The sequence below is a fragment of the Ictalurus furcatus genome, chromosome 10 (assembly GCF_023375685.1).
Source record: "Ictalurus furcatus strain D&B chromosome 10, Billie_1.0, whole genome shotgun sequence".
Classification (NCBI taxonomy): Eukaryota; Metazoa; Chordata; class Actinopteri; order Siluriformes; family Ictaluridae; genus Ictalurus; species Ictalurus furcatus.
This window is the reverse complement of record NC_071264.1, coordinates 11,011,658-11,155,836: the sequence shown is the minus strand read 5'-3', so window position 1 is coordinate 11,155,836 and position 144,179 is coordinate 11,011,658. Positions and strand designations below refer to the sequence as shown.

The 144,179-nt window shown below is 36.7% G+C and overlaps 1 protein-coding gene across 1 annotated transcript; it reads right to left on the bottom strand.

The window, feature by feature from the left end:
* Positions 1 to 31,872: 31,872 nt before the first annotated feature.
* On the bottom strand, positions 31,873 to 106,154 carry tbl1xr1a (TBL1X/Y related 1a). Its single transcript, XM_053633966.1, has 17 exons — positions 105,866 to 106,154; positions 69,705 to 69,770; positions 51,849 to 51,914; positions 41,333 to 41,435; positions 40,953 to 41,098; positions 39,971 to 40,190; positions 39,729 to 39,861; positions 39,395 to 39,536; positions 39,225 to 39,288; positions 39,025 to 39,122; positions 38,884 to 38,944; positions 37,618 to 37,739; positions 37,447 to 37,521; positions 35,532 to 35,659; positions 35,237 to 35,402; positions 34,609 to 34,710; positions 31,873 to 32,231 (listed from the first exon to the last, which is right to left on the bottom strand). The coding sequence occupies exons 4-17, from the start codon at positions 41,388 to 41,390 to the stop codon at positions 32,205 to 32,207; spliced, it is 1,542 nt and encodes a 513-aa protein (XP_053489941.1). The 5' UTR covers positions 41,391 to 41,435; positions 51,849 to 51,914; positions 69,705 to 69,770; positions 105,866 to 106,154; the 3' UTR covers positions 31,873 to 32,204.
* Between the last annotated feature and the right edge of the window lie 38,025 nt (positions 106,155 to 144,179).

Genomic DNA, 144,179 nt, shown 5'->3' with positions numbered 1-144,179 from the left:
ATTATTTAAGTATGCATACTTAAAATTCTAGTATGCATACTTAAAAAATAAGCACGCATACTAGAATTAGGTATGCATACTAGAATTTTAAGTATGCATACTTAAAAAATAAGTATGCATACTAAAATTTTAAGTATGCATACTTAAAAAATAAGTATGCATACTAGAATTGTAAGTATGCATACTAGAATTTTAAGTATGTATACTTAAATAATAAGTATGTATACTAGAATTTTAAGTATGCATAGTAGAATTTTAAGTATGCGTACTTAAAAAATAAGCACGCATACTAGAATTAAGTACGCATACTTAAAATTCTACTATGCATACTTAAAATTCTAGTATACATACTTATTATTTAAGTATACATACTTAAAATTCTAGTATGCATACTTACAATTCTAGTATGCATACTTATTTTTTAAGTATGCATACTTAAAATTTTAGTATGCATACTTATTTTTTAAGTATGCATACTTAAAATTTTAGTATGCATACTTATTGTTTAGTATCTATATATTATAAATAATATACTATAATAAATTATAAATTTTTACTGATTTGTACTTTCACATTTCTTTGCTTAAAAACTTTTATGTATCAGTACATTATGTAAACGTTGCTTATTTAACTAAACCATATGGTAAGCTAGTTAAACTTTATTGTGCACTTGCTGCAGTGGTGAGTTGGCATAATGTACCCATTATATATATTATATATATATGATTATTATTATTATTATTATTATTATTATTATTATTATTATGTAGTATTATGAGTTCATGTTGCAAGGGTTGCTGGTTCAATGCTGAACTGTGGTCACTTTTGTAGAGTTTGACGGATCCTCCTGGGTCTGTTTGGGTTTCCTCCAGCTTCTCCAGTTTTCTCTCACCTCTTGAAAACATGCCACTTTAATGGTTTAGCTAAAAGTCTGACTTGTGAGACTACCATGACTCTGATCAGTACAAATATGTAGATGATTGAATGAATTGTTTCAGCATGATTCTGATGCTCAAACTGATTTATAAGGAATAGTAAACATGTAAGGTTTGACCAATGAACCTAACCAGTAACTTGCTTTTGGATGAAACCATTGGAACAGAAAGATGTGCAATTGAATAGTTTATCACATTTCCATGATATCAGTGTGAAGATACTGCAGACTGCAGTTAATAAAACATGCAGTTAACAGTACTGTTCCCCATGTATTTGGGAGCCATGAAAGAAGTAGAGCTTCCTCATGTCCTAAATATTACTTTTAACCCTCAGACTTACAGACGTATTTTTGAAGTATGCATACTTAAAATTCTAGTATGCATACTTAAAATTCTAGTATGCATACTTATTATTTAAGTATGCATACTTAAAATTCTAGTATACATACTTAAAATTCTAGTATGCATACTTATTTTTGAAGTAAGCATACTTAAAATTCTAGTATGCATACTTATTTTTGAAGTAAGCATACTTAAAATTCTAGTATGCGTACTTAAAATTCTAGTATGTATGCTTATTTTTTAAGTACGCATACTTAAAATTCTACTATGCATACTTAAAATTCTAGTATGCTTACTTATTTTTTAAGTACGGATACTTAAAATTCTAGTATGCATACTTAAAATTCTAGTATACATACCTATTATTTAAGTATGCATACTTAAAATTCTAGTATGCATACTTAAAATTCTAGTATGCATACTTATTTTTTAAGTATGCATAGTTAAAATTCTAGTATGCATACTTATAATTCTAGTATGCATACTTATTTTTTAAGTATGCATACTTAAAATTCTAGTATGCATCCTTATTGTTTAGTATCTGTACATATTTTTACTGATTTGTACTTTCACATTTCTTTGCTTAAAAACTTTTATGTATCAGTAAATTATGTAAACGTTGCTTATTTAACTAAACCATATGGTAAGCTAGTTAAACTTTATCGTGCACTTGCTGCAGTGGTGAGTTGGCATAATGTACCCAATATATATATATATATATATATATATATATATATATATATATATATATATATATGATTATTATTATTATTATTATTATTATTATTATTATTATGAGTTCATGTTGCAAGGGCTGCTGGTTCAATGCTGAACTGTGGTCACTTTTGTAGCGTTTGACGGATCCTCCTGGGTCTGTTTGGGTTTCCTCCAGCTTCTTCAGTTTTCTCTCACCTCTTGAAAACATGCCACTTTAATGGTATAGCTAAAAGTCTGACTTGTGAGACTACCATGACTCTGACCAGAACAAATATGTAGATGATTGAATGAATTTTTTCAGCATGATTCTGATGCTCAAACTGATTTATAAGGAATAGTAAACATGTAAGGTTTGACCAAAGAACTTAACCAATAACTTGCTTTTGGATGTAACCATTGGAACAGAAACATGTGCAATTGAATAGTTTATCACATTTCCATGTGTATGCATACTTTCCATGTGTATGCAACAAGTATGCATACTTAAAATTCTAGTATGCATACTTATTTTTTAAGTATGCATACTTAAAATTCTAGTATGCATACTTAAAATTCTAGTATGCATACTTATTTTTTAAGTATGCATACTTAAAATTCTAGTATGCATACTTAAAATTCTAGTATGCATACTTATTTTTTAAGTATGCATACTTATTTTTTAAGTATGCATACTTAAAATTCTAGTATGCATACTTAAAATTCTAGTATGCATACTTATTTTTTAAGTATGCATACTTAAAATTCTAGTATGCATACTTAAAATTCTAGTATGCATACTTAAAAAATAAGTATGCATACTAGAATTTTAAGTATGCATACCAGAATTTTAAGTATGCATACTTAAAAAATAAGTATGCATACTTAAAAAATAAGTATGCATACTAGAATTTTAAGTAAGCATACTTAAAAAATAAGTATGCATACTAGAATTTTAAGTATGCATACTTAAAAAATAAGTATGCATACTAGAATTTTAAGTATGCATACTAGAATATTAAGTATGCATACTTAAAAAATAAGTATGCATACTAGAATTTTAAGTATGCATACTTAAAAAATAAGTACTAGAATTTTAAGTATGCATACTAGAATTTTAAGTATGCATACTTAAAAAATAAGCATGCATACTTAAAAAATAAGTATGCATACTAGAATTTTAAGTATGCATACTAGAATATTAAGTATGCATACTTAAAAAATAAGTATGCATACTAGAATTTTAAGTATGCATACTTAAAAAATAAGTATGCATACTTAAAAAATAAGTATGCATACTAGAATTTTAAGTATGCATACTTAAAAAATAAGTATGCATACTTAAAATTCTAGTATGCATACTTAAAATTCTAGTATGCATACGTAAAAAATAAGTATGCATACTAGAATTTTAAGTATGCATACTTAAAAAATAAGTATGCATACTAGAATTTTAAGTATGCATACTTATTTTTAAGTATGCATACTAGAATTTTAAGTATGCATAAAAGAATTAAGTATGCATACTTATTTTTTAAGTATGCATACTAGAATTTTATGTATGCATAAAATAAGATAATACTTAAAAATTAATTTAAAAAATTAATAATAATTAAAAATAAGTATGCATACTAGAATTTTAAGTCTGTTTGGGTTTCCTCCAGCTTCTCCAGTTTTCTCTCACCACTTGAAAACATGCCACTTTAATGGTTTAGCTAAAAGTCTGACTTGTGAGACTACCATGACTCTGACCAGAACAAATATGTAGATGATTGAATGAATTTTTTCAGCATGATTCTGATGCTCAAACTGATTTATAAGGAATAGTAAACATGTAAGGTTTGACCAAAGAACTTAACCAATAACTTGCTTTTGGATGTAACCATTGGAACAGAAACATGTGCAATTGAATAGTTTATCACATTTCCATGTGTATGCATACTTTCCATGTGTATGCAACAAGTATGCATACTTAAAATTCTAGTATGCATACTTATTTTTTAAGTGTGCATACTTATTTTTTAAGTATGCATACTTAAAATTCTAGTATGCATACTTATTTTTTAAGTATGCATACTTAATATTCTAGTATGCATACTTAAAATTCTAGTATGCATACTTATTTTTTAAGTATGCATACTTATTTTTTAAGTATGCATACTTAAAATTCTAGTATGCATACTTAAAATTCTAGTATGCATACTTATTTTTTAAGTATGCATACTTAAAATTCTAGTATGCATACTTATTTTTTAAGTATGCATACTTAATATTCTAGTATGCATACTTAAAATTCTAGTATGCATACTTATTTTTTAAGTATGCATACTTATTTTTTAAGTATGCATACTTAATATTCTAGTATGCATACTTAAAATTCTAGTATGCATACTTATTTTTTTAAGTATGCATACTTATTTTTTAAGTATGCATACTTAAAATTCTACTATGCATACTTATTTTTTAAGTATGCATACTTAAAATTCTAGTATGCATACTTATTTTTTAGGTATGCATACTTAAAATTCTAGTATGCATACTTAAAATTCTAGTATGCATACTTATTTTTTAAGTATGCATACTTAAAATTCTAGTATGCATACTTAAAATTCTAGTATGCATACTTATTTTTTAAGTATGCATACTTAAAATTCTAGTATGCATACTTAAAATTCTAGTATGCATACTTATTTTTTAAGTATGCATACTTATTTTTTAAGTATGCATACTTAAAATTCTAGTATGCATACTTAAAATTCTAGTATGCATACTTATTTTTTAAGTATGCATACTTATTTTTTAAGTATGCATACTTAAAATTCTAGTATGCATACTTAAAATTCTAGTATGCATACTTATTTTTTAAGTATGCATACTTATTTTTTAAGTATGCATACTTAAAATTCTAGTATGCATACTTATTTTTTAAGTATGCATACTTAAAATTCTAGTATGCATACTTATTTTTTAAGTATGCATACTTAAAATTCTAGTATGCATACTTAAAATTCTAGTATGCATACTTATTTTTTAAGTATGCATACTTAAAATTCTAGTATGCATACTTAAAATTCTAGTATGCATACTTATTTTTTAAGTATGCATACTTATTTTTTAAGTATGCATACTTAAAATTCTAGTATGCATACTTAAAATTCTAGTATGCATACTTATTTTTTAAGTATGCATACTTATTTTTTAAGTATGCATACTTAAAATTCTAGTATGCATACTTATTTTTTAAGTATGCATACTTATTTTTTAAGTATGCATACTTAAAATTCTAGTATGCATACTTATTTTTTAAGTATGCATACTTAAAATTCTAGTATGCATACTTATTTTTTAAGTATGCATACTTAAAATTCTAGTATGCATACTTAAAATTCTAGTATGCATACTTATTTTTTAAGTATGCATACTTAAAATTCTAGTATGCATACTTAAAATTCTAGTATGCATACTTATTTTTTACGTATGCATACTTATTTTTTAAGTATGCATACTTAAAATTCTAGTATGCATACTTATTTTTTAAGTATGCATACTTATTTTTTACGTATGCATACTTAATATTCTAGTATGCATAATTATTTTTTATGTATGCATACTTAAAATTCTAGTATGCATACTCATTTTTTAAGTATGCATACTTAAAATTCTAGTATGCATACTTAAAATTCTAGTATGCATACTTATTGTTTAGTATCTGTACATATTTTTACTGATTTGTACTTTCACATTTCTTTGCTTAAAAACTTCTATGTAATTATGTAAACGTTGCTTATTTAACTAAACCATTGTAAGCTAGTTAAACTTTATCGTGCACTTGCTGCAGTGGTGAGTTGGCATAATGTACCCATTATATATATTATTATTATTATTATTATTATTATTATTATTATTATTATTATTATTATTATTATCATTATTATCATTATTATTATTAATATGTAGTATTATGAGTTCATGTTGCAAGGGTTGCTGGTTCAATGCTGAACTGTGGTCACTTTTGTAGAGTTTGACGGATCCTCCTGGGTCTGTGTGGGTTTCCTCCAGCTTCTCCAGTTTTCTCTCACCTCTTGAAAACATGCCACTTTAATGGTTTAGCTAGTAGTCTGACTTGTGAGACTACCATGACTCTGATCAGCACAAATATGTAGCTGATTGAATGAATTGTTTCAGCATGATTCTGATGCTCAAACTGATTTATAAGGAATAGTAAACATGTAAGGTGTGACCAATGAACCTAACCAATATCTTGCTTTTGGATGAAACCATTGGAACAGAAACATGTGCAAGTGAATAGTTTATCACATTTCCATGATATCAGTGTGAAGATATGCATTTAATAAAACATGCAGTTAACAGTACTGTTCCCCATGTATTTGGGAGCCATGAAAGAAGTAGAGCTTCCTCATGTCGTGAATATTACTTTTACCCCTCAGACTTACAGACGTATTTTTGAAGTATGCATACTTAAAATTCTAGTATGCCTACTTATTTTTTTTTAAGTATGCATACTTAAAATTCTAGTATGCATACTTTAAAAATAAGTATGCATACTAGAATTTTAAGTATGCGTACTTAAAAATAAGTATGCATACTAGAATTTTAAGTATGCATACTTAAAATTCTAATTTGCATACTTAAAATTCTAGTATGCTTACTTATTGTTTAGTATCTGTACATATTTTTACTGATTTGTACTTTCACATTTCTTTGCTTAAAAACTTCTGTGTGTCAGTAAATGATGCTTATTTAACTAAACCATATGGTAAGCTAGTTAACCTTTATTGTGCACTTGCTGCAGTGGTGAGTTGGCATAATGGTATGCAGTGGTGAGTTGGCATATTATGAGTTCATGTTGCAAGGGTTGCTGGTTCAATGCTGAACTGTGGTCATTTTTGTAGAGTTTGAAGAATCCTCCTGGGCCTGTGTGGGTTTCCTCCAGCTTCTCCAGTTTTCTCTCACCGCTTGAAAACATGCCACTTTAATGGTTTAGCTAAAATTCTGACTTGTTAGACGACCATGACTCTGACCAGCACAAATATGTAGATGATTGAATGAATTGTTTCAGCATGATTCTGATGCTCAAACTGATTTATATGTAAGTATGTATATGTATATGTATATACATGTATGTATATGTATGTATATGATGGAATAGTAAACATGTAAGGTTTGACCAATGAACCTAACCATTAACTTGTTTTTGGATGAAACCATTGGAACAGAAACATGTGCAATGAAATAGCTTATCACATTTCCATGATATCAGTGTGAAGAAATGCATTTAATAAAACATGCAGTTAACAGTACTGTTCCCCATGTATTTGGGAGCCATGAAAGAAGTAGAGCTTCCCCATGTCCTAAATATTACTTTTACCCCTCAGACTTACAGACGTAGATCAAACGTTTTGAAATGAAAACATACTGGAATTTGCGAGTATATTTATTTTGTCAACTTATGTTTAAGTTTGTATATTTAAATTTTGACCTGCATACTTATTTTTTAGGTATGCATTCTTAATATTCTAGTATGCATACTTAAAATTCTAGTATGCATACTTATTTTTTAAGTATGCATACTTATTTTTTAAGTATGCATACTTAAAATTCTAGTATGCATACTTAAAATTCTAGTATGCATACTTATTTTTTAAGTATGCATACTTAAAATTCTAGTATGCATACTTATTTTTTAAGTATGCATACTTAATATTCTAGTATGCATACTTAAAATTCTAGTATGCATACTTATTTTTTAAGTATGCATACTTATTTTTTAAGTATGCATACTTAAAATTCTAGTATGCATACTTATTTTTTTAAGTATGCATACTTATTTTTTAAGTATGCATACTTAAAATTCTACTATGCATACTTATTTTTTAAGTATGCATACTTAAAATTCTAGTATGCATACTTATTTTTTAGGTATGCATACTTAAAATTCTAGTATGCATACTTATTTTTTAAGTATGCATACTTAAAATTCTAGTATGCATACTTAAAATTCTAGTATGCATACTTATTTTTTAAGTATGCATACTTAATATTCTAGTATGCATACTTAAAATTCTAGTATGCATACTTATTTTTTTAAGTATGCATACTTATTTTTTAAGTATGCATACTTAAAATTCTACTATGCATACTTATTTTTTAAGTATGCATACTTAAAATTCTAGTATGCATACTTATTTTTTAGGTATGCATACTTAAAATTCTAGTATGCATACTTATTTTTTAAGTATGCATACTTAAAATTCTAGTATGCATACTTATTTTTTAAGTATGCATACTTATTTTTTAAGTATGCATACTTAAAATTCTAGTATGCATACTTATTTTTTAAGTATGCATACTTATTTTTTAAGTATGCATACTTAAAATTCTAGTATGCATACTTAAAATTCTAGTATGCATACTTATTTTTTAAGTATGCATACTTAAAATTCTAGTATGCATACTTAAAATTCTAGTATGCATACTTATTTTTTAAGTATGCATACTTAAAATTCTAGTATGCATACTTATTTTTTAAGTATGCATACTTAAAATTCTAGTATGCATACTTATTTTTTAAGTATGCATACTTAATATTCTAGTATGCATACTTAAAATTCTAGTATGCATACTTATTTTTTTAAGTATGCATACTTAAAATTCTAGTATGCATACTTATTTTTTAAGTATGCATACTTATTTTTTAAGTATGCATACTTAAAATTCTAGTATGCATACTTAAAATTCTAGTATGCATACTTATTTTTTAAGTATGCATACTTATTTTTTAAGTATGCATACTTAAAATTCTAGTATGCATACTTATTTTTTAAGTATGCATACTTAAAATTCTAGTATGCATACTTATTTTTTAAGTATGCATACTTAAAATTCTAGTAAATTCTAGTATGCATACTTATTTTTTAAGTATGCATACTTAAAATTCTAGTATGCATACTTAAAATTCTAGTATGCATACTTAAAAAATAAGTATGCATACTTAAAATTCTAGTATGCATACTTATTTTTTAAGTATGCATACTTATTTTTTAAGTATGCATACTTAAAATTCTAGTATGCATACTTATTTTTTAAGTATGCATACTTATTTTTTAAGTATGCATACTTAAAATTCTAGTATGCATACTTATTTTTTAAGTATGCATACTTATTTTTTAAGTATGCATACTTAAAATTCTAGTATGCATACTTATTTTTTAAGTATGCATACTTAAAATTCTAGTATGCATACTTAAAATTCTAGTATGCATACTTATTTTTTAAGTATGCATACTTAAAATTCTAGTATGCATACTTAAAATTCTAGTATGCATACTTAAAAAATAAGTATGCATACTTAAAATTCTAGTATGCATACTTAAAATTCTAGTATGCATACTTATTTTTTAAGTATGCATACTTATTTTTTAAGTATGCATACTTAAAATTCTAGTATGCATACTTAAAATTCTAGTATGCATACTTATTTTTTAAGTATGCATACTTAAAATTCTAGTATGCATACTTAAAATTCTAGCATGCATACTTATTTTTTAAGTATGCATACTTAAAATTCTAGTATGCATACTTAAAATTCTAGTATGCATACTTATTTTTTAAGTATGCATACTTAAAATTCTAGTATGCATACTTAAAATTCTAGTATGCATACTTAAAATTCTAGTATGCATACTTAAAATTCTAGTATGCATACTTATTTTTTAAGTATGCATACTTAAAATTCTAGTATGCATACTTAAAATTCTAGTATGCATACTTATTTTTTAAGTATGCATACTTAAAATTCTAGTATGCATACTTAAAATTTTAGTATGCATACTTAAAAAATAAGTATGCATACTTAAAATTCTAGTATGCATACTTTTTTTTAAGTATGCATACTTAAAATTCTAGTATGCATACTTATTTTTTAAGTATGCATACTTATTTTTTAAGTATGCATACTTAAAATTCTAGTATGCATACTTATTTTTTAAGTATGCATACTTAAAATTCTAGTATGCATACTTAAAATTCTAGTATGCATACTTATTTTTTAAGTATGCATACTTAAAATTCTAGTATGCATACTTAAAATTCTAGTATGCATACTTAAAAAATAAGTATGCATACTTAAAATTCTAGTATGCATACTTATTTTTTACATATGCATACTTATTTTTTAAGTATGCATACTTAAAATTCTAGTATGCATACTTATTTTTTAAGTATGCATACTTATTTTTTAAGTATGCATACTTAAAATTCTAGTATGCATACTTATTTTTTAAGTATGCATACTTAAAATTCTAGTATGCATACTCATTTTTTAAGTATGCATACTTAAAATTCTAGTATGCATACTTAAAATTCTAGTATGCATACTTATTGTTTAGTATCTGTACATATTTTTACTGATTTGTACTTTCACATTTCTTTGCTTAAAAACTTCTATGTATCAGTAAATTATGTAAACGTTGCTTATTTAACTAAACCATTGTAAGCTAGTTAAACTTTATCGTGCACTTGCTGCAGTGGTGAGTTGGCATAATGTACCCATTATATATATTATTATTATTATTATTATTATTATTATTATTATTATTATCATTATTATCATTATTATTATTAATATGTAGTATTATGAGTTCATGTTGCAAGGGTTGCTGGTTCAATGCTGAACTGTGGTCACTTTTGTAGAGTTTGACGGATCCTCCTGGGTCTGTGTGGGTTTCCTCCAGCTTCTCCAGTTTTCTCTCACCTCTTGAAAACATGCCACTTTAATGGTTTAGCTAGTAGTCTGACTTGTGAGACTACCATGACTCTGATCAGCACAAATATGTAGCTGATTGAATGAATTGTTTCAGCATGATTCTGATGCTCAAACTGATTTATAAGGAATAGTAAACATGTAAGGTTTGACCAATGAACCTAACCAATATCTTGCTTTTGGATGAAACCATTGGAACAGAAACATGTGCAAGTGAATAGTTTATCACATTTCCATGATATCAGTGTGAAGATATGCATTTAATAAAACATGCAGTTAACAGTACTGTTCCCCATGTATTTGGGAGCCATGAAAGAAGTAGAGCTTCCTCATGTCGTGAATATTACTTTTACCCCTCAGACTTACAGACGTATTTTTGAAGTATGCATACTTAAAATTCTAGTATGCCTACTTATTTTTTTTTAAGTATGCATACTTAAAATTCTAGTATGCATACTTTAAAAATAAGTATGCATACTAGAATTTTAAGTATGCGTACTTAAAAATAAGTATGCATACTAGAATTTTAAGTATGCATACTTAAAATTCTAATTTGCATACTTAAAATTCTAGTATGCTTACTTATTGTTTAGTATCTGTACATATTTTTACTGATTTGTACTTTCACATTTCTTTGCTTAAAAACTTCTGTGTGTCAGTAAATGATGCTTATTTAACTAAACCATATGGTAAGCTAGTTAACCTTTATTGTGCACTTGCTGCAGTGGTGAGTTGGCATAATGGTATGCAGTGGTGAGTTGGCATATTATGAGTTCATGTTGCAAGGGTTGCTGGTTCAATGCTGAACTGTGGTCATTTTTGTAGAGTTTGAAGAATCCTCCTGGGCCTGTGTGGGTTTCCTCCAGCTTCTCCAGTTTTCTCTCACCGCTTGAAAACATGCCACTTTAATGGTTTAGCTAAAATTCTGACTTGTTAGACGACCATGACTCTGACCAGCACAAATATGTAGATGATTGAATGAATTGTTTCAGCATGATTCTGATGCTCAAACTGATTTATATGTAAGTATGTATATGTATATGTATATACATGTATGTATATGTATGTATATGATGGAATAGTAAACATGTAAGGTTTGACCAATGAACCTAACCATTAACTTGTTTTTGGATGAAACCATTGGAACAGAAACATGTGCAATGAAATAGCTTATCACATTTCCATGATATCAGTGTGAAGAAATGCATTTAATAAAACATGCAGTTAACAGTACTGTTCCCCATGTATTTGGGAGCCATGAAAGAAGTAGAGCTTCCCCATGTCCTAAATATTACTTTTACCCCTCAGACTTACAGACGTAGATCAAACGTTTTGAAATGAAAACATACTGGAATTTGCGAGTATATTTATTTTGTCAACTTATGTTTAAGTTTGTATATTTAAATTTTGACCTGCATACTTATTTTTTAGGTATGCATTCTTGAAATTCTAGTATGCATAATTATTTTTTAAGTATGCATATTAACTTTGTGTCCACATTTGTGTATAACTTTAAAAAAAAAAAATCATATATGTTTTGCATACTTATTGTTTAGTATCTGTACATATTTTTACTGATTTGTACTTTCACATTTCTTTGCTTCAAGACTTCAATGTATCAGTAAATTAGGTAAACGTTGCTTAGTTAACTAATCCATATGGTAAGTTACTTAATCTTTAGCTGGCTCCTGAATGTCTAACACGCATTCTTAAAGGCCACATCTATAGATTGGCGTAGTTTATTGTTTTTTTTCTGTTGTGACATTGTCTTTATGTCGAGTGTTGTTCATGTGTTTGTATATTTTTTTTGTTTTGTTTTGTTTCCTTTTTTTATTATTTGGTTGTTTGAAATAGAGTTGCCAGCCACTGCACCTCTGTTATTGAGGATATTTTCAAAGTTTCTGTCTTGTGATTTTTTATAATTTGTGTCTGGTTCTCTGAAACTGTATAAATTTTAGTCTTTATGTAAATTTGTTTTTGTATTGTATTTTTCTTCCTCTTTTTTTATTGTTGTGTTATTGGAAATAGAGATCTTTTTTTAAATAAAATTTTGTGTCAATAAATTATATAATATACCCATGATTCCGCCTACCTTTTGTATATGAGAGTTGAATCTATTAACAAGCCTTTAACAAATTATTAACAAACATTTCCCTGGGTGAAATTCCCAAGTGTGGCGTAGTCAGATTTTCCATAAGTAAAAGCAATTGGCTTGCCTTTAAAATCCGGCCCACTCAGCCACAAGTATAATGTGGCCATGCTTCAGACATGTCCCCCTTAGGTCACACCAAGAGGTTTACAAGGTTTTGGTTTTTTAAACAACAAATTATAAATATGTGTGTCATGAAGAACTTGTTTTGACTTAGCTTTACATAGGTGAGAAACGAGGAAACGAGGGCAGGATCAAAAACATAAAGCGAGGAAGAAAGATAAAAGGCACATGGAAAACATTTATCACACCTTCAAATCCATAAAATTAGAATCAGGTGTTCAAGATTGGGTGCCCGTGATTAGAACCTGCTTAGGGAGTGGAGGTGGAACCTGTCTTATTTATACAGGTTTATCTCAGGTTGTGCATGCCCATGAGTTTGGCAAGAGATTTTAAAAAAAATCTCCAAATTATTTGAACTGCATCATTCCACCATAAGAAAAATCATCCACAAATGGGGCGGATTTCAAATGACTGCCAATTAGTCCAGGACTGTCCATCCCAGCAAATTCAGCTCAAGAGCAGACCACCTGATGCAAAAAGAAGTCTCCAAGAACCCCAAAATTTCATCATAGGATCTGTTAGTAATTCTTGCAACTGTTGGTATCAAAAGTGCATGCTTCTACACTCAGAAAGAGATTGCACAAATTTGAACCTCATTGTGTATATATATATATATATATATATATATATATATATATATATATATATATATATATATATATATATATATATATATATATATCCTATCCCAGGGAACTTGGGGCAAAAGGTAGGGTACAGTCTGAACCATATTGAAAATCTGGGATTTTATTTACATTTTTCATTTAAAATTGGATGTAAAGAGAAGGTCTTAAAGTTTTTAAATATTCAAAACAAGTAAAAGTTCAATATCTTGAATATTTAATATTCAAGTGCACATTTGAGCACTCACTGTCATTCAAGAAAAAAGACATATCAAATTTTAAGAAACTTTGAACATGTAAATATTTACTTTTCACTCAAGTTTTTATCATTAATATAATTTGTAATGAAAATTGTTGTATTCAATTAGAAAATGCAAAATAGAAGCATTTTCACTAATGCTCTCAGACTTTTGGACCCAGGTTTAAAATAGAGAGTCTGAATGGACCACGCAAACTGTGGAACTCTCAGGCACATATTCAGGCAATCAAAAAAGCAATGTGTTGAGACATCATATTTTATCAAATCAAATGTTAATTTTGTGTGTTGTTACATCCCTACTCATCCTTTTTCGACTCCCTTACTGTGTTTCCTTATTTATGACAGGTTTACCTTTCCACCTTTATATCCTGTCTGTCTCCATAGCAAACAACAACTCTCATCTGTTCTCACTGAAAATGAATGACTTCCGGTCACTGTCGCTCGTTTGGGGCAAGTACAAAAGATGCAAAGTTTCAGTCTTCTGGAGCTGCAGTGTTGCATGTTCCAAAAATAGATCATCAGTGACTTCACTCCAGATAGACAACCATGTCCTCGAAGAGCAAACTTTATCTCGCCTCATTTTGACACTAGTAGACAGTGATGCACTACATGGATGCAGTGATGCACTACATGGATGCACTTCATACACAAGCATCTAAAAATTGTATGCAATGAGTCATAAGCAGCTCTGATACACTAAGTCAAAACAGCATGCATTTTCAGGGCTTAAGGTTTTCCACCGGCCACCACCTTTTTTTGAGTGGAGTAAGTTTTCCCCTATATGCACTGTAATGAAGGGCATAGGCAAAGTTGCTGTTTATCATAAAATGCCTGCAACTGGTGCTGATCTATTACATGAGGAATTGGAGGAATTGTTACTGCATTTACAGTGCAAACAGAGGGTGTGTTCAACCAACTCAAAAATTGAAGCGAGAGAAGGGAAAGTATAACTTTCCTGTAAAGCAAGTGCGCCATATAGATGTCACTTTGTCATGGATGAGTCATAGATGTGTGCATTTTCCCATTTCTGCCACCAGCCTCTTTTCAAAATTCTCAATATTTGTTGTGCTTACCGCCTCTGCAATGGTGCATTGTTTAAAAAAAATTAAAAATCATGTACAGTACATGACCTGGCAATCAACAGCCCTCATGCAGAAGTGTGCCTGTTGAAGGGACATCATTTTTACCACATTTACCCTCGTGACACAGCAGAGCAAAACATGAGACATTTGGCACAATGCCACTAAAAGCAAGCACCAAAGTAAAGCACATTATATAGTTATAGGTTAGATCTGTGCCCCAAAGTGAAAGGTGCTACCCATCCTCATCTGGGTAACAACGGATTGTGTGAGAGTAAAGGGAAGTTCATTATGGTTTTAATATGAAGTCTGTTTTGTTGAACTAATCCACTGTTCACTAAAGGAGACTTGAGTGCAAAATAGTATGTGGTAATTGCAGTCCTAAGGCCATAGCAGCAACAGTAGTCCCAGCAACCACAGCGCAACTGTTCATGTCAAATTGATGTCCAAAACCATTTCCATGATACTTCAAGCGGCACCATCTTCAGCAATCTCCAGGCTGCTCTGCTTGGGGTCTTCCTCAGTAGTAGAATGTAGCCTCCAGTTGATGAGAGCTCCAACCAGAAGTAGGGCATCAGTTACTTCCCACTTGTTTTTTGGATCTTTCTTGCCTGGTATACTCGGCTATAAAAGTGATTTTCTATTAGTTGTTACCATACTGCTGTCTCTTCTATTCACTGTTACTCTTAACTATGACTCACAGAGACCCCGTGCCCCATAAAACAATCTGATTGGTCACCTCCCAGCAATACTTGCTTCTCATTTGCATAAATTTTAGAAATCCTTACTCTCCACTTTCATTGTGTCCTTCATGCTGCCCTTGCTCCCATAATCATCAGTACAGGATTTTCAAAGAAAATGCAAGAAGGGGGAACAAACCAAGGAGACTTTGCTTCACTCTGACATTATACATTGTTGAAGAATAGAGATCATTGTTTGGCAGCACGGCAATTGGGAAGACACTTTGAGAGATCTAAAGACACTAAAAGAGCACATTGTATGACAGTTGTGGTTCAATGTTGTTATGAATGCCACACAATGTGTTTGCCCTCATTAGCAAATTGATTTAAGTTTACACTAGCTTGCTATATTTATTGTAACATGGTAAGTTAGGTAGCTTGCAGATACCAATCTGTATTTCACTTCATTCGATTTTTAACTTCAGAATAATATAAGTTAATAAAACATTAGGTATAAGGTAATAAAACATTGAATATTGCCATATTCCCACAGAATCAATTTCCCACAAAACCAGGTGGTTACAACACATCTCCAGAGTGCTCCATGAGTTTTGCAAATGCTGATGCTGAGATTACTTATAGTGGCATTCAGCCAAACTCCATTTTCAAAAGGACCTTAATGCAATTTTTAATTATCAATATAAAATATTGTAGAGCAGTCAGATGAGGACAATGGAAGTCTAATGTGGATTAAGTTTTTTCTCTATTCCTTCACATTGCCTCTCTCTCCACCAGAATGACCCAGAAGTGATGATGGTAAAGAATAAGGTTTATTGTGAAGGATGATACACTAACTGTACTCCATTACCATGTTTACGAATTTTGGGAGTACTTATATGTAGCTTTTACATATTGGTAAAATGTCCATATTACTACAATAAATTAGGTTTGTGTATGTATGTATTTCTATTTCTAACTTATACATTTTACTGAAGTGGAGGTTCTGTCCCTAATTTCCATTAATTATTTTTTTCATTGCATGGGCAAGTCCAGGTTTATTTATGCTAAAAATTGTTTATTTACATGATGTTTGACTTTTAATTAATCTATTATAAAACAATGTGGTGTTGTTCGTGTTTTATGTTATAATTATATTAGCCACAAGCAAACTTACTGAGACTTATTGATGCTTTCAGGCAAATTGGCATAGATGCTTTAAAACAAAACTAATTTTCTAACAGTTTTAGTAATTGATTAAGTTCACATTTCACATGACATTTCAACAGTGCAATCAGTTATAAACATTTACTTTTTACTGTTAAAACCTTGGTACATTAAAAATAGGAACCTTTTGAATTTATAACTTTAGTGCATTTGTTGCTTGGATATGTCCATTCATTATAGCATTATAGCCATTTTAATAGCCTAATTAAAAGCACGTAATATAAGCTAATTACCTAATAAACTGACAACTCATTTATATATGTGTAAATACAGTATAAATATACTCCAACTTACAAAAGCTCTGACACATCTGTGATCCAGTTCTCTTTGGTGTGTTAGCACTTCATTTCTCTTTACTGGAAAGTATTTTTAGCATTTTTTTGTACATCTTCAGGGGGCACATTATCCAGGTTAAAAGTAGTACACGACATACCTAAGATCCCTTTATTTAAGTCCATACATTCTCATGATAAGTGATATGTGTGTGTGTGTGTGTGTGTGTGTGTGTGTGTGTGTGTGGACCACGGGCCCACCCACATGGCTGTAACAAACCAGAATATTTATTTTTGCATACATAAAAGTATCTTTGGCTTCCTTAAATCATTTCTTTCAATTATGTCCACACGAATTAGCTTTTGAAATACATTATTCTAAAACAATCTTGCAGCTCTCGGTCTCACATGACTAATTTTGATATCTCAAGTACTGATCAGCCTTACAGCTCTTTTATCTTACAGTAAATGGACCTGAATTCCTGGGTGTGAGAGGGTTTAGTATAGGATGAAAAAGATCAGGATATGAAATAATAATCAGTGCCGTACTTTGCCTCAAGGGCCGGCTGTGAGACAGCACTCTGAGCAAGAGAATTTGTGATCTAATTTACGGGCAGCCAGCCATTTAGTCCTTTCTTGGATGACATTTGATGATACGATCCCCTCCATTCCTTTATGCTTTAGACCAAGCAGTTGATCGAAGCTTGTCCAGCTGTACAATGCCAGGAGAAATATACTAACCATCTTTATGGTGGCTTTCAGACGCAGTGATGTCTGTTGGCCACTCTAGATGTTGTAACATTGAGGCTGTTGCCAGAATAATTCACAGCTGAGAGGTATTGTCAAAACCTTTACACAAAAATCTACAGTTTGATGTAGTTCCCAGTGGCATTGTCGTCGTATTATAACTGTGTTGTTTAGATCTTTTTTGAAGTATAATTTTCATCACTTTCATCCTTAAACTCTGACACATAATTATCTTTATGCATTGGCTGATTGTGTGACCTTCTCTGTGTAATTGTTATGATCAGCCAGTTACAATACTATTAATGGTACCTGTAAGCATTTTATAATTTGTTCTGTCATTTTCATTTTCTAAAAAGATTTTCCATTTTAAAGGGGGTACTACGTGAAGAGCCACATTCTTGTAAAGAAAATGTCAGATATATAGGTGTTGTCTATCACCTAAAATAATAAATACACACATTATAATTCTAAGCAAAAAGCAATCATGCATAGCCTGAATGGTTGGTGTTATGGCATTTTTGGCATACATTTATGAATGAAAAAAAAAAACCTATTATGATTTGTATTAATATTGTTGGATGATACTGTATTGAAAAATCACAAAAACATTTTCCTGTGTCTGGGTTTGGGTATCTAGGGCTACATCCTTGGTCTGGGAGAGTTCTCATTCTCATAAACTCGCATGAAGGGATAAAAAAATAAAAAAAATAAAATAAAAAAAGATTTGAAAAGAGCCACAGGTTGATTTTCCAGGTTGAGACAGCCATGAAAGATTGAAATGTCAGATATGACTCAGAACAGTCAGCCCTGAGGAGATCACAGACCCTGCACATACAGACAAAAATGAGACAAACATGCTCCAGAAGAATCTCATTTTTACCACCACGTATCACAACTGGTGTACTGCACTCTCCAGTCTTCAGAATCTAAATTCCTGGCCGAGAGCTTGGGGCGCTTTTTAAAAGATCACCACTTCTCCTGCATTGTAAAAAGAAAACACAATTTTTGTTTTAAACCTCAAATGTCATAAAGATTTGTCCCTGGAGAAAGCAGTAGCATTTTAAGGCGTCACCTTTCCAGCACATGTAACCCTGAGGAGGAGCATGTCTCATCCTGAGCACTAATCTCTCCTGAAGCCAGGGCAAGGAGAAGAAAGACTATGAAGCACGAGTTCTTTAATATCAGATTCTTCAATTCAGATACCCTGGCTATGGCTTCAGGTGTTTCATTGCTTTGTATGCTCTGCTTGTCGTACTGCTACCTTCCACAATATGTTTAAACTTTGCATACTAAGGCGTCCAGGCCATTGGCTGATAGCATTCCTGCTTTTTATTGTATTCATGCAAGAACATTTCTTAAAATCCATGTACAAGTCAGTTATATACAGTCCCCTCCAAAACTACTGGATCAGCAAGGTCAATTCTGAGTCAATTTGTTTTTGCTGAAGAGAGTTTAGAATTGTTTTGGGGGGTTTCTTCACAGCTCTCTCAGTGTTTCTCTCATCAGTTGTTGTTGTTTTCCTTGGCTGTTACATTGTTTGTTGCTCAGTACAACAGTGTTTTGGTTTGTTTGTTTTTTCAGGACATTCCAAATTGTTTTATTGACTATGCCCAATGTTTGTGCAATGCCTCTGATTTTCTCTCTTTTCTTGGCTTCAAAATGTCTTGCTTTTCTCCTATAGACAGCTCTCTGGTCTTCATGTTGGCTTATCCTGTTTAACAACAAATGCAGTCTTCACAGATGAAAATGAAGGCTAAAACCAAAAGATGTTCAGAGCTATTTATTGTTTAAACAATGAACCTAAAAGTGAAACCTGGGTAACAAGAAACACCTGTCAGTCACATATTTTTCTCAACTCAAAATAGGGTGTTCTGATACAAAAGATTCTACGTTTTATGTTGTTTAGCATATCTAGATGTAAATAATAGGAAATAAAATCTGAAATCCCAAATGTATTTGGTGTGTAGCACAAACAAATGAATTGGTTTTGCTGTTCCAATAATTTCACAGGGGACTGTATGCTAAATATGTATTTGAATTAACCCATTTGTACATATTTTTATGCATAAATGAGATGAAGATAAGACATTGTTTAAAATATGCATTTCACAAATATATATATCACTATATAAACAAGAAATGGTTTCAGATTACTCCAATAAGCTGCAATAGGAATAGTATGTGTAATTAAAAATATATTAAAGCCACACCATACCACAGTGCTAATGAACACTGGGTTCTGATTGATCAGAATGTGTATGGCTCGGACAGTAGTTCCAGCTGAAGGGTTTATGTTAATGCTATCACACTAATGTGTTTCTATAATATCAATTTACACATGGACTTGTATGGTGGATGCTCCACCTGAACAGATTTAAAAGAACATGTGTAATCATTGACATGGTGAGAGTTAAAGCTGTAACATAGTAAGTTTTCCAGTATGGGAAAGTCTCTAGGAAGGGGGAACTTTGCAGTTTGTTGTTTCTCTTTAACATGACAAGCTTTGTTTTTGTTTTACTAACACCAAGGGAAAGAAAGAAAAAGAAAGGCTGGTGAGAAAACAGCTGTGTAAAGCCATCAAAAAGTAAGTGATGATATGAACTAAAATATTCCACAGACATTCCAAAACATTAAATATGCATATAATTTAATAAATAACAGATTTAAAAAAAAAAAAGTATTATGTGTTGTTATTTAATAAATAAAAGATCAGCAATTTGAGCTGGTATAAGAGGAATAAAACACTTCAGGACAAACTGTTGTTAATATTTATACGCAATCTCGGGTGGTAACAGTAACTCTGCTTCACTTCAGGTTGTGTCACACTATAACATCATAACCCCAAAGTGTTTGTTTCTTACATATAGCACTGTATTGCATTCTTGTACTGCATTCTTACATATAGCACAGCATTCCTGCATTATAGTCACTCCATCTAGAAAATGTACCATGAATTGTTTCACACTTTATATCTTACTTGAATAATCCTAGTTACTGATATTCCACATATGAATTTACACTATATCGCCAAATGTTTGTGGACACCTGACCATCACACCTATAAATACGTTCCTTCCCCCAAACTGTTTCCACAAAGATGGAAGCACACAGTTTTATAGGGTGTCTTTGTATTCTGTAGTATTCAGATTTCCTTTCAGTGAAACTAAGGGGCTCAAAAATATTCTAGCACAACAATGCCTCAATGTAAGACACATGAACACACAGTTTGCCAAGACTGGAATGGAAGCACTCGAGTGACCTGCACAGAGCGATAACCCTTACCACACTGAACAAGAACTGAACCAGAATGCTGACTGAGCCCCAGGCCTCCTTGGCCAACATCAGTGCCTGTCCTCACTAATGCTCTTGTGGCTGAATGAGCACAAATCCCCACAGCCATGCTCCAAAATCTAGTGAAAAGCCTTTCCAAAATATAAGAGGCTATTGTAAGAGCAAAGGGGGATTCAATCTGGAATGGGATGTCCAAAGAAGCACATATGGGTGTGATGGTCATATGTCCATGTCCATATACTTTTGGTCACCTAGTGCATATTACGAGTCAGAAATTAAGGTTTACCTACTAAGATTTCTGACACAGGTCCATGATGCTCAGCCCCAGAATGCATTTTTCCTTTTATCCTCCAAATTTCTGTAAGCAGAGTAAATGACAAAGTGCACATGCAAGTGAGTGTGTTTTCTTTCCGTTGGTCTCCAGAGTACATTTTCGTTTCAGTTTTCTTAGAGAAGGAAGTGAGTGTCCTCTGGTGGCACCTGGTGTGCATTACATCTCACTTTAATGATATGTTCCCTGAAATGGCTGCAGAGAGAGTTTCAAGATCTTTTCTCTATACGCCTTTAAAGGATCTCTCTCAAATCTGCTCTGAGGCAGCAGAACCCACAGAAGGGCTATTTATTTTTTTATTCATAAAATAATTACAGTAAACATATAAAGCACTACCACAAACACAGTGGTATCCTGAAGGAAAAAATAATTACTCACATGAGTGCACTGAAAGCATTCTGGTTGTTTTTATGAGCACTTGTATTTGTAGAGTACTAGCAGATCATATGCACCATCTCTCTCACACTGTCATGGATTTTACAGGCATTAAAATGCAATGAATAAATTGACAGACTGTTTTCATATTTCCACAGATCATAAATCACCCACTTCTCGTGGGTGGCAGAGCTGATCCAGATCTTCATCACCATCAGTATAACCGTGTCATTCCTTGTGATGGGCTCAGCAATGAAGCATACAAGTATGTTATACATTTTCAAAGCTTCTCAATGGAACATGAACAATAATGTTGAATTAATTTAGTGTTATTTAAAACAGAGCATAACAGGGAGAAATATGAGTGATCGTTGTGAATATGAAATAAAAGTGATTCCCTCCAGTCCCCAAGCTTTCCAAGCATGATGGTGCTTTGTGGCTAGTTCAATAAATTTTTCATTTATTTCATATTTCATTCTTGATATAGTATATTTCATTCTTGAAATGGGCATGCGCACCTCAGCAACCATAGTGATGGTTGTGATGGCACAAAGTAATGCAATTTTTTTCATATTTGTTTTCTCACTTTATCGTCATAACTGGTACATCGTCTCATCTGTAAAATATATACACATTTTTTATGCTTCTCTTTACAAAGCAACAAACTCAAATTCAGAAAACACTTCCTACTGGCAAGAAAAAGAGATAGCATACTATTGCTATTCAGCTTGGCCCACTGCTGACTCAAAGTGCCTTTGGCTTTCTAGAGTCCTGATGCATTTGTCTGAGAAGCTGCAGCGTGTGTCTGAGCTCAATCCAACTGAGCTCTTGCTAGAGAATGTCATCTTGAATTATGTCCACTGCATGGCTCATCAGGATATGGATTGGAATGGCCTTTGTTACAAATTACAACAGAAAGCATATGGCAGCATGGATCAATTAATCAACATCTGAGTGAACACGGCCCCATGTCTTGTTCACCACGCTACTGGCGTAGTGGCCTATTCAGTTGTAGGAATAGGCTCGGTTTTAGTGTATTTGTAAAGGCAGTATATTGCAAGGACATTAAAAATGGCTGAACTTTTTTTTTTTAAATGAAGTTTAGAAATAGAAGTTTTTGTTACAAAGTAACTTACAAACTTACAACCTTCATTACATCCAAGTACATCCAAGCTCTTCTGAAAGAGATGGCATGAAAGTCATCAGAAAAGAAAAATATCCCAAGCAGTATCAGTAATTAACACTTTTTCATCCGCCACAGCCAAATGAAAATGCTGCTTGGTAAACAGACAGTGTGAGATGAATGAAGGCACCATGCTGAGAATCCAGCCATGGACTTTACCTTAAATCTTTCACACCATCAGTATGAGAAGGTAAACCATTTGTGGCAATTAAGATTAGTAGATCATTTCACAACAAACTAATAGCAATTTGCAGAAAATACAGTGTCCTCCACTAATAATGGCACCTTTGCTAAATATGTAAATGTGAAAAATTGTCTATATTGTTTAACCTTTTGATCTTTTGTTTAAAAAATTGACAAAAATACTCTCATGGATATCAAACAATTGCAAACATAACACAGGTTAAAAAAATATTTGTTAAATATAGGTGTGCAACAATTATTGGCACCCTTTTAGTCAATACTTTGTGCTACACCCCTTTGCCAAAATGATAGCTCTGAGTCTTCTCCTATAATGCCTGATGAGGTTGGAGAATACATGGCAAGGGATCTGAGACCATTCCTCCATACAGAATCTCTCCAGATCCTTAAAATGCTGGTGGACTCCCCTCTCCAGTTCACCCTACAGGTTTTCATGTCAGGGGACCTTGATTTTGTGGTCAGTAAACCATTTTTGTGTTGATTTTGATGTATGTTTTGGATCATTGTCCTGCTCATCATCCCATCATCCAACCACGGCCCATTTTAAGCTTTCTACCAAAGGCAGTCAGATTTTCATTTAATATCTGTTGATATTTGATTGAGTCCATGATGCCATGTATCCTAACAAAATGTCCAGGTCCTCTGGCAGAAAAACAGCCCCAAAACATGAAAGAGCCACCACCATATTTATCCATGGGCATGAGGTACTTTTCCATATGACTACCTCTCTGTGTGTGTTATAACTACCTCTGGTGTTTATTGCCAAAAAGCTCTATTTTGGTTTCATCTGACCATAGAAGCTGATCCCATTTGAAGTTCCAGTAGTGTCTGGCAAACTGAAGACGCTTGAGTTTGTTTTGGATGAGAGTAGAAGCTTTTTTTCTTGAAACCCTTCCAAACAACTTGTGGTGATATAGGTGACTTCAGATTGTAGTTTTGGAGACTTTCTGACCCCAAGACGCAACTAACTTCTGCAATTCTCCAGTTGTGATCCTTGGAGATTTTTTTTACCACTCGAACCGTCCTCTTCACAATGCGTTAGGCAATATAGACACACGTCCTCTTCCAGGTTGATTTATAAAATTTCCAGTTGACTGGAACATCTTAATTATTGCCCGATGGTGGAAATGGGCATTTTCAATGCTTGTGCTATTTTCTTATAACCACTTCCCATTTTGTGAAGCTCAACAACCTTTTGCCGCAAATCACCGCTATATTCCTTGGTCGTACCCATTGTTATGAATGACTAAGGGAATTTGACCTATGTGTTACCTCATATTTACACCCCTGTGAAACAGGAAGTCACGGTTGAACAATTTCCTGTTCCTAGTCACCCAGGTGTACTAAAAAAACAAAATATAAATAGATACTGCAAATATATTTTTCTTGTATGAATCCATGGGGGTTCCAATAATTTTTGCACACATATTTAACAAAGATATTTTTTTATAAACCTGTGTTGTGTTTGCAATTGTTTGATATACATGAGAGAAGAGTATTTTTTTTTTTTTTTTAACAAAAGATCAAAAAGTTAAACAATAAAACAATTTTTCACAGCCTTCTTTGCTCATATTTATCAAGGGTGCCAATATTAGTGGAGTGCACTGTACATTGAAGCTGCTTAAATGGGCAACATTTTTAGAATGTCATGATTGTGAATCAGCTTATTAATAACTTTGCATAATGAAATTAAACACAATTTAAAAATAATTCAGAACAATTGTGAATTTACAATGTGCACATTAGGCTACTTAGAAAATTAACATTATAGCCCTGTTCACTGATATATGCATCTTTAATTTTGTGCTTGAACCCTTGGATGTTGTATTATAATCAAAGTATTGGACAAAGTATTTTAATGTTTGGTTTGCAAAGAATACATATAAAGGTGTAAGATTTATTATTTGATTCCTTAAGGTACATGAACGTCGACAAATAAGGCCACGGGTAATTGGTTTTCTCATTAATGGAATCAGTCACCATCACATGCTCCATCATGGATAATAAGGATGAGTGTGTCGTACTTGAATAATCTATACTTCCGATATGCCAATAATAATACAGGCAATGATCAATTTATTATTATTATTATTATTATTAGTAGTAGTAGTAGTAGTAGTAGTAGTAATAATAATAATAATAATAATAATTTACCACTGATTAATTAATTAATCATGGAAATAATAATAAACAAGTTAAGAACCTTTTCTCTTGCTGCTCCTTTAAATGAGATGTTGAGAAATACAATCAGACAGTTGTATTCATAACATAAAATAAATCCCTTGGCATGCACTGATAAACTTATTGAATTATTTAATTTTATTTGTAAGTAAATGTTGTCTATTAACAACAAAGAGCGAGTAATATTCTCCTGCATTAATTTATTATGGTATTATCATTTACCCGCCCCATACATCACGTAATAAATTGTGGTTGGTCACTTTACATGTTCATTACATCGAGCCTCTTAATTCCTGTGAAGTAAGTGGGCACCAGAAATATGCTAATTTAGTAGGGGAGCTACCATCATGCTATTGAAAAATGTACTTAAGTTAGTAGCATAGCTACTTTTAGTTAGTTACTCCCAAACACTGCTGTTGAGATGTGAAGCCGCCACATATTTTTGAAATGCTGCTCAACAGGGCAGCTGAACACAGAAGAAAGTGAAGAAAATTCTTCTACATACATGAGCTCACAGAAGCCCACAATGGCTTACACTCACTCTGATTGATAGGGGATAGAAATTATGCCATCTCTCCCATTACTCTTTCTGATCATTACACACCACGTCCAGTCATAGAAGACAAAGAACACAAATAGTTGATGCTACTTGATGTAGTGAAATAGCAAATGCTGGATATTAACTTTAATTAATTACTTACATTCACAAGCATAGCTAACTTTAAAGGACTTGAATTGACCAACATTCTGTGCTGCCAAGTTGACAAGTTGCTTGAAGTCCAGTGTGAAGTTTCCACAGTCAGTGATGATTTGGGGGGCCATGTCATCTGCTGGTGTTGGTCCACTGTGTTTTCTCAAGTCGAGAGTCAATGCAGCATCTACCAGGAGATTTTAGAGCACTTCATGCTTCCATCTGCTGACAAGCTTTATGGAGATGCTGATTTCCTTTTCCAGCAGGACTCGGCCCCTGCCCACAGTGCCAAAATTACTAGTAACTGGTTTACTGACTGTGGTGTTACTGTGCTTGATTGGCCAGCCAACTCACCTGACCTGAGCCCCATAGAGAATCTATGAGAGACAACAGACCGAACAATACAGACGAGCTGAAGGCCGCTATCAAAGCAACCTGGACTTCCATAACACCTCAGCAGTGCCACAGGCTGATTGCCTCCATGCCACGCTGCATAGATGCAGTAATACGTGCAAAAGTTTAAAGCCCCAACCAAGTAGAGTGCATAAATTATCATACTTTTCAGAAGGTCGACATTTCTGTATTATAAATTCTGTATTCTAATATTTTGAGATACTGGATTTTTGATTTCAGTGAGCTGTAAGCCGTAATCATAAAGATTAAAACAAATAAAGTGAAATATTTCATTTTATGTGTAATGAATCTAGAATATATGAAAGTTCCACGTTTTGAATTAAAATATGGAAAAAAAATTACTTTTCCATGATATTACATTTTTTGAGATGCACCTGTATATGTGTGTGAATATTTTATATATCTGTCCTATCTATCTACACTTGCAATCAAAATTATTCAACCCCCCATTGCAAATCGTTTATTGTCAAAATTTACAGACTTTCAGCTGTTTGCAATGAACATATCAAACAATTGAAATAGTTCAACACAACGAATGCTTCAAGTGATTTCCCCAAATGCAACTGAAAATGCAACTTATATAATGATTTCTCCAGTCTCAAAATTATTCAACCCCCTGAATAGAATCCCTCACAACAGCACAAATATGCAAAACAGGTGTTGTCTCAAGCACACCTGATGCAACTAATCAAGGGCTTCATTAGTTGCACCAGGTGTGCTTAAGCTGGAACACATAAAATACCTGAACTGGCTAGGGGTAGAAAACATATGAAATACCTGGACGGGGCAGAAAAAGGAAGCTATCAATGGCTGCAACCAGATTTCTGAGAAGGCAGGTTGTGAAAAACCCTTGAGTGACTACAGAAGAACTGCAGCAAGACTTGGTAGCAACAGGCACTGAGGTTTCAGTGAGCACAGTATGGCGCATACTAAACGCAGGAAGGTTCCATGCAAGAACTCCAAGACGTACACCACTACTGACCCAAAAGCACAAGAAAAGTCAGCTCTAAATCATAAATGAGCCACAGAAGTTTTGGGATTCTGTTCTGTGGAGTGATGAAACAAAACTGGAACTTTTTGGCAAGATGAAGAAAGAACACTCTGTCCACAGTCAAGCATGGTGGAGGCTTGGTGATGCTCTGGGGGTGCTTTGAATTATCTGGCACTGGAAACCTGCAGCGTGTGGAAGGCAATATGAATTCATTGAAGTACAGGAAATACTAGGAGAAAACATCATGCTGTCTGTGAGGAAGCTGAAGCTTGGGTGTCATTGGACCATTCAACAGGGCAATAATCCCAAGAATACCTCAAATTCCACCAAGGCTTGGTTGCAGAAGTAGTCCTGAAAGATTCTACAGGGCCATCAGAATCACCTGACTTGAACCCCATAGAAAATCTCTGGTGGGATTTGAAGGTGGCGGTTGCAGCACGCAAACACAAGTATATTACTGAACTGGAGGCCATTGCTCATGAAGAATGGGCTAAGATTCCTCAGGAACGCTTCCAGAAGCTATGCATCTCGTTTGAGGCAGGTCATAACAGCAAAAGTGTGCTCTACTAAGTACTAAAGATGCTAGCCATGAAGGGGTTGAATAATTTTGAGACTGGAGAAGTCATCATAAGTTGCATTTTCAGTTGAATTTGGGGAAACCACTTGAAGCATTCGTTGTGTTGAACTATTTCAATTGCTTTTGTTTGATTTGTTCATTGCAAACAGCTGAAAGTCTGTACATTTTGACAATAAACCCCCAACCCTTTGAGAACCCCTGGGCTAGAGCACTTGTTTAATATATGGCTAATGCATGCTTTATTTTAATATATGCTTTGGAATATATAAACCTGTAAAATCTAGGAAAATCTAGGAAATCAAAATAGAATGTTAATAAATTAACCAAATGTACATATTTATCTGATATATAAAATTATAAAAGGTACTAAATAAATACAGTATAAAACAGTGCCTAATGTGTGGTAGCTTAGGAAAACCCTTCGATTTATGAAACCATAGGCTTTCCACAACTGAAATAAACTGATATGTTTCTCTTTTGCATTTTATTGGATCGCAACCACAAGTTCTAGCATTTTAAAGCCTGTATACCAGCGAAAATGAAAAGAAAACTGGATTTTAAAGATTTCTTTCTGTTAACCAACAACTTTATAAAAAAAAAAGCATGAATGTCATCATGTGAGGAAATCAAATTAATTAAGTTTTTAAACATAACACAAATATATTTATAGTGTCTAAAGTCAAGGTGTCAAAGTATATTATTGACTGAAGAAAACAATATTAGTAAAAACCTGATTCTGTCATTTTTGGTTGTTTGTCAGAGATCAGCCACAGTGATATATGACAGGTTTTCCCAAACTGCCACAAATATATTCGTAAAGTAGATCCAGATGCATTAGTATATAGTAGTTTAATTAATATGAATCTCTGCCTATTATAGCTCATGGATTCTTGCTTGGCTGCAGTTCCAGGTACTGCCTATAGATATTATATGTAACATCTAGAACATTAAAGTATAATATGTTTTAAGAAACAGGCTTAACTGGTTTAATCAGACCTGCCAATCATAAATAATGTTTACTACTCATTTTTAACACAGTAAACAGTAAAATAAATGAACAAATAAATAACACTTTTTGATAGTCCTTTTACAAATCCAATAGAAACTGAAAGTTTATCATTTTTTCCCGAATGATCATTACTTAATGTGTTAGATTTGAAACTTGTTTTTGTAAGATTGGGGAAGGGATAGGGCTTCCAACAGGTGTCGGGCAATATTGAAGAGTTCAAAACACCTACGCAACTGTCAATCATTCCATTCATATACTAATTTTCCATTCATTCCATTCCATTCATATATATTATACATAATAAGTATTGTACATAATACATATTCAATGCATTTTTGACATAACTCATAGCCATCTACTTCAATGTTAACATGCAGAGCTTCTGCACAAAATGTGTAAAGGTTGGTCGGTCCGTTTTCTTAAAACCCAAAAATCTGTAGGGATCTACTCCTGCCTGCTACAGAAGAGACAATACATAATTTATTCAACACCTGTGAACCATTTTGCAAATTTGTAACATGACAATTGAAAGGAGGCTCACACACTCTTGGTAATATCAAAATATATTTTTTTTTATTTTGAACTTCTGATCCGATGACAACAAATTAATGCATTGCAAGGTGCAAGGCTGAGCAGGGAGGGTCAGCAACCAAAAGAACCGTTCGACTGGGAAAATGCAGGGTGTGCGTAGTGGGTACTGCTGATAAACATTTCCAACCCAGAAAGCGCAACCTGGGTAAGTTCTGTACACGCTCAAGTGTCCAAATTCAACCGTCATTTTTAACTCAGTTTTTTTCTTTAGAGCTACAAAGAAATATGAATTACAAAAGTACTAAAAGAGTACAAAAAGTTCAGGACAAGGGGGAGTATGATGAAAATTTTGGTAGTGACAAAATGAGAGAGGTGGGCAAGAGGTTGGGAGAGCAGATTAATGAGTAACAGAACTGAAATAACCTTCTGTTGCCACTGACTGCGTAATAAATAGTGTTCAGATAGTACAGCCTACTTAAAGTTGACGATTTCATACTACACTGTGTAAAATTAACATAAGCCTTATAAATGGAGACCTGATATCTGGATCTGTAAAAATAATGACGCAGGCTCTGCTATCGGACACGAAAGTCTCTGTAGACCCAATGTCATCTCTGCTCTCTCAGCAATATTGAAGATCTTTAGTGACTTTTCAATGCCAATGAGAGAATTAAAGGGACAAATAATTTGCCTCAGCTGAATGAAAGGTGAGTTCAGGATTTGCAGCAGAAGCACACACTGATTATGGACAATTATGAGGATTGCAGTTTTTGCCACCATATTTTCCTTGCATGTTAAATTATTTCACACCAGGAGCAATTATGCTACTGAATACGATTTACTTGTAGGTGATATTTCCAACCCAGTGTTCAGACTTGCCTTAAGCTTCATAATTTCCTTTGAAAGTAAACATTTATTTAGCCATTAATTATGTTTCTCTTGTCTAATCCACTATATGTACTGTATTTGTAAAATAATACCTCTGTGATGGACCTACAAACCTGTACCTGACTTCGGAGAGTTATCATCACATTTGAGACAGGCTTCCTTTCAGATGGACTTTAAATAAAATTAATTATGGATGCATTGCTGAGAAATGAGCCTCCAGATACGAGTTATTGAACGCCCCAGACAGGAAGGCGTAATAGGCGATTAATATTGATTGCTATGCTCAATTGTTACAAATAAGTGACTGAATAGCCGAGTGAGCTGGTGGACCGTTCAGTCATTTTAAATTAACAATGTAGGTATTGTGTGTGAATTGAATATTATATGCAAAAAGGACAAAGGCAGGGTTGTTTAGCAGGCAAACTGACAGATGGGCAAAGACTAAAAAAAGTGTAAAGCAGGTGCTGGCTAAAGTCACTTACTTATTTAAGGAGAAATAAAAAAAGTACATAACTTTATATTTTCCACATGTTTGCAGTGATTTGTTTGAACGACTATATCAGAGCATAAACCCAGTCAATTAGGTTAAATAAAAACTATTTTGATTAACCAGTAAACAGTTCATTTGTGAAACTTAAAGCAAGTCTTTTCTTTTTGTCTAGATATATTCGATTATAAACCTAGGGTTGTCCAGTGTTAGCCGTTGTACTGCTTAGAGCTTGTCTTTACAAGCAACACCTTTTTTTTTTTTTACCTTATTAAAATGCCTGTTCTTAATGCAATACAGAAAATAAATTCTAAGGAGTAGCTACAGCAGTTAACTCTGTCTACAGTTAACATTTTGTTGCTCGATTAATACTGGACAAACCAAGCATAACGTACTGTGCATCCCTTTGAATGTGCACCACTATTATTCCTGCCTCTATTCTCAGCAGAATTAACGTCTCCTTTGAATAAACAACCATTACTTGAACAATGGTTTCAGAGATGAACAATTAAACCAAAGCATGAAAACTACTGAAACGTAAGAATAAATGAAAGTTAAATGGTTTCAAGTCCCTACACTGTTCTTTTTTTTTCTGAACCACAAAATGTAAAGTACCAAAAAGACTTTAAATAACTGTACTCTGCATAAAAGAGAGAGAAAGATGAGTCCTTATTTCATGCAGCTGTGACCTTAAAAATGCAAGTGTTGAAAAAGAGACAGAGCAAGAAAGAAAGCGAAAAAAACCCCCCATGGGTTAAGGAAAGCAAACAAAACTAAAAAAAAACACACACTGAAATGGAACTAACAACAAAGATTAAAATCTTTTCGCTTGTTTATTTTGATGAGATTGGTTTGAAGAACAAATAGTAAAATATCTTCCAAATTTTGGTAAATATACCAGTCCTTTTTTTTCTTCTTTTGTGTTGTTTCCCCACCGATGTTACTTACAAAAGTCCCTTTCATGTCTCTGGTTGGAATCACTTCCACTCTACTTTGTCTGCTGCGTCAGGATGCTTGTTTTTCCCCCCGTCCTGTCTGTAGTGGCTGGCCATGGTACAATAGGGATTGTAGCAGTACATGGGGCAGGGACAGTCATTTTGGCTATGTACACATTCATAGTCGGTCCATGGCTTCCAACAAGCAGCGTTATTTCCTCAGATCTAATACACAAACCTAAAGAGAGAGAGCAAACATACACTTGTCAAATGCACTTGTAACACATTTAATCATATGTCTACATGCTATGCTTGAAAAGTACTACTGCATTCTACTGGGGTTCTGTTAACCTCTAGGGAAATTGCTGTCATTATCAATAACAGGTTTCCAACGATTTATGGGTGAAGTTTGCTAACAAGAAAAAAAAGAAGCACAAAACTCCTAGCATAAATTGGTGAATAAGACAAATTTTTAAAAAAATTGATCGACAGTAATAAGAAGCAAAAGAGAGCTCAAATGAGTGCTTACAGTTGCATTTTATATATATTAGATATACGTGTAATATATATATATATATATATATATATATATATATATATATATATATATATATATATATATATATGCACACACACATATATACACACACATATATATACACACACACACACACACACACACACACACATACATATACCACATTGGGATTATTATTATTATTAATTTTTTATCTCTGTGGCAACCGAGTTCCTATTTTATAGCAGTACATTTCCGCAAACTAAGGCAACGCACAAGCACCCACAGTGTGTCTATAATGTAGACTACCATTTCTATTATAAGATGTATTGCAAAGATTGGTAGAGGGAAAGGGGGTTATGGAGTGGATAATCTCAGTATATGAGAAATGAGTGCATACCACTGTGACATTCAGTGGTACCACACAAATAGAATTTGGCTATATACATACATACATACATACACATACATATACATATATACATATACACACATACATATACATATATACATATACACACATATATATATATACACATACATATACACATATATATATATATATATATACACATATACATACATACATACATACATATACACACACACACATATTTATATATTTATATATATATATAAATACACACACACATACATATATAGTATCTCACAAAAGTGAGTACACCCCTCACATTTTTGTAAATATTTGATTATATCTTTTCATGTGACAACACTGAAGAAATGACACTTTGCTACAATGTAAAGTAGTGAGTGTACAGCTTGTGTAACAGTGTAAATTTGGAGTCCCCTCAAAATAACTCAACACAGCCATTAAAGCCAATAGGTGTCATGTGACTTGTTAGTGTTACAAGGTCTCAGGTGTGAATGGGGAGCAGGTGTGTTAAATCTGGTGTCATCGCTCTCACACTCCCTCATACTGGTCACTGGAAGTTCAACATGGCACCTCATGGCAAAGAACTCTCTGAGGATCTGAAAAAAAGAATTGTTGCTCTACATAAAGATGGCCTAGGCTATAAGAAGATTGCCAAGACCCTGGCACTGAGCTGCAGCATGGTGGCTAAGACCATACAGCGGTTTAACAGGACAGGTTCCACTCAGAACAGGCCTCGCCATGGTCGACCAAAGAAGTTGAGTGCACGTGCTCAGCGGCATATCCAGAGGTTGTCTTTGGGAAAAAGACATATGAGTGCTGCCAGCATTGCTGCAGAGGATGAAGGGGTGGGGGGTCAGCCTGTCAGTGCTCAGACGACATGCCGCGCACTGCATCAAATTGGTGTGCATGGCTGTCGTCCCAGAAGGAAGCCTCTTCTAAAGATGATGCACAAGAAAGCCCGCAAACAGTTTGCTGAAGACAAGCAGACTAAGGACATGGATTACTGGAACCATGTCCTGTGGTCTGATGAGACCAAGATAAACTTATTTGGTTCAGATGGTGTCAAGCGTGTGTGGCGGCAACCAGGTGAGGAGTACAAAGACAAGTGTGTCTTGCCTACAGTCAAGCATGGTGGTGGGAGTGTCATGGTGAGTACACCCCTCACATTTTTCTAAATACTTGATTATATCTTTTCATGTGACAAAGTAGTTCCATGGGAAATTTATACTGAAACCTGAAAACGCTGGTTAATCATAATATTACCACTTGTGTGTGTGCCTTGCACACTGCGATGGGTACACACCTCCAAAAAGACATCTGAACAAAAGGTACACCTAAAACTGCTCAAAATGTGCTGCTACACTGTATGCTGGTACACTGTTTGTTGTAAATATTTTTTAAAATAACAAAATATTGAATTTGCCGATTTCAATTTAGGATCTGTGAATAATAAGCAGTTATTCCAGCCATACCAAACAGCTCATATAATGTATTCTGCTAGCTAATTTGCATGCTAGCTAGTTATCACACTGAATTGTGGAAATCACTTGTCACTGTAGCTACACTGTTCTTGCTGACAAGGTCAACTGTATTCTGATTATTAAAACCCACTCTGTTCAATCCTCCTCCGCCATTTGTGTGACTCATAAAGGGATGTCGACAAGGGTGTGTTGGTGGGTATGTAATAAAAAAGTAGGTACTTACAGAGCCATCCGATGCACTTGCACCCACTTTGTCACCAGCTGCGTTCCAACACACTTCAAAAATGCCCCCTGTTCCCCTGTAGCTATGAACTAAAGCACCAGTCTGTGGAAACACAATGAAAAAATGTATTCAATAAATGAACATGCCAAATTCCAAATGCTACACAACTGGCTGCCCTTTTGTAATTTTATTGAACCAACCCCAACAGCTAGACCCTCTATACAAGTGTGACATCCTTCTATCTATGCATTAAATGTTACTACATTGGAAACTAATATACATGTATCGGAAGGTGTTGGAAAACAGAGTTTTGTGTAAAGAGTGAGAGAGTGGATAGTAGAGACTTGCTATATATATTGCTCAAAAACTTTTTTTTTTGGTCATGGTGTTTAAAGACACTGTTTCCCCGACCAGAAATTGGGAATGGAAGTGTGGAGAGAAAATCTTGATCTGACGCTTGTGGCAAGAAAAAATATCACATGCTCCATAGCTGTGGGCGAAACGTCTGACACTGAGACTACTATCAATTCCAATTTTGACAACTTGCCTAATTGCCTGACATGTTGAAATACAACCAGAGAAGCAATGTAATTATTATATTGTACAGCTGGGTGAAAGAGACTATTACCTGTGTGTTCCAGATGTGTACACACTTGTCGAAAGAGCCGCTGGCCAAATGGCGTCCGTCTGGGCTAAAGGCGACACTGTACACCGGCTCCTGGTGTTTGGTTAATGTGTGGATGCATATGCCTCGATCTACATCCCATAGCCGAACAGTAGAGTCAAAGGATGCACTGAAGGGAAAAGAGGAATAAAAAAAAATAAGAAAACGCCACCATTACTTGCTGTAATACATAGTATGTATAGCAGTTAACAACTGTTTAAAGGCGAAGTTAAAGTGTATAAAAGTGAAAAAGTTTTACCTGGCAAGCATGAGATTGGCGTTGGGATTGTTGGTGCCAGGGCCAGTTGGGCTCCATTTTATAGTGTAAATTTCTTTGCTGTGAGCTTGCAAGTCATGAACGCACGAGTCCTGCTTCATACTCCAGATCTAAAACAACACAAACACTATAACTTTAGACACCTGATAAAGGACAATGTAGCAGTCAATACATGTTTCAAGGTGTGTTTATTGTCATTCCTCAATATGACTTGAAGACTTGGGAACAACAAGTACTACAGAGCCTTGAAAAAGCATTGAATCTGTAAATTTTATTTGTAGCCTGTGTGTGGCGCTGTGAATTTAAGTGCGGTTTGACACATTATTTATTGCACAAATAAAACGGCCTAAAAATAGCAACATCCTGAAAGAGTAATGTTGGCATTAAGGGAACAGTCCTCTCCTGGCTCAGGTCTTATTTGACCAATCGTTATCAGTTTGTAGATGTAAACGGCAATTTCTCCACACATACCGAGGTTAAATTTGGTGTTCCACAAGGTTCTGTTTTAGGCCCACTGCTTTCTACTTTTTATATGCTACCTCTAGGTCAAATTATTCGTAAATATGGAATTAGCTTCCACTGTTATGCTGATGATACACAGCTGTATGTTTCAGCGAAGCCAGAGAGCAGCTTAATAAAGTTGAGGAATGTGTAAAGGACATCAGACGTTGGATGCTAACTAACTTCCTTTTACTTAACTCTGATAAGACAGAAGTACTTGTATTAGGATCACGTGTAGCTAGAAGTAATCTTTCTGATCACACAGTAACTCTGGATGGACTTTCTGTTTCATCATGTGCAGCATTAAAAGACCTTGGTGTGATTATTGACTCCAGTTTATCATTTGAAGCTCATGTAGATAATATTACTAATATAGCCTTCTTTCATTTCAGAAATATTTCTAAGATAAGAAATATATTGTCACTACAAGATGCAGAAATATTATTTCATGCTTTATTGTCTGGATGTTCCAGCAGGTGCATAAACAAACTCCAGTTAGTACAGAATGCAGCTGCTAGAGTCCTAACTAGAACCAGAAGATATGACCACATCACCCCGATCTTATCAACAATGCAATGGCTCCCAGTGAAATCTCGCATTGATTATAAAATACTATTATTAACCTATAAAGCACTAAGCGGTCTTGCATCACAGTATCTAAGCGAACTTTTGGTTTTCTATGATCCGCCACACCTACTTAGATCAAAAGATGTAGGCTATTTGACGGTACCTCTTATAGCGAAGGCCACAGCAGGGGGAAGAGCTTTCTCTTATAAAGCCCCACAGTTATGGAACAGTCTTCCAATTAGTGTTCGGGACTCAGACACAGTCTCAGTGTTTAAGTCTAGGCTTAAAATGTATTTGTTTACTCAAGCTTACCCTGACTAGACTTTCTGTTACACTAAGCACAGTCCTAATAATCCTTTTTCTCCCTCTCTCCTTCTGCCGAGCCACACACGATTTTATGGAGATACTAGAGATCCTGATCCTTTCTGCTCTCCAGACCTGCCTGATCCATTTCGTATGTCCTACCCCTGGATGGAGCTCTCATCTACTCCAATTCCAGACTGCTGGGACTACGGCTGCTTCTAAGGCCAAACAGACTTCATATAAAACCATAATGAACTTTTTCACACTATCTGTTGTTACCCAGATGAGGATGGGCTCCCTTCTGAGTCTGGTTCCTCTCAAGGTTTCTTCCTCTTAGCATCTTAGGGAGTTTTTCCTTGCCACCGTCACCACCGGCTTGCTCAATTGGGATAAATTCGCACTTTTAATATCTCTGTACCGTGTTTATATATTTCTGTAAAGCTGCTTTGAGACAATGTCTATTGTAAAAAGCGCTATACAAATAAAATTGAATTGAATTGTTGTGTAGTCTGACACTTGGCCTTACCTTCAGCGTCATGTCGTCAGAACATGATGCCAGCAGGTTGCCAGTTGGATCCCATTTGATTGCATTTACTTCATTCTAGAAAAGAGAGAGAACATGAGTGAGAATAAACACACTCCGTTTTTTTTTTTTTTTGGAAGAATAAAGCAGCAGCAGCATATGGACAGAGCTTACTGTATGTCCTTGGAATGTCTTTATGGGTCGGTCCTGGCCCAGTTTACACACGTGAATGCACATATCTGTGCTGCACGAGGCAAATGTGTTGTTGCTCTGCCAGTCCACATCCAAAGCAGGTGCTGAGAGAGGAAATAAGAAAGAGAGAATTTGTGTTTACAAGACTCTATTTGCCCCCAGGCTATCTTTGCTCAAGTACAACTTTGTTTTGGAGAAGCTGCTATATTAAAGTCACCTTTTGTCCTGCATCTTCACTTGAAATAGCTCTACTCTAATTTAAAGTAGCAGACTACAGCAAAGAGATTTGTACAATAAATACCAACACTCAGCAATCGTGCCTCCTGCAAATGTAATTTTATTCGGCTTTACCTCCTCCAAATGCAATTTAACACGTTTGTGACTTAAAGCAAGGGATAAATCGCAATTTTCTGAAACTGAACAATAAATCTTATATGTTAGCAATAAAACACTGGTCTCTTGCGATCTGGCAATTTACAGGAATTTGAATTTCGCATAAAAGCAATCATTAAGAGATTCATATTTGGGATACGTCTTCGTCTTCCTTTTTAGTAGTTACAGCAGTTTGGGGGGAGTACCTTTTCAATCTAGTCCTTTCACAAATCACCTGTCTAAGGCAGAAATTGTAGTGTGCTCACGTGTGTATATATTCACATGCAGGAAAGGATCAAGGTCTGCAGTACAAAAATTTCCTTGCTTCCTATTCTAGGGAAATGATACCGCAATTAATACAAAAAAGTGTGAAACTGTTCTAATATCTGCATTTTAACTAAAACAAATGAGTTGCATCTCAAGTGCCTGGTGGTTACCATAAACCTCTCTCTCTCTCTCTCTCTCTCTCTCTCTCTCTCTCTCTCTCTATATATATATATATATATATATATATATATATATATATATATATATATATATATATATATATACACATACACACACACACACACACACTTCAGATTCTACTGCAACAGGCTTGAATGCATCAGCGCTGACCAGCACAGAGAAGCAAACTGCAATTCAATCACTATCTAATCATCATAACCATTAAATGTATCTAAATATTTAGATCTGACACTTTAGTGTAGGCCTATTTAATATTTCCTTTTTTTTTCCTTTCTTTGACCATTTAACTGAAAATATTAATGAATGCATTAACGAACTCCTTTTACCTTAAAAGAAAACAAGGGGGTTAGCAGGTCTGTTTGTCTTTGTATCACTATGTAAACATCAGCAAAATGTACACAAGAGTACCTGAATGGAAGGGAAACTGCTGCTTGGCCTCTCCTGTATGAGCGTCCCAAATGATTGTTGTCTAAAACAGACAATCAATACTTTCATCTAATGAAGCAAACAAGGCAAATACTTTCACCATAAAAAATCCTCTCTGCATACCTTATCTACACCAGCACTAAGGATAAAATTTCCTTTCTTGTTCCACTTCAACGCAAATATAGGGCCTTTATGCTGACCCAGGGTGCTGGCAAGATTACCTGCATAAAAAAGAAAAGGAAAAAAAAAAAAGCATTATCTGAGCATCACAAAAAATAGCACAAATTGGGTTCTTGCATAAAGCTAAAAGGGGACACACTCACCATCTTTTGTCCATATTCTGGCAAAGCCATCATAAGAGCCTGTGGCTAATAATGTACCCTCACTCTGTGAAAAAGGAATAACAGATACATCATGCTCCCATCAACCCCAGAAAACTGAAAGACAGAAAAGCATTGAGCAGTAAGAGCACAGCCTCCAAAACAACACTCACATTCCAGTCTAATGATGTAACGTCTTTGTTGCTGGGCACGTCTTGGCCTCCCTCTCGTATACAGTGCCTGAGCACGAGCTGTGTGGAGCTGCTGGTGCTGTTCTCACTCAGGTTCCATATGCGAGCCGTCGAGTCCCCAGACCTACAAATGCATCAAGAAAGTGAGCCAGAGCATAGGAGGTGGTGACAAAAGAAAAAAAAGAAAAGGAGAAACAAAGGCGCTATGTGTAACCACACTATTCATAATGAATAGTGTGTATAATGTCCTTCATGGATGAAGGACAGTCAGCTAGTGGTGAAGGAAGCAGGCAGGAACGGGAGGCAAGTGACTGACCCAGAAGCGAGCAGGTCGCTAACGGGGTTCCAGGCGCAGATGAACACCTCGGACTCGTGTCCCCTCAGCACCATAGCTTTATTTTGAGGAATCTCCACATCTCCATCTACCTCCATCATGTCTGCATGGTTATCTACAGAGAAAAGGACAAATTTGAGAGCAGTCAGACACAATCAGAGAGATCTATTGAAAATAACCCAAGCAAAAATAAATAGCAAACAGTATATAGTTTAGAAGCTCACTAGGTAAGGCATGTGCACCATTCTCCTCTCCGTTGGCGGTGTTTTCTCCATTTTTGGCATTGCCCTGCATGTTGGTGCTGGAGGCTGGAGGTGCGGCGGCAGCTTGCTGCTGTGCCAGTTTGTCTCGGTAGGCTTGCTGGCGTGTCTGCACCACGTCAGGCATCACAGCGTCGATCAGAGACAAGGATTCGATCGGCCGGCCATCAAACAGAGTGCCGTCCTGAACGCACAGACAAAATAATATTCTTACACAGAGGTCAAAATTTGTTCGGTTGTTTAAAAAAAAAAGAAAGAAAAAAAAAGGCATTCAAAACATGATACTCATCTGCAGTTTCCTGTAAATTAAACTAATTCATTTCTAATATTTTTAAGAAGCAGTTTGTATTTGTAGTTGTGAGGTAAATTGGAATTGCAATTAAAAAATAAATAAATAAATAAATAAATAGAAATACAATAAAAACAAACCCCACAAAACACACAAGTCTTCCCTTCCCTCAGAACAAACACAACCCCACATTGTTGAAACTAGGGTGAATGATAATAGCTGGGCTAGGTAAACCATAGCCAGAAATCAAGAAAGTAAAAGACCTGTTGTATGGTAATATTGTGAATTACAGTTTAAAAATTCCAAACTGTACCTTTAATTGTGCAAAGCATTTCAGTGTTAGAAGTATAAATCAGTAATTGTTAGCGCAGAGTGTTCTAAAGACAGGCCACTGCCCAAAGTCAAGTCAACTTTACTTAAACAAAATGAACTTTATGCATGACAAATGCAAAGTAAATTTCCAAAACAAAGAAACAAACAAAAAGACTGGATTAAGATTGAATATGATTGTTTAGTTTGTTAACCGAATTTCAGGGCTTTTTTTGTTGTTGTACATTTTCATTTGGACAACATTTGAACATCCTCCATTAACCATACGACCAAATAAGCTTTATATTACAAAGGCTGAGAAAAAGAAGAGGTAGAGCTCCATCTTACCTCGTTGATACTGACTTCTGCCTCCACATACTGCAGGCCCTTCTGGATGATGGAGATGAGGGCAGCAGGGGGCACTAGGGCTCCGTTAATGTTGGACTGGCTGATGTGGCTCTCTATGCCAAATGTGAACGCTGAATGGGAAAACCCTGCCAGCGGGGGAAAGGAAAAAAAACACATCAGTGTGCAGCTCTCATGGGGATCGCCTTACACTCACTCAGGTCCCTCGGGGAATGCACATGTGCTTTCTGATTACATGGGGCTCTGATGTTTACATAGAAATTAATGTATACATGTGTAGAATAAAATAAGATTGCTAGCCTGATTACAGAATGTGTTTTATCTGTTTATGGAGGAATGTGTTGGTTGTGCAGTACACATACCTGACTCCTGTAGGTATCTGTACACCAGAAAGTTGACCTCATCACTGCTTATGCTCATCTTTACACCTGCTTACACCATGAGGTCAGCACACAGGATACAAGCCTTTGAGTGGGGAGAGAGAGAGACACATATAACAAGAAGTCATTACGACCAGTCAATAACAAGTCAATAACAGTAATAATAGTGGGTAAAGTAAAAGCTGCAGATGAGAGGCGTCAGCATTATCTGAGTGTTTATAAGGCTTCCTGCTGTTAAATGGAGTTAACAGATCTCCCCGCTGATAGGGGTACGAGTGTTTTCAATTCTGCCACAGTTTAGTGCAGTTTGTTCTCTCCTGAACATCTAAATAACAAACTGCACTACCACAAGCTGCCATTAAAGTGTGGGGGCACTGTGGTATCAAAATCACAAAAGGAGGCAAAGCCAAGACTGTGGCTAAGTAGAGTGGATTTTTACATTAAGTCACTAGAAAATGTTTTGGTCTAGTGAATTTGCCATTCACATCTGGCTTACGCTTACAGTAGTGTTGCCTGTGTGCTAATTAATAAACTGAACAAACTCCAGAGCATAGATCACACTCTGGGAACGAATCAGTGTAGAAATCCCGGCCCTCTGCAGAGAAGCAATATTTCTGTTCTTGTTAACAAATACAGATATCTTGTATACAAGCATGAATATAATGCAAATGCAACCTTTATTTACATTGAGGTTACAAGCTTTACTGAAGTGCAGCCTAATCTATTGTTACATTATTACAGAAATCACAAAAATCATACAACTCTGAGATCACAACAACAACAACAACAACAATAGTAACACATACTGTCATCATGTCTACTCTGGCTCCAAAGAGCAAGCATCCTGCAACCGCAAATCAATATGCCAAGAATGACTCACTGTCTTGTCAGGAAGTGCTAGGTGCAAGTGTGACGAAACATCAGCAGCTGTCTTCTTGTTGAATTCAGTTTAAATTCTTAGCCGACTTAGGACGAGGGAATTTAAAAACAAACTGCACAAATTCTCCACAAATCTCAATGTAGGGGTTAAGTTTATGTTTATGATGTATAAACTTTCTCAAAACAGTGATCTGTAAGGTTAATATTACAGATTTAACCAACTAATTTGTCTGTGTTGACTGATCTCAAGTAAATACTACTATAAACACATTTAAAATAGTGAAGCGATATTTTATTTAATGACGTTGTGAGCAGCCATGTTGACCTGTCGTCATATGCTAAACGTGGGGATGAAGACACCTTCCCGATTTCTCTTTAAAGTTCAGGAGGTCTTTTTCCTGGGCCACGTCCAGCTTACTTTGAAAACACATCTTTTTCTCAATGTTTTTGCCTTCCGTCCACACTGAGACAGCAATTTTGTCCAGTGAAAACAGAGCTTCTCAAACATGCTCTCCCAAGTGGATAAATTTGAAAATGCCATTTTCACATTGTAATGTGGACTGAGAAAATGGAGATCTTCAAAAACAATGACATTTTTTTTTTTTGAAAAATGAGACATAATGACTCATGTGACCCATTCAACTCAACTTATAGTCAACACAACACAACAAATCTCTCTCTACGTCTGTCCATTCAAAAAAAAAAAAAAACCTCAATATTTCCTCAATATGTAATATGTGGAAAACGCCAATGTAGATGGAGGGCGTTTCAAAATCTATCCAGATTAATGTGGACGTCGGAAATTCCGAGGTACAATCTTTAGTCAAACTCAGCAATAGTTTCTGTCACTTACCTACATAAAAGTAGCTATAAACTTTATATCCCTTACTACCCTCTCTTTTCTCTCTCAAGGCTTAGTGGCTAGCACGTTCGCCTCATACCTCCAGGGTCGGGGGTTCGATTCCCACCGTGGCCCTGTGTGTGCGGAGTTTGCATGTTCTCCCCGTGCTGCGGGGGTTTCCTCCGGGTACTCCGGTTTCCTCCAAAGACATGCACGGTAGGCTGATTGGCGTGTCTGTAGTGTGCGAATGTGTGTGAATGTGCCCTGCGATGGATTGGCACCCTGTCCAAGGTGTACCCCGCCTTGTGCCCGATGCTCCCTGGGAGAGGCTCCAGGTTCCCTGTGACCCTGAAGGAAGGATAAGTGGTATAGAAGATGGATGTATGTTCTTCATCATTTATTATGATATGCTCCTGTGAATGAGCTGTTACTACAGAATTTATCACATTATAACAAGCGCATTAATATAAACCTGTGATTTGAATTAGTCAGCACTAGGCTTGCTACGATAGACGTTCCCGGTGTTCCCGGTGTTTGGGCCACACAGCGATTACATCACTTGCCCACCACGGCACCGCCCCCACTGTCATTTTGCTTTTTTTATGGTAATAAAAATAATTTAGTTCGAGAACGACACTACAATTAAAAACTGAACGCATCTGCACAATTCAGCATGAGCCGAACGAGTCAGAGTTGCAGCACAGATCAGATTTCATTCGTCACGTCACAAGACGATGGCGGAAGATTTTGTTTCAAAAGTTCTATGTTTAACATAAGCGAGTTTGTCATTGTTTTGTTGTTGTGTTTTTCATTAACAATAATAATCAACCCACCATTCAAACAATTGCTACCCCCGAATTGCCGCTAGTTCAAAAGCAAAAGTAAAATGCACAGAGGTATTCATAAGCGATTTAAAAGCGAGGGGGAAAAGAGTGCAACTGTTAAACGCTAAATCCGGCACAAAATTAAAAGCTATTTACTATCAAACTACAATAATATTACGGTACCAAGAATTCAGTATGTTCTCCCAAAGTTGAAAGAAACCAGCAATATTAGCATCTGGTTAAATAATAAGTTGTGACATGGTTTCTGCTCTTCTGCTAATAGCTACTCATTGGCACTAGTGGGTGAAAATCGGTCCTGATAATCGCGCTCTTTGTGTAATGTGGCAAGTACTGGCAAGTTTTGAGTGAGACGGCACATGCTGCCATGACTCACATAACTCATTCATTCATTTCAAGTGAGCTATTGTGTTTTTTTTTCCGTCACTCAGGACATTCCCACATCGTTTCTCCTGTTTTTCTTCTGTAAACTCACTGCACCTGTGTGTACGTGAGATCATGTGGTAACGTCTATGGTCATTGGTCACAGTAAATAACGAGCAACAGTAGCACTTTGTTTTATATGGTTGCACGAGTGCAAATGCTACAGAAACGTCACTGCACTTGAATCGAATGGTATTGAGAAACATATCAAGATTTTGTAGTATTTTCTTTGTGCAGCCCAATTTGCATTAAGTGTCTTGCTGTTTGCCTGTTGCTGATCATAAGCTTCCATTACTTGTTGGCTGCATTCGGATTGTGAATCCAGTACAAAAAAGTTTTGACCACACATTATCTGTTCTATTGATTTTCCCTGAAACCCTTAGTAGATCTGAGTGAGCTCAGTTCAAAACTGACATTGCCAGTTAAGACCCAATTTCAAGTTTTAGACTCAAGTTACAACTTTGGCATACATTTTCTATCCATCATTATTAGGGGGAAAAAGATGAATGATTCATATGAAGTTTGTAACCCTTGCTTAGTTACAAGTCAGTCCATATTCAGTGGATGCCAGAAACAAATGATCTATTTGAGAAGCAGTTGAATATTTTTCAAATTGCTTTGGTAGTAAAGTTAACTAATAATAATAATGATTCCAACCAGATACTATTTCAACGACAGAGGCAGATTTTTTTTTAATGAAACGCTAAACTTGGTGAATTAAAAACTATGTAAACGTAACCATTTAATGTAGAGGATATCAAATTTATGACATTAAAGGGTGGAAACAATCCTATGTTGAAGAACGTGCTCAACGCTTGTAGCTGTGGCTCGTTTACAGGTAAAATAGTTTTTGCTCTCAAGGATACGAGGAAAGGTCAGGAACATTTCTATTATCATGACCATTTTCGGGTGTGGAGGTTTTGTTCTATTTCAAGAGCGCGCAGCTGTGGTGATGAAACACCTCTCTGATTATTCTCTCGCGTTCCTTTCTTGCAGCAGACAACTTATCAATTCGAGATGTTTGTGAGAAACCGCTTGTATAAGCCTGACTAATAGTAGAAACTTTTAAAACAGAGGTTTGAGTAGACTCAACAGCTAAACTGAAACGAGGGGGTTGGGGACAAAGTGTGGACCTGTAGTTGACTCACTTTTACTGAGAACAGCCTGTGTTTTGTCTCTTTGATTTCACTAAACGTGTATTAAACAAAGATATACTACCTTTGAGAACCAATCAGATAGCAACATTACTACCGCAACCAATCAAGGGGCAGAAGCTAAACTGAATGGTGTCTCTAAATCAATTTGTTTTTCATCTCACTCCTTAGCCAAATTAAATCTCTGCAACAGTACAGAGAGCTCATCTATATTATTGAGCTTATGGATCAACGGCCAAGAGAACTCTCCTTTTTCAATAAACCCTGTTTCTGCAGGAGTCTCTCAGGTAGAACAGGGAAATACACACACTTTTTATTTAAAAGTTTGTCAAAGGGGTGGAGAAATTCTCATGCTCTCAATACACGTACAAATAAAGAGTTCTCAGTAGTTATAGTGAATGTGTTGTAGCGACTCTCTGTAGCACCTCAGTGAATCCAGTTGAATGAGCTGGATTGTGGCACAGAAAACAACATTGCCACTTTAAAAGTGTGGCACAGAGCAAAATAAAAATATACAAAACAGAGACTAACCTTCACCTAGTCCTCAAGGTTCATCACACCTCTGTATTGAGTGTGAGCTTGCGTCAGCCTTTATGCAGAGCCTTTCACACACTTTTTGTGACTAACATGAACTCTGCTCACACAAACATCTCAAGGACTCACTAAACAAATCACTATTCCAAGTACAAAAATTCCACAAGGTTTGGATAATTCGTGATAACTTGTCACTAACCGTACTGAAAAAATGTAACTTTGGCACATTAAATTTTTCAAGCTGAAATATTTCGAGCTGAAGTAGGCAGAGACTTAACTGACCTGCAATATGTGCATTTACTTATTGCTTTTCTACATTACGCCAAGCACAACAGTCCCTTTTGGCAATACATTCCACACCCCCCTCGTAGCATCTGACAATTATGCTGTGTTCAAAGGAAAGGCGGCCTGATCAGTCTGGTGGGAGAACAACGAGCAGTGCTTATTACATGCCACACGTTACCACATGCTGTCGTGATGGATTAAGTAGGATGTAGCAGCAAACTGCTTGTGATGCACCATGTTCTCCAAGGAATAATGGAGGGAATAAACCTAGATAAACGTGTCACCTCAGCTGACCTACTTTGGTAGAAATCCATTTCAGCCCCGCTGTGTAATATTCCTTCCATGGTCAAATTGGCACTGGGTCTCCATCAGTGCCAATTTGACCATGGAAGGAATATTACACAGCGGGGCAGAAATGGATTTCTCCCTCTGAGGCAGGGTTACACTTCAAATGTCCTACTGGCCTAACCGAGGTCAAAGTTTTCCGTTTGATTCTGCCAAAAACGAAGTCGCAGAAGACAGCTGTTATAACGTGTGAAGAAATGGCTGTAGCGGGATTTCTGTTTCTGTACAATACATAACATATTGCTTCCATTTATTTTTGCTCTATGCTGTGAGCGCAGAGCAAAAAAAATAATCGCAATAGCGTTGGTCACAATACTCAAATTTAGACTTGAATACCAATAACAGGTGTAATGTCAAGTCTTGGTACTAAAATGATACTTTGGCCAAAACTAAATATGGTTTCAATTAGAGATTCTGAAATCATGCATTAGAGTTGTGTAGCATTGACAAACCACGATTGGTGAAGAAAGATGTTGTCCGAGTTGTTAATGTACAAGTTCGCCCCAGAATCATTAGTTATAGAAGTTACATAGAAATGAACCTCTAAATAAAACACCTTTTGTGCTTTGGTTTTGTTGTGTCTGTTCACTGCCCGACTTTATAAGCACGGTAAAAGAAATAACATTCCCAAATCTCACTCTTTGATCCGTTCTTCTCAACAAAGTTAAGGGGCATGAAACTTGTTTTCTTTATCCAGGCACTTGTCCACTTGCCGCTAAAGCCACCATGTGTTTTCACCCATGCAAGTTAAATAAAGACAAGTACGTTGATTTGCCTGTAGGCAAAATACAGTGTCAAATTAGACTTGGTCTTATTAAAGGCAACACTAAAAAATTATACAATCAAACCATAAACCATGTTAATGGTATCTTGTGCAACTCTAGGTCACACCGACCAATAGCACTGTGAAAGTCTGTTGCACACCTGGATAAACGTAGCACGATAACACTTTCCAGATTGTCAGTTGGCCAGATGTGTCAAAGAACGCAATCATCAGAGCATTTGTATTAACAAAGACAACACTGTGTAAAATGGCTCGGAAGAAATGTGTCACAGAGTAGTAAAAAGTTATTGTATTTAGTATGGCAAAAGGACAAAGAAAGCCATCAAGTATGCTTGGGTGGTTCAACAGCTCTACAACAGTGAGAGAAACTTGTGGGAACAACGGGTGAAATGCAGATATCCAATTACTTTTGAGCCTGTGAAAACGGATGGCTGTATTTCCTAAAGAGATAATGCAATTTTTTTTTTGCAAAACTCCTTGAATTAAAGCAGAGTACTTTAGAGCTGTCTACATTTCAATAACATCATGATTGCTTCATTTCAATTCCACTGTGGTGGTGTACGAAAATTGCGACGCTGTCCAAATACTTATGGACCCGACTGTAGTTACTGACAAACTGTGAAACCATTTGGCGGAAAAAATGGGCTAAATGTAGCAAGAACTCAAACTTGTTGGCTGAAGTTACGCCAGCGAGAAATGTGGCCAAGAACCACCTACTTTCACAGAAAAAGTCTACCTGACTATTATGGCAGACAACCAACCAGAGTCTTGTCAACAAACGTGAAGTCATTTACTCACCATGAAGTGCTTCACACAAAACAATGCTTAACTTTGGAATTCAATGAACTTTTTACAGTCCTGGAAGTAGCCTATATGTTGCTCTGAAAAGCTTATTGTGTCACCATGTCCAAAAGGATTGCTTTGCAGCTTAAAGCCTGCACATGAAAGTGTTTACACATGGAAGTGTGGCATACCAGTCTGACCATAACTTAAAATCCTGAAGCTTGTGGCTAGAAAACTGTACCAAAAAAAATATGTGGCCTGTGGGTAGCACATCAAAGGCTGAGAGTAGTGTCCTTACCTGATAGGACCGGTGCTGTTAAAAAGGCAAGAGGTGTACATGTAGCATGTGCAGGAAAAATGACTAAAGAAACTTTTACATAATCTGGGGAAATGTCCATCAGCAATCAAAGCCTACATTTTGTACAAACCAACATGACTTGGTTTGACTTGAAGGAAAAAGGCCACAAAAATTGTCTGCTGGTCTTTAAAGCCTTAAAGCCACCTGAACATGGAAACAGCACCGATATTTGAGTAGTCCTTTTTAAACTACTGCCTGGTTGAGAAGATGCCCTTTCAGTCAGGGGAACACATATTATCTACAGAATACAGGTGGAAGAGAGATCAAGGGAAAGGCAGTCCCATGGTCCCTCTCCAGAGGAGCTCAGGAGAATAAAAAGAAAATGTTCAGACAAAGAACAGCCCTTCTGTAGATGCTTGACATGGCTGAATCCCTCGAAGACAACGGAAATATAGATAGTACAGCATGACACTGCAGCATGCAGCATGACACTTTCCTTCAATAAGCATGCCAATTTGAAACAGAAGGGGAATAAAAGCACTGGAAGTGATGCAATAGAAGGTTTTATGTAGGGCTGCAACTAACAATTATTTTCATAATCGATTAATTGGACGATTATTTTTCGATTAATCGGGGGGGGGGGCAAACTTTCAATACCATTTTTTATTTAAAATAAAATCCAAACTGAGTGTTAGTGGCCTCGTTATTAAAAGATCACTCACAGATTGCTCCCATTATAATAAATGACAGAATTTACAATGCAATGGTGCAAATACAGCATATAATGACAATTAAACATGATTTAAACTGAACCTCTTAAGCAACTTGAACCAGTTTCCCCAACCTCTTGCACACAGTGGGGCATTTTAAATATAAACATAAGTTTGTGCTCGTGCATCACTGCCGTGCTTCCATTCTACACAAGCTCCGCTTTGTAAAGTTTGCAGATTACTATCTTCTTCACGGCATTTAATATAAAATGCTCCGATACGTTAAAGGACCTGGGTCGCACACTTTTTTCCGTTGTCATTTGACATGTCTCCGACTGATGAGGTCATGTTGGGGATAAAAGGTAACGCTGACAAACAGTAAACTGAAGAAATTAAAGCTAGCAGCATTGCATTACGTGCGTTTGATGTCATCGACTAGGAAGCGGCTTATACTTCTGGTTAATAAAAAAACAATGCTAGTGTTCCATTTGAGATGATACTACCTTTCTAAAATCCATACACTAGACTGTAGAGAATATAATGCATAGTGTAAGTGTATAGTACCAAATGGTCTGTACTCTCCAATGTGTGTTTTTTATGGAACAGAAGTAACGCAATGAGTAAATGTACACCATGCTGTGCTAGACCAACTAATCGATAATGAGATTCTCTGACAGTCGATTATTATCGATTAGTTGTTGCAGCTCTAGTTTTATGTTGTGAAGGTCTGTTGCTTATTTAATAACTAGTCATTTTCAGATGCATAAAAGTCATGCCCGGATTACCTATGAAAGCAAGGCTTTCACATAAAGGTCTCATCTGATCATCTGTGCTGTGGGTGCACACTAAATATTTACGAGCATGATATCATGTAAACCTTCCTGCCTTTTATACAAAAATCAATCCTTGCCTTCGTGCTTGGCTTTTCCTTTCACCTTCAAGGACGCTGGAGGGTATTTTAACTCAAATTCTACCTCAGGAGCAGTGAGGGTTGCCTACTTATTAGTCTTGGCGTAACCATGAATTCCCAATGCCGAGAAACCATACAGCAGGATGGGATTTGAAACGGCAAAATCAGTGTCATGTAAAACAGTAACTTGCTCAGATTACAGAATCTTACAGTCATGGGGACCCATATGACAGAGCAATTCAGATCACCCCCCCCCCCCCCCCAAAAAAAAAAAAACAACAAAAAAACAAACAAACAAACAAAAAAACCCTTATTATAAAATCACTCTAGCCCATCTGAAAAGGTTCAGCAGCTCCAACACGAACTTGACCTCTACACACAACCTGTCCTAGTGAGAGTAAAATGAGTTAATCCTCAATCCCCACACACACAATCACCCATGTACACCTCCCCACCCCGTCCAATGGTGAGTGGACAGACAGGAGGCAAATAAAAATAGATTATTCCCTTTCTTCACTGCTGTACTAAGGGAGTAATCAATGATAAATTAGGTTCAATCTCCAGCAGTCAGCTCTTATCATTTCTTATCTGCAGACAAGCCAAGTGAACTTAATCCATTTCCAGGCATTCCCCTTACCTTTCACACAAAAGAGAAATCAAACACACAAGAGAACTAAATTCAAATTCGGCCATCTCCCAGTCTGTGAGGAGTAGCAGGTCTTTAGTAGCTATCTAAATCCAAACTGACGAAGCAGCCATATCTCAATAATGGTTATGGTTTGTAAGAATTCGCTGTTAAATGAAATGTGACCTCTTTTCCTGCCTGACAAACACCCTTATGGATCCCCAGATGGGATTTGCGCAGTTCTACTCCATCATCTATCTAAACAGCAGAACGTTACAAAATCCCTACAAAGGTTTCTCACAACTAAGGGTCTTAAAAAACCAACAAAAAAAAAAACAAAAAACACAACACCACATTGTAAATAAACAAGCAACACTCTACAGCAACTTAATATGATGAGACGATTCACCTAAAATACAGTGTTCAGCCAGGAGATATTATTTATATATATATATACACACATATACATATATATCTCTCAGAACTGTTGGTTATGGATCTGTTAAAGGAAAACTGGAATGCTTCATAATGCAACCAGCTCTTGCGAGGGTGGAGAAATCGAGGCTGTGGGAAAACCAAGTTAAGATGAGCACCTGACCTTCCGTCCAGAAGCCAATCCTGACCTTCCATCCAGCTCTCCCCTATCATACAGATCACCAAACAGGCTAACACGCGAGTTCTCCGTGACACGTGAAGCCAGCCAACAGCATCTTTTTGAACTGCTGCTTCGCAGGCGTAATCAGAGGAACACACTAACAGCACTCTTCCGCATACATGAGCTCACAGACCGATTTGATTGGTTAGTGTCACTGTGACTGACAGGAGAGAGTAATAACATCCCTCCCACCCAGACCACACATCCAATGTATGTAAGGGTATGTATTTCCACACAAGCTTGGGTGCGTTTTTGTGTGTCGGTATAGGTATTTATCTATAATTAGTGACCACACTACACCTTTTTCACCAAAACACTCACTTCAAACTGTTTCATGCAGTCTTTTCCACTTTTAAAATGAAATATACTCTTGCCCTGGTGGCATAAAATAAAATGGAAATTTAAAAACCACAAACTCATGTGTGCTTACCACAGTATCAAGTATTTTTCCGCAATGCAAACGTTTTATAAGGGTCCTGTCCAAATGTCTCAGCACCTGCAATAACACAGAGAGAGAGAGAGAGAGAGAGAGAGAGAGAGAGAGAGAGAGAGAGAGAGAGAGAGGGGGGGGGAGAGTGAGAGGGAGGGAGAGAGAGAGAGAGTAAGAGAAAGGGAGAGAGAGAGAGAGTGAGAGAAAGGGAGAGAGAGAGAGAGAGAGAGAGAGAGAGAGAAAGTTAACATCTGGTCACTGAATTCACTAAAAATATCTAGACAAAAAAAAGTCTTTTAGAATGAAACACAGTCACGTACGTAACAGTCAAGCAAACCACTGTTGACGCATGTTTAGGTTTGTATCCATATAACAATCCTATATTGATTTCCTACTTTTTCATATTTTTGTGATTTGTGGTTATGAATTTTTATTGTATTTATTTACTTTAAGAATAAAATGGCAAAAAAAATTTATGACGTTTCACCAAAATTCAACATTCATGAAGCATGTGAAAAGACTAACGCATGTAAGTACACACACGCACATATATTTTTATATTAGGTGGCTAATATGACTCCGCCCTTTCCAAAGCTAACAACGGACTGCATTTGACTCAATTTTCTGCCTGGTTTCACAAATACATCAAGTACCACAGTGCTCACCGAGGCATATTTAATGCTTTGTGATTTGTGACAGATGTTAAGTGTCAGATTCTCAAGACACTCAGGATATTTACTGTCACTGATTTTTTTTCCATCATGGCTGCACAAAAACGTACATTGTCTCTAGCTATTTTGTCCTTGTGAGAACCACAGAGTCACTCAGGTGTGGACTAAAATAATGTGATAATCTGATACCGTCCAAGTGCCTTGGTCTGCTTCCAAGCAAATTCTAACGAGGTTCATTTGCAGTGGAGAGAAAAAAAAAGTGATTCGACCCTGCATCAGCTCAAATGCAGGAAGTGAACTAAATATGCTGTGTATTTTGGGTTGTGGGCTAACCCGAGCCAAAGAATAGAGCTGTAGCACTGCAGAAAAGAAAACGAAAAAAACCTCTGGCTGATTTTTGATTTCTTTTCTCAAAGCATTATGATTCAAACTAGGGCTGGGCGATAAATCAGTATAATATCAATATCATGATAAATGATAACGTGATACACTTTTCTGAGATATCGTTGGTATGGTGATGTATTTTTACATTTTTAATAATTACAAATGAAATGGTACTGAAAGGTTGATTTGACTCATTTTTACTTTTTTTTTTTTTTTTTTACTTCATCGTTAATCTAACTTTTTTGTTAGCTAAATTACATATTGTGATATCATAGAAATGTCTTGAAGTATTTTGATATGATATTTTTGTCGTATCGCCCAGCCCTACTTCAAACTGTTTTCTGAGTCATCATATTTCTGATCAATGAATACTCGCTGTCATTTTCAACCCTACATGCCCCTTTTTTGCTTTTTGGTTCAAAACAAAAATATCAATTTTGCTCAATTTTGCTTCAGACTAATAAGTGTGAAAGCACCTTCGGAAACTCCTGTACCGGTTAGGTTATTTTGGGGAGATGCATGGTCTTTTGTGGTTTCAAAAAAAGAAAAGAAAAAAAAAAAAGCACTGAAAGACCTTTAAACGGCAAATATCACAAGACTAAAGTGCAAACTGGGTTATATTTGGTTATGTGCAACATTAAAGAAAAACAAACACAGACTACATGATTTTATATCTTGCATGGTGGTAAGGTTAGGATGAATATCAGTGATGAATGAACATCACACAGTGGTGCCTTCCGTTTGTTTTACATAAATTTGGGCACTATCTGATATTATCAGACATGCCAGCTCGTACAGTAAAAACAGTTACATTGAGACTTGCTTCATTACCCCATTCAAAACTAAAAAACCCATTGTGTATTATGTTAGTCAAATACAATCTAAGATACAAGTCTATCTTGGATTAAACTGCCCAGAAAAACAGCCATTAAGAATTTGTTAGACACTTTTCCTCCCCTGACATTTGGGACTGATAAAAGCAGCCTTCACACTGAATATTAACATAGTAATGATGATGTCATTTCCACACATTCTGTCAAATAAACCAAACTCAAACGCACTGACATTACTTCAGTTATGCAATCTACCATTATAACACCAACTCCATTTCACTTCCAGACTCGCTACTCTATTTAAAAATAAATAAATGAACTTTTCAGTGGTTACTCAAAATTATTACTACGTTTATGCAAAGTTATCGACATGGATTTTTCTAGTTGATGCCTTGTTATTAACAGAAACATGTCAGACCGTATAGGCCTCTAATTCTCTAAAGCCAATTTTACACTGCATTTATCAACGCTGACAATCACCAACTTTTAAAAGTTGGTTGTTGTATTTAAAATGTCTGGAAATACACCAGTCATGTTCATACTGACACCAACAAACCTTTTTACAGACAGTCAGACTGGTATAAAAATGCATGATCATTTTACCAGAATCAAAACGTTAGAAGCGTTTGCTTTTATTTTCGTTCTTCGCCAGAAAGAAGAAGAGTGAAACGAAAGAGGTTGTGGGTGAAGACTTGGTTGTTGCAACATGAGAGACAGGACTCTTACTTACATTTATACAAAGAACTGCAGACGGAGGCTGTACAAAAGCTTTCAAAATTTTGCTTGGTTTGCCCCAAAGCAATTTTAACAACTCAGAGAATCTTAAGGTAGACTATGTGGTAAGCTAAGACCGTTATTAGATCATACATTATGAACAATATTTTACATAAATGTAAGTTAGAAACATTGGTTGCGATTTCGCTTCTTACTTCACGAAACAGAATACGGAAAATGGCATACGGTTAGCAGATGATCCTCACCAGGGGTCAAAATAAAAAAATGTGTTTAAGTAACACACTGATACATAATTTATCCTAGTCTTTCTGATTCCTCCAGAAATCTGCCATTTTACCCACAACAATGATTTAGCGCACCTAGCGCGCAGGCTTTTGTTTCTAAGGAGTTTTCAGGGACATTTGCCTCACCGTCATGGCAACGGTTCATGCCCAGGTCATTACATCAGAGTTTGTTAGAAAATCATACCACACTGCTCAGACATTCCAGGACCGACAAATGCCGATTGAACACACTCAGCTGGTGAAAACAAATGCCGAGCATACTGTAGGCAACAGACACCAACAGTGTGAACACACTGATCTGACAAAACCTGACAAACATGTGTTTGGTGTTGGTCACGTCTGTCGGTGTAGTGTGAACTAGGCTTAACTGAGCAGCAGCAGCGCTCCTACTATTGCACCACACAGCGTTGTGCACAGAACTGCTCTCTATTAAAATAAAATTCACAAACTGAGTGTTACAAATATAAACGTCAGACTAATTATACATACATACATACATATATATACATATATATATATATATATATATATATATATATATATATATATAAAAAACAACTGTATTGTGCATATATAATGTGTGTGTATAACAAACTTTATGTACGTATGTAGGAATTATTTTTTAATGGATGCACAAAAAACACTGATAATTAAACTACAGTCCTAAATGAATAACAAAATCTTACTTTCACTGCACACTACAGTTTCTGTTACTCACTGTCTTTAGGCATATTGTTTTACTTATGTTTACTTTGATCGTACCGTTTTAAGTGGACGTTACAGATGTTACTTGTGCTCCCACTGTATATCACTGTGTCTATATTGGAGTGAGGAGCAACATTGCCTCGTTACTAACAGATCACTTGCAGATCGCTCCCGTTATAATTAGCAAGAGAATTTACACTGCAAGTGCTGGTCCTAGCCGGTCCTTAGTGACCTAGGCAAGATTCATCCTCAATGCCCACAAAAAAACAAAAAAATTTTAAACTAATTTTTCATACTCAATAATATTTTATTTACTTCAATAATAAAAATAAAACAATTTTTTTTTTAAAATAAATAGCCATCATGGATAATGGATAGGCATAACCCCCCAAAAAAGAATATAAACACAAATTTACCTTATTATATGTTCAATACACGATTATAAAAAAATTAAGAATAAACATAAAAAACAATACAAAAATAATGCAGTATATACTGTAATTTAAACACTGTCTTACTAATAATTAGTAATCATCTAAATACATTTAGAAGAAGCCTTTATTGGTCACATATACATTACAGCACAGTGAAATTCTTTTCTTCACATATCCCAGCTTGTTAGGAAGTTGGGGTCAGAGGGCAGGGTCAGCCATGATAGGGCACCCCTGGAGCAGAAATGCCCAACAAAGGCCCACCAGTGGCAGCGCTGGGCTTGAACCCCAACCTTCTGATCAGTAACCAAGAGCCTTAACCATTGAGCCACCACTGCCTGAGGTGGGGTTTGTTGTTGGGACAAAATATCACGGTGTGTGACTTCATCGGCTGAACAAGTTTGAACTTTTTAGTAACACGAGACAAACATTCAGATACTGCACATCTATAACAGCATCTTATTATGGAAGCAAAAATCAGTCCATGGTGTGCTTAACCATTAGCATTTTTAAGAGTTGGACAGAAGTCAATCCCGGTCTTTGTTGTAAATCCATTATCTAAATAATTTAATACCACACAAATGAAAAATGAAAATGTAATAAGCTTACTTTAGCTTTTTTCACACTTTGACGACTCTTCTTTTTTTGAAATTGAGCTCCCGATGGTTTTTGTCGCTTCATTTTGCATTTCAACTAACAATTTTGATTGCTACTGTCGGCAATACGTCAGCAGCATTAGCATAAAAATTATGCCATGATCATTATTGTCCATAATGCCATAAAAAAACAAAGTCATCATCGTCATCACTGACACTCACACACACACCAACGGTGATGACTGATAAGTATGATATACATTTTAATGTTATTAAAAAATAAATAAAATTAAACACCGGTGATGAGTGTCGTGTTGCACTTAACACAGCCTTGTACACACTGCCACTTATTTACATTGGCACTAGGGGGCGCTAACAAAGCAATTTAACCAAACAAACTTTTCTGAGGTAATAAAAGACATGAGGAATGCTAAATGTGGCTTGGCACTGTTAATCGGATTCGATGGGGTGGCGCCCCAAATATGGTGACACACAGGGTGGGGTGGCTGCCTATGACACCTAATGGACTAACCGGGCCAGGCAAGCATGCAAATACAGCATATAAAGAAAATTAAACACGATTTAAACTGAACATCTTAAGCAACTCGAACCATTTTCCCCAACCTCTTGCACACAGTGGAGCATTTTGGATATAAAGATAAGTTTGTGCTCGTGCATCACTGCCGTGCTTCCTTGCTACACAATCTCTACTTTGTAAAGTTTGCAGATTACGATCTTCTTCACAGAATTTAATATAAAATGCTCCGATGCCTTAGAGGACTTGGCTCGCACACTTTTTTCTGTTGTCAATTGACGATTACGCCTCTGTCTGAAGGTCATGTTGGGGATAAAAGGTAACGCTGACAAACAGTAAACTGAAGAAATTAATTTTCGTTGACTCTGGATATTCTCCTAAAGCTAGCAGCGTTGCATTATGTGCGTTTGATGCCATGTGTCATCGACTGTGAAATGGCTTATACTTCCGTTTAGTTAAATACGCTAGTGTTCAATTTGAGATTATGCTACCCTTCTAAAATTCACACACTAGACGGTAGAGTAGATAGTGCATGGTGTAGGTGTATAGTGCGTCACTTGGGACACAATTGGGTCTGTACTCTCTGATGTGTATTTTCAGAACAGAAGTTACGTAATGATTAAACGTGTCCAGTGCCGTGCGCAGACTGACTAATGAGATTCGTTGACAACGATTTCCATAATAAATTACTATTGATTTTATCAATTAGTTGTTGCAGCTCTACAACAAATGCCACTGTGAAAAGCAATTTCATGCAATTGCAATTTCTCCAATTCAAGTTTTCCATAAAAAATATTTTTAAATGCTGCAGCAAAATCAAGCATTTTTGGCTGCAACACCCACAAAATTCTGTAGAGACTGATTATATTATTGAATAACAAAAAAAAACTTAATATTTATTGCAGCTGTTGCCATTTATAAACCACATTTAAGCTGATTAATCGATTCTTTACTGAATAATCAACTATTGTAGCCCTAACAAACTAGCAATCACTAACTTTCCTAATACTACTACAACTAACTTTAGTTTTATCCATTGAAATTTACCCCACCACTTTTTATCCATTGAAATTGCCCCCCCACCCCCAACACACACAGGCTAAGAGTACTCATTGGAAAATGAATGGTGTGGTTTCCTCAAGAGAGAAAAAAACCTAAAATGAAATAACTTAGGGAGTGAGTGAGTGAACGACCACAGCGTTTGGGCTCAATAGACTCTTGTCTCAAGCAGAGGGGCCTGTAGAGAGATAGGTTGGGATAAAAGCCACTTCCTTCATATGAGCAGCTCCCAAAGAAACTCTCGGCCTCTCTAAGGCTTCTTTGTGAAGCTGCACCTGCTGAATAGACGACATGTTCTGACTCCCTGGTTTACACATTAATAGAGTTGTAACAATTTCATGGCAAAAGCAAATATATATATATATATATATTATATATATATATATATATATATATATATATGTGTATATATATATATATATATATATCTCTCACCATCTATGTTTTTAGCAGGTAGTTAATCTATTTAGTGAATTTTGGATTTATTTATAACACACTGTACCAAGAGCGAGTATGTTTGCTTTAGACTTGACTTGTCCACACGGAAAAAAGAAATAGACATATTATAGGAAAAAAAATTGCAGTAGGACAGATGGGCTAGTACTTTCACACGCATGAGTTGTGTGTCTCACAGTGCCGCTGTGGGTAAAATGAAAGTATATCTGTTCTAGGAAATGTGTGAAACACAGGATTAAAAAAAACACCTCAGACACACCTTTTGGTGTGAACTGGCATTTATGGTACATGATGTCACTACTTAACTATTCAGGTACTGTCAACATTAATAGCCAGTAGCATTTACTCAATTTACTGGGACAAGAAACATCTGGAAGGTTGATATTAATGGGTTATGTTGAGTGATGATGACGACAACTGTTGCAACTGACCTCAATTGAAATGTGTTGCTTTTGACATACGAAAACAAATTCTAATAGATATATGATTGAATCTTCTTTACACGATCTAACAATGCCACGACACCCAGTGACATTTACTTTGATTATATTACAGTTATTACCAGCCAACCTTTACTAATTTTACACAGGAGCTAAGTAATTTAACATAAGAATACACTAGCACAAGTGATCGCCCACAAATATCACAAAAGAGCAATCCTTTTCTCCTCAATATAACAGCTATGTTATATATGAGACAACTAATGTATGAATCTGGACAGATCTGTGTAGGTGTTTTTAAGTCCCCATGAAAACACAATTGAAGTTTCGTGGTTTTTAGTATGAATATGTTAGCCTTAAGGTTATCTATAATAAACTAGTGTGCTCCAAAAACAACGACAAAATTTGCATTTAGAAGACACATGCATTCAAAATTTACACTCTCTCTCTACCACCAATACGGATCAACAATTTTGATGACATCATTCTGCACTGAATCTGAAGTGTCCCGCCCTCAACATTATAAGAATCACTGTGACGAAGTTGCTGTTGTTGAGCGAGAGAAATCATATCAGCAAGCATGGGTCGTAAATGTGTCTTTGGTTGTTCGAACGAGAGTGTTTTATTCAGTTTTCCAACTGTAAGTTGGTTAAGAAGGAAATAGCTTGAATTCAATATCTTGGACGAAGGAGGTATGTGTGCCAGTTCACCGCTTTGTGACAGGCATTTACCTGGGCTATGAGGTATGCGCAACGCTACTGGTTATTTACAAAAGGGGGAGGAGCCACTCTATATGACTTCCTGTTTCAGTGGAAATTATGTCAACACATCGAATAATCCAGAGCGTTTCAAGACACTTCACAGGACTTTAACAGACACCCCCTGGAAGCCTCGCCCCCTTCTCCCCATCTCACATGCTTTCTGTCACAATAAAAAGAGAACGTTCTGAATACATTAACATGAAGCTGTATTTGTTAGAGATGCGCCCTGAAATATTTTTAATGAAAATGGTCAAAGACTGCACCTTTCAGAACCTTTTTCAGAACATTAGATGACAAGTTGTAAAATGATTACATTGAATATGCTCTATGTTGTTTTCTTCTCTTTCGATTACTGCTTTCTGCACATTACAATTACAATCCACCATCCAGTTGAGGTTTTACAATCGTCAACTCCAGCAAGCAGTTTCTGACTGCACAGCTATTATTACTATTATCATCATCATCATCCCCCACTTTCCTTAAAAACAGTGGAAACATTTGCTTCCCTGACTTTTTTTTAGGCTAGCAGTGTTGGATGATAAAAACGATTAAATAATTTAATGCTAAATCGTGAGCAGGGGACAATCGATATCACTTCGCGAACACACACACACACACACACATTACAGCACTGTTGCTAGAGAGCAGATGTGCTTTTATTTGAAATATATTTGTGAGGCCCAGTCCACACAAGCACAACTAGGCCATTTCTTGGTTTTGGACTCACTGAACTTTAGGAATCATACTAAAAATGATACTGTCCACAGCAAAACATGAAAATGATAGAAAACAGCTGGCTGTGTATGCACACTTTGTGTCTGACCCTTGACCTTCCTGTCATTTCCTCCATTTACATCATTTGTTTTGACACGGCAGTCACAGCGGAGTGTGAAAAGATAAGCGAAACTGGCACCACGACACCCGCTGGATTGCAACAATAGATCGTCGCTTGTGTACTATAGCAAGCAGTCCATCATGACATTAAAACACAGAATTACATAAGAGCATAAAATGGAAACATCTTGAAATTGTGATCAATCAAACGTCAGTGTTTTCAAAAGGCTAGGCTTCTCCATACTAGGACAAAAACATCATTTTCAGATTAAACGTACATTTCGGGGGGTGTTCTTTGTTTTACCAACAAAAACAAGAAGAAATTTGCTCATGTTGGTGTGGAATAGGTTGAAGCCTTCTGGTCAGGCATTTTGGTTATTTTTTTCATGATTTTGTTTTCGTTTCAGCAGCTAAGGACACTGGACAAGTTTATTTTTTAACTTTTTTTAAATCTGCATTTTTTAAATTATTTTTATACAAACAATATAAACAACCACAAATCATCAGGAATATCCACATTTTTCTGAGATGCGCTGGTTTGTATTTAACACAGTAGTTACACTTGCATGCTTTCTGTCTTGCTGAGAAACAGCAACATTCACATGTCACAAATACCAGAAAATACGTACTTGTGAAGTGGTAAATGACATCAGAGTGGCCCATTCATATGGTAGCAAATGATAACTGGGACGACAAACAGCAGCAGGACGCAGAAGTCAAATAAATTTGAGAGACTTCAGTGTGCCAAGAAAAAACTATTTTCCATAATTGTGCTTTAGAATTTATACATCTTGTAAAAAATAAAAATAAAAATTACTGCTTGAGCATGTATTGAGTTACAACCACAAACCACTTCATTCAAGAACTGAATGAAAGGTCTTCTTCCCAGAGTACTCTCAACTGGATATTTGCAGAAAAAAACAAGGAGGTGAAAATCTAATTCATACAAAAACATTCAGTAGCTCACTGAAGTCTGAAAACAATGGAGGGTATACATTGTCGTCACTTTCCCCCCGGAACACGCCCCCTCGGCTGGAACGAGTAGCAAAACATCCAGCAAAATGGCTGGTTTTAAAAGGGGAAGCTGCGAAAATGCTAGTATAACTAATGATTATCAGCTTAAATTAAAGGCAGTTGGACTCGATAGTGACCCTTACAACTTGCCCAAGAACCTGTGGTCCATGGACATTGGCATGTGGCCAGAAATCGGTTTCCCCCACATTTATATGGACCTGATTTTAAGCAAAGCCTGAAGGCAAACAAAAGCCTTGATGCTTGGTCATACTTCAAGGCGGGATTTGTTGAAGAAATGAACGTGACAAGAACACGAATAAACAATCTGGTTGTATGTAGACAGGTATGTACAAATATGTTTATTTTATTATCATTTTAACTGGTAAACCGTAAGCTAGCTAGTCCTAATTTGTTTGTATCCAACTCTACTTCCATTTACTAACATTATATATTTGTGAAGGTAAAACAGTCAGAGGATGAATGAACCCCCATTATTCATCAATGGAAATACTGTGTTTTAAAAGAAATATGTAGCAAATTATTGTACAACATGAATACCACATGCCAAAAGAACTTACACTGCTCGACTTCGTGAAAAAAAGGACTGAATGGTTTTTGCGCACTCTGTAAAAAGATATCTCTGAATTCTTGTTGAATCTGTTAGCACAGTCAATCACACAACAGCTTTTTTCCCCATTTACATGCGCTTTTTCTGCGTTTTCTCTGAATTCATGCTGTACACTAATGCTGCTGCTCAGTCTTTTTGCCACTCAGTGGGCGCGACCACGGCAAGATCCGGCTACCGTGACGTCACATGCACACCCTCTATAACCATCATAAACAAATCTATGAGGACTGATTAACCACACCCACATACTAACAAGCTGTTTTTCACATCTATTAATCCATTTACCGAGTTGGAATCAGATAAATTTTATTTTACAGAGAGAACAAATACTTATTTGGTGTTTGAGATGGTTCCACAGTGCACATAATTAAAGGACAGAAATAGCTAAATATCTTTGCCTGACAGGTGTGCAGGGCTGAAAATGTCCTATTAAAAATCCTTTCATTCAGTGGTCAGAAATCCAGTAACATAAAAATGGAAACAAACCTTTGTCAACTGCACCAAACTCACTCAAGCATGGAGAACATGGAGCTGGTGTTCGATAAATTATTAGATGAACCTATAAACACAATTAGTTTTAAATGTGTTGCATATCTACTCTTTCTGTTCATCAGTCTAAACATCATTGCATCTCATCTAAAAACAAAAAAAACAAAAGGCAGCCTACAACCCAAAATACATGGCATATTTGATTCACTTCTTGCAGTTGATTCGAAAAACTGTCACCAATCAAACCGCTAGCGTTTACATGGAAACGGACCTCGTTCACACGCTCCGATGTTTTCTTCTGCACCAGATGCGTGCTCACCTAGCCAAACGCACCACACCAAGAGGGAAACCATATGAGGGTTCGATTGGATTGGACTAAACACTGCATATGTGAAAATACATTTAGATTTCATTCAGCTGTGGCACTACTGCTGCTGGGCTGTTCACGATTGGGGCTTGAAGGGTCTGCTCCAGAGATCCATTTTAAGATTTATTTTAAACTAAAGGGTTTCATTAGAATTCACTATTAAACAATGTAGACCAGCAGCCATAGACAAAGCACAATAACACTAGATGGATGGCTTTAATGTGTGTCCAATTACCTAAAGCTAAAATATTGCTGCAAGCAGCGATTAATGGTGCCAAGCACTTTCTGGCTCCATACCTACGTGACAGAGTAAAATCAGATTACACCATTGGGGAAAATAAGTGTTTATTACCAAGAGGATATACTACATTTGATGGCAACAGGGTAAGCTGTTGCTGAGATATTGCCTCATTTCTTGTTTTTAATAGTCCTCCCAAGTTGCAAATGAACTTAGTTTGTCTGTTAACATCATGTTGCTAAACATATGTGCCAAATCTGATGTCAGTGCATAACAGCATTACTGAGAAATGGCCTTACTTCCTGTTTGGTGACTTCTGTCAAATTCTTTTGCTTGTTTTAGACAAACTTTGTAGGAGTAGTAGTAACAAAACAGTTTTTGGAAGATTCAAAAGTCAGAAAATCCAGTATGGCAGAAATCAACATGACTGTATTCCGTATGACCTAAAGAATCAGAGAAATTTTAAATTGTGCTTCTACAAATGTTCAATGTGGCCAACATTGGAGCTATACTGAGCGTGGTACTCCAAAATTGCTGTGTAGGTATCCGAGACTGACCCCCATTCTCTATGCCAAATTTCTCAGGCTGACACAGACTCACACGTAGTACAAGAATAATAAGGAAATGCCTGTTTCTTTTCACTCAGCAACTAAAAGCTCTTTGAAACGAGCTTGTGCGGTTCTAGTTGTTATGTCTCCACACTGTGTGATTGTGTATTGTGCTGTTCCCTTCCCCCACCGGTATCGCTGTACAGTGAGGTGTTCGTTACCAACCACCACTGCACCTGCTCTAGACAGCTCCACTTCCTCAGGAGGAATCACACATACGCACACACACGCACGCACCAACTCACATATTGAAGGGTTACATCAGACACAAAGAGGCCCCATGAGTCAGCCTGATCAGTTCAGGGCGTGATCATGCTGCACAAACATGAAGGTGACTCTTTTATAGCTATTAGCATCAAATCACTCAAATCTAGATTCAGAATTCACTGATTCAAACATCTGTGAACATCCTCACTTCACAAAGGTTCCTGATCAACTTTCTGCCAACGGTCAAATCTACACAAAGCATTTTCATAATTGCCATATGGTTTAATGCTTTGTGACCAAAGAGAACTGCATATTAGGAAAAGCACATGACGCCTCACTGTAAAACCTGGCAGTGGATTAGTGATTCTTCTGTGCTGTTTTGTGACAAGCTCATCAGCTCTTGAGAAAAATGATGGCATTATAACTTCTGCTAAGTGCCAGGATATTTCAGCCTGGATACTTCTGCCAGGAGGTTCTGAATTGGACATAGATTGAGCTTTCTAAAAGGTTTTGTAATGACCATCTCAGTCTCTTAGGTCTGAATTTTAGAAGGAAGTTCACACAAACCTAAGAATGTTTAGCTACCAAGTTACATTAGATACTAATGTTAGTTCATTCGAAATATCTTTATGTAATGACAAGTAGCTAGCGTTACTGGCTATCGTAATTTAATTCATTACATGAATATCTGTGAAAGTTAGCTAGATGAGCATTTTCTTTAGGTGGAAAATAGGCTACATTTGTTATATCTTTGTTATATAGTGTTCTCACTAATGTTAACATCCACAAGCATTACAAAAAAAAAAAAAAGATTATTCTTGTTGAAGTTTACCTTATCGATGGCTTGTAATTTGCTTAACCGGAGTTGATATTTGTAACTGCCATCCAGAGTTGACAGTACAGAGAAATAGTTGTTTGATTAGTTTGGTAATGAGCATCTGTCACACACCAATCTCACAAAAAAATGTTCATCCAAACACTGATTGGTGATTACCTTTCTGTTTGAGATCAAGCCATCTCTGTGTTTAAATTTTTTTTTTTTCCATAGAACTCTCATCGTTGTTTTTACATTCATTCTGATATGTCGCCTAAAGGCCTTTTTACATTTGTTCAGCTTAATGTGCTCTGCAAAAACACTCAGGTGCTGAACCCAAGCCTTTCTGTGGTAGGGAAAACCCTGATTAGCAGCACTGAGTCTCTTCCTGTAATGTCTAACGTGGTTAGAGATATTCGTGGAGAGATCGTGGTCCACTTCTCCATTTTAGTTCCTTTACAAAGTTAAGCTGTTTTCTCACACACAATCTTTTTCTGATGAAAACCACTGGTAAAAGCGGTTTTTCATATAGAGAAAAATGTGATTATCTGTGGATGAAAAACAAACAATAAATCAAGGCCACAATGCCCCCCTGAGTCTTGATCAATCAATTCAATTATTTAGAAAATAATTCCACATGTATTTCAACATTTATTCTTCCTATGTGTACAAGTTAAGGCAATCCATATACAGCATATTTTCATTACATCATGTTACTTGGTGAAATGAATACAGTGAATAGAATGAGTAGTCCAATAAGTGTCGCAAGCTTTCTTTCACAAATATTAAAGGTCGGCCGATTGATCGGTTTTGCAGATTAATCAGCACCGATAACGGATTGCTGGAACTATCTGCAAAAATCCACAGCAATAGTTTTTCCTGGTTGAGGCTGAGATGGGTATGCTGTCAATATACAGTACGAGAGCGGCCTCTAGAGGGCAAAATAAAAACGATCACTGACTAATTTTGTTGTGTTATTTGAAGTGTTTTTTTTTTTTTATTCATTTTGGACATCTCTATTTTTTTTTCTTATTTGGAGTGTGACTTTCCAGTTCAGGTTGGATGTATATCTTTTATTTACTTTAATATGTATTAATAGTTAATATATTAATATTTATTTAATTTTTAAAAAGGCAGAGTACATTTTCATGGTACAGTCAGAACTTTATTTTTGTAATAAAATTCAGCAATATTTTACTTTGAGTGGTATGTTAATCGGTTTTTGGCAAGTACTGCCCAACTTTGTTATTGGTATCTGTAAAATCCACAACCGATTGACCGCTAACAAATATGGTAAGGATAATGGTCAAAAACAACATGGGAGAATGTAAAATAACTTAAAATTTCCTTTGAATAATTTCAAATCCCCAACCACCACCACCCCCAGAAACCAGACAGCACCTAAGCCTTCTGAAAACCTAGGGACATTTTTAAACCACTGTTTTGTGGTTAAAAATAAATAAATAAATAAATTCTTCTAGTTATTACTACATAATCCACCAAACGGTTCCAATTGCATTCTAATTAACTCCTGTTTGTTGTTGTTCTTACTATTCACACTTCAACATTTAATCACCAATCATTTTGAGCACACTGGAGACTGTTGTGGTGTCTGCACCTGCTTGCAGGCTGAACTGGTCTTGAATGACACAAATGACCACAATTGGCACTTATTGTGATAGGAGGTTCTGGGTAAGATCATGAGTATTAATTAAGCTGTGCACAAACTGACATGTGACTAGCTGAGGCTAAACAGTGATGTCAGCATGTGTATTTCACTTCTCCCAAGTCAACCATGACTTTTGAAACCTGTTGAGCCACTGCTGCTATTCTGAAGCATGAAACGTGCAAAGATGCCGCACAGTTACGGAGATATTTGTGGTGTGACAAAGAAAACCATAGTCCTCTAAGTCCAAACCTATTTATATAAACTGAGACTATGCCAGACCTCTCAATCCTGAACAGGAATAATGAGTAGGGAGGGGAATGGGGAAAATACAAACACAGTAAACAGTTACTAAAACCCACAGTGCATTTTTGATATAGCCCTTTTACAAACCACTTGTCTGTTGTATAAACTGTGAATGTTTAACATTTTCCTTGTTGATCTGCTGCTTTTTGGTCAGAAAAAGTAACTTTTTCCTCTTTTGAATGAATACCAGGTGTGACTTCTTGTCTAGAGAAGTCTAGAATTTCTTGGCTAGAAATTAGCTCCATTCAACATACATTGTTAGATTTAATTTCACATTAAAGAACTCAAAACATTCTCCATTAACTTTGACACAAAGTGGGGTGCAGGGTCAGCACAACTTTAAAGCAGGAAAATCGAGTCGAAGCGTAAGCGCTGGTCAAAAATGACTTATGAGAGATAAAAGAAGGGGGTGGGGCTTCCAGGAGGTGTTAGTTAATATAATTAATACCATTTTAATAGTGCTCTGACAGTCAGCCTGGTGTAATTAACAATAACTAGCCTTAAACTGTTACATTAAGTGTTGTAGAGCTGCAACAACTAATCGATAAAATCAATAATAATCGATTATGAAAATCGTTGTCAACGAATCTCATTATTGATTAGTTTTACTCATTATATTACTTCTGTTCCAAAAACACACATCGGAGAGTAAATACAAAAGTTGTGAACCAAATGGCGTACTATACACTTACACTATGTACTCTAACATTTAGTGCAGTGTTTCTCAACCGGGGGTCCACGGACCCGTAGTGGTCAGTGGAGTAATTGCAGGGGTCCGTAGGAAAGATTTAAAAATGTTTAAATACATCTTTTGTTAAATGTATCGAAACATATTTAAATGAGATGTTTTAAAACGAATCAATTTGGTTATTCGTGTACATTCACAAATATCACGCTGACGATATCACAAATATCACGCTGAAATATCAACGAGCTGACGATCGTTCATTGATGAATTTATTTTAAATTTATTTACAAATGAAATGATAATTTGCAAAAACCTCAAAAATAAATAAATAAAAAGGCGTCGCCTTGATGGATAAAATAAACAAAAGATAATTCAGAGTCAAATTAAATATCACACCAACAATAAAATATAAAAAATAAAATCCTGAAATGTTTTGATTCAATTTTAAATGTCCAATGTTAATATTAGTAACGTTAAATATTAATAAAAAAAACATATATAGAAATGACTGTTTAAATATATATCCTATAATTGTTGTGGAGTAAGGGGGTCCTTGTGGATTGTTCGAAAAATACTAGTTATGATCGAGTGACTGAGGAAGAACATGTGTGACCCAAGTCCTTTAAGGCAGGGGTGCATTTTATATTAAACACCGCGGAGAAGATAAAACTTGATAAAGCAGAGTTTGTGTAGCACTGAAGCACGACAGTGATGCACAAGCACAAACCTATGTTTGTATCCAAAATGCTCCAGTGTGTGCAAGGGGTTGGGGAAACTGGTGCAATCCGCTTAAGATGTTTAGTTTACGTTTATTGTCATTATATGCTGAATTTGCATGCTTTTATTGTAACTTCTGTCGTTTATTATAACGGGAGCTATCTGTAAGTAACGAGGCCGTGTTGCTCCTCACTCGCAGTGGGAGCGCAAGTAAGATCTGTAATGTCTAATTAAAACACTATGATCAAAAGTAAAACAATATGCCTAAAGGCAGTGAGTAACAGAAACCATAAGGTGCTGTGAAAGAGTTTTCTTTATTAATTTAGGACTGTAGTTTAATTCAGTGCTTTTTGTGCATCTATCAAAAGTAATGCACAAATATTATTATACATTAGTTTATATTATATATATAAATATTTATGCATTATTTTTATGGATGGGAAAAAAAGCCTTAAATTAAACTACTGTCCTAAATGAATAATATTAAGAATATAATATTCTGCTATGTGTCTGTGTGTATTGGGTTCTTTTCAGTCTTATATAATTAGACAAACAGTTGTGTAAAGTTTTAGTCTGAAGATTATATTTGTAACACTCAGTTTGTGGATTTTATTTTAAATAAATGAAAAAAAAATGGTCCTGAAAGTTTGCCCCACACACATCTGATTAATCGATTAGTGAAAAATAATCGGCCAACTAATCGATTATGAAAATAATTGTTAGATGCAGCTCTGAAGTGTTGTAGAACTTTTTTTTTAAATTAAGATGTCATGATAATCTTTAATAATTTCTCCTCCATTTAACAAAACTACTTTCTGTAATATTAGCTGTTAATATGTATAAAATTTACTACTACTCCTTGTTAATTGTTGTAATGCTGTAGTACTACATTAATATCACATTGCTGATATCTGATCCTATCGAATTACCTGAATGCACAGTGGAACGCTGCCACACCTCAGCAAATCACACTGGTTGTGAGCACTTCCCAAATAATACAGTTCAAAATGTCTTTGCTCTTGGGCTAGAAAGCCAGAATCATCATATTTAAGCTTGTAAGACAACTGATGTACAGAAAAGCACTAGTTTTCCCCATCATCTACTGTAGCAAACACTTAAGCTGTAATCCTCACTGTAAAGCACTGTTACTATGACAACAGCTCTGAACTGATATCTTGATAAAAGAGATAACAGCAATGCAGCAAATAAGGTTTTAGTACTGAAACGCACAGCTAATCTTTTTTTAGATTTCACAGTCCAGTTATGCAGGAGTGCTGCTGCTGTTCCTTGTGCTTTAGTGCTGGCCTCTAGGCTGATGCATGACTGGTTTGATTCTGACCCCAAACACACACGTCTTCTGAGGCTAGTTAAAGTGCTTATCTGGGCTTACCATGTGATCAGGTCCTGTCAGGATGTCAGGCTTTAACCTCAGCCTTCTGCGTGGAGTCTCTTCAGTCTAGAAATAATACAAAAAGCCCCGTCAAATAGTGTTGTCTATACAAACACAGGCATGAGGAAATAACAGTTAAATATTGCTATAATATAGACTTGGCATCGCAAATCTCTAGAGAAAAATATTTACAATTGATACTGATGTTAAGCTGGGGAAGCCCATTAACTACTGTGCTCATATTTAGAAATGTTAACAAAATATGATCAAAGAAATTACATCTTCACATTGAGTACTTATAAAAGAAGAGAAATAATCCAATATGGGGAGGATTTGTGTGCCTTAAAAATGAACCTATACATAACCTTTTGTGTATTCAGAAAACAGAACGTTCTTGCGTGAGCAGGGCTTTACGGTAACAATTTTTTTAGGAGCACTTGTGCTACTAATTACAAAAATTTAGGAGCACAGTCAAAAATTTAAGAGGACGGTTGAAGTGAAAAAAAAAATTATTACTATTTTTTTTTTTTAAGAGATGGTAACTTAAGGCATGAGCAAACTGAGCTTGACAATTATGACAGAATTTAGGAACACGGTGTGAGCCATGACAAATTCATTTACCTTCTGATAAACAGAATTTTATATTTTCACTCCGCCTGACGCCGCTGTGTCTACACGAGCAGGCCACAGTCACATAATGGCTTCTTTGCACACTTGTTTCGGTTGACTGAGGTGATGAAAAGCAGTGCAAAGTAACTGTTGTGCATTTTGGACTTCCTGTAGTTTTTATTCCGATTGTATTATACAGCTTCACTCGCACCGGTACGCCTAAATATTTTTCACAGTCGCCCAAAGTACTTTTCAGTTGCAAAAACGCGAGTGAAACGGTCACACTGTAGTGCCCTGGTGAGCTCAATCCAACTTCAGTATTAATACAGAAGAGAGAAGACAAGTGCTGCCTCTTAACATCTGCGACCCGTTATACTGGCATCCTGAGTAATATCTGGAATTGCTTCTCTAACACGCACAACATTCTTCAGTAGTAGGCTAGTGTAATGTCTGCCAGTATTTCTCACACTTTTCTGAAATCATTTTTCAGGTGGATTTAATATGTACAGTTTTAAAACACCACCTTAATGTTTCAGGTTCCTTTTTATTGATTTCACCCACAGTAACGTTTTATCATCACTGTCTAGTTTAATTTTATAGTATAAGATCAAGCTAGAGAGCGATAAGGAAATGTTACTGTGGGAGAATAAATAAAAAGGAACCTGAAACATTAACCTGCCGAAAATGATGGATTTTACTCTGATCATGGGGAAGTAATATTATTACTTATTAATATTATTACTTCCCCATGATCAGAGTAAAATCCTCCATCTTCGAGGGCCAATTCACTTTGTTTGCACCCTACATAGGATATAAAATAATGGGGCTGAAAGCTCTACCTAGTGCCCTCATGAATAAGAGTACAAACATTTAAATTTTCAGCTTCTTATGTTTCACGTCATCTGGTAGAACTCTTGAGTTTGCACTAGGTGTAACGGGTGTAATTAAATGAGTTGCATTGTTGCATCAATTTAAAAGGGAACGACTGAAATGAATTAAGGCAACAATTTAAAAATCGGTTATTATTGAAAACAGACATAACTGGTGTGAAAAACCTGACGTGTGATTAAGCTAACAAGGTGATTCACCCAACTCTGACAGTCCTTCTCTACATCATCATCATCATCATCCTTGATTAACATTAGGCCCAGATTCTGAAGAAAGCTGGTCACATAGTGATCTGAGGCTACTAATCAAATCAAATCATATCATAGTAGATTCAGTGGTCTCATCAATTACCGAATTGTTGCCTTAAAAATCTGAATTTCACTCAAGATTAAAGTTTTGGCTCTCTCGCTATGTTTCCAGTAGTAAATGACCACTGAGGGACCATTTGCTGCTCTTTAATTTCAACAATCATTACAGTCATATTATGAGTCAAGTTCCATTAAAACAAACTTATTGTGTCTCGCGCTTACTTTGACCGCAGGGCAGAAATGCCACATGCATTTTTCAGTCTGTAAAACAGGATTTCGCAGTTTTTTTGTGACTAACCCTAACCCGGGCAAAAATGCTTGATTTTGCACGTGAATCAAAGAGGGCTTTGAATGATGGATTTAATGAGCGTTGTGTTGATTTCACGTGACGCATCTTGGCTGAAAATCTGCTGTAACTTTGAAAAATTGCAAGCTCTTCAGAATATTGCACCGTTTCCTTGATTTTGCGTGAATTTCTGCAATTGCAAAATCCTGGAGGTACTGACTTAAACATCATAAGATATGCCTGGTTTTATTTAAAAATCGGTGATTTTAATTTTACTACTGGTCGGTCACCACCTGATAACGTCCAGAGAGCCACTCGGTCGGGATATGGATAGTCGTGTGAGCTGCACTGGAGAAGTGATATTTCTCCTCAAAGCATGATGAGAGCAAAGTCTGCTGTAAACAAGTTCCTTGTTCGGACAAGTTGATTATATGTTTTAAGTTTTACGCTTGAGGTAATGAGGTACTGTGCTTCTTATGACTTGTAATCTATTGCTGTTTATGTTTTAGTAAATCATTAAACTAAACTGGTGCAGTGCTAAAGAAATTCACTGTTACATCACTACTACAGGAGGCGCACACCCACCATCAGGACATTTCAGGACCATACATGATTAACCATTCAGACATTACAACACCACCGAGTTAATTTGACAGGTGCTGAGCAGTCTATAAAACTCCACACTATCCTCCAGTCCAGTATAATAACTCACGTTGTCTGAAAAGAAAACGTCATGCTAAGTTGAAAAATAATTTTCTGCATGCTCCAGCCTCCGTGTCGCTTTATTGACGGATCTGTCTTTTGTCCTGTACTGAACAGCTGCTGCAAAGCTCAGCATAAACGCTCCTTCATGAACATGAATGCTGCAGTAAAGACAGAACATATCACAAACACAAACTGCTACTCCCTCTCTCCATCTTTGGTTTTAGGCTGTCCCAGGTTACGGCATATTCTTCCCACGCCCATGACACTTTCAGCAACCAGTCTGGCCTTTACTGGATCTCGACTCGCACCCTTTTAACAGCTCAGTTAGCGACAGAATGGAACGGTTTTACTCGGTCATCCGAGACCGGCGGGAAAAGCAAACTGTAGCTCAGGAAAGGTGCAAATGAGTAGAACTGTAATTATATCATACATCACTAAAACAAAGCTGTAGTCGTTACAGTCTTCAGGAAGAAATTGCAGAAATGGGCCATTTGAGTGTTGGATAACCAACGCTGATAAATGAAACACATTCTTTTGCATTGATTAAAACCAATCGCTGTGATCCTCTGTAAAAAGGGAAAATAAAGCTGACAGAAAGAATAAAATGTGCTGTTCCTGGGAGAAGCGTTTTACTTTACAGAGCAGTACCCATGTTGAGAATGTTGAGAACTATATGCAAAAAAACCACAACAAACATTGAATTCTCAAATCTGTGAGGCTGTAATTCAAATCACACGTTCATATTAATGTGCTCTATGTAACCCTACATTTCTATACTAGCACTGTGAAATAATCTAAGTTTAACAACATTATCTTAGCCTTAAATCAATGCATTAATACCATGTTATTTAACAACATAAAATAGTCTATATCCATGGACGTTTTCTTTAAGGAAACATTTATTTAATAGTCAGTACCTCCAGGATTTCGTGATTTTGCCGATCGCAGATGCAAAACCGAGTAAAGCCACAATATTGGGCCAAAATGCATGACGTGACATCAAAAAGACCATCTGCAATCTTGAAACAATAAAAAAAAAAAAAAAAAAAAAAAAAAAAAAATGCACAAAATCCTGTACGGACTGATTATTTATGGAATGAGTCTCCAGTGTGAGCACTTTATAAATCATCAGAGGCAGCGTAGAGGGCTTTGAATTGTTTCTGTCTTAGCTGATAACAGGAACTTGAGCAGATGTTTATGTAACTATAAAACAGATAAAAGTACGTGTCGTCATTATTCAATAAATTAAAAATTGTGATGGATGGCAAATCGTGTGCTATGAGAGGAATAAGACACCCAATTTCTGGGTGGTAACAGAACCACACCACCACCACCAACTTTACCAAGCATTAAAATTTTTCTCAACAATCAATTTCCCAGTGTATTCTAAAGTATAAAGCAACAAGCATTAAGGTAGAACTGAATAAAACACATTCTACTAACAAATGAGCTCACTAGCCTTTAACATTCACCCTATTTGACAAGGTGAGACTCGTTTTAACCTTCGCTCATAGCAAAAACTTAGACAAACACCACCTCATCTGCATACCATTTACATTTAATTAAGAATCACAGTGACTTTCAGGGTTTTTTTAATATAATTACTGTACATTTACATTTATTTGCCAAAGACAAGCGATTAAAGCAGATAAATGAGCTGTTGAGGGTTAAGGGTCGTGCTCAGGGGCTTAAATATTCATCTCTGGCATTTGACGCAGAACTAGGAAAGGGGCAATATGACAACAAAAAAAAGATTATCACGAAGCCATTTTTACGATACACAATATGCATCACAGTATATAGTCGGTTCTCTTAAAAAAAAATTCTCAGCAATAGGGGAAAAAATTGTCCGAGGTCCACAAAAAAAAACAGACATACAAAAAGAATTTATTTTTTGATCAAAATATTTTTATTTAAAAAAAAAATTATATAGTTTTATAATATGAAAATATTATAATAATGTCTAAAATACAGTTATATGCTTATATAGTATGATTACAATACCCATTTTATAATTATTCTTGACCCTTTTTTTTATTTTACAGATTTACAAAATTTACAGCTGCTTCAAATCTGTAATTATTTAAAAGAAAAAAATTATAAAACGATATCACGATATATCAACATGTACTGTGACATAATTTATCACAATGTCAATATTATATCATAAATGCCCAGCCGTACTCATTCTTTAAAAATAAGTCGTAACTGCTAGCAAATGTTCACATAAAACACACGTGGAGCCAGTGTACACAGTCCCGTTCTCTCTAACGTTAACGAAAAACATTACTCACGATTCAGGCAGTTAAGTATTGTGTGTACTGAACATAAATTATTACCTGCACGTGTCTGTCTAAACAACAGTTTAGGATAACAATCTGGATAGATCATGCTAGTCTTTATTTTTTTTGGGGAAAAAAATGGACTACAGTGCTAGTGTTAGCTCGTTGTTTTGCATAAATTAATATATATAAGTGAAAGCAGAGGATGAAACCTTTATGACGGGTTACAATAACAACGCTAGGAGTAGATTAACATGCTGTCCAAATAACCGTAAATAAATGTGTAAAGTTAGTGAATAAAACGAAAGAAGAATTGGAAGAACAGGATGAAGCACTAGTTGCAGCATAGAGTTTACTGCAGTGTATTAAAGCACTCCAAATTTACAACTTTATATTACCAAAATCTCCTGCATGACATGTTTGTCACTCTTACTAAATCTATTCAATCAGTGTTCACAAATTCTACACCTGACCCCACCTTCAGACCCCCGTGAACACCGGTAATTACACCACACTGGAATGTGCAGAGGAAATTTCAAGCTCAAGTCGAATCACACATCACAGTAATTAATCCTTTGTTTACTGAGAAACTGGGCCATTTGGATTAGTTCGGGGTAGCTGCTGGCAGTTGGAAAGAGATGAGACTAAAATAGACTTATGTTTACAGAGTCAGCTCACAGTATCCCATTGTTTCAGCCTCAGAGCGGCGGGTGTGTTGATGTGCATGAGGAAAAGAGAGGAAATATGGATAGCCTAAATAAAATTCCAGGCCATATCGCTGTGTAAGAATCGACAAAATGATTTAACGCAATACTGGGCTTGCGATATGTAGGAGTAGAATGAGGTGTAGCCTCAAACGGTCTTAACAGTCAGATGTGATGTGCTCGAATAAAGAACTCAAGGCTGATTGATTTCAAACTCTTGATATGCATTTCCCTGACCAGTCAGCCATTTAAAAAAAAAAAAAAAAAAAACTCCCCAAACTCGAGACAACATTCATTTAATACTGTGCAAAAGTTTAAGGCCAGCTAATGAAATATTTATGTGCCTCCTTTATAATGTACAAACGAGCCTGTGTATGTTTTTACCAAGGAGTCATTTTGTAATGGTTCAGCATAATTAAAGTAAAGCTTAATATATTTAATCACCATTCATCATATAATCCCATTTTGTCCAAATACCTAACCACAGCATGATCGTTTTAACCCGCCATACCCCTGCGTGTGAGACCCACCAAATCTCCTTGTTCATCGGGTGCTGCTCTGTGCTGTGAGTATACTATTATTATATATTAAACTCAAGTGTAAATAGGCTAAGCAAGGTGATTTGACCAGAACTCTGTCACTTAAAATAGTCCTTCTCCATGTTATATGTCTATATGTTATAACAGCTAAAAAGAAAGCCACAATAATCTGTCAGAGCTGAGGTCTATCCATCTTGATGGATAACCGCTATGGCCTGAACCCCAGAATGTAAACAGGCACACTATAACCAATAAAAGGACAGTTTACTCACATGTGACTTGCATAATCACATTTTGGTATGCTCTGAAATGTTCCCTTGTGAAAGCAAACCAAGCCAAGGAGAAAACCCAAAGTTATAACAATTTAAGTTCCAGTTTCGGAACTCCACTGCCCGGTATGACTCGACTCGCTTTTTGGGGGCTTTCCACTGTGGATAGTACCTGGTACTTTTTTAGTACCACCTCGGACAAGGTTCCAAGCGAGCGGAGCCGATACAAAATGTGAGCCACGCACTGAGAAAGTAGGGAATTCTCCTTAATGAGTGGTTCTGTATTGTGCTTGAATAAAATGTGTCATTTAATACATACTGTGTGTATGGTAATATTCTATTCATTGAAAATTATTTATAATTTATCTCATTACAGATAAAATTACAATAAAGGTTTGTGTCTTAGATTTTCACATCTCGCTTGTTACCAATTTTCAAGCTGACTCTAACAGTCATATAAAGCACTACGTAGGTCGTAGAATGCCATTGTTTTACATCCTTAACAGGGTGCATGTTTGGTGAACAGGAAAGGCGTTTGTAATATGGCCTGCCCGAGTATTTGTACAGGGCTTCGATAAAACAACATTATTCCTGCGTGAAGGCAAGTGGAAGACGGCACCCACATTGAGGCGGCACTAAACTGCAGTGGAAAAGCAAGCTCAGAATAGTAAAGCGAGCCGAGTTGGGCCGTATCGCGCAGTGGAAAAGTGGCTTTAGATTATGTGCAGTGTCCGTCAAACAAGTACCTGTGTCTGAGCTGTTACTACAGAAACAATAACTTATTAGATCGAGCATATTAATATTAACTTTTCGTTCTCATTACAGCCATGCTGTTATATGAAATTAATGCACACCTTCTGAACAATCAGATTCGACATTCAGCCTCGCTGTGGGATAAGTAGATTCTAAAACGTTAAGTCTTTGATCGAGCTCATTTTCATGTTAAATTTTAACAATACACAAATAAGACCTGTGCTATAAAGTCCTCTGGTCAGTAGCTCAATATGTAGTGTGATGTGGTTGTAGTATTTTATTAGTGTATTTATCTCACACTAAGTAATGATAACTGACAAATGATAACTGACAAAACAAGGGGTTTGATAATAAATGAGTGGTAGGGAGAGAGGGTGTTGAATTGTCCAGATGCACTTGCTAAAATTATCCCTAATCCTCTTCCATTTGCTGGCCATCAGATTTTAAAATTGTCTCAATGCCCCGTCTGAAATTCTCTGTAGGAGGTTGCTTGGCAGTGCACGCGCTGCTCGGGAGCCTCAGAGTTCACAGGGCCACTTCCGGTAAATCTCTTATGAAACTAAATTCCAAGCCCACGGAAATCTTTTTGACCCTGGTGACTGGAAAAAGTCCAGTGAAAGTTCTTGCAGACACGGGCTACGTTTGAAATGATGTACTGTGGCAGTACATACTGCATACGATTCAGTACCTACTGCTCGGCCACTGATGCAGTACATACTGATCAGAATAAGTGTGAAGCATGAATACAATCCGTACCTACTACATCCGCCATGGTGACATTGTCATATGACTCAACTTAAAAAGTGCTGATGCGCTGCCTTCTGCCAGTTTTGATTCTGAGGTTGACAGGAAATAGAGGTCTTAAATTTTGGAGCATGAACTATGAAATATGCGATGCCGGACAGTGTTAGCATACCCTATGCAAAAACAGCCACTGAAACTGGGACCATTTAAATACAATCTTGCACGCTTTCCCATGCTGGGCCATGCTGTTTTAAAAAAATAATCTACGCCAGGGCATTGCAATATGTTACCACCAACAAAGTGTGTTGTTAATGAATGAAACATTGCTTTTTTTAACTTGTTACCTGTGAAACAAGTTACTTCCTGTTACCACTTACGTTATAGCAGCTGTAAACAGTTGCACCCTCTCTGGCCTCTCAAGAACAAACCAAAACCAAACAAAAACAGCTTGTCATGTTAACAAAGAAACTTCTAAGATTGTTACACTGCTGTTTGTATTTGAAGCAAAATCACCCACTATATTTTGCTAAATAAATAAATAAATAAAAATAATTCAAGAGCAAAAAAAAAAGTGTATTTGTTTATTGTTTCCCTTTTTTTCAGTGCGTGCCAGAATTTCTATGAGCTACCAGTGCATATAGTTGTAGTTGTTCAACAGATATGACCTATGACAACAACACGGACAGACATTTCTTTTACCAACTCTATTTTAATATACAGGGTGTCTACAAAAGTCTCCATAGATAGGGGAATATGTTTCCCAGCACCCCGTCGGTTGTCTTCGTCAGTGGATGTTCCTGGACGTCCAACTTCTCGGTTGGTCCGCAACACTTCCAGTTTTTTTGAATTTGTTAGTAAGGTTTGTAGCAGTGTCGTGTGTGATGTGCTCGCCATGTTTCCTGTTCAAGTCCATCACAACCTTATGACAGCTTCCTGATCCGGCCATGAGAATGATTTCAATACGTTCTCCTTTTGTTAAAGGCGTTCTTAAAGGCTATCTGAAAAAAAGATATATAATATAAACATAAAAGTATGAAAAATGTTGGAAGACATTTTGCTAAAAAGTGCTAATTTTGTATGGAGACTTGTAATATGTACAGTGTCCAATATGGCAAGTTTTCTTTAAGACTGATCTTGATAAACATCAGTGCCTACTCTTTTTAAATGCTAACTACTGTGTTTCCTGCAGCGCAGGACTGCTAGATTTTAGCAAACCTCAGAGTGTAAAACTCCACTTCTAGGATCTTCCTTCTCGAATAATATGACATCATTCTTCACCAACCAGAGTTAAAAAAATAAAAAGCTTGTTATTAATTAATGATGGTAGTAGAGGCAGTATCAGATAACCCACAGAGGACTATATTACCTGGGTTAATATCAAGTGTTAGGAGTGTGTGTGTGTGTGTGTGTGTGTGTGTGGTTACAGGAATACAAATACACGTTAACTAAATGAAATCTATGGCATCGCAACACAGTAATGGAGGCAACAGAGCATGGATGAGAAATTCAGATGCATTTCAGGATTTTTTAAAAAAAAATTTTGTTACTGGAGATATTTGGTACTATTAGTGTTTTCATCAGTGGCATTATCCTGTAATACCGGCGTCACTCTGATGTGGCATGGCTACATAAAGCACAGTGTATACAGAAAGCTGCAAACCAAGAATAGAAACTTGCACACATACCAAACAGGCCAATCGAAATTCAGGGCTATGTGGCTGCACATTACACGCTTTTTTTTTGCTCAGATCACATGTGTATCTTGACAGTACTTATTCGTAACCACAAGTGAGCCATTTTTTTCTTTAATGTGAACGTACCCCAAAAAACACAACACATGCCCACATCAATTTCTTGGGCAACTGTTTTTCATTTTTTTTATTTTTTATAAATACTACTCGGTTTTGGTAAATTCCTTTCACGTTGCTTGAATCAATTCACTAAATATCAACTAAATCCCCAATTTCCCATCCTTCCACTGAACAATCATTGCTATTGCTGTCCTCTATTGTTATACTGCCGTGCTGCGGTCACCGCATGATGCTGATGACAACAGGGATAAACACAATAACATTAACATTGGGGGAGGGGGAAAAAACACAAATTCCGATCCGAGCGTTCTCATTCACACTGCATGACCACATATCGGATATGTATCCAATTTAAAGGGTGTCCCCAAAAGTCTCCATATATAGGGGCAGATTAACACGTTTAAGCAAAAAGTCTTCCAAAATGGCTTAGTTTATTTATTTAGATATTTTATTTATTTTTCCCCCAGATAGCCTTTAAGAACGCCTTTGACAAAAGAAGAACGTACTGAAAATCATTCTCATGACTGGATCAGGAAGCTGGCGCAAAGTTGCGATAGACTAACAGGAAACATGGCGAGCACACCACACATGACACGGTTACCAAACTGGCTCATAGTTTCTCAATAGTTCATTATTAACAGAATTCAAAAAGACTGGAAGTGTTGCAGACCAACCGAGAAGTTGGACATCCACTGAACATCCATTGCTGGCAAACATGGTGCCCGATATATGGAGATCTTTGGGACACCCTGTAGGAGCACATAGTAAAGGGGTTCAGGTGTGATTTGAAAAGATTGGATTTTGTGTCGACACAGTCTGGAAAAATCATTTTAAAAATCAGATGTGCATCACATTAAGGCACAAAATCAGATTTGCCACTTTAATCTGATAATGTTAACATAGTCTAGTTTGAATCAATCTATTACATCAAATCAGATCCAAAATTAAACACCGTAGTCATTTCCAAATTACACTGCGTGTTCTTTCTCATGTAAAAACTAAACAAAGAAGAAAAAAAAAGATGTTGTTTTTTTTAAAAAAAAGGTGTTTGCTAGTGGCACAACAAAGCATTCACCCTATTGTCCAGAGATTGCGACTTTGAATCCCAATAACGAAGTCCAGAGCTAAACTGGCCATGCTCTTGGGTTGGGGGTTACACTTTCGCTTCCCGGTCAATCACAGCGATAATGGCCAATCATAGGTGTCCATGAGCTCATATATATGCGGAAGAGGGTAGATCGCACTTTTCTCTGAGTGTGTTACACTGCCCTGTGACGTAGCATGAACAGCAATAGTGTTTCTCAAAATTTTAACTAATTTGTTGTATAATTTCATTTCCATACTGACTTCACTGAACTCATGAGAAAAAAAAAAAAGAAAAAAAAAAAACCAATTAAGTAAATAATAATGCAGTTACGGCTACAGATATAAAGAGTATATACAGTATGTTTACATGTGCCACAAAATCTATAAATAAACCCACAACCAAATAATCTGATATAATAAATACTGTTTGAACAGGGCTAATATAAAAATGAAGCAAACCTTTGAAGGAAACTGGATTAGTTTATGATTCTCTACTATAAGCTACTCAGAAGCTTTCTTTCTTACGAATATCACTGGTCATATCTGAAAATAGAGTTCCTCGGGTTAGTGTAGCAACACTGACGTCAGAATTGACGATTAATCAGAACAGCAGCAGTCCCAGTAGTGAAGTGAGAATTCACAACATGAGGTTTCTCTGAAAATAATACTTATTAATGAACAGTACTGCTTGTTTACACGGATATAAACTAGCCCAATGCTGTAACCATAACAACAGACACAGAAACAAAACAAAAATCCCACACCAGTTTCCCATTTTCACAATTTTTTCACAAATTACACTGCCCATGACGTTATAAATGAACGTGATCTGCTGTGACGCATCATTATGAGGAGAGAATGTTCAAAATGAGCAGTAATTCTCTTACACAACTGGCCAACAGTTTACATTGATGATCATTATTTCTGATCTAACAATCAAGAACAATTTTTGCTTAAATCACAGTGATGTTTTGTGATGAGACAAATGACGCACACTAGATTTCACTGTTAGCTACACTGCTAGCCAACATTGTAAGTATCCATTGAAGGCTCGTGCTGCATTCGACTAACGGTCATAACTCGTAATTCCTCATCTATGACTAGAAAAATAAAAAGCCTCTCACTTCAAAATTCCTACTCGCAAACTCTGGATGGTCATCTCAACTACGAGTTCAGCAAGTGACATCCAGTCAAAATGGCTGCTCACAGCATGAACAGCAAACAAAGTAGCACCTCCGATCTTTAAATGAGTTATACTCTGTGTGTGTGTGTGCGTGTGTGTGTGTGTGTGTGTGTATATATATATATATATATATATATATATATATGTGCAAGTATTTACATTAGTGAAATCTATATACACATATGCGCTTGTTAAATCTGTAACATTGGCTATATAGTTTGATATTTTGAGAAAGTAAATATACATCACGCAATATAGTTAGCTGGATACTTGTTTTGTTAACAAATAAACACGAAGGCGTCAATGCTTTTTCCCTACTTTGTAGTTCGGATGCACAGATGCAATGAAAATGCCAAGCTCCAACTTCCCACTTCCAAGGCAATTCAAATGCAGCATTATGCTCAATTACAATCCCTGGTATGGTAGTTTAAGCAGAACTACTAAATGTTTGCAGTGATGCTGTGAACTAGTTTTGGAAGTGCTTACATCATGGAAAGCTCAAAGCTCAAATCATTTCCTGTCAGAAAGCAGCGCCCATACGTGCATGTATATGGAAATGCAGAGAGCCGAGACAACAGGGGCAATATAGGTGCATGTTGAGTATCGTAATCGTCATTAATGCATCACCCCTCTGTGGGAAACGATGCTCTTGATGCTTGTGTTTTCATATGTAAAATAAAGCAGTGTGAATTTACAACGGATGTGATGTGTAATCACCACATCCTCATCGTATGTGTGGCTCATAGCAACTGTCTGCCTAGACCAGAGGTCAGGCACCTTTTCAAGAGGCAGAGGCACAAAAATAAAAAAATTTTAAAAAACAAAAAAGGTTTTTCTTTAAAGAGACAGAGAAAAGCTAATATCTATATGTTATTATTGTAGTTATTATCTTTCCTATTATTGCATAATTATAAATAATGGTAACATAAGGCCATTTGACATTTTGTGTGTTCTTGAAGTGTTCCCCAACAGCCTGCGCTTCACCTAATAGGCCTGTTGGATGTCATTTAACCAATTATGATAGTTTCATCAAATGGAAAAATCAATAGAAGATGCAGTACGTAAGTGAAAGTAAACTGAACACTACTTACCATTAATGCAACCTCCAAATATGCAAATCCATCTGTCCGTTCGGACTAGGAAGAACGAAACTTTTTCTTTTAGCTAGTTCACCTTTGTTTAAAAAAAATTAAAACAGACTGGCTTTGTAGTTTTCACCCGCTTTATGAACTAGACATGGAAATTGCAGCTCTGCTCCACATTTTCCAGTGAAATTTGAGCTTGCTGTGCCACAGGTTGGTGTATACATGACAAACGGGCATCTATTATGAATTATTTCATATTTTAAAATAAGCAATACGCAGTTACAATTGAATTGGCACACTAGCTTTCATGATTCCTATTTTTTTCCCCCCTGTGGTTGAGCCATAGGCAATCACTGAAAGAGCCACAGGTTCCCGACCCCTGGCCTAGACCATACCCGTTCAATATACAATACCAGCTCAACAGCACACTATTTTTACAGCAGTATCAATGAAACACGGGGGAGTGGGACAGCTGAAATTGGTCCAGCTATAATTACAAACAGCGTTCAATAAAAGTGTGACATGAGACAGTGTAACGACGAATAAACAGCATATGCATGTTCTGGTTAATCGGGATCATGAACACTTTTTTTTTTTTCTATACCACTACAGGCTGACAAATCATGACCTAGCGGTTGACTGTGATTGTAAATAAAGTCCCCAGAATACAAAAGTGGAAGTGTTAAGAGTTTGGAGTTAATACTTCACGTGTGGACGTGAGTGAGAAAAATAGAGGACAGCCGGACGCGTGGGCTCGTGTTTTCTCACGTCTAACAGAGTTGATGTGGAGTCTCGTTAAAATGGAAGTACATCTGTTACACGACATGTTGGAAAAAAAATAAAAGGTCCAGTATAAACTGGATACTTGCTACAGAGTACTAGTTGCTCAAAAATTTTTAAAGCAACCGTACACATGAAGTCAGTAAAGCCTATTAGATCAGAGATCATGGTTTGTAACCACATTTTTATTTTTAGTGTGACCACACCATGAGTTTCCATTTTTCTAAAAACAACCACGCAATCAAGAAGCTACGATTTCTCAGTGCCAAAGTTCTTGACGAGGTGTAGTGAGTATAAACATAACAACGGTAGAAATGCATCAGTCAGCAAACAAAATAACCCTTTTATACCACAGCTGAGCAAAATGATAACGTAAGTTATGTCTCAAATGAGCTTGTCCAGAATGGATAGCCTAAAGAGACAGGAAAACAAGCATTTCCACCATTCCAGGTTTAAAGAGAGTAAGGGCGAGTGTAATGATATTATCAGCTGTGCAGTCAGGAGCTGCTTGATGGCAGTGGCAATCGCAAAAACTCAGTTGCATGGTGGATTTTTAGGTGATTCTGGAGTAAACAGGAAAAAAGTATATTTTTAGATATAATCCTTTCAAAAAAATCGGTTGTCTAATGTCCACAATAATGACACTTTTACACTTTATCTGCTGCTGGCACAGAAACGCAAAAAAAAAAAAACAACCAGCATGCTTAAATCAATTGCTAAATGTCATCACCATTAACAATATTTGTTCAATTTGTGGGTCTAGTAAAGCTTGTTAGGCTAAAACTTCAGCTCTCTTTTCTCGTATGCCTTTTTTTTTTTTTTTAAACCATTTTCGGTTGAAAATCTTCAGTGGCATTCCTAATAAATATAGTTAACTAATATTAGCTATATACTTATGAAACGTTTATTAAGTCGAACATACACTGATCATTTTATTTCATAATGATCAACTCATAACAGGGCTTCCAGGTGGTGATGGTTAGTATCAGGGAGTTCAAAACACCAAGACAACTGTCAATCATTCCAGGCCTATCTCCTGTTTAATTGGGGAGAAAGAGACTGCTCTTTTGGCATACTTTTGAGTGTTCACTCATAGCAGGGTACTCCGAGGTTAATTGAGGAGCTTCTACACAAAATGCGTAAAAGGTTGGCAGGTCTGGTAACTGGGCTGGGCGATATATATAATCGATATAATATCGATATCGTGATAAATGATTGAGATACGCTTTTCTGAGATATCGTTGGCATGGTGATGCATTTTTTCAAGGTTTTATTAATTACAAATTAACTGGTACTGAATGGACGCTGATGATTTGATGTAATCTTTTCAACTTAATCTTCTTTGTCTTTGTAGGCATTAAGGAAACGCATTGCCAAACTCAGTTTAAAGTTATTTTTGTTTCTTTTACTACTGTTTTACAGACTGTTTGTTAGCTAAATTATATATCATGATATGCATTGTGTATCACAGAAATGTCCACAAATATCGTGATATGATATTTGTGTCATCTTGCCCAGCTCTATCTGGTAATAAAATCAGTGTCAACTTCACTGGACATCGTGGCAGGGTAAGACCATGTAGAGATGATCTTGTTACATACAGAATGGCCAATAAAAGTGCATTCATGTACCTGTACGTCTAAATCCTGGGGGAAAACGAACCTTTTGGATAGAATCAGTCATTTATTTGACAGAATTTAATTTCACCACTTTATTATAACAGTCCAACAAAGTGGGTGGAAACCCCTCATCTCTAATCCATTCCTGTAGTTTCAGCAACCATGACTCATAGTTGTGAAACAAATCTAGATCCAGAGAACAGGACACACACACACACAGGTTTTTAATGTAATGTAACAAATAGGGTAAATCTGTACCCAAGGCCGTACACAACATGCTGGCACTTTATTAGATGTATTTTACCTATGTAGGACAATTGTTTGAACAAATGTGCCTTTAAACCGCTTATCGATGGTAGTTTCTGTAGATGGTAGGCTGTTTCCACATTTCCATCTGATTCTAAAAGCTCAGATGTGTGGGTGTGTGTGTGGCAATATGAGTAGACAGCAAATCAGTTAGCTCTCTGCGTAATGTTCTGGGGAAATTCTCCAGGGTGAAAGCAGCTGCATCACACAATGTCAACAAATTACTGATGCGAGTGTCATCCAGGCTCCGGATCGGGTGGCTCGTGAGGCCTACAGCTGAAATCTCCGATTCTCATCACAAATTAATTCCAAACTCTCCCTGAACACGTGTGTGAGGCTGATGATGTGGCATCAGCTGCATGAGCTTAGCTGCTGAACATTAAGGTTATTCTGAGTGAATAGATTTCTGCACATTCTAATGGGAAATGGACACAGAGAGAAGCACAACGAAGATTGAAAGACTAGGCTGACCGTTGATCCACTCGTGAACAGATTATGTCCAGATAATAAGTGGTGCCTAAACCTGAACAATAAGTTAAATGAGATCACATGTCCTGATGCATCTGCTTTAAGAACACAGGAATCTTGGTCAAGGATCAAACCCGTCCTGTGTGAGCGTTCATCAGTACAAGACCAGTCCACAGGCTCAGTTTTAAACTTGTTTAACCCTACGTAAACACTAGCAAGCAAAAAGTCACTTGTGTGGCTTCTGGGTGTGTAGTGACTGATATGGTTATCACTTGTGGGCATCCAGCTTTGTTTTTAGTTCCAACGTAAAATGGCAAAATGTAAAGGCTTCTAACAAACTAAATAATGCACTAATCAGTGTGAAAATACGTTGTCTGAAAATACCTAGACGCAAAAGAAACACCAATCATCTCTGCTACTTCCATACCGGCTTTTTTTTTCTTCTTAATGTCTCAATACGCATTTCACAAGAAGTTGTATATGACAGGAAATGATGAAACCACAGCTATAGGTTTTTCTTCCATTTTTGAACGTCACACAGTAAACGAAACTGTTGTTAGGAACTAAAGTTGTGAGTGGAGAACTAAAGAAACATTGGCCCACACGCTCCATGGGACTGGCTGGAGGAATCCTATGAGGAATCATTTGGATTTGTTGCTTTACTCCATCATATTTAAATCAAAGTTGTTACTTGTTGCACTGTTGCTGAAATCATGACTTGCGTGCAAAAACAAAATACAAAAAAAAAAAAATTTTTTTTTAATAAAATAAAAATACACTGCCTTTTGCTTGCATCAGTGTAAGAAGGTTGTTACTAGGCATGCGAGATGACAACAGATTATGTCACAATACACCTTTCTGAAATATTGCGGATACCAGAGTATATTTTTCTTAAATGAAGTAATTACATACTGACAGGAAGCGGCTCGTTTGATATTAAAAGTTTGTAATTAATATTTCAAATTGTATCTATACATTGTGGAATGAGTAGTTATGAATGAAAGCAAAGTTTATAAAATTACTCTAGCTACAACTATTTTGAGCTCTATGACATTTATTCGCATGTAATAATATATTTGTATTTTTCCATTTCATAAATACAATAACTAATACATATTAATCAAAATACAACTTGCATATTATGAGCTAGGGATGTCCCTGTCAAGTATTTTCCCGATCAGTGTCATTTAATATTAAGTATTTGTCGAGTCCCAATCCAATACTTGTATTATGCTAGGGCTAGGTGCACACTTCAAGTACATTAAAGTTATTAAACCCAATGTATATGCTTGACAACTGAATAGCTCTGCCATGCATTAAGGATTTTTTTTTTTTTTTTAACAAAATAACAAAAGTAAACAAACTACAGATATTTTAATATAGCTCTTATCTTAACAATTCCAGGTTAGGAAATTTCTCCTTTTAAAAGTATCAAATTGGTAGTATTGAACACAGTTCTACTGCTACCGCCTCGTGAAATGCTCGCATTGTGGACATTACAAGTGGATGTTGGACTGCTTTCGTTTTATAATTTAAAACATTTCCACACATTTTCGACATTTTATCCGCGTAGTCCTGCCACAAATTATGCTCTCCATGACAGATAATGTAAAACAAAGGATCGGGCTTAGGTTAGTGCTCAATAAAGCCAATACCGATCAGTTGTTTTTTTTTGAATGCCTTAATTGGCCCCGATACCGATCTTTGAGATCTGATCATCCCTTTTATGAGCATTATTTCACTTTTAATAAAATAATACATCTTTTGCTTGTCTCCCTGCTCAGTTGTTCTTTTTTTAAACTCATGTTAGCACTTGTTATGAAGTGTGAGGTTATGAATATAACCAGTTACCTCTAACCTTACATATAAGCAAGTACAACTTGAGTGCAATTCATGTAGTCTTTACACACTCAGGCTTAGATGTACGAGAAGACATGGTATGCCCATCTATGGAACTTGTGCCGGAATATAACAGGAAACAAGATTACTAGGTTTAGATTTCAATAGAATCCCAGACGCCATAAAACTCAGAAGGACTGAACATAGCATCACCATCACTGTTCATAGTGATTTAAAAACCAGATGTTTATTTATTTCATTTTTTTTAAGTTCAACAGCTAACTTTAGGCTTTAATCAGGCATCCCTTATATATCAGAGTGCTCCCGACCACACCATCTTTGTTTATTTTCCTATCATAGCACAAGTGTTTTATTTCTTACTTATAAGAATTTTATTTTTAAAGAATAACACATCACACTTTTTATTCATTTATAGTTACACTTAACGTAATGCAAAACAAGCTTGTTCCTGTCATCACTTACATTACAGCAGTCTTTCCCTCACTCTTGAGATTAACACAGAATAACCTGCAGCATGTCTTGTTACTGAGAAACTGCAAAGTGCAAACCTCCTTCGAAAACTACTTCGAGTGCACAAATAGAAAGCTGTGATTTGCCTTGCAGCTGGAACTACTGTCACAGCTGCAGTTATTTAAAAAAAAATTAATCAACACCTTTTGACTGATTTGTGAATACAACAGCACTATGGTATATTTTAACCATACAACACTTATTACAAGTGATTAAATACTGAAACCCACACACTCACATTAAGCAAGGCTAAGTCAGTTTCCAACCATAGCTGGTGTAAAGCAGGACTTGAGTTTGTCTCACTTAGAGAACCTTGTCATCACCTGACAAGCCTTCTTCACGCCCCATCTCCTCACTTGTCTCATGTGTTCATTTTTCTAACCAAAAAAAAATAAAATAATTGTTAGCTTGCAGCAAAAGAATGTGTTAACAAGCTTCCAGTGCTCAGGAGTAAACTACGATGTTCCTTCCACTCTCAATTCCCGCCGGCAGACACGTCCTTAGTCATGCTGTGGGCTGTAAATAAAAATGCTCTGTTGACAGTAACTAATTCTACAATTACTTTTATTTTCATTTCCATACAGAGAAAATAGTGATCATATACACAAACAAAAAAATTATCCAGGGATGAATAAATCAGTATCACAGATACTGGAACAAGAAGATTTCATGTCTGGGCTGGGTTTTTTTTTTTAATTATTTTTTTAATTAGGCCTAACGGTTGCACGGTGGACAAATAGGTTCATCAACCAGAAAAAGAAAACAAAACTAAACATAAGACACTTCCTGGTGTTGGGACATGCCTCACCACAGCACACGTTTCCGAGCTCTACAACCTGCTGCACTACACACATGGACTGAGGCGAGCTGGTGCAATGTTTTTTACCGGGGTGTAAATCACACGTTTCCTGATGATACGATCTAATGTGGATTCTTTTAGCCAACGATTTGATATTTGCCGAAACCTTAATGACTGCCACGATGCAATTTCGATTCAATCAATTCAGTGGCCTGTGCTCGATATTAAACAATGTGTCTATTTCACGCAATCAGGAACATTTCTATTAATTCACAGACGCAACCAAAATATATAAAGAAAAATTTATTGAACTTTTTTTTTTTAATGAAATACTACATATTTCAGTGCAAATACGAATCCGTGATGAACTTAAACTTTGACCTTGAAATATAAAGCTTTGACATTTTCTCACACAACAAAACAAAGCTGAAAAAAAAAGAAATCTTTCCAACACCATGGTAGGTTTTTGGCAGAATTTCACATAAATGTTTAGTGCTTCAGTAATAACATACTTATCCACACCCACGATATGTTTCTAGCTAAAGAGAAGCTCATGGTGCAATGTTGTGGCATCGGCTGCCGCTTTTAGTTGGGGTTGGAATTGGAGTGTCCTAAATAAAGGTCCATCTTGAAAATAATTCATGCCTCGATGTTTACGCATTGCATCGATACATCAGATCATTGGTTATTTGACGGATACTTCGATCCGTATCGATGGATTGTTACACCGCTATTTTCTACTAGGTGGATTAATTAGCATATATGGATCGCATGCAGCACTTTAACAACAAGGTGACTTACTTATATTAGGGGAGTTGTGTGCATTAAATAAACACTCCAGGAGAACATACTGTAATGATGCTAGCCAGAATCGCCATATCTTCAATAAACACTGTGAGGACACCAAATCTTAACTCACACCTGGGGGGGAAATCTGCTGAGTCGAATTAGCACAAACATGAGGTGCGACATTAGAGATACGTTTTAGAAGAGGAAAATAATAATATACTCATTCCTCATAGTCTGTATTAATGCAATTACCAGTCCATACAGGATTTCACACAGTTTTTTTTTTTTTTTAGATTGTTGTGGCCACAATTGTTTGATTGTGCTGCAGCTTTTGAAAAAATTTTGATGCAACTTGGAGTTTTTTTTTGTGCTTTTTTTTTTTTACAAAAAATTACATGAATTGGTGAAATTTCAATTGCACAAAGTTGTTTTGCACAGTCTTTCATAGTGATGTTTGTTGGTAAATGAGATCTTTTAGCTGTACTCGTGTGCAACACGCATGAATCAGAGGCTGAATGTGTGTTGTGATGACAGCACAACATGTCTTGGCCCAAATCTGCAGAAAATTTGCAATAATTTTGAAGATCCTCCGAATATCGTGGAGTTTGCTTGATTTTGCATTAATTTCTGTGATCGCAAAAATCACGAAATCTTGGTATAACTTATTAAGCTAGTCAAATAGGCATCTGAGCAAGCAATATATCTGACTGGGCATCACATGGAGCTTTCACTTTCCCGGTGGGTTAGCTAATAAAATTCCTGATTTGTCCACCAATGTTATCTAGTAATGTTCATTAATGACAGTTTAGACACAACCTCTATAACGCTAAGCAGATCAGTAGACCTCGAGCATTTTCTTGCATCCTCCGCAAGGTCACAACGAGTCTCTCTCCTTTTTTTCTCTCCAGCCATTCTTGAGACACGCCGCCCACTCAACCTTGCGATGAGCCAATTCAGCGCTGATGGATGTTAAACCAATACGATGATAATGGCTGTACTATTAAATGAAATCCAAAATGCATTACAAACCTTCAAGCTATTGTCTTTGTAAATGTCTCCTAATGAAACACAAGGTACCCTCAAAAAAAAATTTGCCTTTGCTAAACCACTGAGCTTGGAAAAATAATAATGGCCCTCTGTTAAATGACGGCGCTCAGTGCCTCTGCGTTTCTCCTCAGTGAACTTGACCTCCAAGTCACACACAGCACAGAAGGTTACATGCCCGGTGGTGTGGAGGAGGGGAACTGCTGAGCTTTGTAAGTCCTTGAAGACATGGATCTGAACGAGTTCGTAAAATAAAAGGAAAAAAGACTCTCACTCTTATGCTGTGAATTAACACACACACACACACACACACACACACATACACACACACACGTATACACATACATACATATAAGACAATACAAGATTTCAATACCATTTTTTTCATTTATTTAATATAAATTCCACAATCTGGGTGTTACAAATATAAACTTTAGCCTAAAACTTTACATTAACGCAACTGTTTGTCCTAATATATATATTATATATGAAACCAAAATAGAGCTTTTTGACAATAAACACCAGAGGTGGTTTTGGTGCACACAGAAGTAGCCATATGGAAAAGTACCTCATGCCCACGGTTAAATATGGTGATGGATCTTTAATGTTTTGGGGCTGTTTTTCTGCCAGAGGACCTGGACATTTTGTTAGGATACATGGCATCATGGACTATCAAATATCCACAGATATTAAATGAAAACCTGACTGCCTCTGCCAGAAAGCTTAAAACGGGCCATAGTTGGATCTTCCAGCAGGACAATGATCCAAAACATACCTCAATAATCAACACAAAAATGGTTTACTGACCACAAAATCAAGGTCCTGCCATGGCCATCCCAGTCCCCTGACTTCAAACCCATAGACAACCTGTGGGGTGAACTGAAGAGGAGAGTCCACCAGCGTAAACCTTGAATTTTGAAGGATTTGGAGAGATTCTGTATGGAGGAATGGTCTCAGATCCCTAACCATGTATTCTCCAACCTCATCAGGCATTATAGGAGAAGACTCAGAGCTGTTATCTTTTCAAAGGGAGGTAGCACAAAGTATTGACTAAAAGGGTGCCAATAATTGTTGCACACCTATATTTAACAATGATAATTTCTTAAATAAACCTGAGTTTTGTTTGCAATTGTTTGATATCCATGACAGCAGAGTATTTTTGTGAATGTTATATTACACACACACACATTATATATACATATATTATATATTATATATATATATATATATATATATATAGATCACACATTACAGATGTTACTTGGAAAGCAAAGAAAAGTGTTTCTAACTGCTTTATCATTAATTTATTTGTAAAATCTTAGATCTGACACTTTAACCTTTTATCAATAAAAATTTCAAACTAAGATTCCATTTTATTTTCCACTTTTTTGACTGAACATTTTTTGGTGGCTGAAATTTCAGTGCATCTTTAATAAATACAGTAAACTGACACTGACTATGTACTTGTCTTCACATTAATGAAACTCAAAACATTCTCAACTGACCATGGCAAAAAAGGGCAGGCACCACATCAGAGCATCTTTCAACAGGAAAACTGATTCAGAATGAGAGCACCATTGAAAAGGTTACTAATGTGAACTAGGGGAAGGGGACAGGGCTTCCAGGCAGTTAATATCAGAGAGTTCAAAAAAACCTACACAACTGTCAGTCGTTTCAGATTCATATCTTGATTGGCTTATCTGCTATTTTCATCGACGCATTTTTGCCGGATCTCTCGTACCACCTTACTCTGATGATGAAAAACAGACGTCCTACACAAAATATGGAAAGACTGACAGATCTGTGGTTGTCCAAAACCGAAACCCCGTTAAGAGGTAAGATCACCAAGTTATTGAGAAACTCGCCCTACACGTTGTGTGTTGTTCATTAGCGTTGCCGATCACGTTGCAATTGCAGTAAACCAGAGTACACCTAAGAGTCCTTGTATTATTGTAGGGAACAATAGAGCTGAAATATACCCATGGGTCTCAACGTGCAATGCCTGTTAGATGATCACTGAAATGTTAGCACTGTAGCCAGTATAGAAATGCCAGTCTTAAAGCACTACAGCTAGTCTGTGAGATGATGAGCTGTGCCATTTTAAACAAGTTGAAGCAACCAACAGACCAATTGGTTTAATGCCACTGGTCCAAATCAGCGTGAAAAAGCAGCAATATCCTCTTTAAGAAGGCTGAAGTCTAACAAGTTCCTGGAGTTTTACAAACTTGTAAATGACAGAGAAAGCAAACAGACAATAAATGTACTACTTTCATCATCATTTGTATGACATTTACCCCTGAAAGCACATCTCTCCATGGTCAATAAAACAAAATAAACCATACTGTGGCCATCATAAAGCAGTAAGAACAGTTTGTGCAGTGTTTTACAACATTTAAGACAAATCACAACTTTACCATTTATTTTAAATAAATTCTGTCTGGGTTTAGAATGAATGAGCGAGAACCTTTTAATACTCAGTCCATACAGGATTTGAGTTATTTACTGATTATTGGGGCCAAAAATGCTTGATATGTGCTTGAAATTTTGTGATGCAACTTGCTGAGGTTTTTGTGGAAAACTAGGCTACATGAATTGGCAGAATTGCAACTGCATGAAATTTGTTTTGCACGGTCTTTCGCAGTGATGTTTGTTGGCAAATGAGACATTTTAGCTGTACTCGTGTTCAACACACGAAACGAAGAGGGCTTTGGCTGATTGCGATGTTACATGACGTATCATGGCCTAAATCTATGAAAAATCAGTGGTAATTTTCTAAATTTCCAAGCTCTTCCGAATATTGTGGTGTTTGCTTGATTTCTGAGATACTGGACACTAACTTGTTCAGCCACAGTAGGAAAGGCATTTGAAACATAACATTTTCCCCAGGGTCTCATTCATACCAGTACACCCATCACATCTACTGTAGACTACTGCAGGATAATAATAACTTGAATATAGGTTCATCACAGAAAGATCTAGAAATCACTGGATCGAACAAGGTAGCAGCTGTTCGTCTTGGATGTTAAGGTGAAGATGATGCTACAATATTCTTTTGTTATATCTAACTCCAATCATTCACAGTTCTCCCTACACATTCTCTCCTAACAGTGGGACTCAATGTGCTCCTGAAACTGTGAATTCTGTAGAATATGGATCTCTCTTCTCACATTGATGGACTAAATACAACAAGCTAAATAATGACTGGAGCAGTGCATCCGATATCGTGTCCCTTGTCAGTTCAGTGTGGTTGTCGGTGATATGGTGAGCGTTTCATTTATGTAGCCTTTTTGTAAGGCGTCTCCAGTGTCAGAAGTTTGTGACAGTCTTCAAAATGGAAGATGCTGCAGCTTCTCAGTCACATGTCAAGCTACATTTGTGTCTTACTAACCCCTCAGGAGAGGCTGGTGAGGAAATGACTTTATAACTTGTAATGTAAGGAACATGTGTCACGAAAGTCCCTCAAAATTAAACATCACTATAAATGAAGTACAAGTGGAATAAAAGGAATAAAATGTATGCAGTTATTGGAAGATGACCAATGACAGGGTGGTGTGATGTAGCCCAATGCATAGTTGATTTCTGAAACAATTTTCCCCATCATCTTAAATTATAAATTCTGTTAAATTGGTACTCTGATAGTCCAGTCAGGTAGCAATCGCCCACCTAATGTCTCCCTCACATTCATATAACAGGACTAGCATGTCTTTATGCTGTTCCACCTGCAAAAGGAGTCATTTCAATGTCCCATTTTAGTGCATCAGAAGAGTTAATAATACAAAACCCCCAAAAGAAATGACCATGTGAGAGGAACTGTGTGCGTTGCAAGAAACAGATGAGGTGAGGTGATAATTTGATGCCTGGGAAAGCTCACACTGCTAGTTAGCTGTGTGGACCCTCATCTTGATGATCATTTGTTCTGTTTTCCCTAAATTTAACAGTGCTGGCTCACAATGTGTGTCCGGCTAGGAATCAGTGGCAGAACAGTCATTAAACCCTCAGGCCCATTTTAATTTGGCCGAATTACTGACCATGCAAAAACAACAATTTAAACCAGTAAAACGTCTGGAAACGCATGGGGGCTTTTTTTTTGGAATAAAGTTTATCAGAAATTATTCCGGGATTATTGAAACGTGCGCACGGATGAAAGGGAGTCAAGAAATTCAGTGACAATGACATTTCCAGGAGCCGTCCAACACAAACTTTGCTGTGGTTTACGATTCATGGTAGTCGTTATGGATTCCATTGACAAATAGGACGGTTGACGTGATTATAACGTGTGTGCGCTATAAGAATCCGGCCACTTGAGAACCTCTGATGCATATCACAAATCTTCAGGTACAACCCACTGAATGGCAATGGGACTCGCTGGCTGAGTAGAAGCAATGAAAAAGTACAAAGCTCAAAAAGTAATTGACCACAGCCTAAATTTTTGCACGGTCACTGTGTGATGTCACAACTTGGCATGGCAAAAAAGGTCATGGTGAAGGACTGATGCATTCCCAAAACCTCAGACCAGGAGCTGAAACTGAACTGATTTTGCCAGGCTACAAAAAAACCCAGCACTTTGGTAGTACAAAAGCAGAGAATGGTTCAACGTTAGGCACCAGCATAGTGTCTGTGAAAGGGTCTACAAGTGAACTTTGCATTTAAAGCATCACCTACATGGTAGCAAAGTTTATTACACCAAAACCCTTAGATTACAGTGAAAGAATAAGCCTATCTTGCTTAAAAGAATGAGGCTGATGGTTTTTGGGGGGTTTCCCAGCACAATGGTGTTCAAGTTCCCTTTAAATATATATAGGTCAAAATTTCAATAAGGGTTTTCCTAGGTTGTCACATATGGCCTGAAAAAAGTGTATTTTTAATTTCTATATATTTTTATCTACTCTAGTCCATTATGCAGCAATTCAGCTCTTTACAAATAGTGAAAAGACCACAACGTAGTATTGAGCGATACGATAATATAATCAAATACCAGTGATGACTAACATGTAATCACTAATCCTTGAAAGATGATAATTGCTCAGAGAAAAAGGATAGAAAACTTGAGCGGTGTAATAGGTTAATTACCCATGATCATATTTACATTTTACTTACCCAAGAAATAAAGAAAGTAACAGCAGCTCACAAAATATCTCACTGAATTACAAATCTACCGTTTGACATTGGCTACAAATAAATTAGCAAAGGCTGCAAGTAGCTTAAATAAATTCCTCATGTATGAGAGTGATCACATAAGACAGAGGGGAAAAAAAAAAAAGACAAAGTCCAGACTATAGGCCTCGCATAAAAGCATTTATTATGCACAATACTGTTATTTCAAAAAAGAAGTAGAACTCTGAAATAACAATTTTAATCTAATGAAATTATGGCAAAACAAACTTGCATCATCATTTGTATGACACTTAACAGTGAAAGCATATCGCTTCATGGTCATTAAAACAAAATAAACCATACTACAGACAACAAAAGCAGCAAGAACAGTTTGTGCAGTGGTTTTACAACATTTTAAGCCAAATCAATATTAACTTAAATCTGATAAGGACGGAAATATGACAAAACAAACTACTTCAGTGGTGTGGATTTGCAAACAACAACTTCCAACAGCTTGCTTCCACAAATCACAAGCGATTGCTGCATCACCTGTGGCTTAGGGAACAACATGATCCGACTGTGGACTTGTAATGTTTAGTCCAAATTTACGCTCAGGAAGCTCGTATATGTGCGGCAGAAGCTTTCAAAGGACTTACACAGGATCATTAACCCAGTGTAAGAAGACGAAATCACCTTCTCAAGCTTACAAGCTTGCACACACTTTGTGGTTTCCTTTTGGTTGTTGTATATAAATGTTCCAACCAAAGTCTTTGTCATGTTTCATGAGCATCTACAGGAGTGTTCACCAACCCTCTTCCTTGAGATCCACCTTCCTGCAGGTTTCATCTCCAAACAAAATCTAACACACCTGTTTTAGCTGATCAAGAACTTCTTAAGGCAATGCTTAGATGGTCAGGTGGTCACGACTATGATTGGAGCTAAAGTCTTCAACAAGGTAGATCTCCAGGAACAGGGTTGGTGACCACTGCTCTAGAGAGTTCACCTAGCTGTTGTGTGTGTGACAGAGGACGGAGACTCTGTGAAACATCATCCGTTTCTCTGCAATTACTTGATATTTTTGCTAAAGCCACACAAGCATTATTTTCACAAGACCTTACATCAACTGACTGACAGTCAAGTCCACTTTGATTAATCTTTAAAACCCATTCCTCAACACACAAATCATTACACTCTGCTACGTTTTTAGCATGTGTTATGATCTCCTTAACGCCAGAGCAGGTACAGAGCAAGATATATAACCGCTGCTCAAACAAAATGCAAGACAACAGTACTGCCTCTGACTGCCTTCAACATTAATCTTCACTAACAGATGTACATGCAAAAGTATTTCTAAGCTAAGATAATATTTGCTCTGTGGAATAATGCAACAACAATTAGGAAGCTTAGAAACCACTTTAACTAGTAAACAAGCAAGAATAAAAAACAATATTTCCATGAACATCACCCATAATTAAATCAATCATAATCACCATACACTGTACACACCATCGCTTCTTGTGATATCTAGCTACAAAGCCCAAAATCACAGGAAGACTGCCGGGTTAATAGTGCAATTCCTGGGAAATGATCAGGGATGACGTTCTTATGAGGCTGGTTTAAAAAAAGCCTGCTCGACACAAGATGTCAAAATGTCTCATCAAAGGCACAGTACCATAAAGTTCACTCGATGACTCATTTATGAGCAGACTCTAAGAACGCGGCGCTAGCTGAGGAAAGGCGATAAATAAGCTTAAGTGTTTGAAACGTAAATTCCACCAAATCTACCAAGGGTGGAATTTGTTGCATCACATCTCCTGTAAAAGGATGTTAACGGCAAATACGAACATGTGCATACAGAGAAAATATTCTTTGAAACCAGAGAATCTGAACATTATTGGTAATCGTGTGGTGAAAAAGTGTCAGGTTAAAATCACTACAAGCAAGGGTAAGCATTTTCAGAGTTTGGTCAATTTTCTTAATCAAGGAAAAAAAAAAATTTTAATCCTTATAACAATACTGCACACTCACGTAAACATGCCTCATAAAAACTACGCATCAGGTAGAGTTTGGAAATCACATAGCTACTAAAGCAGGCCTAATTTTTGCGATTACAAAAATTAAAAACATTTAAATATTAAAGTCTGTTTCATTTTGAATAACTGTAAAATACTATTACTTGTACTAATTACTGTAATCATTATGATCGGTTTGCACAGGATAAGTGATCTCTGTATAAATTACAGACCTGGGGGTGTCCGCATGGTTAACAATAAAAAAATTCCCTACGTACTACTTGCATACACAGTGACTGATTTGACCTTTATTACAAGTGATTGTTATAAGACTTGTTCACAAGCTGAGCTTTGAGCATTAGTAAATCACATGGCCATAACATGTCTGTAGGTTATACCTGTGCTTGGAAATTAACTTACCTACAATCCTCAGAAGTGTAGATTCTCTGACAAGTCGTTTTAGACGTTGTCTATAGTTTACTGTTCTGTGTTTTAGACTTTGCTAAGTTTTGTTTTACACTTTGTTTTGTTTTCGTAGGAGATGACAGAAAAGGCTTCTGGAAAAACACTTCATGTTTTTCACAGAAAAACACTTCATGGCTGAGGAAAAAAGCTTGGGTTATTTCTACTTGCTGTTTTATAGAAAGTTTAAAAAAAAAAAAAAAAAAAAATTTTACTGACAGGACTAAAATTCCAGAGACAGACCAAATAGGTGCCTCTATGTCGATTACAACTATCGAAACAGGGCTTAATACAAAGATTGCCAACTTTTTTTGCATAAATTAGCTCTATTGAATCAAGTTATGAATGGTGCCAATAAATCTGGAAAGAGACTGTAACTTGCTATCTATGACTGCGTATTTAATAGAAGAGCAGCAGTCCCTCTTTATGGCAGTCATACATGTGGCACATAGTGCAGAAGTCTCAGTGCACGTTGCTTTTTTGCTATCCTTGCCACGACAGTATTGGCGACCATTCCAGGGTGCAAAACAGCACGGTTTAATTTACAACACATCCCTCACAATCAGTACATTTACATGGACAACAATAAACCAATATTAATCCGATTAAGACAATACACTAAGAAACTACCATGTAGAGAGATTATTGATGACCTGAATCCGGCTAAAGTCATACTCGAAGTAAACACAAATCGTATTAAGACATGTGGAGTATTCCTGTTTTAGTCGCATTATCAACATGTACACACCTTAATCACAGTATTAACGTCGTGTGGGAGTTTTCACCGCATTTTGCAACAGGACACGATCACACACAGCAGTGCTCAACGGTTTTACGGCAAACAAGAGAGCACGGCTGCATCCGAAACCGCGTACTTACCTACTATATAGTAAGCAAAATACATGTATTTCAGCTACTATAAAGTAGGTAAGTACGCGGTTTCGGATGCAGCCGAAACCGCTTGCTTGTTTTACGGCGAACAAGAGAGCACGGCTGCATCCGAAACCGCATACTTACCTACTATATAGTAAGCAAAATACATGTATTTCAGCTACTATAAAGTAGGTAAGTACGCGGTTTCAGACGAAGCCCACGGCTTTAAGCAGTCGTCTATCTGCACGTATAGCATGACAAATAATTAACTGCACAGGAAGCTGTCCTAAAATTAAAAATGAAACACCCAAAACTATATAAGGTACCATAACGAAGACGAACTGTATGTTGATACGTGAAATTCTGGAGGAACGTCGGACGGCGTGGCGTGGGGACATAATGATGTGTGCCGTTAATCGATCTATGTTCTATAACATGTAAAACTTGAACATGAAAGGAATATTCTAAAAGCGACTCATGTAAACACCTTAATCACAATATTATTTTATTCAGAATAAGGTCAATAATTACATTACTGTTGTCCTTGTAAACGTAGTCAATGTGTGTTTCAATGACAGGGAGGTGGTCAGGGACTCCTTTAAGGACACTGACAATTCTTGTATAGAAAGGCAATCAACAAGAATGAGATGAAAGCCCAGATTTCTGAAGAAAATGACAAGAAAGAAAAAAAAAAAAGTCTTGCAGTGGGGAAAATGAAGTCTAAGTGTACTTTCACATACGCAGTGTTTAGTCTGGTTTAATGAAACTGGTGTGTTTTCCTCTTTGATGCAGATTGTTTGTGCAGGTGTGAGCACAGCATTTACACCAATATAACTGGTCTGAGCGAGATGGTCTTGGTCCCAATTCCACTTCTAGAGTGGTTTGACTCCAGTGAATGAATCAATCCAGCTGCTTGAAGTGAATCAAACATGGTATGTGTTTTGGGTTGTGGGCGACATGTTTCTGTGATGTGAGCTGCTAAAATGATCCATGGTGTGCAAACTGAGCCAAAGGACAGAGCTGAAGTGCAAATATAAACACTGGATGCGATACATTAAATGTTTAAACTCGTTTCTGTAATTATCTAGTCTTTCATCCATGTTCTCCTTGATTGGGTGATTTTTATTATTTTATTTTTTACATTTTTCTGTCAGCAGATTCCTGGCCACTGAATGAAGGAGTTTTACAAGTGCATTTTCCACCCCCAGATGAATCTCAGCCAATATTTTTTGGGTCTTTGTGTGTTCAGTGAGAAAACAAACCAAATAGTGAACGATACAACAAAATGCATCACATTTAGCATACTCAGACTCAGAAACCAGATTAAGGAGGTGTGAAAGTGCTAAAATGAATCTTAATAATACAACATCCAGTCGGGGTGTGAGAATAATCCAAGATGATGGTGTACCATCAAATTATTTTATGTTGTACAGACATGCTACAAAACCATTTATTTAGCATTTCTACTCCCAAAGGCTGTAAAGTCTGATCTATAAGAAAAACTATTTAACAGTTTTCCTAATCAAATAACTTGCACTGTTGATATATGTATGGAACTGACTATTGGCACATTTACCACACTTTCCCCTCCTTAACCCAAAGCATCTAAGCGATACCTGTTAAACTACAAGCTGCATTCAAACCTGCAGCAACATGACACAATCTGTTAATCGTTTTCAAGAAGAGCCGGTGACAACAACGGTAGACGGATGACAGACAGGTGAAGTGAAATAGGAGTTTGACCTTATACCAACGGGAAGCAAAGCTTCGTGAGGAATATCAACGGGAGCTGTGGATGGCTGGACTCCCTCATCATAAAACGCTTCCTTTTAGGTTCTGTCTGATATTCATTTTAAATTAATTTCAAATAGATCAAAAATATTAAAAATAAGGCAAAACTGTAGGAATCCCATGCAAATTTAATTAGAGAACTAATTTTTGCAGAAATTAGTTAAAGGAGTCATATCATGATTTTTAAACATTTTAAAAATGTTAATCATTTTGTTTATTGGGTGTAATAAAATAGTTTAACATGATTTAACGCTCAAAAAACGCATTATTTGTCAAAAAAATATACATTATTGCAGTCCCTCTATTCCCAGGCTGCCTGAAACACTGCAAAGTGCCTCCTCCTGAAAAGCCCAGGGTTCTCTGATTGGCCAGCTGACCCGTTGAGTTGTGATTAGAGGTGTAAGATTATGAAAATTTCATATCACTATTATCATGACCAAAACTATCATGGTTATCAGTATTATCACGGTATTGTTAAAATGTGCTGAAAATGTACAAAAAGTACTGATACACACACTGAAACAGTAACTTTCTTCTGGCAAGCTCTGCAGACAGTGTTACCATCTTCTCTAACGTTTACCTCAGTATTCTGATAAAATCCAAAACATGACCACACTTCGGATTTGGTCCTCTTGGAAGGTTGGAAATTCTTCCCAGCTCCGTCGCTGCCTTCCGCCATGTTTTCACGCTCAAAAAACAACAATGCTACATGCTGCACCTGCGCCAGACTCATGCTGGGTGTGTGTGGACAGCATTTACCACGGGTTTTACAAATCATGATATGGTTTTAATGATAACATTAAATGTGACATGGTAATACTAACCGTCTGGGAATTTTATCGTGGTTTATTGTGAAACCAATAACCGTTTCATCCCTAGTTGTGATTGGCCATAAGCCTCGTGTGTCGGAAATGTAATGCCCTTTGGTTTAGCTTCAGCCTCCAAAGCTTCTAAAGCAATTCTAAGCAACATGTCGCTGGTTTTCCGTATCAGTTCCAGCCCGAGTCAGATTCAGAAAAAACGGATGATCAAGCAGATGCAACTTTGCAAAACCGACTTCAGCAGAATGTTTCACTGTGGTAAATGTTTATTTTGTAACTCTCTTACCTTTCAAATACGATGTAAATTCCAACCCCGGCAGTCCGTCTATGCAATGTGCATAGCTGTGTGCATAAGTACTCATGCGATATCTTTGGAAAGCTAAAATTCTTGTGATTCGATTGACATGAACCATTTCAAGATACAATCGCAACAGCAGCTGCAATCAACGTCTGTGTCAGACCACCAACATACAAACACTTGAAAAAGCTGAGGCAACTTAGCAAACTTTAGCTAGCATGTTAGCAGAGGTCCACAACTGAGCCACAAAAACAAAACTCCGCATTTGAACAGTCAATAGCAGACACTGCATAAAATAATCGAACACACTCACAGGTTCGTATTCAGAAGCAAAAAAGGGATCACCCCACTTTTCAAGTTCAGGCGCCCAGGTTCCACATCATGGCGCCTGAATTCAGTGAAGCGTCGCCTTCTTTATTCGTCTTTGGGCGGGATTATGCCAATAGTGCACTCCGTGACGTAGACATGTTACGGAAGTAAATCTGGACTTGGAACGAGGTGTTTTGGGCAGGTCTGGAGCAGTGTTCTCTGTTAGATATAATAAATCCCTTTCGGGGAGACTATGAGCTTTGTGACTTTGCAGATCTTACACATGCACAAACAGATACATTACACACCCAAACAAAAGGAAAACATTAAAAATCATGAAATGACTCCGTTAAAGTCTCTGTGAAGTGCCTTGAAACGCGTAGCAGGGCGGGACATATTGAGTGGCTGCACCCCCTTTTTAAATAGCAAACAGTGTTTAGCTTACCTCACAACCAGAAAACTTACAACTGTTGGGGGCAGGAGAGCATTTGATTGGACAGAAAATCATAAGAAGCTGAAGTGCAGAATGATGTCATCAAAATTGTTGACCCATATTGATGGTAGAGCGAGACTAAATTTTCAATGCATGTATTTTCTAAACGCGAATTTTGTCATTTTTTGGAGTGCACTAGCTTATCCATAACCTTAAGGCGAACATATTCATACTACAAGTCGCAAAACTTCAATTGTGATTGCATGGGGACTTTAGAACAGGAACACAGGTGCAAGATTAGAGTCTGTTAATTTCAATAAAACATTTCACTGAACTAGTGAACTAGAGTTCCAGTGAACTAGGGTTGTCTACAGTGTCACAGTTAGTCATTACGCTTGCTGGATGGTGACCTCATCGTTAACTTTCAAAATATCGATTAAAATTTTGCAACCTCCTCTTTCTAAATCACACTACAGCAACCTCCGCAACTGCATTGAAATACCTTTGGTTGTGTAACCTACTATTGTTGTAAACATGTTACAGTGCTGTCTCTGCAGCTACTTCCAGCATGTTTGTAACTTTATCATACACAACAGCTATCACACAGACAGAACAATACATGTCATTGCTCACCAAACAGCTATCTATTTTTGGCTAAGCAGTGCTGTACTCTCCCACACTAGTTTGGTTTTTGGTGGGCTTAGAGTACCACCTTACCTTGTAGCTACTTTCACTTTCAGCTTATAACAACATGACAAACACCTACTAGGTCAGTGGTTCAAAGGTTTTTTTTAATCCAGGGATCCTTTTAAGTGCAAAACAAATTCCACATACCGTGTCAGTATGGATTTAATTCAAGATATTTCTAATGATATTTTCTGGAGTCCATAGACCTTTCCATTCCTGAACTTTCAACCATAAGAACACATTTAGTCCGAGTTGATTTTGGTGCTTGGACCCCTAAATATAATAAAGTGGGTAGTGAGTTTGTACTGTACTGTAACACAGGAAGGATCTTTTCTTTTTTTTTTAAACAATCACAGACCTTCTGGCTATGCTTCACAGACCCCTAGGGTCACCACACCCCACTTTGGGAACCAGTGTACTAGGATACCGACGTTTAAGATCAAGGCGATTTGGGGTTCTAACTCAGGGGACAACACGGGTCTAGGTTTAGCTCCCGAAAATGCACACATAGTGAAAGTGCGAGCAACCATCTGTCCGCCTTATCTTATCTCTGCACTGCAACCTTGAGATCTTTGAGAAACAGGGTCAACCTCATAGCACTGGAAAGTCAGCAAAACAAGATCAGCAAGGGAAAAAAATAAAAAGTCAAGTCCACTAGAGCACTGTCTGTCTGCTGAGAGGAGGAAAAAAAAAAGCCACCGTCCCATCCTCTGTGTCTTGCATCAATCTGTCAAGCACCGGTTACATAACTGTGCCACTCTGTCCTCGGGAACAGAGTAAGGCAATTTAAAACAAACCCCCACAGAAAGATTTGAAACACTGCAGCGATGTTTCCCAGCCTGTGATCACTATCATTTTCTCTCATCCGGTTTTGTGTGTTACATTTTAAAAGTCTGAAGTTCAAAGTGTGTTATGAAAGGAGGAGATATCATCTCAATGGCAGCGCAGGATTCTGTGACCTTTGAGGGTAATTCGTCTTCAAGCACTAGATTTGAGAAAAGGAACCTAGATTGAGAAACTACATTTGGAGGAGACGCTCACTGACAAAACAGGCTTATGTCTGTTGTTCCCCACCCCCACAGATTAGCTCTTCATATCCAAAGTACTAACCAAACACAGAAATGGGGTCAGAAATGTACGAGGAAACTACAGAACATTTCATAAAATGACTTTCATGATACAAAAAAAACGACTGTGCGTGTGTGTGTGTTAACCTCTAATAATACTACTGTCAGTGGTTTAGCTTTGACTCTGAGTTGCTCTCCCATCCCCCCCAAGTAGTTCACAGCTTCCTTTCTGTCATGTGGAAATGCAACATTTAATTCAACAATGTGTAATATGATATATATTCATAATCCACCACAAAACACACACTTTCATGAAATAAAAAATCATTTGTATTAGTACTAAAAAAAAAAAACTTGTTTAGTGTTTGGTGACCTCGTTAGAAATTCAGTGTTATACAACTGTTCAGGCTAACTAGCTAGCATGTTTAATATTCAGCTACTTAGTACAACTGTTTTAAATGGTCTTTAAATAAACAAAAAGCATTCAACAACAAAAAACAACACCACCACAATATGAATAAACAATCAATAAAATAACCAAATAAGTCGATATAATTCGCGTATTCCTTTATCAAATTTTCGGCGTCCGTTAAAATTTTAAATACTAGTTAATGTCTCGTGATATACAGTATTTACATTCACGCGCAGGCAAACAGGCTCTCTCTCGCGCGCGCGCGCGCGCACACACACACACTCTCGCACACACGCGCGCACACACACACACACGCTGCCCATCCCCCACTCACTCATATAAGCTAACCAAGAAATACCTTTTTGAGGGGAAAAATAAAGCCTATACGCCATTATAATTACAACTCGCTTGATTTTAAGCGTTCTACAGACACTATCCGAACAATATAAGGAATAAACTGTAGAAATACACTTACTTTAATATCCCGGGCGACACAAGGGGAGCCTTCTGTGCTGTGCTGCCTGTGTGGAATTTCCTCCTCCTCGGCTATTTTTTAAAACAGAGCGGCAACAAAGCGTTATAAGCCCTCTCTGAGGCGGCGAATAGCGAGTTAAATTCCCAAACAAGCGTCCGGATCGGTTCGCAGCAGCGTAGACGTGGGTTAAACGTTTTAAAAATACATATTTAAGAGCGAATGAGGTGCATTTGTGGGGCTGTTTGCTAGTGGAGAAAGCCAAACGGTTCAGGACCAGCCAACGGCTTCAGACACTCAAACACAGAAACGGTGACTTTCCGGGCGAAAATGGTGGGAGGCCTGTGCGACTGGCGCTGCAGCTTTGTTCAAACTGAAGCTCAAACACACACATCAACACACACATGCGCTTTCATCGCATTCAATCTATCTTTATTTTATTTTTGATTTTTTTTGTATGAAATCCAATATAGAAAATTGTCGTTGTATGTTAATATTTAACTGATAATACTTAATTTAAGACTAACGTGTATACGTTTTAAAGCTTCCTTTTAATAAGTAATTATTATTATAAGACAGCACTGTTGGATTCTCAAATCTGAGCATTTAAATTGGATTGATTTTCTATAACAGCAGCTCTGACAATAATTAATAAGTTTATATTAATGTTCTTGTTCTATTGCATTCTCATTTCTGTAGCACGACTCATTCACATGAATTTATACGATGAATGTGCCATATAATCCAAGCTTAGTTATAAGCAAATTAAGTTGTTATGTAACAAAGAAAAATGTGTCATTGTTGATGTGCTGAAGTTGTCTGTTTATTTAACATTTATGGAAGGAGTCTCCGATGTCAGCGGTTCTTTTAGGATTTACACTAAGTGAAAGTCTGAGAATGGAGGACGTTGCACTTTGTGTTTTCTCAGTAACAAGTTGCATTTTTAAAAAAACTTCTTTCATGGACGTTCCACAACTTTTTTTATTATAATTAACTTTTAATCATTTTGTAGTAAATAAATTTTTAAAACACCAGCTTTGGCAAATTGGTGTGGTATAATAAGAAGAAAACGCTTTGGGATGTGGTGTTATAGGAAAATAATCAGGAAAAAGCCAAATAATCAGGATTGGTTACAGCCCTCTGCTTCACATCACACCGCCCTGTCCTTAAGCATTTTCCTCTTAAAGCATATCCTCCATGTTTCATTCCTCAATTATACACTTTTTAAAAATGAAATTTTGCATTGTTTGTGACCATTCCAATAGCATATATATATATATATATATATATATATATATATATATATATATATATATATATATATATATATATATAAAAAATTTATGCTTTTTAGTAAAAATGCAAATGACTTTATTTGCTAATATTCATTGTTTTGGAGTTTGTTATATATATCTATCTATATATATATATATGTCTTTGTTTATTGGCAACCTAAACTCTAAACCTGAAAATCCACATCCTAAACCAGACACCATACAGTACAGCATGTCAACTACAGTTAAAATCTGAACAATACATCCAATAGAGAGGTAATACAGAGGTAGAGAAAAGCATGCACTTGAATGCTATATCCATAATAAGATAATGGCTCAGCAGTGTAATACTGCTAAAAGGAAAAGTAGTAAAGAGGCTAATGCTGCAACCACGTGAAATAAGGAAAAAGGTCATTTCCACCTTTCACTTGAGAAAAAACGTCCACAACAACCTCATGTCTGACAACATCTGAATAAACAATCCAACCTGTTTAATACTATAAAAAATTAAATATTAAGAACATCAGTTACCAGTGTACCACAAGGACATTGTGCCAAATTCTTCCCCATTAGCAAACAAGCTGCATCTGTTGCCATTGAGATGTAATTTCCAATATGTCTTGATGATGTTGGCTAGGCTAGATGGGTGTGGTATCTTGGTATGGGTACTTTTTGATTTATGTCATTGTTGGGGTATGTTTAATTTCCTAACAATGCTACACAAGCCATTTTGATTATTTTAGCAAGCTTGTTAGCTGGCTGAGCTAACTTGCTAAAAATGTTACATAACAAGCTATCTTGCATAGTTCTTTTTCTCTGTTGATAAACTTAATTATATTAATAACATAGACTGAGAAGGTAATGCAAGCTGAAACAACAAAAACAGATTAGCTAAAAAAAAAAAGCTATGCATATAGCTAGTAGTTGATTGTTACAACATTATTCACAGTGAAGGTTCAGATGATTCATGAGTGAACAGACTGTGCACAATAATCGAAGGCTTTATTCATTTCTGTAACAGAGTTTTAAATTTTTGCTAGTTGTGTGTGTGTAGTTGTGTGACTACAGCTCTGCAGAAGGCCTGTAAATAGCAAGCTAAGCAAATATTACAAAGCTAACCTACCTTCATTCAAATTACAGTTAACCGTTTAGCTCTGTCCTGTACATATACATGTGAATTGCTCATAAGCTTTGAATGACTGTTAGTTGTCATTTTCCGGGGGACGATGACAAATTGGTCCAATTTGTCCAGTTCTGGACAAATTGGCAGTCATTTGAAATCTGCTTCATTTGTAGATTATTTTCCATATAGTGGAATCATGTATTTCAAATAATTTTTAAATCCCTTGCGAGACTCAAAAGCATCCACAACCTTTTTTCTGAAGACCTTATAGAACTCTTTAGATCTTGGCATGATGACACCACACACCCCAAGAACAAAGAGAACACCAGACATTAGATATGAGAGGGGTATTAATAAGACAGGTTCCACCTGCACTCCCTAAGCAGGTTCTAATCACTGGCACCCAATCTTAAATACCTGATTCAAATTTAATGGATTTGATGATGTGATAAATATAGGGGTGTTCTTACTTTATCCATGTGACTGAGCGGTTTTTTGTTCATTTAAATTGTGAAAACTACTACAAAATGTCAATTTTATGTGTCATTTGATAGAGTGTACAACCTTTACTAATAGGCAATTTCCATGGGGTGTACTTATTTTTTTTACATGGCTGTGTGTGTGTGTATATATATATATATATATATATATATATATATATATATATATATAGATAGATAGATAGATAGATAGATAGATAGATAGTGTTAATACTATACAACGATCTAGAATAGTTGATAATGTTTGCTATTGGAGACACGTTGTTAGTTTGTTTATTCATTAGCAGACACCATGTCACATGGTGCTACACTGCCTCTACACTCTTTTACGGTGGTATTGCACTACACAGACCCCTTGCATTAATTTCTGCGTATGTGCACAAGCAACACACCAGATGATAGCAGGATACTTGCAGCAGCGTAGTTAACAGCAAGTATAAGTCAGCCTTTACTCAACGCATAAGTAAATTGCCTAGTGGACAAAAATTGCACTTTGTCAGTGCTTATTTTGTAAAATTAAACCGTTTTGTGATTTCATAATTTCTAATTTTATCATATCAGCAATAACACGTAAAAGTGGAAACAATCCAGTGACAGGGCTCTCCTGTATGACTGTAACACAAGATAAATCCAGAGAGCTCAGACCAAGGCAGCCATCTGGCATTTCACACCAGGGACTGAGAGAGAGAGAGAGAGAGAGAGAGAGAGAGAGCGAGCGAGCACATTAAAGGAAAAAGGGAGGCAGGCAGGATGAGGAGCAATTGTTTGCCGCTTGGCACAAAAGGCACTCCTCTGTGAGCTTCTGAAAACAAAGCCTCTGAATGATGGGTGACAGAGCAGAGTGAGAGCCTTAATCTGGGTTACATCATAGTAGGCATGAGCACACAACCCAGGGGTTAGGGCATAGCAATAGAAAGAATATGTCTCTGAAATTTAAACACCCTGTGCCTGTTTGATCTGGAAGAGCTTCATTTAATGCATGTGGTGTGTTTGTGTGTGCCTGAACCCAGTGTGTCTCTGAGCAAACAACTGATGGCCAGAAGTGGTAAACAAAACAAAACCCTATGTCTGTTCATTTGTTGTCTTGTATGCATGTTCATCATCTCTTAAAAGGTGGAGCTAATTTGTACATCATTTTTGTAATTATGTGTCTAGTTAATGTGTCCAGGATATCTGTGCAGATATCAAAACGATGCAACATTCTGTAATCCAGTGCAAGGAACATATACATATACACATACATATACATATCCGTATACATATACGGTTAATGGTAGACTAGAAGGTGTTGATTAATTTTCTAGAACAGCAGCTCTGACAATAGTGCCATCTGTAATTCAAGTCACAGATTTATATTCTTGAGCTTGTTTAAATACATTATAATTTCTATAGTAATTCATAGGAACTTGTATGGCAGACAATCTACATAATCGAAGTAAGCTTTCTGAACACATAGTAATGCTGGACGGCCATTCTGTTTCATCATGTGCAGCAGTAAAAGACCTCTGTGTGATTATTGATTATTGACAGTCTTTCATTTAACGCTCATTTGAACAATATTACTAGGATAGCCTTCTTTCATCTCAGAAATCTTGCTAAGATAAGAAATATAATGTCACTACACAATTCAGAAAAATTAGTTCATGCTTTTGTCAACCTTTAGGTTGGATCACTGTAATGCCTTACTGTCCGGATGTACCAGTAGGAACATAAACAAACTCCTGTTAATCCAGAATACAGCTGCAAGAGTCCTTACTAGAACCAGGAGATACGACCACATCACCCCTATCTTATCCACAATGCATTGGCTCCCAATAAAATTTCACATCGATTATAAAATGCTACTATTAACCTATAAAGCACTGAATAGTCTTGCGACATAGTACCTGAGTGAAGTTTTGTTTTTTATTATCTGCCACGCCTACTTTGATCAAAAGGTGCAGGCTATTTGTTGGTACCTCGAATAGTGAAGGCTACAGCAGGGGGAAGAGCTTTCTCTTACAAAGCCTAACAGTTATGTAATAGCCTTCCAATAAGTGTTTGGGACACAGTCTCAGTGTTTACGTCCAGGCTGAAAACATATTTGTTTAGCCAAGCTTTTTGTGAAGGAGCAGATCTAGAGGGCTCACAGGCATAGAGTGTTGTGGTGAACTGAGATGTGGTGAACTGGGATGCCTGACACACACACACACACACACACACACACACACACACTTTCACGCATTCACCCAGGTTTGTTGATGGTGGAGTCGCTGGCCACCTTATGTCTCAGGGCGCCCTCATGTCTGTGCTACCTTCTGGCTCTCCCTTTTAGTTATGCTGTCATAGCTAGTTTTGCCAGAGTCCCTGCTTGCACTCATGCAATGTACACTGTCCTTAACCATTACGGGGCAATAAGCATACCTAATAATCTTTCCCTGTCTTTCCCTCTCTCTCCCTCTCTCTTGTTGTCAAGCTACACATGATACTCCTGAGATGCTAGTAATCCTGACCCCTTTCGCATCCTGATGCCTTGGTTGGAGTTCTCATCAATTGGAAGTCACATGCCGCTGCTGAGGATGGCCCCATATGGTGCAACCTAAAGATCATTGAGATTGCTGAGGATGGAACCACTTGAAAACCCTAAGATGACTTTGGACCTCAATTCATATGAACAGTTATGCTATGATGGTTAAGACTACAATTTAAAAACTACAAACAGTTTTGCACTCGTCTCCATCAGTGAACAGTGGAGAAGTTCAACAAAACAGACTTCATGTAACAACTGTAATGAATTTTCCTGGTTACACAACTGCACTATTTGAGCATGTAGTATTGGCACATTTATAGAAATGATTTACTATAATATACTAATCACACTATCCGGTGCCACCCAGATGAGGATGGGTTCCCTTTGAGCCTGGTTCCTCCCAAGGTTTTTTCATATCGTCTCAGGGAGCTTTTCCTCGCCACCGTCGCCTGTGGCTCGCTCATTAGGGATAAATTCATACATTTAAAATCTATATCCTTAATTTATATAGTTCTGTAAAGCTGCTGTGGTACAATGTCCATTGTTAAAAGTATATAAATAAAACTGAATTGCATAATCAAAGGCTAATAATAGACAGATTTAATTAAATGTGTTAAACAAAAGGACTATTTGGTGCAATCTTCTGTAAGGAGATGTCTATTTAACGTGTATGGAAGGAGTTTCCAGTGTCAGTGCTTTGTAATGGTCAATTTTGTGAAGGGCTTTGCAGTTTCTCAGTAACATGAAAAGCTGTTTTTGGTTTCTTATTCATTTCAAGAGACAGAAAAAAAGAGGTTAGTTAGAGAAGGAGTGTTTGTAGGTGCTAAAATTTAAGTGAGGAGGTTACAGAAAGTAATTCTTGAGGACCATAACTATGGTATAAAATGTAGCTCAACAGTAAGTCATTTATTGCAACCATGATCACATTGTCTTTCTTTTTTATTTATTTATTTTCCTTACACATTTCTTTAATTATATGTCTGACCCATCTGTTAAATGAGTAAATTCCACTAATGACATAGTAATTATGTCTGAGGATGCCTGAAGCTCGATTTCCATTGATAAATAAATAAAAATCTAATAAATAACATACTAAACACAGTGCCTAACTTTGAGATTGTACACATATTGCTGGTAACTTCCTGAGAGAAACTGGCATATTGTAATGTTTTGCAGATTTCTCCGAGCGTTATGCATTGCGCCATGTGTCATGGGGGAAGGGCACAAAATCCTTTCCAGGCCTCCGCTGTTTTTTTTCCACCGTCTGACTCAGGGCCTGTGTGGTTTTTGGCAGACACCATGAGCCATTTCCTGTTGAAAGAATATACGCAATTTGCAATTTTCAAGCCCCATTTTCCCCGTAACCTATTTTCTTCCAAATCACCACACCCCTTGAACGACGAATGTTCTTTCTTTACCTCCATGCACTGAAGCCTTCCCACAACTGCACTGAAATATATTGTTCTGGATTCCACGTTTGACTCATGTGGGCTTATGAGGTGGCTTTCCTGGCTCCTCAAACCAGGGAGAAGAGGAGAGAGAGCGAATATTGTAAACGAGTGAAAAGCTGCAGCTAAAGCCTATGTCTGGTGCTATTAGACGCTGCAGGATCCCACCCCTCCCCCACAGTGGCTCGTGGACTCATTTTTGTCTGGCTGGGCATTTTCCCCTGCAATAGCTAGATTCCACCCAACCCCCTCTCCTTTGCTCAGTCATTCAGACTTGGAAAGTCAATAACAAGCTGACATCATCATTGGTTTGTATATTGCATTGCTGCTTTCATAGCCACCATCTACTAATAAAAAGAGTGCCATATTCTAAAGTACACATATCATTTGAGAAATTAAAAAGTGTGATATGTATATAAAAGCTATCGTTCAGCAGTGTGTATCATCAGTGCTTAAAGCTTTGTTTGCTGTCTCTCCCCTGGTCCCTGACCTTCACATGGTCACATGTGGTATCAGTTTGACAGGTCTCATAGTGCCTCCGGGTGTTGCATCAATCAATTCTAAAGAAACTGAGTTGAGGATTGAGTATAGTATACTGAAGTCGTCACTGAAGTCTTTTTTTTCCCCATACATGCGATGTTTGGTTATGAAAGAAAGGAAATCTGATATATGACATTTCAATTTTGTTACAGCAGTGATTGTGATATCTAATATCAATCAATATCTCGACAATTAAACTATTACGGATGAGGAATGCATTATATGAATGGGTCTCATCGATAGCAGAATAATAATGATAAGAAGCAACACACACTTATACCCACAGATAAGCAACTGCAATTGTGATTTATATATTTTTAAAAAGTGTCTTAAGTCTGCAATGCTCTACTGCTCTTACCCTTGTCGTTCAAAACAAAAAAACATTAATCATAAGATTCTATCACCTGTCCTTTTGTGTAGTTTGTATTTTGCTTCCACGATGTCTGCTTATGCTGTATTCGACTTAACTTGGAATTGAGAAGCTGAACTTTGAATTAATTTAAAGCTTGGCACGTTCAAGCTGCAAAGTAGGAAGAAAGATGGACGCATCGAAGAAAGCATGTGTTTTGTTAGCAACAAGCTAACCAGTTAACATTAGTGATCATGAATTTATGATATATTTGCTTCCTCAAAACAGCAATCCAACATTATTGTCAGTGTTATAGCTTTTTGGTCCCGTTCACACATAAACATGCTTCCTGGGTGATCGGATCACAAGTGGACATTGCTGAGTACAGGTGTGAACAGGGTCAAATGTATCTCAAAGACACATTGTGATCTAATCACTTAAACCTCATTCGGAACTGGTCTGGGATGCATATGGCCACATCACATTTGTAGTGTGAACGTGTATGCGTCTCGGTGCATCCTGGACAGTAGCGAAGGACCAACTAATCGATTGCGTCGTTGCCCTAGCCAGAAAATATATAATAATTGCGAAACTGTTTGGAAATCGCACTGAAAATAGAGCTCTCTGCTGATAGGATTTAAAAAGCAGAGACAAAAGGAGCTGCTTTTCATAGCTACATTTGTTGTCTTATCTCTCATTCATTTATAAGTTTCGTTAACAGACCACACAACTGTCACTCATAGGCTGCATGAATCTACAGTCTGGGCTAGAAGAAATCAGCATGAGCCTCGCTTCTTCAGTCCATACAGGATTTCACAGAGTTTTTTTTGTGATAGTTGCGACCAAAAATGTTTGATTGTGCGGCAAATTTTTTCAAAATTTTCAGAGTTTTTTGTGCTTTTATGCGTAAAAGTACTTTCATTGGTGTCATTTTGGCTGTGCTCATGTTCCACGCACGTGAATCAAAGCGGGCTTTGGCTGATTGCGTGTTGTGATGATGTCATTTGACGCATCTTGACCCAAATCTGTGGAAAATCTGCGGTAAAGCTCCTCAAAATATTGCAGGGTTTACTTGATTTTGCATTCATTTCTGCGATCGCAAAATCCTGATTCTTCATATCATTCTGTGTACTTTTCTTATAACCATTGTTGGTGTGGTGGTGCTGTTGTGCTTGTTAACAGCAATAAACTTATATGGATCCAAAAAGTGAAACCTTATATTAATGTCTTTTTTAATCTTTGAAAGACAGGAGGGCTTAGCAATGCTTGGCCATTTATTACACCTGCCTCTGTGTTACAGTTATCATGTTATCAGGTAATAAATGGCTACATTTAACGTACCTTTCCAAAATGTACATTAAACAAATCAGTAATCATCACCAGGGACACATCCTAGCTAAAAGGAATCCTTTCCAGCCACTGATTTCTTTGTTCCAGACAATTGATTTGCAGACCCCAATCAATTATGGTTTAACCATTTGGTCACCCAACATTGAACAGAGTCCAAATAAGAATCCAGTTATCACTAAATCATGCTGAAGACTTCACTGGTGTGTATATTTGACTGCTGCATGATGTGAATTCATGAATAGTTGGGTGATAAATGTTTTATTTCTTTCTATTATTGTTTCCAATGCATCTACCAAATCTGGGTAAGTATTCATGCTTGAATGATAGAGTTAAAAAGAAATCATCGACACACAGTAGCAGGTCTAGGTGAATGACCCAGCAATTGTATTCCCAGGTCAAAGTTCAGTGGCTCCTGGCAGACATGTTTGCAAAGGCAACAAAATGAAAGACCCTTAACAGCAATGGTGAAAAGGGTTTAGCACGAGCATAACTAAGCACTGAACTATGCATTGATTTTCATTCATTTCTAAGTTAAATTGAGCAAAGTGCATTATTTACATAACCTGTAGTGCAAATTAGTGTTATATACAAATTGCTGGGTATGCTTTGTAAGTATATTAGTAATAACCAGGATTTTTGTAATCACAGTAGATTCAGCTCTTTCTAGTGAGCACCTCTTTGTCACTCCCAAGTACCTGGTCCATTAAAGATAAGAAAAGACCACATAACCACCAGTAAACAGATATGACTTCAGTGCTGGACCAATTTCCAGACACAGCAGTGGGGCTGACATGGTAGTGTGTGTGTGTGTGTGATACAAATGTATCAGGTACAGCAGTGTTACTATTGTATCTCCAATAGTAAACTACAATAGTTTATTTCTCAAATTTTCTTCAGATATTACCCACACTGCCCACATCTTACAATAACAGTAGTCATGAAAAGAAGTTGAGTTGCTTGTCAGAATTTCAAGAACAATTTGGAAAACATAGTTTACGCTACAAAGTCCCATGAGTAGAATGCAGGGAAAAGGACAAGGCTAATTGAAGACCACACACATGTTTTGGGCAATACATTTATTATGCTGTTCCGTAGTATAACAGTATAAGCTGACAAGTATCTATTATGTTCTTCCACTGGTTTAAAGTGTCGCTTTTGTGTTTATTACACCAGGTTGTAAATTTATTCACACTTATCTGAACTAATGTGAATTCCATTTGGTAGTCCTAGCATAGCATTCAGATTTGTGGCACTAATGATGATGGTGGATGGTGGGTTAACAGAGATTTATAGAGGTCAGAGGATAATTTCTGGAATAATCCTCTTCAAACCCACCAGTGAGCCTCAATTCTTTTCCCATGGTTCCTGTTTGCTGAGGTAGTCCCATCAACTGTTCTTCCTAATGTATCATATGTAGCTCTCATGGGGCTTTAAAAACTGAATACATAAATTCTTGCTTTCCTAGTATATCTTAAAACAAAAACAATACATGTTATTTCAGCAACACAGTCCATATAAGATGCATGTTGATTGTTGCTTATTTACTTTAGTTCAGTCATTTACAAAAAAAAAAAAAAAAAAAAGGTTTTCCATTTGGTATTGTCTGCATGGGGTCAATCTTTTGGCAGCCAGGGACCCTTTAACTCTAAAATAAAAATTGAACAAACCCCCTCATTAAAGATTTATTTTATGAACATAATCCAACTGTTTCCATTTTTTAAATGAATAAAGCAGAAGAGAGAGAGAGAGACAGAGAGAGAGAGAGAGAGAGAGAGAAACAATGAATTAAACCAGGATGTATTGACTCGACTATTTATTTCCATCATTAGCAAAAATGTATTGTTTGACAGTTGTGTTGGTCAGCAGATTTAATATTTTCTGCACAATTTGTAGCCTTTCTTGACACATTTTCAAACATATTAACCACACAGTTTGAAAATCTTGCGCACATAAAGAAGGTTACACCCGTCTGTCAGTGTACAGGTTTTTGTATAAAGGCAAGCGCTGTTACTGCACATGAATGTGATTTAACATGGATTATTTCTACCGACCCAACATCAACACACATGGTCCGCAGAATTCCAATCAATTAGGCACAGTGGGGCTTTACATTCCAGACTTTCAGGACTGTTCTCAGTCCAGCAGCGGCCTGAGGAATCTTATTCTTTTAGGCTTGCCATAGCTGAAGAAACTAATATATCAAGAGGCCTCAGAGTAGACTCTCCAGAACACCTGTTTAGGGGTATATTTAATACCCCTGATTGCAGTCTGTACAGGTTTTTTGGGTTTTTGGAGTTTTTTGTGCTTTTTTTGCAGAAAAATACTTGAATTACTGAAATAGAAATTGTCTTTCGCAGTGATGTTTGTTGGTAAATGAGACTTTTTAGCTGTTCTCATGTTCGATGCACATGTATCAAAGAGGGCTTTGACTGAGTACACACTGTGATGACATCACATGACTCGTCTTGGCCCAAATCTGCGGTAATTTTCAAAAATCGCAAGCTCCTCGGAATATTGCGAGGTTTGCTTGATTTTGCGTTCATTTCTGCGATCACAAATTTGCTAAATCCTGGAGGTACTGACTTTGCTCTTTAGCTAGCATGCATAAATCAAAAAGTTAATTTCTTTTTGGGTCTGGCCCAAATTGTACCAATGTCACAACTTTTTCCCACATTTTGATCTAATTGTGAGTGGTTTGCTACTGCAAAGGGACATGCAAGATGGTATTGTTAGTAGTGAGAGAGAAAAGACACAGATTTGCATCATGCTGACTATAAAAGGACCATGAAAATGCATATGTGAATGAATTGCATGACATAAAAGAAACAATGCAGCTGTACTTTCCAATCTGGGAAATAGGACATCAGAGATGGCTGTATCTCTTGCTCCAATTTACAGGGTTTTTTTTTTCTTGGATGCATTGTTTTCAGCTTGTGAAGAGGAATTGTGTTCATTCAGCACTCAAGTGCAATACCATGAAAATCACTTCAAAAACACACCTTTCAGATATATTCAGCTTTTGCTCTGTTGACTTGGACATTTTGATTAATAGCCCTGCTAGTTTTTTAAGGGAATATTTAGAAAAATAAATGATGCTAAGTAGCTCTCCTACTGCTAAACAGACGTTGTAGGCGTTTGTAACAAAAGCGAGCAATTTCCATGAATCATGGCTAAGGTCCATGTCCAGGTTCAGCACAGTTATCAAAGGCAAACATGAACCTAGAAATAATAAACTAGAACCTGAACCACTACGGAATAGTGGAACACAGATTTGTATAGGAACACACTAGACTACAAGGAACACATCCAAACTAATGGTGTATACATGCAGGTTAATGAGACAATAATGAAGTTAATTAACAGGGACAGGGGCAAATACTGATCAGGGGGACGTTTTTTAAGGAAGCAGGTAAAAAAAAAAAAAATAAGTAGGAGGAACTGAGGAAAACCAGGAAGTAAATATGGACACACACTTTACAGCATCTAAAATCAATCGTTTTTGTGTATATCTCATATTTACTAGTTTTAGATATTAAAATGAAATACAGCATAAAACAAAGACAACCTAAGTAAACACACAATACAGTTTTTATTATTTATTTATCACCAATGTGAAAAACTAAGTGTTCCTTAAACTAAAAATCTGGTTGTGTACTCTTATCAGCAATAACTGTAACCAAATGCTTCCGATAACTGGAGATCAGACTTTCACTTACTTCTAGGACAAAGATTTACTCCTAGGCTTTCAATCATTGTCTTGCTGCATAATCCAGTTTCAAATTATGGACTAAAGACTGGATATTCTCCTTTAGGATGTCCTGGTAAAGAGCAGAATTCATGTTTCCCTCAATTATTGCAAGCTGCCCAGGCCCTGAAGCAGCAAAGCATCCCCACACCATCATACTTCCACCACCATGCTTGACCATAGGTATGATGTTCTTCTTGTAGAATTCTGTGTTTGGTTTACGCCAGATGTAATGGGACCCTTGTCTTCCAAACAGTTCCACTTTCGACTCCTCAATCCACAGAACATTCTCCCAAAAGGTTTGAGGATAATCAAGGTGTGTTTTGGCAAAATTCAGATGAGGCTTAATGTTCTTCTGGGTTAGCAACTGGGTTAGTGGTTTTCACCTCGCCACCTTCCATGGATGCCACTTTTGCTCAGTTTCTTTCTGATAGTGGAGTCATGTACAGTGACCTTTAGTGATGGAAGAGAGGCCTGTGGGTCCTTTGATGTTGTCCCTGGCTCTTTTGTGTCTTGTTGGATAAGTCATTGCTGTGCTCTTGAAGGAATTTTGGAAGGTCGGCCACTTCTGGGAAGGTTCATTACTGTGCTGAGTTTTTCCATTTAGAGGTAATGGCTCTCACTGTAGTTCTTTGGAGTCCCAGAGCCTTTGAAATAGCTTTGTAACCCTTCCCAGACTGTATTTCAATCACCTTCCTCACCATTTGTGGAATTTTTTCAGCTTTGGCATAGTGTGTTACTGGGTAAGACCTTTTAACCAATTTCATGCTGTTGAAAAAGTACTATTTAAGTGTTGATTTGATTGAACAGGGTTTGCAGTAATCAGGCCTGGTTGTGTCTAGTCCAGCTGAACCCCATTATGAATGCAGTTTCATACATTTTCACACAGGCCCAGTTGGTATTAGATAACATTTTTGCTTCAATAAATAACATTATCATTTAAAAGCTGTATTTTGTGTTTACTCATGTTGCTTTTGTTTTATCTTTGTTCATGATTTTTGTTTTAATTTCTGAAAGAATTTAGTATGAGATATACACAAAAGCATAAGAAATCAAATACTTTTTTACAGTACTGTAGATTTATTTATTTTTTTGTTTTTAAAAATGGAGATCCCACACTTAAAGCCTTTTCCCTGCATAATTTCATATCTTTTTTGTTCCAAGGGCACATCCACTTGTCATGGATATGCTGGAAGGAACTCAGGACTACAGCTCCCAGCAGCCACTGCACCCCACTGCAACACTGTCACATGACCACCTGCACCTGGTTCACATTCATGTTAATGAGCACTTGTGTGTATATATAGTCGCAGTTTGCACTGCACTCCTTGTCTTGCTTTGATTGTCTTTCTTTGCTGTTGTTTCTATTGCTGTGATTATGGTCTTTGTTTTATGTTTATTCTTAGCCTTAGTGTTTTTGCCATATGTTCTATAGATCCTGTTTTGTGTTTTGTTTGGATTTATATTAAGCTTAATCTGCACTTGCATCCGTCTTCACCTCCATATTGTGACAGAAAGCAAGACCTTAAAAATGGATGCAGCAGATTTTTTCTTGACCCAAAGGCAAGTTTGAAGTCCCTGAGGTTGCAGCCAGAGGGGAGGGAATCCTGGATCAGGGCCACAGAAGCATGGCTGAAAGCCATGTGTAATATCTTTCCCCACTCTCTCTCCCCTACTGCGAATCTCGCTCAGCCTGCCGAGCCAACAGAGAATGTCACTCAGCCTCCCTGCTTGACTGAGGACACCGCTCAACATCCCTGTTCAGCTGAGGATGTTGCTCCATCTCCTGTTTTGGCCGAGAGCTACACTTTGCCTCCCTGCTCAGCCTCGGTTGTCACTACGCCAGACTTCTCTCTGGACGCCGCTCCGCCTTCCTGCTCGGCTGAGGACGCCGCTCCGCCTTCCTGCTCGGCTGAGGACGCCGCGCCGCCTTCCCGCTCGGCTGAGGACGCCGCTCCATTTCTTTGCTTTGTGCCGTATGTCGCGTCCCCTTCTTGCTCCACGGAGGACATCGCTCCCCCCCTCGTGTTTCCTGGAGAGCATCACTCCCCCCTCTGGCCTCAAGGAGAGAACCGCTCCACCCTCTGGCCTCGTGGAAAGCGTTGCTTCCCCCTCTAGCTCTGTGGTTAATGTCACTCCCCTTTGGGCTCCACCTTGAGCTTTGTGCTCGCCACTGTCTGCATGGTGGCAATCGCTCCATGCCCAAGCCAGGCTGGGGATATCGCATCATTTGTCTGCAGTATGGAAGAGATTGCCCTGCCTCTGTACCCATTAATCTGCATGTGCATCCGTCTTTGCCTCCATATCGTGACACCACTAAACAATTAGTCAAAGACCAGGAATCACAAACAATGGCTTTTTAAAATCCTACATTTTGAAGGAATCAGTGCAATCTGTTAACATGTGGCGGATTGATGACAATCAATTTCAAGAGAGCTGCCGAAATAGAAGTTTGCTTCCAGTTTTGAAAAATTGTTGGCGATAAAATATTACAAATTTTCCTCTGAAAAGAACCTTACCCCCTTAGTACTTAATTAATTAGTTAATCTAGCTGTAAAGTTATCAGCCATATTTTGCTGCCACAGACAACAATATCACACTGTCAAGCTCAGATTGATAAATGTTTCGATTTATGTTAACCTATTTTCTGCAAGAAATTGGATCACACTGATTGTTGATGTAAGCAGGACATAGTAATTTTCTTTGATTGCGTGTCTATACTTAGAGGACATGTAATCACTTAATCTGAAAGTCTTGTGAATTTGTGATCATGGTCATTTCAGAACAATATAATTACCATTTGGTAATGTCACCAGTTGTGGCTATGTTGCATTGAACATTGCACTGTATTTCTCCTATAACTTAGATAACTCACAACAAGCAATGGAGATCCTAAATAAATTAACCAACACAAATCTCATAGTTATGTCAGAGTCCTTTTTTACTGACTAACCATATGCAAAACATTGTTAAATATAATTAGTCACAGATCCAGATGGATATGGTCCATTACACAGCTTTAAATTGTACTTCTAATTTTAGACATCCAAAGTTAGAATTTATTAAGCAGTGCTATGTGCGATATCTAGCACATTGTAAGGAGGAAAGCAGTACACCAAGCACTGAGGGTAGTGAAGTTTTGTCAAACCCCACTGAGCATCATTTTATGTAACACTATATTCAAAGTCAATATATGCCTGGTTACAGATGAAGCACTCGGTAAAGAAAGGATTCTGTTCAAGAAATTGAATGAGCTGCATCCTATGCACTGTATAAAAGAGACAGCACTGAAAGTAGCACTGTTGCAGATGCAGTCATGTTTAAATGAAAGAATGGAGGAGGGGCCGCACCTCTTATGTCCCATGATCCCATCAGCCGAGAGCAGGGCAGGGGGTCAGTATCCATTGTGGGTTATCAGGATGGAGATGGAGTAGGAAGACTGAATGGAAGTGCACTGCTGGCACACTGCCAAGGCCAACCAGTAATGAGGCAAGATGGCCTCTGGAGAGAGAGAGAGAGTACACACAAGCCAGCAAGGCATTGTTCATTGCCTAACGCAAACCATTTAAAGACAGACATGCACAACCAGTATTTTACACAGTACAATTACTCAAGTACATAAACAGTACAGATGGAAATAGTGAACAAGTAAAGTAAATAGATAATTGGACAGGCCATTGGTTCTGAAATACAGCACACTGTATTTAAAATTGAACAACTACATTTACCACATTTACATTTATTAATTTGGCAGTTGGGTGGCATATTGGTACAGTGGACAGTGTTTCCGTCTCACAGCTCTCTCACAGCAGTTTCTGTCAAGTTTCTCAGCATATTGTCTATTGTCATATTATCCTGTGGGGTTCCTCTGGGTTCTCCAGTTATCTACCACATCCGAAAACATGCAGCAAGTGGATTGGCTATGCTAAATTGCCCTATGGTAAGTGTGAATGTGTGTGTGCATGGTGCCCTAATTCAGTGGTTTTCAAAGTGGGGGCCGCAGCCCCTGTGAGGGCCGCCAGGGGGCCTCAACAATTTGGTATGAAAAATAAATAAATGTATGTTTTCTCTTTCTCACTCTCAGATAACCACACACACGCACATAACAAATTCCTAATGTAATGTAATGTAAAGACGTAAGATGTAATTATTAATAAAAAAAGGGGGGGGGGGGGTATATTCAGAAGCCTGTATTTTCAGGCCAAAAGGGGGGCCTTGGTCAAATGTTAATGCCATTTGGGGGGCCTTGCCCTAATTGACTGCCATCCCATTCAACATGTGTCCTCGCCTTGTGGCCAGTGTTCTTGGGATAGGCTGAACATTTACTGTGACCCTGAACTGGATAAAGAGGTTAATGAAGATGAATGATTGAATTTTATTTATCCACACAATTTACAATCGAGATAGCTTTGATCTTTAATTGCGTAAAGATCCACCATTGTAGGCGTTGTGGTGTTAGGAACTCTCTGCTGAACAGTAGCTCAGAACATTAGCCTCTGAGCCCTACTGCCAAAGACTATGAGATTAAAGTGCAGAATGGCAGTTTCAGTTCCAGGTTATTTGCATATACGCTTGGTGAGACATCCAGTAAGCTCTTTTAATGCATACTTCCTGAATTTTAGAGAACCACAAGCAATTGTACATTGACTAGTCAGTTGTTGCTTCAATAGCTGTGTATTATTGCACCAATCTTTGCTTAAATGAGATAGCTGTAGAGTTTTTTTTCCCCCAAATGTAGTATTTTGTTTTGGACTCTGTTGGTGTTGCCAGTCAACCTGAAAGCTAAATATGTATCAGTGTACATCAAGTAAAGAAGGTCACTGTGAGGCTGAGCAAACACAATAAATCAGAGATGGAACCAAACCATTTCATATGTCAAAATAAACTGTTTTGTATGTTGATGATATTAAAGTATATGATGGTGAGTTTGGAATAGTGAAAAAACCTAGTAAATAGAACAACATAACAGTACTAAATGACTGTGATGTAAGAATATGTTGACCTGTTACTTATAAACTTTTAACTTGTGAGAATAAGATAAAGAGAAAACGTTATTATAAGATGTGAATCTCTGGTAAGCTTGATGAACAGAAAGTACAGGTTGCAGTTTGGTTGAAAATGACTTAAAAGCCTGTAGCATTCAGGGCCAAAGTCTAATGAATAGATGAGACACAGATAAACCTGTAGCAGACTGATGAAATGAGGAAGGTAAGGAGAAAAAAAAGGAACCGATCTTGTTTCAAAGTTTAGCGCCTCAGTCATAAAAACGTGATGACTGCATGGAATGCATAACTGGAATTAAAAGCGGGTCATTTACCACTATTTATGATGTGGTTGTAGCATAAATGAGTATGTGTATCTGACATGTACAGAAAGAGCTCAACTTACAGCGCCTTGCATAAGTATTCTCCTCCCTTGAACTTTTTGAAGTGTTACAACCTGCAGTCAAAATGTACTCCTATCTTCAACCCCAGTATTGGTGAATCTGTGCCCACTATATCCTCAGCTTCCTGTTCTTGACTGACAGGAGTGGAACCTGATGTGGTCTTGTAGCCCAACTACATCAAGTTTCGGAATAGTGTGTTCTGAGATGCTTTTCTGCTCACTACGATTGTAAAGAGTGATTATCTGAGTTACTGTAGACTTCCTGTAAGTTCAAACCAATCTGGCCATTCTCCTCTGACCTCTCCCATCAACAAGATGTTTCCTTTAGAACTGCTTCTCACTGGATGGTTTTTGTGTTTCGCACCATTTTGTGTAAACCCTCTAGACTGTTGTGTATGAAAACACCAGGAGAAAAACAGCCAACAACAATTCTACAGTCAAAGTCACTGAGATCACATTTTTTCTGATGTTTGATGTGAACAGTAACTGAAGCGCTAGATCTGTCTCTGCATGATTTTAAGCATTGTGCTGATTGGATAATTGTATGAATAAACAGTAGTTAGCTGTAATGTTAATTATTAACAGTTATTAAATGGTGGTTTAGTAAAAACTCATTTTATATGTTTTAGATATTGTTTAAGATAGCAATCATTTCTTGCTGAACGTTTCTTACTTTGGGTATTCTGTTAAACAAACGTGGTAAGAGGAACATTGCAATATCTCTTGCAACACTAATCACAGGCACATGGGGTTAAAATGATGTTTTAAGATTACAACATCCACATGCAATTGTGCTGAGCAAGCTTGGGTGTGGTGTGTAATTAATTTTATGGCTGATTGACCTAAACTACTCGCTCTTTGTGTGCTCAACTTTTTTCAGGGTAGAAAAGTATTGTCGACTGTTAGGATTGAAATGCAGAAGAAATGGTGAACTTTCTAACTGCCGTAGAAAATAGAATGAATGCAGCTTCTATGGGAAGCATCAGTAGGAGAAAATGTAATCATTTTTTATCCAGTTTGTCCTTCACTTCTTGATAGCAGACTGATGAGCCATGGCTCAATCTTTCCTCAAACTAAGTCTCTACACATGGCAGTTGTGCAGTGACCTAGTTTTGCACGAGCTCACAGTGTGTAAGCTCCCATGAGGCTTCTCATTTTGAAAAAGTCATGATATGAGCCCTTTCATTCCTGAGCTAACGCAGCAACTTTTGTGTGCTTGTGGCCAGAAAACTGGAAAGAATGGACTACTATTAATCAATGTTAAGTGAAAATGCTATAGTGCAGTAAGGAAAGAGCACATGTATCATGTCAATGCATTTCCTGTATACAGACTATTCAATGAATAAGCAAAAAATCTACAGTATTATTTACAGTTTACAAGGGCATAACATGAAAAATTGCTTATTATAAGCAATATGCCAATCCTTGAGTTCCTGTTGTGAAGTCTGACACATTGTAGATACACTAAGTAGCAAGAAATATATCAGTATGCTATGCCGTTTGTCTACATTGGAAAGCCCGGAGCCAAATACTTTGAAATGTCTTTCGTCCAAGACCAAATTAAGCGTGTGAGAGAGAAGTGCACAGAAAAAAGAAGAGAACCTCTCAAAGTGCTGTAATGCAAAAACATCAAATATAAAGATGGCACTGACACATATCAGATCACATATCAGACCATAAACAAAAACAAATAAATCAAGCATAAAAGTATAGATGAAAAAGTACAGATAACTGGAGGAAGAATCCTCTCGATGACTAGTTTAGTCTGATAGTGTCTACTGCATCCTGCTATCATACTTTATATCTATTCCTAGGCCATTGTAATTTTGTGTGACCTCAAAAGCAACACATAATTTTGTCGAAAATATCGTGAGCAGGTACAAACTAAAATAATAACTGCTCATGCAGAATAAAAAAAACACTCCTGCAAATAAAAATAAAAAACCCCAAATCGCTCAAGCGATGTAGCTGAGGTTGTGGAACTGTCAGAGCTAGAATTCACAGACCATAGTGACAGTGCTCACTTGGCTTTTTCTAGTGTTTTCCAGTGTGTAGGGCGTATACTTAATATGAAAAAAATCCTTCAGGTCAAGCCCACTTCAGGTTTAAATCCAATTACAGATACAGATGTTTGGATTAACAGACACAGATAGCATTTTTCACACCTAATATTCATGTATATTCTATGGCTATGCCAAAATATAAATGGTATAACCAAACGAGACCTGGGTTGCCTTTATACACATCAGGATTCCACATGCTCAGCTGTGTAATGACATATAAAAAGAGTATCACTTTATAAAGATTATTATTCAGCATAGAGAAAAGGCAAGGCCATGACCTAGCATGAAAACAAAGTGTTTTCTGTCACAGCCTTGTTGTTTCCCCACTGTACACTTCTGGCATCTTCTGAATGCTGGAAGCACATCAGAAGAAATACATGCAGTTCTTTTGTGTTGTGAGGAGGGAGAGAAGGGTCTTGCTCAGCCCACAGCATGTTCTATTTCAGAGTCTGGATTCAGTTAGGCTGGGAAATAAGGCAAATAATTAAAGGAAAATAATTAAAGCCATATTTTTGTGATCTAGCTACAACATCTCCATATTCTTGCTGCCCAAGGTAACAGGCTAGCCTAATAATTTACTCTCTTAGGGAAAAGAGGTAGAAAACGTAGAGTCTTTCATGAAGGATTATGATTTGCCTGCTGAATTACTCTTCATGTTTGCTTTGTTTGCGTAATCCAAACACAGAAATGATTTTGCGCATTCTGTGTGGGATGTGAGACTGCATAGCATTAATTATAAAAGCAACTTACTATTGTTCTGAAAACAGACCAAAACAATGAAAAATGGTGTGCAAAACTTGGATTTGCTTGGATATGCACAGTGTTTCTCATTGTGATCCTTTGACAAGGTTTATTCCACAGCAGCAGCATTTCTGCCAATTATATATATGAGAATATTTATTGCCCTAAGTAGCCTGTTACTATTGAATTTATGTAGGACTGTGCCAGTCATCAGTGTTTTGCTTCAGTGTTGCATTTTGGTATGACAAGCCAATGCAAAAGGTGTGCTGAACACATATATGGAACAGACAGGATAATCTATTTACAAAATATAAATTTGATCAAATATACCAGACAACCATGCTATCATTTGTCAACTTTCAATAGTATTCATAAAGGAAACCAATTTATATTGAATATATCCCTTGATGTGATTTCTCTATTGGATGAATATATAGACTGGCACATTCCAATCATATTACCTTCTTTTGGACTGCTGGAATATTAATTCATTTTTTCATTCATTCATCTTGAGTGTACGGTTTTCTATGTACTTTTCTGTGCGATTATATGTTAACCCTGAGCCTATATTAATAGTCAGGATCACATTTGCTAATCATTTACAGTTTTCACAATTTCAGTCATGCTTTGGTGCTTGTTAGATGGTAATTTTCTGCTGTACTATGTTATCCATCTATCCATCCATTTTCTGTACCACTTATCCTACACCGGGTCATTGGGCGCCTGGAGCCTATCCCAGGGGACTTGGGGCACAAGTCAGGGGAGACCCTGGATGGTGTTCCAACCCATTGCAAGGCACAATTGCACACACACTCACACACCCATTCACACACTATAGACAATTTGGAAATGCCAATCAGCCTACAATGCCTACAGCCCACAATGTCTTTGGAGTAGGGGAGGAAGCTACCCTGCTCCCAACCTCTCCTACTATGTTATATTGGTTTGATATGTAGGGAATAACACATGACAGATTGTGTTGTTATAAGAAAATAATCCATGGCGGCGTGGTCTGATACAGCCCATCACAAATTTAGTAATGAACAAAATTGTTTTTTTTTTGTTTTGTTTTTGTTTTTTTACTTGTTTATACTTACATTTAATTCCTGGAGTGTCCTTGAGACAAGTTAGTTCCAGTTATCACATTTTTTAAACAAGGCAAATCAACACAGCTCCTCATGTTACAGAGAAACCAGCAACAGCAAACTCTTCTCTCCTGAAGACATTCCTGTGTTGGAAACTTTACTGACCTTTACAAAGGACTGACACCCGAGACTCCTTCCACAAATGCTAAAAAAAATCTCCTAACAGAAAACTATTTATTTATATATATATTTTTTATTTTTCTTTGTTAAATAACACCAAATTTGTTTTAAATGCATTTATTATTAGCCTTAGATTATGTGGATCATCTCCTATACATGTCCCTGTGAATGAGCTGCTTCTATAGTACAATGATATATTAGAACAAGCACATTAATATAAACTGTCATTTATGTTACAGACAGAACTACTGTCAGAGCCATGCTGTCATCAAATAATAACTGACACCTTCTGATTCAAGAATTCAACAGCAAAGGGGTATAAAATGTTTTTCTCTGTTAGTCATGCACACATATGATGAATGTTGCATAATTCATAAGTATTATCAAAGCTAGTCATAATTCTGTGAATATTTCAAGCAAAAAAAATATTAGTTGTTATTTGTTAGTTTGTGACTTCTGATTGTGATTCCTGTGTGATCTGAGAGATGCAACAGGAAATGATGACAGCCATGTTGAGTGCACTCTAGAGCAGAGAGAGATTAGGCAGAGGAGATGTCTTCCCCCTGGGTAGGGAGTAAGCAGAAGGGCTGGAGAAAAAGAAAATTGGGCTTGTGATGGTCGTAGCCTTCCATTTCCACCCTGAGGTCACAGCATTTCCACCTAATTACACTGCAACACAACTCTTCCACACATTCTTACACTGTCGACACAAAGGGTAATTTGGTCTCCGGTCTCTTGACTGATGAAAAGGATGGATGAGTGAGGGAGTCACTGATGTTTTTGTTAACAAGACGTTAATAAGTGATAACTATGGTAACTGTTATAACAGACTGATAGCAGTCATATGTCATAACAGACTCCCATATCCAAAAACAAACATTTGGAGTCATTTCATTGAATGCAGGATACTGAACAGAAAAATATTGATATTCACAACATGTGATTGCTGTCCATGCGAGAAAACACTCTGCAATTCCTTTCCACTTTCATTCACTTTCTTCTCCCGCTGTGGATATGTGTCATATCATATTGAAGCTAGTCATATAATATTTTCTCTTTGAAAAATCAAAGACTTTTTTTTTTCCTGTTTTGACATTGTTCAGGACATTTCTGTCTGACAAAAGGGATGGGTGGAGCAATGTAAGTTCCATGTAAGTGCAATGTGCCAACTTTCCTGAGGCCTGACTCAAGCTTCAAGAAAACAAAACAACTTGTTTACCTCTTACAGTTGAAGTGCAGATAGGATTGTGTGATGAAAAAACCCCAGATGCTTTTAGAAGATAAATTGTAGTGAAAATGTGTTATACTGCAATTCAAAGATCCTCAGAAATCGAACAATGCTCAAACTGCAGTGCATGTGAATTATGAACATTTTTTGCATTTTATATTTTTACTATTGATAGTGAAGTTCTAGAAATTCCTGTAGTCAAAGCGTTTCCAAACGAATGATATTAAATCATTATTATTAAATAATTTAAGCTGTGGAACTGCTTAAAAAAGGAGGATTCTTTGCCAGTAGAAGCAGACTGATTATCAAACACACAGTCATTGGAAAACAGTGGCTAATTGTTTTAACCACTAACAGATATCAGAAAAGAACAAACAAGATAGAAGCAAAGAACAGCATGACATAACAATAATCTAAGCTAGATTTCTAGTCCATAGCACACAGGCTGCAGATTTTCAGTGCACTACAGGGAATAAATATTTCCTTTGTGCATAATTAATATTACTAGTCTAGCCTAATTTTTGAAAAGATCACCAGTAGATGTATTCCAATAAACAACAGTAACGAACATTATAAGTTGTAGGAATATATTGCTTTCTGGTTTGTCTGAGACCAACTGGATGGTGATTAAGGCTGTTTTTGGAAAAATAAAGCCTGGGAATACAAGTGTACTGACAAAGCTGGAGTGTTGTCAAGGGAGACATGTGAACTTGGAGGCGGTGAAATGGGCCTAATGGACTGAACTTATTTTTTCATCCTACTCTGACAGCTAACATAATTAGGCATATTATGTTGTACAGCATGATGGAATTAGCCGTTTGAGGGTAGTTAAAGAATTATCTCTCTACCCATAGTGGTGGGTATCTTATGCAAATAAGCTGGATTAAAAAAAACAACAACAAAACTTCAAAATACAGCTTTGCCTGGAACAGAGGGGACTGAAAACAGTTGTAGTGTATTCTGTTTATTCATGATTCATCAGAGGAGTAGGCAAGAATCTTTTTGGTGGTGGTAAAATAGCTTGACCCAGACATTTAAGCCTAACAAAAAATAAAACATATTCATAATGAATCAATGAGATATAGATCACATTGATATACAGTATATTTGCTTGTTTTTGATGGTGATATGTAAATGTGATATCTGGGCTTGAATTATGAGTATTAGTTAAAATCTTCAAGTGTAATATTGCTGATCGTATCAGTTTTGATTTTGGTAAAGTAACAAACTAAACACAACACGCACTCCATAAATATGTGGACAGCGGTATAACATTTTATTTTATAATATTTTATTGTTTTAGTTTTGTATCCTGGACCAAACTATTTCAGCATGTTATCTATTTGGTAAACCTACAGGGTTCAACAACTGCTTTTTGCCCCTATTTCAGGAAATAATAAGGAACAGCATAAATAATATTGCACTTGTTTTCAAAACATCAGTCGCTGATTGCTAGAAGTCTGGAAACTAAAGATATCAGTAGATGTTGGATATCTTTAGCCAATTTCAGTGCTGTTTTGGGCTGTTTTAATTTCATCTACAGGAAATAAAATGTGGGTTGCAGGTCAGTGGGATGCAGGTCAGGAGACTGACATTGACATCAAGATCATTATGAAATTTGACCCTGAAAAAATCAGTATTTGCATTATCAGTGTGTCTATTCAGATATGAAGTGTTATATCTAGTGAGCATACATATTTAGTGAGTTGTTAATATGTTTCTAACCACACCAGAATTCATCCAACTAAACCCTTTCAATGGCAGACCCTTCTTATGCCACTTTGTTAGATGGATGAGGTGGTTTGAATTTATTTTCACACTTTATTTGATTCCTGCAGTAAGTTGATCTGCATTTTGTCAGCCAAGTCACTATTGTTCCAAACACTACAGGCTTTTAATATACATTTTTGCAATCTGTAACATGATTTTCTTTCTTAATACTATCATGGTTTGTATTTTGTGGGACACCCTTGGATATTATACTGGTGTATTCTCTTACTTATAATAATCTTTGACACATCCTTGCCTGATTTTTTTCATCACAGAAAACCTTTGTTAGTCATATATTAGTCTGCCAGATCTTTTGCCATTTCTAATCTCATCAATGTACTGTATTCCTCATCAAGCTGTTGAGGTCAACGCCAGAATTATTGACAACCTTCACCCTGAAAGCTAAAATGTTTCCTTAGTAAATTTTTTCTGCAAACAGTTGTTTCAATATAATTGGCACCCCAACAATTAATATTTGGAGCCTTTGAAGCCTGGAGATTATAACAGCACTGGGGGGCCATTTACACAAAGTTTTCAACTAAAAACAGAAAACTTTTTATGTGGTTTGGATGTTTGTTTACACGACAGCAGCGTTTTGGGGCCTGAAAATGCAAACTTTTGAAAATGGGTTTCAAAGTGTACGTTTTTGAAATGATGCCATTATCATCTCTATGTAAACGTACAAAAGTGAGAATCTGTGAAAACGGTCACGTCATGTGCACTCGTATTACGTGTTCAGTCTATAGGCATGCGCGCAAGTACTTCAAAACTACGATGGTGGACTACAGGACTGTGTTGTGCTGCTTAAGATTTTGAATTTATTGACGCTTCTCCAGCAAAGTGTAGATTTACTGCATCACTACTACGACTAGCAGAGATGCATTTGTTACATATGGCAAATTATTAACCCACAAAGGGTATTCAAAATCTTATAATTAGGAGCCAAGCGCTGAAGGTGCATAGGCACCTATTGTATCTGTTAGATTTCTTCTTCTTCTTCTTCTTCTTCCCCAATAGGAGTCTATGGCAGCCCTATGAACTGTATGTATAAAAATGATTAAATTTGGCACACTCATAGATATGACCATGAATAGTATCTGGACCAATTATGGGGTCTCTAGGCCCAACTCTATAGCACCACCATTAGTTCAAAATGCACTTTTCAAATGGTTATAATTGTTGAACAGTTTGTCCTAGAGAAAAGAAATTTAGTTAATCAGAGTACTCCATATCTCACATTAAGACTCCACCCATTACTGTAGTCAGCATTTTACCCATTTACTGTAGACACAATATACAAGTATTCAGGGGTTTTTTTTTTTTTTTGCTACTCCTCGTTCAAATTTTGTTCAATTCTTACCAAAATTGGTTCAGATGATCAGTGCACAGAGATGCACAAAAATGATTGAACAAAATTGTGATGTTCATATTTGGTCAAAACTTATGATCCAGTATCTTTTAACATTCTAACTAATGCATTTGTGTGCTTATTCTCACCTTGGAAGCTCTCCTCAGCACCAAAACAAACATGTGTTCTCTGTGTGGTGCACTATGATAAATGAAATGCTTCAGTTCTAAAGGGCTTGGATTTGATTCCCATGTGGTGCAAGCTCTTAAAAATGTCTGTAATCTTGTGTCATTTGGTTCCTTTCTTTTGTGGCTCAGCATTAACCTTGCACTACCCTTTCAACCTCATGGCATGCAAATAAATGCCTCTGTTCTGTTCATTTCCTGTTCAATCTTATTCTCAGCTGTGCTTCCGAACCTATCTTTTAGTCATTCATGTACATTCTATTTCTCCTCTTCGTGTTCTTCGGGCTCTGCATTATGCTTGCTGTGCCTTTGGTGTTTGGCTCCTTTAATCGCTGCTTGCAGCTATATTTATCTTTGTAATTGTTTGTTTTGGAGTATATCTTATTGCTAATAAAATATAGAAAGCAGACTGACTGCCAGTGTCTCACTATTCGATTTGTATATGCCGATTTTGTTCCATTTTGGTACAATGATGGTCAATTATTAGTACTTAAGGATGCACTATTTAGATTTTTTTTCAGTATTTAAAAATGAATGAGCTCTGTTAACAGAATTCTGACCAGGAGCACAAGAAAAACTAAAAGATGTACATTAAATTATATTACATTAGGGACGTCTCAGCATTTATTAACCAAGAAAAATAAGCCAAATTTATGCTTGACGAGTATGAGTTTTTACAATTCCTTATGACAATGAATCATTTTCCAAGTCTAACTATTGAGATTCTAAGTAACTGGAGACAGAACTTTTTTTTGTACTCCATGTAGATCAAAAACCACTGAAATCGTTTGATGTAAATGAAAATGAAATGTAAATGTTATTGTGCTTTTTATCCAGAAAAACCACAGCTCCCCAGTTACTTGTATTTATTTAGAGGGGAGTCTTGCCTGGATCAATATGGCGGACATGTTATCATGAATGTTCAAGTTCAAGTGGCTTTATTGTCATTTCAACCATATACAGCTGGTACAGTACACAGTGAAATGAAACAAAGTTCCTCCAGGATCATGGTGCTACATAAAAGAGGACACTAACCCCATGAGACGACAAAGAACTAAATAAGATCTACACATTTTTACATAAAGTGCACGTGCAGACGTGTGCTAACAACACAGGACAGTACAGTACTACTAAAATAGGACAATAGATACAGTAACAGTGTAGCACCGACCAATACACAGTTTTAGTGTGGAAGTGTCCAATAAGAACAGTTAGTGCAAACGATAGGTGCCAAAGAAAATCAGACCCTACCTCACCGAACATGCTACACAGATACTAGTCCAGGCTCTTGTTATCTCAAAACTGGACTACTGCAACTCACTACTCTCAGGCCTCCCAGCCAGCTCCATCAAACCCCTTCAAATGATTCAGAATGCAGCAGCACGCCTCGTCTTCAACCAGCCCAAGAGAACCCATGTCACACCCCTCTTCATCTCCCTCCACTGGCTTCCTGTAGCCGCCCACATCAAATTCAAGGCCTTGATGCTCACCTACAGGACCTTGTCTGGATCAGCACCCTCCTACCTAAACTCCTCAAGCAATGTGCGATCAATCAACGACCGACGCTTAGTAGTTCCCACTCAGTGTGGCTCAAGGTCCCTTTCAAGAACATTCAAACTAACTGTTCCTCAGTGGTGGAATGAACTTCCAACCTCAATCCGGACCACAGAATCTCTCACCATCTTCAAAAACAGCTAAAGACCCACCTCTTCCGTGAACACATAACTAAATGTACTCTGGCACTTACACTTCTACTCTGTGCACTTTTCTTCTTCTGGAACTCAATTAATGGATCTTGTACGGTAGCACTACTTGTATTGTTCTCCTCTTCATATATCGCTTTGCTTGTATTTTCTCACTTGTAAGTCGCTTTGGATAAAAGCGTCTGCTAAATGAATAAATGTACATGTAAATGTAAAGAGTAACAATATATTAAAAATTAGTATAAATGTAAACATAACATGCTATGACTTAGCATTCAGCAGATTAGCTTATACCAAATATGGACATAGCGGGGATTGCAGTAGTAGCACAGCAAAGTGTATAATAGTGACAAGAAATTAAATACTATATTTTATACAAAGTAGCAGCAAAAATGCAATAGAGTAAATGCAGGAATGTGCAAATATTGCAATGGGAGTGGGATGGTGTTCAGTTCAGAGTGTGTGTGTGTGTGTGTGTGTGTGTGTGTGTGTGTGTGTATGTGTGTTTACAAAGTGACATCGACAACTACTGGCCTAGCTTGAGGGTGGATTGTCTTGGTCTTAGCCAGTTCCCACTCAGCTGTAAGGTCTCCCCTATCAAACAACAGTTACCAGCCAGGGAGGGTGAAGGCTTCCTCTGAGACACATGAAGCCAGCTGCTCATGCTGTGTCCCAGGGCAGCGTAACAAACTCAAAGTTTGTTTGAATATGCATGATATGCATGAGCTCACAGATGCATGAGCTCACAGACGCCAACAATTGGCTAGTGTCGCTGTGACTGATAGGGCAGAGAGTGTATAACACCCTCCCACCCAGAGAGGATGACCATGGATGCCTGTGACATTGTCAGGATCCGGGTGATGGGGTAACCACTATTCTGCTGTGCCACTTGGGAGCCCCATTGATGTTACTTTTGTCTTTTCATTCCACATACATAAAGTTTCACAAGAATTTAATTTTTATAGAAAACATAGCTTCAACAATTAGTGCAATGAATAAATTAAACCAAGTAGAATTACAGGCTTGGCCTTGAAAAAGATTTTATGGGTTTCAGTTTTGATTGTGATTTGGTCTCACTTTGTTTTGGACTTCATTTTGACTTGGCCTTGATCACCTTAGATGACAGTGCAAGATGTTATTTATTTATTTATTTATTTATTTATTTATTTATTTAACAACAAAACATCTCATACCCTCACCCTGAACACTGGAACACCACAGGGTTGTGTTCTAAACCCCGTTTATTCACCCTGTTTCCACATGATTGTGTTACTAAACACCAGAGCAACCCGATCATTACATTTGCAGATGACATCACTATTGTGGGACGCATCACAAATATTGATGAGGTGGCTTACAGGGATGAAGTGCAACAACTTAAAGACTGGTGCAAGGATAATAAGCTCATCTTAAAAGTCAGTAAAACAAAGGAGATGGTGGTGAACATTAGGAAAACAATCTACACACTGACCTATATATATAAATGGATCACCTATGGAACAGGTGTCCTTTTTCGGTTCTTATGTAAACATCACCAACGACCTCACATGGACCTCACATGGAGCTAAAAAGGCACACCAACCTTTTGGTGAAAATAACAGGTAGGCAATCAGAGATCCTTACCAGCATCCCCAGGAGTATCATTAAGTCTGTCCTGACCTACAACATAACCGTCTGGTATGGTAACTCTACTGAATCAGATAGGAGAAGACTCCAGAGGGTGGTGAAATATGCCCAGTGAGTCAATGGCACCAGCCTCCCTAATATTAATATCATCTACATGGCACGGAACGGTGTACAAGAAAGGCCCGAAACATCTGGGCAGACTCCAATCATCCATCACACAAACTGTTCACATTGCTCCCCTCAGGGAAGAGACTGTACAGAATTCAAGCCAAATCCCAGAGACTCATGAATAGCTTCTATACACAATCTATAAGACTTCTAAACGGGTCCTCCCCCTCCTCTTAGTTTAAACCCTCACAAACAAGGAAATGAGTCTTATAGCACCACACACACACACACACACACACACACACACACACACACACACACATATATATATATATATATATATATATATATATATATATATATATATATATATATACGCATACATACATACATATATATATATATATATATATATATATATATATGTATGTATGTATGCGTATACATACATATGTATATGTATACATACATATATGTATGTATGTATGTATACATACATACATACATATATATATATATATATATATATATGTATTTGTTTGTTCGTATGTTATATTCAATGTCTGTCTGCTGTATATTAATATTATGTGTTGAATTAGAATGACAATAAACAAACTTCCTTACTTACTTATTTACTTACAGTAAAGTCTTGACTCGATCTCAGCTAGTCCTTGTTTTGGACTTGACAATGTTGGTCTTGACTGCAGCTATATAATTATGTCATTCTTGTGCAGGTCTCATCTGTGTTAAATGCTTTTTGATTTTCCCAATGGTAATGGATGATAAAGCAATTTTAAATGTGTGCAACTTAATATTTATGCCCCAAAGTAAAAAGCAAAAGACTTCCTGGAAACTGATCACTTACTTCAAGAATGACAGTTCTTTGCAGTGAGCATTGCAGTGTGGCACAATTGGTCTTTATTAACAAGCCAACACCCATTTCATATATTCGATACTTACAATAAAAGTCTCGACTTCACTGACTTATACTAAGCATCTTGCTTATAGCAATTTAAAATGACCCTCAATCTCACTGTCATCCCTTAAGGGAAAAACTAGATATATCTCCACTTGTGTCTAATGACCCCTCATTACTGCTTTCAGAAACATTTATTGGTGTGCTACATCTTTTATTAGATTCATAAATATAGGAGGAAAGACCTCGAGGGAGTATGTTGGCTGTTCTAGGAAGGTCAGCTTTACATTTTGTAAAAGAGAAGGCACTGGACTGATTACACAGCAAGACAGCAAAGAGCAGGACTTACTTTTTCAAAGCTCTGAAAGCATGCCAGGGAAACCTAATGTGGACTTTCCAGTCACTGAGTCCCTGACATTTCCCCGAAATACAATAGTGAGAACACACATACACACAAACACACACACACACACACACACGCGCACACACACACACGCAGACACATACACATGCGCACGCACACACACGCACACACACACACACACACACACACACACACACACAGTGTTCAAGAACTGTGCAACTGGATAATAGCCCTGGCTTGAATTATTGCATTACAGGAGCAGGGGGTTGTGCGGGTTTGAAGCATGAGACAGCTACACCTACTTTGTAGTTTAGAAGGACACCCAGACTTAATGTTTTTAAAGAAAAGAACATACAGATAAATAGCTGTATCTAACAACCTAAACCATTCACTGCCTTTTAAAATGAAATCTTTAGTCACTTCAATAAGGACCACATGGTTTAACATTTTCTGACACAGTTTAACTTTTTGCCCTTTTGCTCCTTTTCTAAGATTGTTATATCTCTATGTGCCATCCAATGATGCACAGAAGCATCACTACAAGAAGCAAAGCTTTTAACTTTATCAATCTCATTTTAATTCTTGTTGTTTGGTTGGCACATAACTGTTTACGAGTCTGCGCTCCCTGAACCTGACCTGAGGGAAAAAAAGAAGGTCTAAACTTGGAATTGGTATTTTCTGGATTTTGTGAAATTACAGCAAATTAATAAGTACTTTAATTTGTCTTAAATACTAAGCAGTGTGTTTAGGTGGGTGGTAAAAATACTGCATTGTCTGTTTTCCCCCACCCAGTCTCTTTCTTTTCTTTTTGGGCTGATTTCAAGTCAGTACAATAGAAATGTTCATTATAATTGTTGATAATTGTGTGACGAGGGAATAAAAAGAACAAATTTCTTGGCAGCTTCTTTTGTTTATTAAACAGCTGAAGTGAAATCTCCTCTGCATTCTGAGTGTCAATGAGCAGCAGAAGCTGAAACAATCATTAATGATTCAGGCCCCATCCACATGTATACAGATATTTTTGAAAAGCTAGTTTCTTATTCGTGTTTTGGTTTTTTGAAATGGCAGTTTAGGCCACTGAAAACCAAAGCTTTTTGAAAATGCCCTCCAAGGTAAAGAAATATAAAACATGTTTGCTCTTTTATTGATGACATTAGTGTTTTATTGTAAAGCACTGATGGCACAGCATCAATCTGCAAACACTTGTATTCAAATTCTATGTCTACACACATGTCTCCACATGCCGAAGTGTCCGTGGGCAAGACACTGTCCTCTTAGTTACAGTAATGGGAAATTGTAATGCTACAGAATACACAGACATCCTAGACAACTGTGCTTCCAACTTTGGTGCAACCATTTGAAGACCCACATAAAGACTCATTATATGAGAGTGATGGTCAAGTGTCCACAAACTTTCCCAGTAAAAACCAACCTGACAAAACAAAGTTGAGTAAAACATTAACTAAAGCTACCTTACAAAAGCTATATCCCTCATGAGAAAGAGTCCCTGCTAGCATGCTAACAGATCTGACAAATTATCAAAAATTATGATTTTTGGTGAGAGATATAATATTCCATCCCTGTGTAATTCTGTTTTACATTTGGGCACAAATACTTGAAAAATTAGAGAACTTCACTAGCACTTTATTTGCCAAGAATTGTTTTTGCAACTGCCTGTCGTGTCACCATCTGCATTCACCAAAACCATGAACTCCATTTCCCAAGATCCTTAGCACAAGAACAAACTACAAACAATGTCATTTGACCAGTCATGTGAGCCATAATCCCCATTCATGCCTATAAATAATGCAGACTTTCATTCAATCATTGTGACCTTCAATCAACTTCAATCAAGTTTTGAACTTTGCCCTTTCCACATGTCTGCCTTAATCATTCCAAAAAAAAACCTTCCAACCTGTCTGTGTCTAACGCCAAAAATCTACAACAGTAATTTTGAGTAAAGCCATATACATAGATGTTCCATGCTGTGAAGTGAAAGCATCAATTGGTTATCTTTAATGTTGCAGCATTTCGTTGCCAGTTTTTTGAGGTCTTCTGAAAGTAGAGATTTTTCCTGTGTAATGAGTAAAAGTCATAAGTCTTAGGTGATAGAAAAAAAAGTAATGTACATATATTTAAAAATCTAAAAGTAACAACATTATTGAACTTTGTTGCTCTCTACCTCTGTCAACACTGGTGCCACTATAGCAGAAAAAGCAGAAATGAAACAAAGTCAAAGTGGTTTCCTTCATTTTCTATGCCATTTGGTTTCCTACTCTCAAACACCAATTAAAACTGTTCCATTACCTCCACATGTCTTAACAATGTCCATGGCATTGCTCTGCCTGAAGGGATTGCTCTATAATAGCACCCTATCAGGACTGGACAGCCAGCCAGGCAATAGGGTGACTCATACCTGTTTACACTTTTCCCATGTTCACGGGAACCCAAGGTTAACATGCAAATTTCTATGGCACTTTTAGTAAGCTAAAAGGCCTAAATTACTGAGTTGCACGTCATAACATGAATGTGGAACGGCAGGCTGCTGTGACTTTTCTGAGAATTTGTTGTGTTTAATCTGAGTCCCTCTGGGCTGACTCTCAGGCTGTCAGCTCTCACTGTGCTGTGAATGCCTTGGTTTATAAAAGGCAAATTATGCAAATTATGCTGTGCTTTTCCAGATAACGCCCACTTCCAGAAAGACATGAACTCATTAGGAGCTGATGAGGAGCCTCTGCTGCTTCTGCGCAAGGCTGTTCTAATTTCTGCTTCCATTTTACTGCTAATCCATCCTGACATATTTGACAATCCCAGACTGTTGTGGTAACTGAGAGAGCTCAGACCCAAAGGACTAGGATGGTGAATACATCTGCTGCTCAATTTTCTTAAATTGGAGTGTTTAGTTGAAGATCAATGTCACAACACTTATCTAGGTCAAGGAATGTCAAGCATTGGACCATGTAGATTGTATAAAATCCAGACCTTGAAAAGTCTGGCTTTCAGATGTTCACACTTATAGTATATCATTAGTTTTATGCATCAGTTCCCTTTTGACCTGCATGTTGAGAAGATGCTAAATCATGCAATACAAATTAAATTACTTTTGTATAGGCAGGCCAATATCATATTTATGTTTGTGTGCAACTGCGTTCGGTTCTGAATTTTATCCTTGCCTTTGGCTGCCAAATAAAATCAAATATAAGACACAGGCATGGAAAAAAAAAACATAGCCACAAGAACAGGCTCAGTCAAGCGGAGCGGCCTCTAAACATCAGAGTTTCCAATGTCCGTGCCCAGAGTTTATACAATATGTCAGTCAGCTTTCAGAAGACTATGTGTATGTCTGTGTTGCTTGTCTTTAAAGCTTGACATTAACCAAAGCTGTTGGCTGTTCATAGAGGGATCACCAGTGTTAAAGTAACTCTCACTGCATTTGAAGTCACGTCTGTGACGATAGAACAGTAAATACTGAGGTATGTAAATGTATTTTTTTGGGAGGGACAGTTTCATGGCTTGGTGCTTTCTTATGAAGCTCATTTCCACAGCAATAAAACCTCAGACAATGCAGATTGTTTCATAGCCATATATGTGTATCCCCAGGGTATGAAGAATAAATCGCAATGTCTAACAATACCTAAAGGACCTATGTTGTGAAAATTGCCTCTTTTATGTATTGTATCATAATGTTGTTGTTGTTGTTTTTTTTAGCTTATGAGGAGACATTTAATATGACAATAAAGTCAATAATATGAAAGGATCTAGGAATTGTCAATGCATGTGAGTTTTACAAAATATATTGCAATGCCCGGGGATTATTTCTACTGATGCCACCTATTAAGTAAAGTACATGACAAATTATTTGGCTTTAGAGCAACATTGAGGTTTAAAGGTAAGACCAATATCTAAGTCTTAATAAGTCTTTCTGGAAGATGTTTAAAGTTTTTGTAAAATTTCTATTTTCTACTTGCCTGGTAAAAGCTATGTCCAAAATTATGCCCAAATTACATCTGCATTTGGTGAAGTTGTTGGGGTGCAGAGTTATGGTGCACATTAAGTCCTCAAGGGTGAAATTTGGAACAGTCTGTTTGATGTATTTTGGATGTTTTGAATGTATGATGTGTTAAATCTCCCAGCCTGTGTATTTCACATCAGAATACCTTGATCTGTACCCAGTATAACTACTGGACCAGTTGGCAAAGATAAACCAAATGTGAGCCTAACTTTCTGCTCTCCATCTAGCTGATAACAGCAAGACTATTACTGCAAATAAACCATGAAGCGACATGCTGCTGATCTTATACAGTTCCCAGGGAATATCAGTGTAGTGAGCAGTCCTTCTGTGTCAGTTTTTTTAATCAGAAATGTGCCATTATTTATTTTTAAAAAAATAAAAAATTATAAACACACAGACTCTCAGGTCACTCCAGATTGACCCATGTAAAGTCAAGATGGTTTAAAGTTAATCAGAAATGAACTCACAATTTAGTTTAGACCTTCCTGGGTTCAAAATGAGATATTCTTACTCCTGGCTGGCTTGCCAGATTGGTAGATCACTAGTTTCTTACTTCAAAGAATTGCAGCCATTAACAACCGTGAGGTTACACTAGTCAGATCCAGGGGTGTAACCTGGTCTGGGCACTGGCAGTTGTAGTCCCGAAGATTTTATCTTTAGCCCCCAATAATTCTCCACTTGAAGCGGTTTGTTACTGAACACATAACTGAATGTCAGTAAAAGAAGACAGTAGTGCTGTAATTTTGTATCTCCAGTGAACAGAGTGTTGTATTTTATCTCCAGTGAACGGAGACAAGACCAACCAGACAGGGTTTACAGGAAAATATGTGGAAAATCGTGTCTTATTGGCTGACAGCTCTCAATTTTGCCGAACGCTAGCTCACAGTCAGTTAGTGTGAGAGGAAAATAAATATATGTGGATTTTTTCATTTATATCTTTTATATCTATAGATATATCTATACGAACATGATATGAGCACAGCATAAGGACAGCTAATGTACTTTGCATGGCACTGTAACAGCTAAACCCTATTTCTATTGTGACAGAAGAATGCTAGTACCTGACCAACTCAAATAATTTTAGATACAGTTTATTGAGGCTAGCAAATTTACCACTAACTCTTAATGATGAGTGAAAAGAGCCAGGCGAAACGAGCCACTGCTGGCAGCAGAGGCAATATGTTTTCCCCCAAGCCCTATATTTGTTCCAAAAGACGAAAGTCTCTATAACCACTGAATAAGGTTAACATTTACAGGTCCTCCAACTTTTCGTGCGTGTGTATAACACATTTCTCTCAGGACAGCACTGACAACTTTGCAATTCTCAGTGCTGTTGCTGCAGTTGATTGCTACTGATTACATTAACATTAATCGCTAGTGATTACATTCAATAATTAATAAGCATGTTTGGAACAGTAGCAGGTTACAAAACACTAAGTTCAAATATATCTTGATACAAAATACAAACTCCCTTCATTAAGCATGCTATTAATTTACTGGAGTAAGCTACATTACCTCATTGACTCCTACATAAAATAAGTAGGCTAATGTTGGTGCACTGTAGTATACACTCACTGGTCTGTGACTTCTTTCCACCCCACAGTTGAACACTAATTAATATTCATGAAAATCATTGGTCTGCTTATGAATATAAAGAACCAGTTGGCGGTGTGTGTGTATGTCTGTGTGTGTGTGTGTGTGTGTGTGTGTGTGTGTGTGTGTGTGTGTGTGTGAGAGAGAGAGAGAGAGAGAGAGTGTGTGTGTATGTGTATGTGTATGTGTGTAAGACCGATTTTTAATTATACGGCATATAAACATGTTATTCAGGGTTAAAGTCACTTGAGATGTGTTTTAAAGACATCCTAAGAACAACAAAAAATTATTCAGAAAGTACAATATGACAAAATAATACAATATAAATATTTAATACATGTGGAAACGCATCACAATACAGTCTGACCACAAGGCTAGCGGCATTGTATAAGCTTTATGATAGGACATAAAGGTAATGGATATGATTCAGAACAACAGGCAGGGAAGTGGTTCTAAGTCTCAGAGAGATAATGAATGGAAGTTGGTTCAAAAGACAGAGCAAGAAAGGAGGATGAGAAGTGTGGACAAGACAACTGGAAAGAAATACTGTATAATAAAGGCACAGGTAATCACACAGTATTAAATAGGAGTCTTAAACATGATAATTCAGTATTGTACCTGGTGATTATTTTGTGCTTAAATGGGGTCAACCACACTGAAGTGACTATTTTAATTTCTTATTTTATTTGATTTCTTCTGTTTTTATGTTTATCTCATAATAAATTGTTTCAGGAATTAAAACAAAATCTAAGATAAAACAAAGGCAACCTGAGTAAACACAAAATACAGTTTTTAAATGAAAATGTTATTTATTAAAGCAAAAAAAGTTATACAATACCAACTGGGCCTGTGTGAAAATGTATTTGCCCCCATAGTTACTAATTCCCCAAATCTATGAAACTGCATTCATAATGGGGTTCAGCTGGACTAGACACAACCACACCTGATTACTGAGAACCCTGTTCAATCAAATCAACACTTAAATAGAACTTTTGAACAACAGCATGAAGTTGGTTAAAAGGTCTTACCCAATAACACACGATGCAAAAATTTAAAGAAATTCTAGAAATTTTGAGGAAGAAGGTGATTGAATACATCAATCTAGGAAGGGTTACAAAGCTATTTCAAAGGCTCTGGGACTCAAAGGACCACATTGAGAGCCATTATCTCGA

Excerpts from the sequence above, each read along its gene's own strand:
- tbl1xr1a (XM_053633966.1), bottom strand. The coding sequence starts at position 41,390 with ATGAGCATAAGCAGTGATGAGGTCAACTTTCTGGTGTACAGATACCTA. Across the intron at positions 39,862-39,970 it reads TGGTGCACATGCCTTACCTA|ATAACCATGCAGACATGATG; the intron begins GTGAGCTTCTAA and ends TTTTCTCTGTAG. Across the intron at positions 39,537-39,728 it reads AGCGACCTGCTCGCTTCTGG|GTCTGGGGACTCGACGGCTC; the intron begins GTCAGTCACTTG and ends ATGCATTTGTAG.